The 121,896-nt window shown below is 46.5% G+C and overlaps 4 protein-coding genes and 1 long non-coding RNA gene across 26 annotated transcripts in view; 3 read left to right on the forward strand and 2 right to left on the reverse strand.

Moving 5' to 3' along the window:
• LOC147597929 (uncharacterized) overlaps positions 1 to 5,497 on the reverse strand; it is an 8,941-nt gene extending 3,444 nt beyond the window's left edge. For 2 of the 3 annotated variants that reach the window (XR_015260959.1, XR_015260957.1), the window contains exons 1-4: positions 5,311 to 5,497; positions 4,300 to 4,370; positions 2,506 to 2,605; positions 710 to 786 (exon numbers count right to left, since the gene is read on the reverse strand). This is a non-coding gene — a long non-coding RNA (uncharacterized LOC147597929). Of the gene's footprint in view, positions 1 to 709; positions 787 to 2,505; positions 2,606 to 4,299; positions 4,371 to 5,163; positions 5,254 to 5,310 lie in introns of those variants that run through there. The other variant, XR_015260958.1, reaches the window with a different exon arrangement.
• A 10,211-nt stretch (positions 5,498 to 15,708) lies between these two features.
• On the forward strand, positions 15,709 to 41,843 carry MAPK14 (mitogen-activated protein kinase 14). 5 transcript variants are annotated; one of them, XM_086765796.1, is made up of 13 exons: positions 16,189 to 16,320; positions 16,960 to 17,007; positions 23,022 to 23,151; positions 26,644 to 26,702; positions 27,074 to 27,185; positions 27,708 to 27,737; positions 28,197 to 28,244; positions 28,701 to 28,815; positions 29,857 to 29,928; positions 35,598 to 35,677; positions 38,402 to 38,480; positions 38,789 to 38,962; positions 39,428 to 41,843. In XM_086765796.1, exons 2-13 carry the CDS (start codon positions 16,961 to 16,963, stop codon positions 39,493 to 39,495), a joined length of 1,014 nt encoding a protein of 337 aa, XP_086621922.1. In that variant the 5' UTR covers positions 16,189 to 16,320; position 16,960; the 3' UTR covers positions 39,496 to 41,843. The 5 variants fall into 5 exon arrangements, with proteins under 5 accessions (XP_086621921.1, XP_086621919.1, XP_086621920.1 ...); XM_086765793.1 differs by lacking the exons at positions 16,960 to 17,007; positions 35,598 to 35,677 and adding an exon at positions 37,805 to 37,884 and having other exon boundaries at positions 15,711 to 16,320; XM_086765792.1 differs by lacking the exon at positions 16,960 to 17,007 and having other exon boundaries at positions 15,714 to 16,320.
• Positions 41,789 to 56,258, forward strand: MAPK13 (mitogen-activated protein kinase 13). 7 transcript variants are annotated; one of them, XM_086765785.1, is made up of 13 exons: positions 41,852 to 41,886; positions 42,213 to 44,488; positions 48,255 to 48,384; positions 48,757 to 48,815; positions 49,886 to 49,994; positions 51,058 to 51,087; positions 51,527 to 51,574; positions 52,453 to 52,567; positions 52,930 to 53,001; positions 53,526 to 53,605; positions 54,090 to 54,168; positions 55,453 to 55,629; positions 55,964 to 56,258. In XM_086765785.1, exons 2-13 carry the CDS (start codon positions 44,370 to 44,372, stop codon positions 56,041 to 56,043), a joined length of 1,098 nt encoding a protein of 365 aa, XP_086621911.1. In that variant the 5' UTR covers positions 41,852 to 41,886; positions 42,213 to 44,369; the 3' UTR covers positions 56,044 to 56,258. The 7 variants fall into 7 exon arrangements, with proteins under 7 accessions (XP_086621913.1, XP_086621911.1, XP_086621910.1 ...); XM_086765791.1 differs by lacking the exons at positions 41,852 to 41,886; positions 42,213 to 44,488 and adding exons at positions 44,495 to 45,627; positions 46,278 to 46,370; XM_086765787.1 differs by lacking the exon at positions 42,213 to 44,488 and having other exon boundaries at positions 41,789 to 41,886.
• A 7,558-nt stretch (positions 56,259 to 63,816) lies between these two features.
• Positions 63,817 to 101,709, forward strand: BRPF3 (bromodomain and PHD finger containing 3). Of its 5 annotated transcripts, XM_086765774.1 has the most exons (19): positions 67,412 to 67,847; positions 68,338 to 68,549; positions 71,581 to 72,983; positions 73,979 to 74,135; positions 75,597 to 75,728; positions 77,770 to 77,898; positions 78,276 to 78,588; positions 79,694 to 79,960; positions 80,094 to 80,594; positions 82,922 to 83,003; positions 86,547 to 86,644; positions 88,575 to 88,672; positions 90,663 to 90,817; positions 94,894 to 95,073; positions 97,699 to 97,878; positions 98,160 to 98,357; positions 98,691 to 98,901; positions 99,586 to 99,717; positions 101,011 to 101,709. In XM_086765774.1, the coding sequence occupies exons 3-19, from the start codon at positions 71,599 to 71,601 to the stop codon at positions 101,386 to 101,388; spliced, it is 4,596 nt and encodes a 1,531-aa protein (XP_086621900.1). In that variant the 5' UTR covers positions 67,412 to 67,847; positions 68,338 to 68,549; positions 71,581 to 71,598; the 3' UTR covers positions 101,389 to 101,709. The 5 variants fall into 5 exon arrangements, with proteins under 5 accessions (XP_086621899.1, XP_086621898.1, XP_086621902.1 ...); XM_086765773.1 differs by lacking the exons at positions 67,412 to 67,847; positions 68,338 to 68,549 and adding an exon at positions 63,817 to 65,904; XM_086765772.1 differs by lacking the exons at positions 67,412 to 67,847; positions 68,338 to 68,549 and adding an exon at positions 65,927 to 66,090.
• A 141-nt stretch (positions 101,710 to 101,850) lies between these two features.
• TBC1D22B (TBC1 domain family member 22B) lies at positions 101,851 to 121,318 on the reverse strand. Of its 6 annotated transcripts, none has more exons than XM_086765779.1 (14): positions 121,139 to 121,318; positions 116,500 to 116,556; positions 115,239 to 115,552; positions 114,152 to 114,331; positions 113,594 to 113,664; positions 113,110 to 113,238; positions 112,609 to 112,674; positions 111,591 to 111,705; positions 104,629 to 104,735; positions 104,206 to 104,281; positions 103,765 to 103,892; positions 103,431 to 103,526; positions 103,207 to 103,303; positions 101,851 to 102,934 (listed from the first exon to the last, which is right to left on the reverse strand). In XM_086765779.1, the coding sequence occupies exons 1-14, from the start codon at positions 121,192 to 121,194 to the stop codon at positions 102,888 to 102,890; spliced, it is 1,539 nt and encodes a 512-aa protein (XP_086621905.1). In that variant the 5' UTR covers positions 121,195 to 121,318; the 3' UTR covers positions 101,851 to 102,887. The 6 variants fall into 6 exon arrangements, with proteins under 6 accessions (XP_086621905.1, XP_086621906.1, XP_086621904.1 ...); XM_086765778.1 differs by having other exon boundaries at positions 102,921 to 103,059; XM_086765782.1 differs by lacking the exon at positions 121,139 to 121,318 and adding an exon at positions 117,897 to 119,012 and having other exon boundaries at positions 102,921 to 103,059.
• Positions 121,319 to 121,896: the final 578 nt, after the last annotated feature.

Genomic DNA, 121,896 nt, shown 5'->3' on the forward strand with positions numbered 1-121,896 from the left:
AAAACAAAAGTTCTATCTATGAGGGCTGTACCTCGCAGGAGCTATTTTTCCCTGACTGTCCGTGTTCTAGTCTGCAAGGTCCTACCCTGAGGACAGAGTCTGTCTGGTCACATCGTTCACTACACTGCATACTGGTAGCGGCACTGGCAGCATGGAGCTAATTACCGTGAACTAATCTGCTTCTCTGGCAATTAAAAACATACCTTCAGCACATCTTTCACGGATGACAGTTGGCTGGTTTAATATAAAATAAGCCACATTATTTTCAATGCTCATTACAGAAAACATACACTATACCCGTGTCTTACTAACCTTGTCCTTCTATTATTCAATTTTTAGCAAATCTATCAGCATGGCATTGGGAACGTACCCGTGTGGCAGAAGCAAAGCTCTCTACTATTGCATTGCCTAATTCTCTAGGATGCAGGTCTTGAAAATAAAGTGTTAAAAAGGCCCATGCCCTGCCTGTTTTCCCATCACCAGGAGAACCTGTGAGTCACTGTAGCACATGCACAGTCTTTATTGTGAAAACAATAACAAAACAAAACCAGACTGAGAAAAGCAGGTCAGCAAAAAAATGCCAAACAGCTTTGGAAATGACAGCAGTGCAGCTTCCACCATGGAGACAGCACAGATGGACACCAGGAGCTCCCTAGGTCCAAGCAGGCTGAGCAAGGGATCTGAATCACTCCACAGTACAGATACTTACGCATTCTTCAGTTTTCAAGAGTTTGAATCAAATGAACTGAGTCTGAATGGTCAGCCCCAGGCATTCAAGGGAAGAAGCTGGATTACAGAGAGAGACAGAACATTTGTTTTTTGTTTCCTCTTACAGCTCTGTAGACAGATAAACTTCTATAAATATTCATGTCTGGAATCTGTCCCAGCACCACCATCTTCATTCTGAAATGAGATGTTTATTAGGTTTTCACTGAGAACAGAGAAAAACCATCTGTTCCCAAAAGCTTGGTTGCCACTTCTCTCCTCTTCACTGGATACACCAACTGTAACTTAAGAGGGTGTGAGTACAAAAATGTATTCACTCATAATTAGGGTTCTTCAAACCCTAAAACAAACACAGCCTTCAGGTACACTGGTGCCCTCAAGAATGTATAATGTCTCATTTCTAGCTCTGGAACACTTGGATTATTGTCACTACGCTAGGAAGCACGTTCCCTCTCTGTCTCTCCACAGCCCTCCTCAAAGACAGATCTACACAGACAGGTGGAGGCAGCTATAACTTGTGCTTAGAGCCAGCTGCACGCAGGCTAAGTCTGACGCAGAGGCTGTGCAGCAGCAGTAGTGCAGGGTTTTGCCTCAAAGGAGAATATCTTGGTTTGGTACTGTGCTTTGCTAATGGAGCTGCTTGGTTTTGGGGCAGGTTCTGGTCAGTTCAGGCTATGAGTGGAATACCCATGTGGCTGACTGGTTGGTTGCTGGAGAACTGGAAGGCAGTGGGCCCTGACTTACGGAAAATCATTGAAAGACACTGTATTCAAAGCAATCTGTTTGCAGATAACTTCCCAAGCTTTTTTGAGTGTTGTCAGCAAAATGTTCTCACTGGTAGGAAATTGAAAAGCAGTTACATATCCTGAAGGTAGTATGGACAACAGGGATACTTAACTGAACAGTGGCTGCAGAAATGCCCTTTCACAATGCTCATTAAATCCCACGGCAAACCCAAGAACATAAATCTGAGCTAAGGTAATACAGTGACAGCAACTGAAATTCCTCCTGAAGGTATCCTTTCAGAGCCACTCTGGATCAGATCACAAGCAGTTTGATATTTGCAGTAACTGAGTTATTTCCTACCTCTTTTCCAGTTACTCTAGACACTTTCGTCTACTCGTCTGTTCAGACAAGCACCTCCATATCACGGTGAATCTCCTGAGGTGTGGCTTGGATTTATGAATTACTCTCCTGTTTGGATAAAGAGCTGATACACTGAGTAACGTGTGCCTGATGTAACCTCCCTCCCCTATCACAAACTGAGCTTACGGAGAAGATAAAGTAACTTGGTAAATGGCAGTGAAGACTGAGGAACGTACTTGAAATAAAGGCACAACATCTCATTTTAATCCCTATAGAAGTGTGTGTACAGATGACCTCTCCTGGCTGATGCCTACACCACAATAAGTCTTCAATAGCATGGTACATCTGCAGAAGGGACCAACCCAGAGGACATGAACTCAAAGAGATAGCATTTGGGATAGCATTAGAGAGACTCCAGAATGACCTGACTGAAGCATTTACAAAAATGAAACAGCTTTTTCATTATCACATGTATAACTATTTCTAAAACATCAACTCTAAGAAAAACTAGTATTTTGTTTTAAAAGTTACAAGTGCCTGTGTGACCTAATTGTGATCATGAAGAACATAAATCCCATGGTGATCGCTAAACAGACATCAAGGCCAAAAGAAAGCACGTCAGCAAAAGTTAAAAGCCAGATAATGTTTGAACAAAAGACAGCAAATACGAGCAGTAAAAAGATGCAAAATTACCTCCAACTCAGCCCCAGCATTTGCAAATTGCAGACAGTATAAATGGTAAAATGTGAAAAGCTTCGTTGGCACATCTAGACCAAGCCAGTCCTGGAAGTAGCTGAAAATAAGGACAACAAATCACAATTCAAATCTCCAGACTTTTTAAAAGGACTTCAGTTCCTAGGAAAAACCACATCATATTGGGGATCTTTCTCTTTATGAGAAAACCTGCACAACGGTTGACATGAGAATGTGGCCCCAGCTGGCAGCTAGACTATTTCCTTCTTGGGGGATCTGGGAAGCAACAACAATGATCAGTTTTCCCTGTATAGAATTCATTGCAAATTAATTTCAATACAATTCTTTCAGTGGATACTTCGAGGGATCTCTTTTCTAGGGGGATGGCCACTGCTTTGTCTTGCCCTCCCAAAACATCCACTTCTCCCTTTAATACACACTCCAAATCCTAGGTGGCTTTTTTGTCACTTACAAAATGATATTTATCCCATCTTCACAGGATGGGAACGTTCAGAATTTTTTTAAGAAAAGGGAGCATGTTAAATACCACACTAGCAGACAGTGTATCCTACGCAAATCAGAAAAATAATCATCTATTACTTTGTTATTTTTTGTTTGCAACCACAAACATGCTAATGAACAGGTACCCACGACAGACAAACTGCTTGAAATTAAAATCCTGTAATAGCTTTATTTTCATAGTTGTTATAGAAATGTATAACAGTTCTCCTCTGATCTGCAAACCAACATGAGACTAGAATATAACATCTTGTTTGATTTCACAATCACTTCTGCCAATACAACTGGACTTCCGCTTGAAATGCTATGTGTAGTTTCCATTACAGTGTTCTTCACGGAATCCCTAGGCCTTCTGCAGCACTAGGAGAAAGGCCAACACTATCTACAGAATTAAGAGTTGCTGCTTCAGAGAATGGTTTCAATTAGCATGGGTAGTTCATTGCCAGATTTGGGAAGTTGTTTGACACCATTTGTTAAAACGGCCTCTTAGCCAAGAAAAGGAAACTGAAGGGAAGTAAATAGTTAAATTCTCTTTTGTCATCTAGTTTTGGGAAAAGAATTAATTCTCCCATCTTACAAAGAGGCCAGGAAAAAAATCAGGATGTAATGCTCTGTCAGTGGTTCCCTAAGAAAACTTACAGAAAAACAAAGAAAAGCTAGATAAAAATTTAAGGGAAAAATGGAAAACTCAACAATCTATGATAACAAAATGTTTACGTTTATGTTTATTGCACTGCAATGCAAAATCCACAGAAGCCAGTTTAGGAGACCATGTGGTTTTAAAATAAACCTCAAAGACCAAGCTATCAGAGACACTAAACACAATTTCCATGTGGAAGATTTTATTTACCTCCTTACACTAAAGATTTTTAAGGACTCATCTTGGAACTACTTACACTGATGCAAGAGAGAATCTCATTAATTTGTTATACAGGTGTGCAAAAGCTTGGAAAATGTGAAACCAAAAGCAAAATACAATGTTTACATTCTAGAGGCTAGCAGTGAAATTTCACTCCAGTTTTAGCCAATGAATTTTAGCTTGTACTGACCAGTGAGAGATGGGAGAGATATGCAATATTTATTACCTAATATGTTTGTCTGCTGAAATTTAGGAAAGTTTAAAGTTATTTTAGTCTATCCCTGAAAACAATTAGCTGTAGAGCATGATATAATCCCTAACTGTCCTAGAAAAATCTTCATATTATGCTTAGAAAATCTTCATTGTATGCTTAGAAGTAAGTAGGCTGCTGCTGTAACTATTTCAGGTTCACTTACATTAGGCATCATCTGGAAGAAGTGTCCTAGTTTCAGCTCAGTCACCAGCATCACAGGTGCTCCAATCGCTGCTGCTAACCGAACAGAAATATTTTATTAGAGAGGCCTAACAGAACCATTTACTTACTTGTCCTCACTAAACAAGTAGGTACGGCCCATGTAACACCACTAACGTAGAAAAATAACCAGGGGACAATTAACATGCTGCAATGCATAGTACAAATTCGAGAATACTCAAGCTGAAAGAGTTTTCTGTAGACACATATTTGGCCTAAAGGGACTATTCTTAGGCACAACAGAACAATGCAACAAAGGATTTTGTTTTTATAATTTCACCTGAGTAATAAGGTACTTCTCTTGCAAGTCAGACTTTGGAATAAACTCTTTATTAAACAAAGTTATTTCTATACTGCAGTGAAGCAAGTACAGACATTCAGATAAGAAGTATGATAAAAACACTACTATATATATCATTACATTATTACATTCTCTTTCCCCCCCTGAAAAAAAAAAAGAGATCATGAAGTCAAGTACCCAAGAATTTGGAAGAAGTGGCAGAATTAAGGGTGCATGAACAATTTTCTGTTTGGCTTTTTGGGTATATTCACTAAAATACAGTTTTAAACTGCATGAACATATCCTGTTGTCCCCACAGGATCCTAGCTTCCGTCATGGCACATCATGTGCTGTAAGTACGATGTAAGTACAGTACATAATATAACATCCACAGAGAGGGTCTCTGAATTCATCATGGGTTCGTAACTTCATATCTCACAAATTGTTTAGATTAAACGTCAGCCTGTACTCAGAAATCAGTGATTTGAGATAAGTGTTTGGAAGCTTAAAAAATCCAGCCCAGCTCACCTGTGTTCTTCCACCTGTTCCAGAAACAGCACAGCTGACAACCAATCTTTTGAGAAAGGAGCTGCAAATATTGCATAACCCCACAGCTATTAGCTCCTGTAAAACAGAAACAGAAGGAAGCAGAAAAAACTCAGATGAATTACTTACCTTCACAGAAGTAGCTTATCAGGAATTCCTTTCCTTTTGCTCACACTTGCAGGTTGCTCATCTGCATTGCTAAGCTCAGGAAACTTTCTGGAAAGTAAGGTCTCCCATGGTTAAATGAGCTCTCTTAAAAGGCATACAGTTTTCACAGCTCATGGACCCAGAAATTCAGCTCCTTCTTTTAAATAAATCCACTTAGAACCCCAAAGCTATGAAGCACTGACTTTCAAGCTAACTTTTGGCAAATCTCAGTACACAGCATAGTACACCTGGACAAAAGCTGAGTGGAAAAGACATTCTCTTTGTATTTTTCCCCAGAGGCTTCGAGAAGTCAGGGCAGCTTCCTTACTGGCTTAGTTCCATTCCAGTAAAGATCCAAAGCCATCACAACAAGCTAAACATGGAGCAGTGCAGAACACCTAATGCTAACTAACTCTAGCATGCTGGCAACTAACTTCCCATTCACTGGGAATATACAAAGGCCTCTTGGTCAAAGAAGGCCATGTTTTGGCCTTCACGTTGTTGGCTTATAACATCCACTTTCCCTAGGGAAGGGTAACAAGTTGCTACAAAACCATCATCTGGTACATTCACTCTGTCCTTGCAATTCTACCACAGTCAGGTAACTAGTGGCTTTGCAAGTCGAGTTCAGCTTGCTTCTTGGCCTAGGAGGTATATGTAGTTTTGTTCTCACCTGACTGCTGGCAATATTGTAGTTGTGAAGTGAAGCATACCTCTCCTCAACAAAACCAAGAAGGAAACAAGTTACAATAGCAAAGGAGAAGGCATGCAGTATGACTTTGCTCAGGTTTGATAAATCTGGCCGTATAGGAGGCAGAAACCTACAGGATCAGAGAACAGATAAGTTTAGACCTGTTCTGAATTCTGTTTGCAGTAACTCCAAAACCAGGATCATCATCAGAGGCATCCAGTACTCCACAGGAGATGCTCTCAGTCTGTAAGACTTCCACCTCACCAAAAAGGCAAATTCCTTCCTCTGTGTGCTAATAAAACCTAAATCTAATAAAGAAAACTGTAGTTTGAATTCTGCATATGCTTGGAAATTATGATGCAATTAAAAGTCTTGAAGAGTTATTCCAATAGCTGTACTTCCCAGTAAAAGTCAGCCTGTGTCAGATTTCAAGAACAGACTGAAACATCTCTTTTGTACCTCAAAAGTACAACCTCATAAACAGCATGGATAACTATCTTCCGAGGAATCACACTGACCACAGCACTGCTAGATTCAGCGTGAAGGTGAATGTCATTAGAAATAAAAGTGACTGTGATGACCAGGGAAGAAAACAAGAAGCAATACTAGAGATTATATAGCATTTGCTCCTGAAACTGTACACAATCCATCTAAAGATAGTTAATCTTGTAGGAGTATTTAAAGGACTCAAACACAGATTCAGTGTGCAAATGTAACAGCATCTTGAAGTAATCTGTGAAGTGTTTTTTGAAATAGAGTATATTATACGCTCTGCTAGTTCAATTATCACAATAGCATTCTGAAGAACACTTACCAAGAGAAGTTCCTTAGGAAATGCAATAAGACTATGTTTATAAATTATTGTGATAGACTTATTGAGCCATAGTGCGGCTGTGCTAAGCAAAAATAGCAATATGCTGGTGGCATTAGCCTTCGGGAGAGCCAGGAAGAAAGGAAATAGATTCTGAAAAAGGACCATAATGGAGAGGATCAGAGGCACACACTACAGCTAGTTCTATATTCCAGGGAATTGACATACGTTCTCCTGACACTTGAACTTATCCTTTCTGCTATGGTGGTATCTTCAGTTAGAAGAAGAGAGATGCTAAGAGTAAAAGAGTATTTAAAAATCTGTCTGGTCTATTGGTATCTGCAGAGAAAACACTGCCACAAATAGCTCAGATCTAGTACTGTCATTCTTCTCTCTTCTACACTACCTTTTTCTCAAGTTGTCTGATTGACATTACTAAAGTAAATTGGGATGAATTAGCTTTAACTTGTCGTTAGCTTGGAGTCTGCTGCTTCTTTGTCAGATATGATAAAGATACTGTGTGCCCAACAGCTTGCCCATGATGATCTATTGAGGAAAAAAGAACCTTTTCCTCTAACCTTTGCTCTACTACAATTATAAACATGCTGCCAACATATTATAGTGTACATAAGTAATGAAAAATATGCACACAGACTTTTCTTCTTGCATCTCACACAATAAGCTCCATACACTGTTCAATAAAACAGGAAGGCAAGTAAACCATAGCTGAGACAAATAGCCCTTAGCAACTGACTTAGATTGAAATTACTTTCAATTTCTGAGGCTGTTCTTTTCTTTCCCCTCCAAGAAGCATGTATTTCTTCAACTAACAATGAATGTATTCACATAGAAAATGGCCAGGGGGCCTTTATGGAAGTCAAGCATGACGTCAGAGATGAAGGTAAACTGATAAAATGACATGTAATGCTGCTGCAGAGAGGTAAGCATCAGTGAGAGTCTTTGGCACGTATGTTGTTACGCACCCCAGGCACAAGCAACCTAGCAGCAACTGTATGGAACAAACTAGAAGCAAGACATGATATAATTATCAATGTCTAACCCTGCCCTTCTTGTTTCCATATTTGAAGAACATTACTCTTCACTGCCATACATGATGGATAGTTATTTGAACGCGCTATTTTCATTATGTACTATTAAGTAAGACACTGTCAAACCAAAACAGAAGCACTTTACATAAAGTGTGTGCAGTTATGCAGGACTACCGAAGAGTCAACAGATTGCATAACTGGTCAACGTAAAATATAGTACTTCACACATATGGGTACATACCTTTTTCAAACAGCATGAGAGGAAGAGACAGACCTTCATGTCCCACTCTGCACAACATATGTATTCAAATGTGCTGAGCTTAGTATTTGTGGTAAGAATACACAAGTAGGACCAATTATTACATTTGTACAAAGAATGCATGTAAGGATGCATCATTAAGGATATAAAATAGATTCACCTTCTACCTGAATTATGCCAGTCAAAAATGTTATTGATGTGGTAAGTGTCAAGGCCTCCATGTAATCTTTCATAAATGTAGGGTCTGAGAAGTTGTGCAGTGAACCATAGAGGATGATGTTTGGTTGAAACTAAGAGTCTTCAGAATGTTTATCACCACCATATGTAGGATGCTGAATGAGCCTGAAACAAACAGAAGAGAGAACAGAAAATGGAACTGCATGAGATGTTGCAACAAAGGCTTATCTTAAAACCACACATCCATCTTTTCCCTCCACCACCAGTCTATGCGGTATGATACAGTCTATTTTCACTCATGTATATAATCCACATATATAATTCATTTTTACTGTTTCTGAATTAAGTATCTAAAGTTTCCAAAGTCTTGTCTGAAAATTTCAGATTCCTACTGTTTTACAAGTGAAGTCTTCAGTTGGTCAGACGCACAACAGAAAGATGTAAAGCACAAAAAAATGGATGCATTACAATGAACTGCCAGAAAGGCTGAAAAACATAGTCAGTCAGAGAAAGAACTGCTAATTTACCTGAGAGGCCAGAGCTCCACATACCCAGTCATTACGATAATGTGAAAGGCCTTCTCACATGTAAACAGTATTTTAATAATCTAGCTTCTGAACAAATTAAAAATGTAAAGCCAACAACCCAGTCATGGCAAGAAACTGCATGTAGAAGACCATGGAGAAGACCAGGAGCCAAATCATGACTCACAGTAACATCCTGGGGGTAAATGTGAAGCAGCTTGCGTTGGTCCTTTACTTTCCATAGGAGATGCCTCCATGACACTCCAAGCATCTTCTCTGCACTGGTGTCTGTGGCAGCTCTTGTCCTTGGGGGTACAAAGGACCTCACAGCTGAAACATGGGTTGGTTAAATTCTCACCACAGATCAGCTGCAGAAGTGGAACAAAAATGAACCGAGAATCTCAAGGGCTGGATTCTCACCTAAATTACATCTGCATATTAGATGAAATAGGTTAGGTCATCTCACCAGTTTTTTGAAGCAGCATTGAACATAATCTCTAAGTCCTGTGGAACATTTCACAGTACAAAATAAACCTCATCAACTGAGATATGATGTGAAGTCCCAAATATAACACGTCATTGAGCAGCAGAATGCAGAAAGGAAGCCACTGATGTTTGGCAGAGGTAAACTGGTCAGCCAAACTCCTAAAAGCCCTGGAAAGCAAAAATCTGTTTTTAAAGTCAAGCAAATTGGGAAGGCTCTCTATCTTTGGTTACTATTTTAAGTAAAATTTTGCTAATGAAAACCTGCCAACCCTTATGAAAATGCCATTATATTTATTCACAGAATCACCACATCTAGGTAGTATGAGCGCTGGTCTTACTTATGCTGCCTGCCACTTTCCAGTTTGGGTCTAAACATGCCAAATCCGTGACCAAGACGGCTCTTCAGCTCCCACAGTCTGTTTTTTAGGGAAATCAGAACCTGATAAAGCCAGGCCAGTTCGTGACAAAAGCCAATGTTGTTTTACAACATGGGCCCATGCTAACTAGAAATTCGACAAAGAACCAGAACTCTTCATTTAGCCCACCTACTAGGTGACTATGCATGTGGGTATCTAACAGACCTGATTTTGCAAGGTGGATTTTAAAGACTATGTTATTTTGTTTGCAACAGGAAAATGCTGCTATTAGTCTATATTTTGAGTTAGTTTGAGGGAAACTTCATGAGAAAAAGTAGTATCCTGTCCTTGAAATCACACTATATAACACCTGATTACAGAACATAAATTCTCTTGCAAAGATGCAAATAAATAGGTTAATGATTTAAAGAACTTCTAAGGTTGAAGTTCCCACATAACCTGATGACACTAGAAAGAATGGAAACACAGACAGGAGACAGATTATGAAAACCATGATATACAAAAGGAAAGTAGAGGGTTTTTTTCTCTCTGCTTGCCTTAAGGAATCTGAAACATCCCAAGACTTATAGAATTATAGAATCATGGAATGGTTCGGGTTGGAAGGGACCTTCAAAGGTCATCCAGTCCAACCCCCCTGCAAGAAGCAGGGACATCTCCAATCGGATCAGGTTGCTCAGAGCTCCATGTACATCCCTCAAGATCCATTCTCTGAAGTGTGATCTTTCTGAATCTTCCCCAGAAGAAGCTGAAGAGAATCAGATAAGCTAAGCTACATGCAATGCCTTTTACAATCTCTGTCTCTGCAGCGCTTTTGCATGGCCTCATGCTCTCAGGCACAGAAGCCACACTGCTGGGGTTAGCTCTCTGCAGGCACCATATACTGTGGACCCACACAGGCGCTAGCCTTCCGTAGATCCAGCTGGCACATAATGTGAATCCTACATCGGCACTGCCATACCTTCGCATTCCATTCAGATGAATCGCAAATACTCTGTGTGTCATTCATATGATAGCCCGTCAGCACCGGAGCCCAGCGCACTGAATGCATCAATTACTTGACCTCATTAACACAGAAAAATAGATGGTATTTTGATCTAGAAGAAAAACATACAAACACTACATCTGGGAGGGGAAACAAGCAAGTCTATCCCACCTCCCAGAAAACAGTCAAATGTTTCCTGCATTGCATTATTTAATAAGGGGATGCAAGCAGGATTGACCTACACGATTTATTTTGCGTATATGTTTTTGAATCGGAATTTCCAGTAGGTAAACTCTAACTAACCCCGTGGCCCTGTGCTCCTTCCTTCCCTTTTGAATCCCCTGGCAATGTTGATGATTTTCTGTTTAAAAACCAAATGTACGTGACACAGTGTCTGTCCAAGGCTTCTGGCAGCCTTATAGGGACTGGCCCCCAGCTAACATAGAGTTGAGTCTCTTTCCATCATTTTATTGTCCAAGGTGACTACATGCAAGGCTGAGGAGTATATACAAAATGGAGAACAGAGAAAACACATGAGACAGGGAAGTGGAAAAGAAACAGGGAAAAACGTACGAGGAAGCAAGGCAGACACAGTTCTTAAATGACGAGTTGGGGGAGGGAATAAAGCAATTTTCTTATTAAGTATCAAGTGCAATGATAAAGTTTCCAATAATATTAGCTATGACTTTAAAGCAAAATTTTCCCTTTGATCTCTGGGCAAGATTTATTTTATTGCACCTCCTTCTTAATGTTTTTTTTTAATATATAAAAAGATGGCATTGGAACAGAAGGCTATCGCACAATTTAAAGGATGTCACTATTACAGAAATTAATCTTGATGACAAGTCTTTGTGGTGAAGAAAAACTAGAGAACATAATAGCAACTCAAACTAGGGATACATGTGCCTTCATTTATCACCGGGAAATTACCTGACAGCAGTGTAAGTTAGACATAACCCATAGTTTTAGGCTGCAGTCCCACACATAGCTGAGCTGATGTAAGAGCTTGTTATACAGAAGGAGTGAGGTCTGGCTCCCCTGCCTTCCTTTCCCTGTGTGGTCCTGTCCCTTCTGGCAGCAGCAAGCTGTGAGATTAGCTCACCACACCTTGTGGAACCTCACCCATAGCTAGACTCAAGTCTCAAGTCCTGCCATGGTCTCAAAACAACAGTTTAAGTTTCAGTATACGTTCAGTATACATGCTGAAACAAAGCCCAGATAAATGATGAATCAGAGACTTGTATTTACTTTCTTAGGAGCACTTTGTAGAGTAGACACGGCCATAACCATTGACAGTCCACTCTGCATCCAAAAAGACATTCAGAAAGAAAACTAGAGTATTCATAGTCAAATAAAACTAAAAGGGAAGCTGATGAATGGTCTTCCTATTTTTTTTATTACATTTGCCTTCCTGGAAGAACATCAGGAGTTCTCCAATGCTGCCAACAAAGACTGCCTTCTGGTGAGCCTGCAGGGCTCCTCTGGCAGAAGAGACGCTTCTACTCCCAGCATAATGCCCAAAAGAGAATTTTGGCAGATGGGAAAATGAGGCTGTGGAAGCATTAATGCTTCATCAGTACCCTAGCCTCACCCGTTCTCCTCAAAGAACACAGGAACCTAGCTCCAAAATAATGCCAAAGCAGTTCAGTCAGTCTCAGTCATACCATTATGCAACTTTCCATGTCCCCAGCTAAGAGGAAACAGAAAAAAAGGCTCTTGAAACTTAAGAGGTAAGTATCAAAAGGCGCAAATCAGTAAAAAGCAAGTTAAACCTGTGTCTGACAGCTGGGCGAGGGAAGCACTGGAGGGAACTACGACTCCTGGCAGTTGCTCTTTACAGTGCATGTATCCCTCACACTCTCACAGTCCTGAAGTGAACAGATACTTTTGCAGATGGCAAGTAGCAACTTTGGTAGTGCAGCGCTAAGCTGATCTTGCACGCTTCAGGAGCAAGTTGCTGTAACTGGGAGTTCTGCTTCGATTATCAATCGGTGCAGTTCAGCATTTTAATTACCAGCTGTGGGAAAATTAGCACCTTGTTTACACTTGGGCTTGAAGGGTCTCCTTAGTTTCTTTACACCTGATAAATTCCTGGCATAGAACTCACCTGTGCTGTAGCCATCTGCTCTCTGGAGGGATTTGTAGTGCTCCACCTAAGGGGGAGGACAGTTTTATTTCAAAGTATGCCTGGAAGTGCTCCTCAGGCTGCATTTCTTTTTCAATCCTGTGAGCTGGTGGTTGCCTGCAAGTACCAACAGTATCATTGTCTAGTGCCGTATGATCAGAGGGCTGGAGCACCTCTCCTGTGAGGACAGGCTGAGAGAGTTGGGGCTGTTCAGCCTGCAGAAGAGAAGGCTCCAGGGAGACCTGATAGTGGTCTTCCAGTACCTCAAGGGGGCCTGCAAGAAAGATGGGGAGAGGCTGTTCAGTAGGGCCTGTTGTGACAGGACGAGGGGTAATGGTTTTAAAATAGAGGGGGGTAGATTTAGATTGGATATTAGGAAAAAATTTTTTACACTGAGGGTGGTACAACACTGGAACAGGTTGCCCAGAGAGGCGGTCGATGCCCCATCCCTGGAAACATTCCAGGCCAGGTTGGCCGGGGCTCTGAGCAACCTGATCTGGTTGGGGATGTCCCTGCTCCTTGCAGGGGGGTTGGACTAGATGACCTTTGAAGGTCCCTTCCAACCCTAACCATTCTAAGATTCTATAATTTTCCTTCTGTAAAGTCAGTCAAAAACAGGAACAGCAAATGCTGGAGACCACAATTAATGCTCTCTTTCTTTCTTGGCAGTGAGTCTGGAAGAAAGAAACACGGTCAGTATCTACTAAAACCAAAATAAAAGGTATTATATGTGATCAGTTCATCTAAACATAACTCCTGTGAAGCCAGCAGTTACAGCAGGGCTCTGGAGACTGAAATCCATAAAAGATATGCGGCTCTTAGGATCAACAAATAGATTGCCAAACCAGTTGCAGGAACACTGGGTCCTTCTGGAACTTGCCTTGTTCTTACTCTGTAGGACAAATAAAGCTGAATCCCCTTCATTTTGTGATCTCAAAAGCAGACCCATGTTTAGGGAACTAAATATAATCCCTCTCCATAAACCTACCACAGCTGAGGAAAGCATTTGGATTCTCCTTGTTTCCAGTCCTGGAGGAAAAAGGCTTAGTCTGAATCATACAGAGAGCAGCTAAATCTGAGGCTGTACAAATGCCGCAACTTGCTGTATAAAATTGGTATCTGATACCATTCAAGTTTTTAAATTTCCAAAATGTCTGACTCCCATTCCTTAGAATTTTAATATCAGGAAGGAGATCTGTATTCAATCACTATTACTCAGAGCAGATAAGACATGAGTTCCCAAAGTGAGTACTGAGTAAGCAAAGTCCAGTGCAAGAGCAGATTTAAGATAAGGTTCTCTTACTGACGGCTGAGGCAGAAAAAAATTCAAATCCCGAGCTACCAAGTGAAGGTATATTTAAGAAGGGTGGTGACATGTAGGAACATTTTTTTTTTTGCTATAGGCAGAACAAAGAAAGAAAAGAGGAAATATAAAAAGGCTGCTGAGTGAGCACTTGAGAATCTATTCAGAATACAATCTAAGTTTAAAGTATCAAAACCTGAAAAAAATTCATTAGGAATTAAGTTTTCTCCTCATATTTCATTTCCTGAACTGCCAGGATCAGCCTGGTGCTTGGCACCACAGAGATCTGCTACTTCTGATACAGGAACAGTATTTACTGTTTTCTGAGAGGTATCTGCCAACACATATACACACCCTGGTCATTCTGAACCCCAGAAAAAGCTGGTAGCAGGCAAGTCTCAAACACACTCCATCCCTAGGGCCCGATTTCTCCCTCTTTTAACAAAGGAGATAAATCAAGGTCTTCCACAGATGAGTTTAAGAGACATTTTCTTCCTTAGCTCTTCATACCCAGTACAAGCTTTCGAAGCCTTAGCTGTTTGACATCTCTGAGGACAATCACCTTTTCAAGGTAATACAATAAGCAAAACTAACAAGAATCCAGAGTTTGCAAATTAACGGCATGCCAAGAAGTAGTTACTTGTTAGATGCAAGCAGTGGTAATTCCAGCTGTTGCCTCCTGTTATTTGCATGTCCATGATGACTCAGCAGCAGAGGACAGGGTCACGCTCTGTTACACTGTGTGGAGAAAGAGAAGGGTTTTGACAAGGGAAGCCAAATGTTTTAAAAACAGGCTTCCACATCCCATTCAGAACGTGTCTGTCTTGCACAGTACTGCTAATGAGACTCATCTCAAGGCTGAGATTAAAAGCTAAGTGGCCTGAAATGCAAATTCCTAACGCTATTTATTTGCTGCGACGTTCTGTACTTACTACCTGGCGAAGACACCACAGGCTCCGCTCCAAAACATGCTTAATCTGCAGCACTTAGACACCTCACCGAGTGTCGGGCACGTACTTGCAAGCAAGCACATACCTATCTTTGATACCGGAAAGCCTATTGCGGTACTAAGGAACAGTTTACTCTCCAAACACACACAGAAAGGGCAGGATGCTGGGAAATCTGGGCAGGGAGGGCTTAGCTCTCCCCATCCCTGCTGGCTTGAAGCCCCTGGAAGGGAATAAAGTTTACAAGAACAATTAATACCGACTTGTAAGACTCCAGAAGCACTACAGCTAGGCTTAGCCTGAGACAGACCCTGACAAGTTACCTTGGGCCTGCAGAAGTGCAGGCTTGGGTCAGCTTTTTCATCAATTTTCCTTTTTTTTTTTCTTACTTAAAGCACACCCTACGGTAGGCCGCGCAGGAGTGCCAAGGAAGGTTCGTGAAAAGGCGAAAGAGGGGCAGCGAGTCCCGAGTTTCAGCTGATTTTCTCCAGCCGAGGCCGATTCCCGGCCGCCTTCTCCCCACGGGCCGCTCTCGCGAGAGCCCAGCGCGCGGGTTCCATATTGGGTCATCTCTGCCTGGGGCGGCGCGGCTCTCGCGAGAGCGGCCGCTGGGCTCCATTGGGCTGCGGCGGGGCGGGGGCCATCGCCCGGGCTGCGCCGCTCGGGGCGGGGCGAAGGCAGCGGCGTTGCCGGCGTCTTCCCACCCGCACCCGGGAGTGTCTGCTGTCAGCCACCCCGTCGCTACCGGCCGGTCGAGTCCCCTCGCCGCGCCTGTCTTCACTCCTCCCCACCTCACGGGGCTCTTCCGCCCTTCGCCATCTGGGGGGAGAAGGGAGGGGGAAGGCGGTGACAGAGCCGCTAGCGCCCTGCCCGCCCCCTGAGGTGAGGTGAAGGCGGGAGGGCGAGCGGGCAGCCGGGAAGAGGAGGAGAGGGAGGGCGTTGCTGTCGCAGGGCCCCCCCTGCCCGCGGGAGAAGCGAGGCGGGGAGGGTAGAGGAGGAAGGAAGAAGCCGCCGCTGCTGGAGGAGGTGGTGGTGGCGGCGGCGGCGGCGGCGGTGGTGGTGGTGGTGGTGCTGCTGCTGCAGCCGCGGGCAGAGCCTCCCCCTCCCGCCGGGCCGGGCCGGGCGGGGCGGGCTCCGGAACCGAGATGTCTCAGGAGCGACCCAAGTTCTACCGGCAAGAGCTGAACAAGACGGTGTGGGAAGTGCCCGAGCGCTACCAGAACCTCTCCCCGGTCGGCTCTGGGGCCTACGGCTCCGTCTGGTGAGTGCTTGGGTGTGCAGAGTGGGGGTCGCGTCAGGTTGTTGCCCACCCCATCGGCCCCTTTGCCTGGGCTCAGCGCCTGGAAACCGACCCCGGCCTAGAGGCAGCCGCGGCGGGAGGCGTGCAGGGCGGTCACGGCGGGGAGCGGAGTGGGGCTCGCTCGTCCCCCGGGGAGGTTCCTCTCCCCCAGCTTTTTCCCGGTCTCCTGCAAACAAAAAAAATCCCACCGCTTTTTCTCCCGTTTTAAGAGCGGTGCTGCCGGGAAGCCGCAGTCTTGCCTTTGGAATGCGTCGGGGATTGCACCACATGGCAGGTGGCACTAAAACATTTTTGCAGGGGAAGATAATCATGTCCCAGCCCCCCCCCCCCCCCCCACCCGAATGAGCTCATGTAGACATATTTCACCGTGCCTTCTTGCAGTTAGTGGGTGGGGGGTGGAGAGGGATGGAGGCTGGCAAGTCCCCCGTAGCTGGCTTTGCAGAGCTGAGGGCCTGGCAGAACTGGAATCTGTTGATAGGCAGGCAGGGAAGGCATTAAGGGCTGGTTTTGCATCTCTCCCTTGCAACAATAGGTTCACAAGTATGGATGGTTTTTTGGCGATAGTAGATCAACACAGGAAAACTTGTTTTATTGCTGTAGAATGACAGAATTACTGCAGCACGTGCTGCCTGGGAGAGTAAGGTCCTGGTATGAGACCTGCAGAAATATGGAGAGTTTGAAGATAAGGGTTTGGTTTTTAATGCTTACCTAATAGGAACAAAGCATATGACAGGTTACACGTGCAAAATACAATACTCCCTTGATTTGTAGTTTCTCTGCTGAAGTATGTTGGATCATGAACATAAATTAACTAGGCTGTGTGATTGTTTAATCATAAAGGCAAGGTTGTATTTGAATCAGTTTTACATCTAGACTTTAGCAGTCATGTGGTAGAGCCGTATAAAACTGTTTACAGATTACTGTGTCCTTTTATTATGAGGTGTCTTCCACATGAACGTTCTGGGTTCTATTCCCTGTTCTTTGGCTCTGACAAAATGTGATCAGAATTTTCAAATATGGGTGCGTAATGATTACACAGCTGCTCTGCTGCTGTATTTGAGCAGGCATGTGTATTTTTTCATTAACATAATGTGCAGATTTCTATCATGAATGTAATTTATGTTATACCAGAGGGATGCATACTGCACTCTGCAGGGGAGTTGTTTTGCATGTGCTGCAGTTCTAAAGAAATAAAGTTCTCAGATGTTCTTAAACTATTGTTATAAAATTATTAGTAAGTTCAGCTTAAATAACACACATTTCTTAAAACTGCTGTGCCCCAAATGTGCAAATGTTTATATATCATAAGAGACAAAGGCAAACCAATTCTAGTAGCAAGATTAACCAATGTACTTACTGAGGTTTTTTTTAAGATAGATAGAAGGATTTAGGTGAAAGAAGGACCTCACAGCCATAGCTGATAAATACCCTGTAAGTGCCATAGAGTTACGTAACTCCCCACATGTAATACGAAATGAATTTACTCAGTGCCTTGTCCATTGTATGTTTAAGGTTGACCTGACACAGTTTAGCCCATTCCTCTTGCTTTTCCCCGCCCCACAATCTCCTTTGTGTATGGAATACTTCCAAAGTTTGTTTTCAAAACCAATATTAAAGAGTTTTCATCACGAATTTCCTGTTATGCTGTGTCAAAACTTTCAAAGATTGTGCAACTGTGTTCAAAGCAGATGAAACAGTTTTGTGTTGGAAGCAATTTCAGACATGTGGCACGTGAGTCGTAGTGCAGTCCATGTTAATGCTTTTTTGTATGTTCTTCTAAAAATATGTTTCCTAAAAGATATTGTTCAGAAAGACTAGCAATATGGAAAGAATGTCAGGATTTAAAGAAAAACAAAAAACCAACCAACTAACCAAACAAAAAAAAAAACCCCAACAAATAAAACCCCTTGCATATATATAATTTTATTAAGCTGCAAATGGTGATGCATAGTATTAAGGTTATTCCTGCAGTGATTTGTTCCACTTTCTGTCCCTTTAGAGCTTTTTCTCCCCGGTAGAAAGTTACTTAGATTCTTTTGAGATTTTGAGTTTGGTGTACCTCTGCATTGGGATAGTAAATTGTGGAGGTTTAAGCACCGTTAAACTGAATGGTTAAATACACTTCTGTGTATGTCTACTGCATTGTTATGTTAGAATATAATAAAATGCTCTGTTATTCATTTAGTTGTCAAGATGAGGCATTTGAAAATGAAGAATTTTTAGAAAGTGGGGGGAAAATTAACAAAAAAAAAGAAAGAATTAAGCCAGCAGATGAATCATTTAGACAGTGGAGCTGTCTGCTGTAGGCTGCTTTAAATGTCTAATGCGAGTATGACTTGGAACACCTTAATATAAGAACCTGACTGTATTTTGTAGTCAGTGGATGGAGGGAGAGGCATTTTCTGCAGACAGCTTAAGGCATGTGCTTAAAGTCAGAGCAGCATGCCAGGGTTTTCTGAATTACTGTGTGCAGTGTTGGAAGAAGGATATTCACACAGCCGGCTGGGTTATTTTTCAGGATCTGGTTTTAAAAACTGAAAGTATGTGGAGCTGCAAGTAGGGATTCCGTTCCAAAACTTTGCGAAACATCAATATATATCCTCAGATTGTTCATTACTATGTCACGTAACAATTGCTGTGACATCTGTTGTGTGAAATGCTGTTTCATTCTTGCAACAGTTTTGTGTATTCATACAACATAGTCTTCTGCATGAAAAGAATTTAGTAACCAGGTCTGTACTAAAACACATGTGGGTTCCTGGAGTCTCAGTCTTGTAATACTTCATGTGAGGAGGAGAGGGGCCTAGGCAGTGCAGCATCTTGCAGTGGGAAGTTGCTGAACAGAGAAGGGATCGATCTCTGACTCGCAGCTTAGCTGGAGGATCGCTTTGTTGCTTGTGTGTGCTGGACGGAAGTCTGAGCAAACAGCTTTAGTTCAGCCAGCTCTAAGTTAGGCAAAGAGGTGCATTGATAATCTTTGCCATCCGTTTCTAAAGTGCTGTGAAGGCAGACCCTCTATACTCTTAGGAGTTTACTTCATTGCTGTATTTTTTGCAGCAGTTTTTTTGTGTGTTATATCGATACCTTTGTGAAAGTAGGTTTTTTGCTTAATTGCTTTAGAGGCTGTCTGTATTGCTGTATTTGATTTGGAAAGAAATTGAACTTACTCTTCCTCAGTCTTGCATAAGAGTCTTCTAGCTTTTTTTTTTTGGTTTGTAGACTGTTAGGTTATATTGCCCTTCCAAAACCTGTGATTTATTCCCGTTTCACCCCACAGTTGTACCAACACTGACTATAAATTTCCTGAGTATTGTGAAGATACTGAGGTAATTCCACTCTTTTAAAACTAACAGAGAAATACTATGGATTTAATAAATTTTAAAAGATTAGGCTCCAGAGGAAATGAAGTAACAACCCTAAATATCACCTGTGCAGTAACAGTTCCTCTGGGGTGGGGTTTTTTTTGTTTTGTTTGTTTGTTTGTTTGTTTGTTTCGTTTATTTTTATGGGGGGTTTTTTGTTGGTTTTTTGGTTGGTTGGTTTTTTTAACCAATGTGCACCTTTAGGCTTAGTAGTCACTTATCAAAGTGTGCAAGTGCCTCCAAAATGTGTATGCACTTGGAGGGACAGGTGCTTGCTTCTCCAAAAAGTTAAGGTATGGTAGGTGTGTGAGGGGTGATGTGAAAAGAACTGTAAACCTGTGAGTGGGATGAAGCAGCTGTACAGGTAGGATTAGCAGAACGCATGTGAGGAAGGGGAGTCGAGCAGGCACAGAAAAGCCATCAGCAGAGCTCTGAAGGCAAGTAGATTGAACCTCATGGGTGCTTTGTATATTAGGAAATTAAATGAGTGTTTGCACATCTGTCCTGTAAGGACAGATTGCAAGTTCCTTAGAAACAGAAGTCAATGTAGCAGAGGAGAAGTAAGATTTACAGCTTTTTACAGTGTGCTGGGAGGGTGGCTGAAATGCATGTGTAGGCTGAATTGAAAAGTGGCTGGTGTTAATGATAAACTGCTGGGCACTAAGAACCGTGGGGTTTCTCTGCCTGTAACTAGGGATGCATAAATTAACTCCAAAGGTACCACTAAAGAGATTCACTTAGCTTGGGTATTTGCACAGGTGCTAGCAATGAGCAGCATACTATTTAGCAAAATAGTCTTTGCACAAAAATTTAACATTCTGATTATCTAATGTTTAAATAAATTGCACTCTTAAGTAATTCTTTGTGTGCTTCAGTTCCTCAGACTACTTCACATGTTACTTCTAAGAAGATACTAGTTGAGTCGGTGGATAGATTCTCTAAAATAATAGTTTTATTCTAGCTCTTGTGTTCTGGATTTGATTCAGGTTAGCTCAGAATTGTAGTTTTAGCTCACTTAGGGGTGAAATGGATACATTTTGTGTGTTCTAGTGCAGTGCCATGTAAGAGGTTAAAAAATGTGGAAGCTGTGATAAATTCTGAATTTGTGCTGATCTTGTTTTAAAAGGGATTTAAAACTGTGAATCATGCAATTTTTTTTTTTCCCAATTGGACTTTTTTAGCTGAAATATGATCAGTGTAGTGCAGTTGTTTTAAGGCTGTGATGAAAGCCAGCTTAATGTTCTTTAAAACGCTCTCCAGCATGAGAGCTGTTCCATAGCTCTGTGTTCCGTACTCGTGAAAACCATTAGGCAGTTATCTGTATTGGCAGAAAATTACTCAGCATACCTTTATCTGGAGGGAAATAGTCTTGAGGCCTCAAATGCAACCCAACTTAGAATTCTTCTGACTTCAAGAGTAACTTTAGGTTGCAAATGTGCAGTAATACAAGATTTTGGGCTTGTGCACAGTGTCACTGTACTGGTTAAGCAGTTTCTCGGTACTGCTGATTGCAGTTCTCCTTGGAGGTTCTGCATCTACGACAGCTGAATGGTGACTTGGTACAACCTCCAAAATGTCTTCAAAAAGAAGGCAAAATTGAATTTCCTTTGGACTCTGGAAGAGCTTATGTTGTATTTGATGGTGCTGAAATCTCTGAAGAGAATCTTGTGAAACCCAAGAGAGAAATCTGACTGTGCAGCTGTGAAGGTGGTTAATGTGCAGGGAATCCCCTTCTTTTCAGGATGAAAGAGATACTGGTATATGCTGCTTTTGTACCTAAAATGTTTGAAAGCTGGTAAAGATCCGTGACTAATTCACAACAGTGTGTGTTGAATTATGATGATTAATCTCATTTTTGCTCTAAGTCCTAGAAAACACCTTGAGTATCATTAAAAAATTGTCATATAATTACAGCCTGAGTTAGGTATGTTTGTATATAGCATAATGGTGTACATGAAGCTTAAAAAAAAAAATGAATTCTCTGTTTCCCAAAGTGTAGCTGCTTAAGTATTGATATTCTAGTGGTGTGTGAAGACTTGCTGAAGATGATTTGAAATCAAGATTAAAAACTGAGTGCTTAGTGGCTTCTTTAGTCTGCCCAGGCTGAGTGAGGCGTGAAGGATAACTCGTGCGGAAGTGGTTGGTAATGGGCATTCTTTGAGGCCGTATGGTGTAGCTTGAGTAATTCAGCTATGACAGTTTGGGGCTCCTGCTGTCTGTCTATCTGCATTTTTGTATCTTTTCCACTCTGTGTATGCAAATGCCCCTTTATAGAGAAGGACATTCTCTTCTTCCGTCGTGCACAGTGGGTTTTCCACTCTTTTGAAGGATCGCTGTTTGTAGAAACCAGCCTGTATTTTGTTTTCTATTTCTCATGAACCTCCTATAGCAAGTTCCGTGGAAACTGAGCAACTTCGAGATAAGGAGTCTTTTTGCAAGTTAATTCCAGTTAGTTGCTTTAAAAAATAAATGTTAACTACATTTATTTCGGAGAGCTGCTTTGGTGAGGGTAGGAGGTGAGGGTTGTAGATGCAATTGTGGGTTTGTTCTAGGACAACTTTGATTGGTTTTGAACTTTCTGTTAGTTAAGCTACTTTACATTTATAAATGTCTAGCTTTCCTTTTCACTTGTTATTTGTGAAGAATATCCTTTAAATGGAATCAGGAGTTTGCCCTGAATCAAAATGCAGCAGGCAAATAAACAAATATTGTTCTTCTCTCACTTTCTCCATTCCATACTTTCCCCTTGTTTGTTTTCTTGAATGAAGTGTAACCTTGATTTCACATCCTCTCTTTCTCACTTTCCTTCCTTTTCGACAAACCAGAGCTGTTTTAGGTCAGAACATCAAAGAAGAGAAGAAAGAGGAATAATTTAATTCACAGCTAAATGCCTATGTTTCTTTAGTGCCTCATGTATACGCCTTAAGCTCTGGGAGGCTTTATGCGGTGTATCAAAATTTAATATAGTTCTTCATGTGTTAAATTTTTGATTGTTTCAAAAGCAACAGGCTTTTCCTTCTTAATATTACAAATAAATAGATTGTAATAGGACTTACTTAAAAAGATATTTTTACGGTACACTTTCTGTAGAACCAACAGTTGTGTAAACGTGTGGGGATTTTGAGTGGGGGGTGCAGGTTGTGGACCAGGATACCTAGAAATTATTTTTATTGCAGAAATGGAGAAATGGGGTTGACTGTGACTCAGTGTGCAGGTAGCTGCTCTCTGGAGTTGCTAATTGTGGATTTGAAGGTGTTTGTAAATAATTCATTTTTATTATTTGATTACTCTTTATTGTAGTTCTGCCTTTGACACAAAAACTGGGTTGCGTGTGGCTGTAAAGAAGCTGTCCCGACCATTTCAGTCTATCATCCATGCCAAAAGGACCTACCGAGAGCTACGGCTACTTAAGCACATGAAACACGAAAATGTAAGTTGAAGGAGATGGTATAAAAAGTTGGTCTAAAGAGGGGACTATCCAGGGAGCATCCATCACGATTGCATTTAAGGATCTTGTTGTGTATGTTTTTTTCTAATAAAAATACAAAACTTGCACTAGTCCAAGGGATTGTGGTTGTAGAAAAGCATGCAGTTAAAAAACCAAACAAACCAACCACACATAACCAATTTTGTATTAAAAAGTCTTAACATTTCCTAGAATAATCTGGAAATTACTGCTTAGCAAGTTCATGCTGTCTTAGAGATCTAGGACACAGGTGATGTCACTTACATTCTCCTGCTCACATGCTGTAGTAAGCTGTAGGTTTTGTTAAGAATTTATTTAAAAAAAGAAAATCTCAACATTTGTTTTTAGTCTTCTGGAGGGTTTTTCATATTTGTTTGTTTTGGCTTGGTTTTGTCAGAAGGGTGTGGAGCCGATGTTTGCTAGATTCCTGTAGGTAAAGGGAGGAAGAAAGGGGGGTGCGTGAAATCAGATAGCTTTTTGTGCAAGCCATCCGCTTAAATCATCAACAGGGAAACAAAGTAGGATGTGACAAATGTTACATTGGGCTTTTTTTTAATATAACCTTGATTTGTTATAGAAAACAGTTGCTTTTCCAGTTCTGTGTGTCTGTGGCATTAACACAGCAACATATTTATATTGCACGCTGTTTGGAGCAAATATGACATGCAGTGGAGCAAAAAGTCTCATAACCTGTCGTCTGTAGAACTATCAGAATGTCAAGAGGAAAGGAAGGCTCTTGATTTTTTTTTTCTTTTCTTTTTTTTTTTTTTTCCTGTCCAAGCAAACGCCAGCTTAGCAGAAGGGAAATACTGTTTGGAAGTGGGCTAAGCAAACCTAGGACCTTTATCTAGCACAAAAAGCTACACAAGCCTAATTCCATTGGAAGGTTCTTCTCAGATGGCCTGTTCAGAACCTCTGTTGTGGCAGTGGTGGTTGTGTGTTGTGGCTTCTAACTACCTCCCTCAGCAGCTGGTATCCCTTAAATCTTCTCGGCGTTTTTAGCGTGGCTAACATAATTGGAACTTCTGATGTGTATACGTACTATTGTCAGCAATACAACCTCAGTGCCTCTGTCTGATACCATTGTCTCACCAGTAGAGGTAGCGTTTGATCCTGGTTAATATCCATCCTTTGGAGTTGTTTCTGGACCTTTTCTCATACCCGAGATATTCCCCAAACAGGAAAGCTGATAAGGTTAAGCAATGAAAATTAGATTGTGACCAGTGCTACAACAGTTCTATGTCTGGCGTTTGTTAGTATTTTTTGATTAGTATTGCAAAGAGCCTATGTAGATTTGAGAGTAAGGCATAAAAGGAAGTTAACTTGTTTATATATAGAAATACTTATTATCACTTCATCGTACCATCATCTATCTGTGGGAAGTTTATCTAGGTTGTGGTTTAAAAATCCTGCAGATGCAGCGATATTCAGAGCCAGTTCAGGCAGGCTTGTTAGTGCTAGTGTGTTGAGTATTCAGATCTCAGTTAAGAAGTAAAACACTTGGTTTTACGTGGCACAGAACACACCAGTGAATCTGGTAGGTGTGGTGGTTGAAGGGGCTTGAGCATAGGATGGTTTTCTATATCCTGTATCTACTCTGGTTTGTGATGATGTTGAGCAAATAAATGGACCTGCAGAGAGCTTGAGTGTGTCTGCATTTTATCTTCAGGTTCCAGGAGGCCTTGGTAGCTTGTGTAAAGCACAGCACTGAGCAGATGGGAGAGCAAATGGGTTGGTTTGTCGTATGAAGAAATTAATATGCTCTGTGACATCCTAAAATGCTGGGAGGGGAAAGCAAAAGGTTAGGAGTTGGATTCTGAATCTACTGGTGTTCACACTTACTTAGAAGCGTATCAGTGATGCGCTGCAGAATAACTGCATGTAAGTGTTTGTGAAATTCAATGAAAGATACAGATAGTTTGATACTGTGCTTCACAGTGTAGCAAGGTAAAAATGGTAAATGAGAAAAACCTGAAGTCTAGATAGCAAAGTCATTTTTTTTTCTTTCTATGCTAAACTGCATGGATAATGTTGGTGGGGTTTTTTGCTGTAAAAACTGAAGAGTCCACCGGAGAAAGAAACTGTAAGCACAAGAATTATACAGGGTGGGTGGCAATGTTAGAGTTAGAAGATGTCTGTCTAGAAATGGAGTTGCTGTGATGTATATCAAGAGAGACAGGAAAGTGTTCTCTCTTCAGTTTCCTCAACAAAATGCAATCTGTAGTGTATAATATAGATTAGATAGCGGCTTTTATTTCCTACCCAGTTGCTCTCTTTTCCAGAAGCATAGTCTCGGTTCCTCAAAGATTTTGTCTTTAATTCTCTGCTTAGAGTTAATTCCATTGGTTCTGACATCCTTGACAAGTGTGAGCAATGGGATAAAAAGGATAGTGTGAAAGGGGACACAAGAATCCAACTCCTGGTTTTGTATGCACGCTTGAACCATTACTGAAGTTGTTGAAATGTGTGTGATGCTTGTGTATCTGAGACAAGTGAGATGCTGACTTAAAAAGGGAAGAGGAGTTTTTTGGAAGTGGATGAAGAGAACCTGTCCTTTTCTCTCATATATTCATAATATAAAACATTATTTGCTGTTACAAGAAGGAAAATAAGGTTTAAAAGCACATTTCTGTGAAAAATAAAAAACTTTATTGAACAGATTTTTTTTTTTTTTTTTTTAATCCTGTAAATGACCTAGAAGATAATTATGGGATAATGAGGTAGAGTTCTTCTTTTCCACAAGGTAACACACATCCTTTTACTATCTACTGTTAGTACAGCTCAGGGGTAAAATGAAAGGTGGAGTAGCTGCTCTTTGGGTAGAAAATGCAAATGACAGTGTGAAGCTGTCAGCTGCTTCTGAAAATTGGGTCCTCATTGCATCGCACTGTTCTCCTGACTTATTTTCTAGTGTAGTCATTATTATTCATTGCTTGTGTTACAGATCCTTGAGGTTTTTCTAGCCATTACTCAGTGCAAGTGAAACAAATATAGTCTGCCAATTCTGATTTTAGCATGCAGTCAACAGTATAACTAAGAACTGAGCAGGAAGCAAACAGTTTTGTCTGGTGGCTGTGGGATTGGTTTTTTCATCCATTTGTTTCCTGAGCAAACTTTAATTAGTTTTGAAATAAGGTATTCTAAACCAGTCTTTACATCTGCCTTTCGTTATGGCTCCCATTTTATGCTTTTAAGTGGATGGCTGGTGTGAAAAGACAGCGGTGTATTTCTAACCTTAATATATATATATATATTTTTTTTTTAACACAAGAATTGAAGGTTTGTTTCTGATCTTGTAGGAATACTAATTTATCTGCATCTGAATGATTCATGTAGTTGGAAATTAAACATCCACTGGAATGGGTAGTTTCTATTCCACAAGGGATCTTATTAACTGTATCGTATTGTACTATGATTGTATTTCACAGCTTTTTCACGTTACTGTTTTCTTTCTAGGTGATTGGTTTGTTGGATGTGTTCACCCCTGCCAAGTCACTAGAAGAGTTCAATGATGTGTAGGTAACTTCTCTGAAGACTGCAACAAAACATCTTTTCTATCTTCCATATGTTTCCCGCTTTATTATAGAAATATTTGCCACGTTAATTTGTCTGCCATCATTCTCAAACAACTGAATTCCAACACAAAAGATACTGGGACATCCTAAAGTGTTGGACTTGCCAAATTTGTTCACTTGTGTTTTATTGACCGGTGCTGTAGGAATCTGCATACTAAACTGGTACGTTATTTAAAATGTCCTAAACTACATTTAATTCAGCAACACGCTTTGGAACAGTCAGCCTTGCTGTTGGAGCTTCACAGGGAATTTTTATCCTAGTCCTGTCAAAGAGATTGCTTCATAGCCTATGTGTGTCCTTTTGTGCATAGGTACTTGGTGACACACCTTATGGGAGCAGATCTGAACAACATTGTGAAATGCCAGAAACTCACTGATGACCATGTGCAGTTCCTCATATACCAGATTCTTCGGGGACTGAAGGTACTTGCACCTGTCCTGCCTGAATGTTGGTGGCTCATCAGCGGGAGCTGGAAGTTCTTGAGGAGTGTCATATCCTCAGAGATTCATATGTGTACATAGTGGGGCTTCTGTAGCTTTCCTGACGTGTCATAGGATAACCTATTGCTCCTTCCCTTCTTAGCTCTTTGGAGCTCTGTATCGGAAAGGCTATGTATAATTTAAGATATTTCTGTATGTTCCTGTGGGCAGAATCTGGAAAACTATGATGTATGCTGCCCTCTAGTCGGCTCTATGAATCTTCAGTTTCTTCAGTTTTGTTCACTTATGTTGTTCCACTCGTGATGGCAGTGCTCCTGGGTGTTCCTAAGGAGAGACAGTGAGACACCTACGTTCTTGAAACCCAGGCACACACACTTGGTTCCTTCTGCAGACAAGCTGCAGCATTTGAATTGCTTGGGATGGGGTAGGGCAGTATTGTCTAGTGAAGAAGCGAGAAGGAGGCTACTTGGACTGTTATGTAAAATTTGTCATCTTGCCTTACAGTACATCCATTCAGCTGACATAATACACAGGGTGAGTATTTATCCTAAGATTGCTTCCTGTACTGAACCAATGTCTTTTAAAAATGTAGCACAGAATCTTAGTGTAGTGCCTACGGAAATAAGAATAAATTTACTGAGAATTATCTTGGTTAATCAAAAGGTTAAAAATGGGAAGCAGTTGTCAAGATTGTAGTTTCTGTTCCTGCCTGTGTTTGACTTCTATCTTTTGTGAAATAGATTCTCTGTTTGTTAAATATACACCTGCAGCACTGGTGTTGCAATAAGCTTTTATGCATTTTTGGTTATATGTGACACCTCTGAGGGCTGCAGAAGAGAAAGCTGACTCTGGGAGAAAATAATTTTGCCAAGTATGGAGAGTTGATATCTAGAGCAGTTAGAATCTATTTTCTATCTGCATTTACATTTTTATTGATGTTAGACTGGTAAAATAACATACCGCTGTTAATGCTGATGTTGTTTAATTTTCTAGGATTTAAAACCTAGTAACCTAGCTGTAAACGAAGACTGTGAGCTAAAGGTAATGTAATCACAAGGTCTGATTGGTTTGACTGCAATTTGAGTTTTGTGGATTTGTGGAATGTCCTTTGGAATTAAAGGGACAAAATAATTTCTTATGGAAATACTTTCGTGGCCCAAAGTAATAATGTTCTTCCTGGCTGTAAAGGTGTTTTTTCTGTATCTGTTCATGTGTTTTTAATGAATCATCATGAAAGTGAAGTGTTAACACCTTGAGTTTGGGTTTAGTTGTTTTAGAGATAAGATGCCCAGACATAATTCTGATCGTTGAGTCCTATGCTGTTCTAGGCCAGTGTCTTTTATGTCTTTTAGAGATTGTGAAATTTAGTTTCGTAATTTGCTTTAGCAGTTGCACCACCTCTCCTCCACCCCATCCAGTAACTGCCTAGTTATTTGCTCTAACCAGTTTGCGTTGTTTCTGCTGCAGTAGTTGGTGGATGTCTTTTCTGTTTTGTAGATCCTGGATTTTGGCTTGGCCCGACACACAGACGATGAGATGACTGGGTATGTGGCTACCCGGTGGTACAGGGCTCCTGAGATCATGCTGAACTGGATGCATTACAACCAGACAGGTAATGCATTTCATTAACATATGAGGCTTTTCAGTTCCTGAATTGTGGAAAAAAAAGAGGTTGTCCTTTGTAAGTCCTCCTTTCCATTTGATCACGTAAGTTGGCGGTCATGATAGTTGGGTTTCAGTAAGGGTGATTAAAAGAAGGAAAGCACAGATTAGTGTTTGAACCACAGTCTACCAGATGTAAATTAAGAATCATTGTGATAGCATTCACAAGACTTGTTTAAACTTGAACCTTTGAAATTGCAATCAGCAAATTACTGTCAGCGCTTACCCCTTACTTTTCCTAGCACAGTGTTTTTTCAAGTAGGTGAATGGACTGTATCTGGATGAGGAGACTGTGTTTCTAGGAAGCTGCTGGGAATATGCTGAAAAATGTCTGGAGTTATGGTGTGAAGAAATATTTAAAAGTATATAAACCTCCCTTCCTTTCCTCTCTTCTTAGCTTCTTCTTCACAGTTATATCTTCCTCACAGTTTCCCATTTCTGCTCAGCAAATGCATCATGCTTCCCTACAATGCTTCCAGACCAGGAGCGTAGAGGAAAAGCAAATGCTGAGACTAGCTCTTACACAGGAGAGCATATGGATCAAATAAAATAATATGCTGTTCTGATTTCGTACTTCACTATTTTTTCTTCTTTTCTCTTTTTCTGTGCATGTGTATGGACTTGTCCTGTATCTGTAGTGTAATAGCTGGTGGTTGGTTGGGTATATTTTATGTAAGGCCATATGCAAATGTGTTCCTCAGAGTTGTCTTGAACAGGTTTCTTTATCTTCGATTGTGTAGATTCCTGCCCAGCTCTTTGGTGTTCAATGCGTGTTATGCTGGGGAAGGAAAATTTACCTGGTCTGGAATTCTGTTACTTGGACAAGTCATAGTTGACATAGTTACTGAGCAGTATCAGCTTGCAACTTATCTCTGATTGTTTCAATGCCGTAAGACTATTTAAGGATAATGTCATTTGTGCTTATTGGATAGAGTGATTCTATTCAGACTTTTTCTGCATTATGTTTTGTTTTTTGTTTTACTTTGTTCAGTTGATATTTGGTCAGTGGGATGCATTATGGCTGAACTGTTGACTGGAAGAACGTTGTTCCCTGGTACAGACCGTATCCTTTAGAAGTAATATATTTTTCTGAAGTGGAAGTTAGAGATATTCACTTTCATGTATTTCACAAGAAAATAAATTCTGGGTTTGATTGTGGGGTTTTTTGTTTGTTTTTAAATTAATGTCTTCTTTTACTCACAGTATGATGAGGTGAGTTCTTGATTTTGCTGCACAGGAAACAATCACATTGTGCAAGAAGGCAGCTCTGTTCCTCTTTATCGTCTGTTAGTGTCACTAGAATTACTCACATGTTGTTTGTTTCTGGGAGTTATTTTCCTTTAAGTTTATTTTAAATTCATTGCTTTTTGAGTTTCTAGAAAATAACTGTGTGGAGTAGGCTGGCTGCTCTGGATCCTCTCACGCTTCAGATTTCTGGCTAATGTGAAGCATACCTTCTGGCCTCTCTTCTGTCTCCTGGTGGTATGCTGTGAAAGCAGTGGCTTTACAGATTCTTCAGTGCCAAATTCCTCTGAAATGTTTAGGTTCTGCTTCCGTGCTTGAGCAGGAACAAATTCTGAGCCTTCTTTTACTGTGTGCTTGTATTGATGTGAAGAATCAAGCCTGAATAACATCTTTTTTTAAACATTTTTTTTTTTTGCTGCACCAAAGTGGGCTGGATAGGACATTTTGGCAAATTCATGAGAGCGCTTTGTGAGAGTTGGTCTTGATTTTCCCTGGAAAATTAGAACCGAGACTTGGTAGAAATTGTTACACTTAGAGCTTTTGTGTGTTCAGCCACACAACATAGAGGGGTGACTTCCTACTGGCAAGATTTATCATTGCCTAGAAATTGTATTTGATTCACGAGAGAAAATTACATTGCCCACTTTTAACAAACTTTATTATTTCAACCACAATTTGTTTATTTTAATAGCTTTTATTAATTTATTATTATTTATATTTGTTAATTCAAATATGCTGGCATTTGATTTAAAAGAAAACCAGTGTTAGAAGTGCTGGCCTTCTGTGTACTACATTATTTCTGGAAAGTATCTAGATTCTGGAACTCTTCAGCAGGGGGAGGCTTTCATTCCAGTTCTGGCACAGTTTCATCTCCCTTTTCAATGTGCTTTAACTTTATTTTTTTTCTCTTTTTCTACCTGTCTCCATCTCATAATCTCTCTCCGTACTTGTTGAACTTGCTGTACTTTACTGTTTAGTTGTCTCTGACATATTTTTCTATTGTGAAGGACAGAAGCAGAACTAACACGAAAGTGGCTGAGAAGCTGGAAAAAAAGTTGCCATATTTGTGTTGGGGGCGCATTTTGTTTGTCAAGAAAACAAAGAGAAATCAAGAATTGCGGGTTCAAACGAAGCAAAAGTCTTTAAGCTGTTGCCACTGTTTAACCCTAGTAACACTTTAGATTTTAAAAACCTTGATACTTGCACATGAAGTATTTGCTAATAGGAGTTGCAATGTGTAAGAAATGCTTCACAATATGTTCTTTATGAGTTAAACTAAACAGTTATCTTCCAAGCCTGCAAAGCTTTTCTCCAGCTGCTTTCTTAGCTGTGAATTATAGCCAATAATATCCACAACGCAAAATAAAGCTTGCTTTTAGGATCTAAATTGTTTGCTTTGTCATATTAAGATATTTACTCTTTTATATCTCCTAGCAGATGCTTGTGATGCTTTACCTTAAATGCTCGATTTCTTTTGCAAATGGTAGTAACACTTTTGAATGAAATGCTTTTTCTGTTCTGAATTGGTTAGATTTTAAGAAAAACAAGGCCCAATCCTTTCCCATTGTAGATAAAACTTTGTAATGCAATGCTCTAGTTCTTACAGTCCATGTGTGTGATTTCCCGCTTTAAGTAACATATATGCTGGTTGATCATGAGGTTAGAACTGTAAGGGGAGCAGGTTTGTGGTTGCAAATCTTGTTTGTGCATGTAACACTTACTGAAGGATCCAGAAAGGCTCCAGGCTGTCTACTTTCACTCCAGCTTTGCTCGTATCTCGAGACACCAGGCAGAAGTAAGATAACAATGGCTTCTAGCTTCTCCCTGGAAGGCTCTTTGAAGTCTTTATCTATGCATGATTTTTGGAGAAAGTTTTAGGGATTTTTGAAGCGTAGATCCTGTTGGGTACTTCTGGGCTCTTAGTGTCTTTGTATCAACAGATTTGCCGAGGCCTCTATTCCTTCTGCAGCATCACTATGCAATTGTTGACTTACTGACTTTACAATTAATATTAATGCACTTAATTGAAGGCAGGTTTACCATGCTTCTGGTAGCCAAGGATGTAGTATATCCAAATCCACTGCAGTTCTAGGGAATTCACTTTGCGGTTGGAGGCAATGTAACTATTCTGTGTGTTCAGGAAGCTGGAAACTGCTCCTCTTGACACCTGAAAATTTGACATTGTTCTTGCTCTTTAGTCTTAAGATGTTAATTTTCTCAGTTATACCTATTTCATTTTGGAAGTGTGAAGCTACAGTGACAGGATAGGTAATGCCTCCTCAGGATGATCATCCTCGCGTTCAGATGGTTCTCTTGTTTGAAATATCGGTCCCTCACCTAAATCACCGAGGATTTAGCAGAAGTGGTATAATGTTATTTACAGTCCATCAAATATTTCTTTACACAGCACAGAGATGCATATATTACTTGTAAACAGCTTCAGTAGAGGCAAGCTGTACAGTTAATTTAATCTGTTAAGTAGTAAAGTTGTATTCTGAGGTTATGATCTTCGATCCAATGATGATTATGCCACCAATAAACTAACGCTGAATTTAGTTTTGAATTCTGAAGGACCTAATCCTTAGCTATTGTGAACATGGCTGTCATTGACTTAAAGCAAGAATTGTAGATACTCTTAAAAAAAAGCCTGTGATTAATACAGGCTTAGTTCTGCGGGATTATGACAATATTTCAAACTTAAGTCTGAATGTAAGCTAATTGGATTGTTCCTATTGTAATCTATGGGTGGAACTATTTGGATGAAAGATGGATTTCTAAGATTGGTAACATCTCTGGTAGGAGCTGGCGAAGCAGAGTGAGATTGTGGGAAAGACTAGTCAGAGATGAAAAATTGAGGTAACAAAAATCAGAATCCTTTGGGATTTTAATGGGAGGCATAGCTACAGCTTTCTTTTTGTTATATTACCTGTTTTATGCCAAGATCAGTTTCTGTTAAACATGTATATTCTTAATTCTTTTACAGCTCTTGTAATGTGAATGATTCATACAAATAAGTAGGAAAGTTGACTTTAAGTTTGATAATTTGATTTGCATAAAGTGATACAAATAAGAATATCTTTAATGTTTTGTACTAGTTCAGCCAGTTTTCTATTTCTGTATGTTTTGACTGTATTCCCTGTAAACTCTGAAGAGTATTTTTATTGCTATTTTTATTCAGTAGTATGAGACTTAAATGATAACTAATCAGTCTGAATTCCATATTCTTCTGACACATCTTGTTCTTGCTTGCGGTGGCAGCTAAAACAACTTCTGAACTTTGCTTTGCCTGGATAAGCTCTTACAATCTTGCTGTGCCTGCTGCTGATGGTGATGGCAGGTTGTTTTCTGGATTTTGGAGTCACTGAGACTTGTCAGTCATTGGGGGTACCTTGGTACCTTGGTGATGGCATTTGGGGTTTGCATGCTGCGCTTTCCTTCTCCATGCACATGTGTCTTTTTTTTTTTTTTTTCTTTTCTTTTGCTTTGTATTTACTGTTTTTTCTGTCTTTAATTGCTTACAGCTCATTTCTGTGGGACGTGGCAGGCCTTGCAGTTAAATGAGTGCTGCAGTTCAACAGGTTCTACGTGGCAGGCCTAAACCTAGAAGCAGAGGTTGGGTTTTGGCATGCCTGCAGCAGTGCCAGTTCTGCATTCTGTGTTTTCTCTTGTTTGTTTGAGAAGACACCAAAGCATTTTACGCAAGTATCTTCCACCAGCACCCTGTCCCCTGGGAAAAGAGCTGACAGCAAACTGGGCGCCAACATTGCTGGCACACCTGGTGCACGTGATTTTAAATGCCTTTAAAAGAATTTAAATATTTAAACTGAGGTATGACAAGTGACTCCTGAGGCATGTTAGCAGTTCAAAATTTGCGCAACTGTTTCTTGCACAGCAATGAGTGAAAGGTGTAAGGGCTGTTTTAAATGGCACTGAAGAAAATCCAATTTAAATAAGCTAATTGTGGTTAGTGTGGCAACCTTTGCTAATTCTCCGAGATATACTGAGTTCATTTTAAGCATTGATAATTAAGAGTTGGCAATTCAGCAGATAAACTAAATCCAACTAGGTACCTTGGATTTACTCTTACATTTTGAGTGTTTAAGTAGGTGGGAGTTGGCCAAGCAACTTGAGAAGTGAGAAATCAGTTCAGCTCTTCTGACAAAGTGCTATTTCCAAGGCTTTTAATTCATTTCATGTGTCAAACTTTAGACCGAAGTTTACATAAAAAGAGAAACGTTTTAGCAAAATATTGGTGATTTCCTTCATTTACAGCTTGCCAATATTACAGGAACTCAGGCTTTTTTTTTTTTTTTTTTTTTTTTTTTTTAAATAAAAGAGACAATATTTGAAGTTCTTGTATTATTTGAGTTCAAAGATGTTCTAGCAAGGAAATGTAGCTGTGTCTTAAAACATTGGGAAGGCACTGATCCCAGAACAAAAAACATTGTCTAGTAAGCAGACTACTTTTATTGAAAGGAAAATGTGTAAGTAGTTTGCTGTAATTTTAAGGGCAAATGCAAGCATTACAGGCACAGTCTGAAATCACTTCTAGGTTTTGAAGGGCAGCATAGAGGATAATTCACAGAAGGGAGATTATTCTTTTAATGAAAAATATACCTTCTGTCTCCTTAATATCTTGAGTTTTAGATGTAAAACTGTGTCTTTAGCGGATTATTTTTCCCCTCAAGTGTATGTTTTGTCACTTAAGCCAAATATTTAATTTTTCTGCCTTGTTAAAGAAGACAGCTCAGATTAGTAAGTGGCCTGGTGGAACGTCTGTTCTGGATAAAACATCTGTTCATCTGCGATGTATGTTGCGAGAGCTTTCTACATAGAGATTTTAAATCTGAGCCCATATTCTTTTCTCCCTGATGCTGGGCAGGAGGGAGATCCAGGTGCCTTGGCCTCTTGCCCTGCTGCTCCCTGGCCATTCTGGGCCTGAGAAGGGTGCACCCCGTGTTCAGCTGCAGGGATGCTGTAGGTCACGAGCAGGGTCCAGTCGTTTACTTTCTCAGTTCTAGAAGTAGCTAAATTACCTTGGAAGGTTTTCACAAAAGGCCTTGACTTTTTAAAATATTAGTGCCTACGCTTTTCAGCCTTCTGCTTTACTTTACATCTATCACTAACACAACCTAATCCTGCTAACTGCTTCTACTTCGGTGTGGGGCTGGAGGGGTGAAGTGAGCACGTCAACTGATCCTCTGCCAGCGGGCGAAAGCTTTGGCTTCTACGCTGCGGTAGCTAAGGATGCAGTGATGAATTCAATGCATGTGGTGTATTTACAGACAAGTTGTTCAGTCCGTCTGATGCAGACGGAGCTGTGTTATACCAGGATACTCACTTGTAAACAAGACTAATTAACAGTTTGCTTAAAGTAGCTTTTCAGTCAAGGCCTTGGCAGCTGTTAACTTTCAACATTAATAGGCTGATATGTTGCGCTTTTCATTTTGATTTGTCCCAGCATTTTCCTTTATGGTCCATCATTAGATATTGATCAGTTGAAGCTCATTTTGAGACTCGTTGGAACCCCAGGGCCTGAGCTTTTGAAGAAAATCTCCTCAGAGTCTGTGAGTTTACACTTTGATTGTAATATCTGCCCTTTTGGAAGTCCGGAGTTTGTGTGTTGCCCTCCTGTAGTCAACCTGTAGTATGTGGTGGGATTTATTTTCTGTTATTTTTCTTCCTTTGTCATTCTTTGCTCTTGGATGGCTTTGAGTTCTTCTGCTGTGTGTATCTGATCTTTATTTCTCTTACCTCTGCCTGTGCTATGATTTCTTCGTTCCATGTTCTCATTTTACTGCTTCGTGACTTTTCTTTCAGTTTATGAGTTTATACTTCGTGATATATTTTATGATCAGATGCTGCTGGGGAAGTATTTTTCACAGCTAAGAGCTTGAGGCTCGTCTCGATGATTATTTCTCCAGATTGCCCACCCAAGGATCTTTCTTAGCAGGAGCAAGTGTGTTATCCTCTAAACACACACAGTCCCTTCTGTAGCATGATAATTTCTCAAAGACTACTGCCATTATCTTTGGTTTTGTAGCATAAAATCCAAAATGCTGTTTAGGTGCTTTTATATGGCAGCTGTTTCCAGGGCACACCGTGTATAGTCTGCTGAGAATATAACTAATTCTGCCATGTTTTCAAATAGTGTTGCTGTACCGGGCCCTTTTATCAAGGTAATCACAAAAAGCTTTCTGCAGTCTCCTTTTTAAAGAGTGGCCTCTATTTTGAGCCACCATGCTATTTCTGTTGTGAACTTCTGCAAAGACAGTAGTAAATGGTGTTTAATCTTACCTGTTTCTGGAGGTGAAGTGCATAAAAGTTAGAGCAAGAGATGCTGTTGGCAGTGCAAATTAACAAGTTAATGGGTAGTGAGCAGTGCACTAGCATAGAGGCAGCTAGCAGCATAGTTTAGCAAGTCACTCTGCTGTTTCTGATACGTCACAGAGGATCAGCGTGGTGGAGAGCGATGATGAGATTATTTTGTACTGCAGCTTACATTCTTTTTTGTGTAACAGTGGCAGTAAATGTGATGTGTGACGTTAGCCTTGAACTACCTTTGATGGCACCATGCAGTGCAAGCAGGAATGAATGGGTCAGTTTGCTGATTATCACACCAGTTTAAAACGCACTGGCATGTTCTAGCCTTGGAAGGGTAGAACTGAATAGTGCAGGTTGCTTCGGGTGCCCGGTGAACTGACCTTTTGGGATCCTGAGAAGGGGGTAGTCTGGAAGTGCAGGGGATTAGTGACAGAGATAAGCTTCAAGGTTGACTAGGTTAAGCAAAAGATTAGTTTGCATACGTAAGATTGAAATGCGTAGGGTTTTTTTGTTGGTTGTTTTTTTTTTTGTTGGTTTTTTTTTTTTTTTAAACATTGCACAATAAAAAGAACCTAGCCAGGTTTAAATCAAGAGTCTGTTTAAAAAAGAACCAGTACTGTTTTTACTGATTTTTTTTCCATTGTACGGAGATAGCAAAACCATTAGGTGTTTGAGAGCCTTTAGTGTGTCACTGTATCAATTCTGTTTTTCTACTGTGTTACTTTACTTGTTCTTACTTTCTCTGTTCACTAACATCAGCTAACTTTGTCTTATGCAATGCTAATGTTTTGCTAATTTTGCATTTATTGCCTTCTGTCACCTCGCCCACGTATCAAAGTGCATTCAAAGCTGTTTAGAAGGAGGTGTCAGCTGTGAGCCGATTTCACTTTGCACCACAAGGAACTTAAGTACTTTCTGTGCAGCAAGGGGGGAAAAAAAAAGCTGGTAACCAGTGCAGAAGATAAAACAGAAACAAAAATTGTAATTTTTGTTCATTTTTCTGAGGCTGTTTATAGCTGCAGCAGCCTAGGAAAATTTTTGAGGAGTAGCTTCAGCCAAATGAAATGTCTACTCTGGTGGCTTAAAACTGTTGGGAAATGCAACCGTGTTGTAGTGCAATGCTACTTATTGTGGACGGAAATACTTTCTGTACTGCTACTGTTACCACCTGATCAGTAATTCTCCGTTGTTTTAGGTGTTCGCTCGTGTAATTGCTAAGCTTTTCACAAGTATTTGAAAAAAATTAGTGGACCCTGCCATGTTTGGCTTTTGCCTTGTGGTTTGCAGAAGAGATGCTTTGTATGCAGCTGTTTTCTGTTTAAAATGGTTTTTGCACCGTTTTTAACAAAGCCCTTGACTAGGCACTTAAGATATTAACCAGCTTCAGCAGATCATGCGTCTGACAGGAACACCCCCTGCATATCTCATTAACAGGATGCCCAGCCACGAGGTGAGACCTGAGCAGATGAGGAGGGGTTTGCAGGGCAGGTCTCCACGTGCAGTGTTCACTGCTTCTCTAAACGATGTGCTTGCATGTGGCATGGGGTGGGCAGTTAACTACCTGCTCGTCAGCAAGATTTTTGTACTAAATCGAGATGTGAGATTTGGAGAGTGCGTAATCAACCACAGACTGATGAGACTTGGGAGAGCCTGGATGTGAGTCGGTTTTGTGTTGTGTGCCATGTTGTGCAGCTTACCAACACCATGCTGCATGCAGCCTTGTGGGGCTCGAAGGCAGTCGGCTCTTGCAGCACCACTTTGCTTTTGTCTTGCACGACCCTCAAGTAATGTCAGCTCTTCCTCTGCTGTCTTGAGTGGCCTCAAGTTGGGAAGGGATAACGCTGATGGGCTTAGTAAGTATCAGAGTAAGTAAAGAGGAGGCAAAGCGAGGAGACAGGATGAGTGAAATGTACTCTGTCTTGGTGGCTGGATTGTATTATACTTCAACAGAGTATTTATTTTCACAGGCAAGAAACTACATTCAGTCTTTGTCTTACATGCCGAAAATGAACTTTGAAAATGTGTTTATTGGTGCCAACCCACTAGGTAAGGCTCACTTTTTAAATGTTGTGCTCTTCCTGAAGCTGGCGTGTCCTAGGACACCAAGACTTTTCCCAAAGTTTTATTTTGACTGCAGCAGTAGTTCAGAACAGAGCTACATACTATTTTCAGAGTTTTAAAAGTATGTGTGGGCTGTAGGGTATAAGAGGGAAGAAATTCTGTGTGATGAGTGGATCCTGAGAAACTACAGATTCCACATAGACACTGGGCTTTTATGAGCTTGTATTTCAGAGTACAACGCTGCACAGCTCACTATGTCAAATCCTTTCTTTTCTGTTTCGGTGCTTTTGCAGCTGTGGACTTGCTAGAGAAGATGTTGGTACTGGATACAGACAAACGAATTACTGCAGCAGAAGCATTGGCCCACGCCTACTTTGCTCAGTATCACGACCCGGACGATGAACCAGTGGCAGACCCCTATGACCAGTCTTTTGAAAGCAGAGAACTTGAGATTGAAGAATGGAAAAGTGAGTCTGGGGGCCTGGAGAGGGAGCCAGCCCCCTCCCTTGTCATCCGTTCCGTAACCTGTGGTTCAGCTCAGCTGTTGTAGTTAAGAAGCCCAAAAGAAACGGATAAAAATGCGGGCATCCTCTTTGTTCTGAAGTCCTTACACTGAGTGAATCAACCATGTGCTGTGGACTTAATTAGCATAATCCTTAGTGACTAATTATTACTATGAGCATACAAACATGTCGGCGACCTAGTTGCTCACGTCTTTGTTTTCAAACTTACATCTCCACGGTCTGGAAATAGCTTTTGTCGTGGACGTTAGTCTCGGAGAATGGTGTAACCATTCTTCTCTTTTTCTTCTTAATTAAACCGTGTTTTTAATTTAAAATAGTGTTAGAACCTTTAAGATTGTTGCGGGTTTTCTTGAATGAGGGATGTCGTTAGTACTGCGTATTAAGTTTTTCTCATAATTTTCCCACCAGGCCTGACTTACGATGAAGTAATCAGCTTTGTGCCACCACCGCTCGACCAAGAGGAGATGGAGTCCTGAGAAACTGCTCTCTTCTGTTTGTCCCACTTCACTGTGAGGGGAAGGCCTTTTTGTAGGGACTCTCCAATTATCGTTCAAGTGCCTCGTCACAACAATATTCTCCTTGGTGGAGGGGTTTTGTGTGTGTTGAATTGGGGGGGAGGGAGGGAAGAAAGCTGAGTCTATGTAAACATGCTGCATGCTCTCTTGTATTCTGTGTACAGCCTGGGGTGAGCCTCTGCAGTCCTGTTCTGACTGCTCTGCAGTCCTTCCAGAGCAGCAGTGCTCAACCAGTTTGCACTGCTGGGGCAAGGTGGGGAAGCTGACACTTAAGGTTTGGTTACAATCGTTGCCATTTATCAATTCTTCTACAATTAAGTAACCTCAAAATAATGGAAGTTGTCTCACAGCCTGAGAGTCCTCTGTTTTCTTTAGGACTGACGGTGGGGTTGAGGGATGTCCTTGTTCAATGCTAGGTGGCTGATTTGCATCCAGATCTTCTTGGTCCAGCAGAGTGTACAGCCTGCCTAATGTCTGGTTCTTGGAACATGAAAAGGTTTTGTTTGAAACTGTAAATATGTTTGTGCCTTAAATGAATGGAGAGAAGAGGGGAAAGGAAGTCTGGAGTGGAAATCTCTGACCTGCTGTTTTTCAGGGTGAAGGCTCCCAGATAGCCAGGCACGAACTCTGTGTAATCAGGAAATAACGTTCCGAGGCAACAGCCTCTGCCCCTGGCCTGGGGGGGGGGGTTCCTGTATTTTTCCGTCTTCCCTTCCTCTTGTTCTGAGGCTTCCCAGCATTAGCTCCCGGGAGCCGGAGGCTGGAGAAGATTCTTGCTAGCCACACGTTTGTGTATTTTGTTCCTTAAAAGGTGGGGTGGTTTTGCATGTTGTAGCTGTATGTGCATGTAGAGCTGCTTGATTTTTGTCATTATTTTTTTGGGGAAGGCACTGGGGCAGTTAAATCGTCAGTGAACTGTTTCACTGAGTACCTCAGCCAGTGCCATGAAGTCACAGCATCCTTCCTCTTGTGCTGCAGCTCGTTGTGAAATACCTGCCATTCTGGGGACTTTGACGAGGAAAGGATAAAATATACGGCACAGAAACATGCACCTTTTTCTTTGTGTTGTGATCTTCTGGTTTCAGAGAAAGAGAGCTTGGAATGGAGGGTTTCTTGTGTAAAAAAAAAAAAAAAAAAAAAAAAAAAAAGTTCTTAAAAGAAACAACTATGGCATATTGTGCCAGAACTTAAGTTATTTCCTGAGAAGAATTTTTTAAAGTATTGGAATCCAAAGCAAGGAAATAGGCATGCATAAAACCACAATCTCCCTTTCACTGTCTGTATCTATAAATATAAATATTTATATATATAAAAAACTAACATTTACTAGAGGTTTTTTACCCTCTCAGATAAGAGCTTCGTGGCTGTTTTTTAGCAGGTTGGTCTCTGCCTGAGGAAACATGAAAAGGGAGTATGTTTGAATGCAAACGTAGTTCAAACGTTGTGTGTTTTACAGGACTCTGCACGAGTGGAATGCCCAGAGTTAGACTGGCAGGAGGGAGGTTCCTCAGCACGTTTACCTGCTAGAACTGTACCTGGGGAGCGCAGGAGCCTGCTTTTAGGACTCGTGGAGGAGACGTTTTTAGATGTTTATTTGTTGCAGGTATCCTGTGTGGGCACACGTCCCTGTGTATGTGAGGAGAGAGGCTTTTGCAGTATTTTGTATTCGTGTTACCTATGGGATGGAGAGGAACTGTTTGTAGTGTTTTTATGCCGTGTTTGAGGAGGCAGCACAAAGGGATGGGACACAGATGACAAAGTGATTGGTTCTTCCTAGGCTACTTTCCAGTGATCTCTTCAGGTCAAACGCTTAAAGGTCTGGGGTGAGATGAAGAGAGCAGGTTTTTCGTGCTCTGGGATAAAACTCTCTTCAGCCCAATAAAATCAAGACTGAAAACCTCCCTTTTCTGCTGGACCAGCAGTCCAGGTTGTCAAATGAAAATGTAGATATACTATGTAAACCTACAGCAAGACTATTTTTATCAGCCATTTTATGTGTAGATGCTATGTGTGATTTCATGCGGAAATACTGCTAAAGATTTTTAAAAATATAGATGTTGTGTCTGTGTGTGTCTGTGCGCGTGCGTGAGTGGGAGCATTTTGTTCGGAGTCCGAACTCTGATGGGAGCCCATGTGGCATGCACTCCCCCTCCTCAGTGCAATGCTGCTCAGCTGCCTGCAGGCTGAGCAGGACATACTTCTCGGAAGAAATCCGCGATGTTGTTTCTATCCATGGATTTTGCTGTAATTGGTTATGCCAAATAAGATGTCACAATACCACTGGTTAAAAATAAAACCTATTTTTCAGATTTACTGTGCTGATGGTATTTACAGGGTTGGTTTTCGCATGGGGTGAGTTTCTCCCTGGTGTCCTGTGGGATCCTGTGGTGGCTGGGGCGGGGGGCCCAAGGCTGGGTGACTTGTTGCCTGACTCCATCAGCTGACACTGGGCTTGTGTCCATGTGTGTCCCAAGTGAATTCTGTGCTACAAAACCAGCTTAGAGTCTGACCATGAGTACTGGAAACAGAAAAAAAATTTTCTTTTCTGTTTGGTATAGGGAAGCGCTTACTCAGCACAACAGGACCAGCGTTTTGCTACTTGCCCGGACCCAGGGCGTCTCCCCAGTAGTACTGTTTTGCTTGCTATTTAAAAGTGATTGATTTTTTTTTTTCTTCAGCTGCCATCTGGTTGGTGGTGGAAGGGTGTTTATGGGAGCAGGAGCCTCGTGGCTCTCCACAGTGGAGATTTTCCAACATCTGTTGTGTATTGATGCCATTCAGTCGGAAGAATGATTGACCAAAGCTGTGTTCTTTGCACTAACAGAAGCCTCAATAACTGAAATCATTGATAAATAACTTCAGTTATTGATTATTATTAATTATAATAACCGGGCCTTGAAACCAGGTGGTTCCTGCTGGCCCGGGTCAGGTAGCTGCTGCCCACAGCGTGTATGCTCCCCTGTCAGAGCTGTGCAGCAGCCGATGTCAGTAAGTGCAAAAAGTGTGGGGGTGTTTTTTTCAGCTGCTTCCCTGCTTGTTTTCACCTTCTGCTTGCCTCGGTACAAATTGAGAGGAGAGGGGAAAAAAAAGCCTAAACAGTCCCCGTCACTTATTGTTTTCTGGGAGAAAAATAAAATCCACACCACCCAAGATGTAAAAGTACAGAATGTGCTCAGTTACAAGATATCCTGGTTAGCAAAAAAATACTCAAATCAGTAAGAATTGAATTGGGGAAAAAAATAAACTACACCTACAAAATCAAGTTACTTAAGGTTTCTCACTTGATTTGAGACAGTCACTTGAATGAATTCATCTTTCTGCAGCCAGGACATGCCCTAGTTATTTAAAACTCCTTAATTGTGTGCTGATTACCCGCGTGTGCACGCACAGTTGAGCAAGAGTTGTGTTCATAAAATGACCAATGAGTTCCATGTTTGCTCATGTACCAGGAGTTTTTGCTGTAACCTCTTGCTCACAGGTGTATTTATAGAACCCAGCCAAGTGTCAGGTTCTTTCCTGACTGCGCTGTTGCTGTAGCCAGGGCTTATTTCCACGTATGCACGTAAGCAAGGTTAAAAACCTGCTGTGGCACCTTGTCCCTAGTTGTGTTTGATAAAACTGCAGGCCTTACTGTGGCTGTTTGAAGAACGTAAGGGCCAACGCTAATACATGTCACAGTCGTTGCCTGTAAGCGGGTAAAATGAATCTTTCCTAAAACCCTGACAGTGCTTTTTCCAAAATTTCCTATTTATCAGGCAACTTGGCTCTAACGCTGCTGCATGGATGTGCTCAGAGCAGGGACGCCTTTGTGGATGAGGCCACGGGCAGGGCTGGCTCTGCACGGTGTAAGCACCTGGGCTGGCTCTGTAAGGCGCAGCTTAGTCACTTCCTTTGGAAGTATGTAGGATGCACCTACCTCCTGTGCAGGAGCCGCACCTGAGCTCCTAAAGTTGGAGCAAAATGTCGAGGTGTTCCCTGCTTACCAGGAACGGATCTTCTCGCTGGTCTGGCGTGGTACCAGTACGCGCAGCAGTGAACTTGGGCTTTGTGCCATCCAACAAGACCGGAGAAGGGGGTTAAGTCTGCTGCAGGAGATGAAATCAGACCCAGCAAAGCCTGAGGCATGACCAGCTCTCGGGATGGTCCCATCTCGTGGCTGCTCCTGAGCCTCCTCACTGCAGTCACCTGGACAAAGGTGGAGATCCTCAGCCTGCTTTCACCACATCTCTGCTCTGCTGGGAAACCAAGCTTGGGAGAAAATCACCATCGCTTCCTTGCTCTTCTGTGGATCTAACACTGCGGTGTCCTTCGTCAGGAGCCTGGAGCTGTCCTCCATCAGTTTGAAAGAAGAATGTCCCTGCTTGTCTGACGAGGCACTGTGGCTTGTTCCCCAGATTCCCCAGCTCGACGAGTCCTTACTCATCCGCTTGTTTAGAGCAGGGATTTCATGAGACCCCCTCGGAGCCCCATGAGGACATTTCTCGGCTGGTGGCCTGGTTGGAAGCAGGAGAGCAAGAGCTGTAGGTGACAGCGGGGCTGCCAGAGGTGCGCCTGCTGCCGGGCTGGGCGCTCAGCTCCCGCAGCAGAGTCCAGAGGCACCTGTACAAGACCGAGGCGTGTCGGGAAACCTGATGCCTCACCTCCACCGATGTGGAGGCGGAGGGAGGAGGGCCCAAAGACATGTCCTTTCACGCTTGCAACAGCTGAAAAGGGAGAACGAAACTTGCTAGAGCCTTTTTTACCAGCACAGGAGGCCTCGCTGTCCCCGTCTCACCCCAGAAGCCCGCCCGCGCTCCAGTACTCTGGGGGGGTGGCAGTCCCACACCCGCTGGGCGATGAACATCGCAAGGAGAAGAGGCTTTTACAGACAGGAGGTGAACAAAACCCTTTGGGAGCTGCCCAGGAGATACACGTCCCTCCACCCCGTGGGGTCCGGAGCCTACGGCTCGGTGTGGTGAGTGGGGTCCTGCCTGTGCCGCAGGCAGCAGCACAGGGAGAGCTGGGGGTGTTTAAAGTGTTGCGCCAAGGGGGAAACGAGGAGGCGCCGGTCGGCACCCCTCCATTAGGAAAGGCCATTTGCATGTGTGATGAAGGCAGTTTGCCTTCTGCTCCGGCGCGGGCAGCGAGTTGGAGACTTGGTCACTTGAAGAAACAGAGATGTTTTTTCCTGTGGCCACCCCGAGTGGGCTGAGGGGAACGTTTCCCACCCGAGCTCGCCTCGGCAGATGCCAGGCTGTGGCTCAGTGGTCAGGTAGGCAGAGCTGCCTGGTGCAGCGAGGCAGTTTGGGGTGTCACCTCACATTGGGGATCAGGCAGCTTTTGAGCCGCCTTGATCTCAAGCTTGCATTAAGATTTCTGTCTGGCAGCAAAGGAGGGGGGAAAATACCTGGGCATCTGAAAGCAATTTGTGGATGATGACGGAGGTGCGTACTGGAACGGGGTGGCTGCAGCGTGTCCTTGCTGCGTGGTCCAAGGCAGCTGATGTTGGGCTGCCTGGGGAAAGGAGCTGGACCTTGCCTTGATAGTGCTTCCAGCTTGAAATCATCAAATAGATAGAAATTATTGTAAGCCAGGATCAGTAACAGACTGGGACTTCCTTTGGCTGACGATAAACCTCACCCTACGAGACAGCAGCATGAGCTGCTGTTAATGAATCCATTGGGCAAAGGTGCCTGTAGCGACAGCAAGCAGCAGTCAGATCTTGCTTGGTTTACGCTGGTGAACTGGAGGAGACGGGTGACTTTCTGAAAGGTTAAAGATGAAGCAGCCCATTGATAGGATCTGAACGGAGCCCTTGTTTCATAACATGCCGAGGTAAAAAAAAAAAAAAGAAAAAAAAAAGGTGTGTCCTCTTTTGTAGGTGTTGGGCAAAGTCTCTCTGCTGGCTGTCACAGCACAGATCCTGGAACCCTGCGGCCCAGGTTCTGTCCTTGTCCCCTGGCTGCCTGTTTACAAAGCGGCATGCAGCGTTTCCTTTCCCCGCTTTGCTGTCCAGGTGCAGTTAAGCTTCTGAGATGCTTAAATGAAAATCAGGCAAGACTAAGCTTGACATTTTTTACATTTGTACAGTGTTTTCTGGGTTTTATCATAAAGGTAAGTAGGAAGACTAAAATAAAATAAAGACAGTACAAAAAAGGGAAGAAAAATCCTTCCAAAGTTTCCTTGCCCACCAGAAAAAAAAAAAAAAAACCCCAAAAAAACCCCCCAAAAAAACCTAAATAATAAGATGAATAGTGAACTGGTCCCAGGGAAAGTCTCGGTGGCTCTGGAGGTCCCAGGGAGGCAGGGATGGGTGTCCCGGGGTCCAGGGGGGTGGTATGGCACGGACAGTGCTCAGCAGTGGGGGTTTGGTGCTGAGGTGGGAGTGTGTGGAATTAGGATTTGCTGTCCTCTGCTGGGAATTGCTGAGAAGGTTTCCTATCGCAGTGCTGCTCAGAGCTGCTGGCTTTTACACCCCCTTGAGCAGCTGAGAAACTGACTCAGGCAAAACAGCAAAGATGTGTTTCTTTCCTCATTAATTCTGCCAAAATCTGTAGCGATCTGGCTTCTAGCTGAATGTAACTGTGGAAGAGTCTCTGACCCCTCCAGCGCTGGGCTTGCCGATCTCTGCCAGCCGAGGCAGGGACAGGGTGCCCAGCGTCCTCCCAGACTCCAGCCATCGTTAAACCTGTGCTGGAGGAGGTGTCGGGCTGGGCTCTCCTGCTGTGTCAGCTGGATTAACTCTTAGCTGTGCCCTATGGCAGGGGTCTGTGCCAGGCGGGCTGAAGTTCCATCCCAGCTCTCCCATGTTGGGTGGTGGGGTTGGATGCTCTGCAGGCCAGCAGCTGGGACGGCAGGTAAGAACGTGCACCCTCAGATTAGGAAACCTGCCTTGAATTCTGCAGAAGCTGTTTGACTCTTTGATTCGACTCCCTTCCTCTTACTTCCCTGTCCCCTCTGCTGATACCTGCTGAAGTCCTGAAACTGAGACAACTCTTCACTGTCCTCCTAAGGGACCTCATGCCATCTTCAGCGCTGAAACTGCCTTGTGTAGTCGTTCCAGCGCTTCTTTTACTTTTCCCAGCTGAATGCATCGACAAAATCACCATCATACCAAGGCCCCCAAAGGATGTGTCTGCTCTCGTCATGTGCAACTTGGAGTGACTGGACAGGACCTTAGTGACTGGATTGGTACTGGGGAGGATGATGAGGGCTGTTGCTAGCCCAGACTGCCAGAGGACACACCACAGCTTTGAACACTTGCGGCCGACAACTGGAGAAAGCTGTGCAAGAGCCTTTAAAGATTTTCAGCAAGGAACTGATCACCCCTCCTCAGCATTGAACCGAAGGGAAAGCCGTGTGGAGTGGGATATTCCCACCTCTCCTACTGTAATCAGCCCTGAGCCCAGCAAAATGCACCATTTGATTGCATCATTATAGATGGCATTTCCCTGTTTATTCCATTTATGAAGTCTTGCCTCGGTGTGATGGCCCTGGAGGTCGTGGTAACGTGTCCTCTGCTTTACAACTTTATGGTACCTGCCCCTCCCTGTCTCAGGTCCTCCGAGAGCCTTGAGGAAGGAGTGGTGGCTGGAGCCTGGTGTTCTGGGACTGGTGAGGGTGAATCACGCATCCCTTTGCAGAAGGAAGCAGGAGAAAAGTGTCTATGTGAGGCAGGAGGACGCGTGCAAAGCACTAATTCACATGGGCTCGGTTGCACTGTGCAGCTGAAAGACGAGGAACTAAACATGCTGATTTATAGCCCTTCTGTTTCCCCAGGAGATGACATAAGGATTTTAAAGGAAGAGAACTGCTCTGGAAATCCACAGTGATATTTGGCAGGGAAAGCCCTTTCTTCATCTGTTTGCCTATTGGAGGGGTGACTGCGGCACCAACGCATGATGGGTGCATTGGGATCTCCCTGCAGACACCACCGAGGATCCTGCATTACAACTACCTCTGCCTGAGGACCTCCCTCTCCACTTCTTATCTGGTGAACCTGGAGCCTGATCAAAGAGCCTCTCAAAGCAGAGAAAGTGTCACGGGATCGCCCTATCCAGCCGCAAACAGCAAATGTGACCAGAGGGAGTAATGCGTCACATCTCCAGTGACAGCTGTTGTACCATGCTTTCATTAGCTTGATGAGAGACTTACTTTCAGCCAGACCTGCTTTTACACAGAAGCATATGTATAGCATCAAAGATGCCTTTGATGGAGGGAGAATGGATGGATGCAGGAGAGTTCATTCCAGCAGCCTGTATTTTCCATGTGTGACAGCCACTGCCTTTGTCCCAGAGCACAGCGAAGGCAGCTGACATACCGTAAGAGACACCAACCTCCAGGCAGATGGCAAACCAGGAATTGCTTTATTCCCTTATGTCCGTGTGTTAGGAAAGGAAAAGGCAGAGCTAGAACTAATCCTGACCTTTAACCGTTTGTGTTGAGAGGGAACTCTTCTCATGGCTCATTTCTGCAGGTTAAGGGGAAAAAAGCCACTAATACTTTGCTTAGTGTCCCACATAATCCTCCAAAGAGCAGGGGCTGTGGTCTGCTGCCCAAAATCATACAGGGTAACATCTGTGCGTGCAGAGCTCCTCTTGGGAAAGATCAAGGAGCCTTTGTTTGCTGTTCTTCTGCGAGCTCCAGAATTAGCTTTTTTTCTAGGAGCAGACCTCTGGTATTGCAAAATTAGCTAAAACGCACTGCTGCTGTCAGAACTGGTTTTTATTTGTCCACTGCAGTTCAGCCCTAGACAAGAAGACAGGGGAGACAGTGGCTATCAAGAAGCTGTGCCGCCCGTTCCAGTCGGAGATCTTTGCCAAGAGAGCATACAGAGAGCTCATGCTGTTGAAGCACATGCAACACGAGAATGTAAGTACTCATTTCTCTCCATTCCTGTTGAAACAAGGGGGTTTTCTTGCCACCTGGGAGCAAGTCCTTTCTCATGGCATCACATTTATTTTATTTGAGAGGTCCTGACATTTGGCACGTGCAGGCAGTGTAGGGTTTACCTGCTACCTGCCTGCTGCGCCCAGTTGGCACCAGGCCGAAGCAGATGTGTAATGGGTGCTCCTGTGTATTAGTACAAGGAAAAGCAGCTGCGCAGCACAGCAAGGAGTCCTCAGATTCCTCAGATGGAGTTCTCGGTGCTCACCCACATGCACATGCCAATGGAGGGCTGCTACCCGAGTCCCACGTGTAAATGCTTTCCAGGTTTAAATTTGGACTCCTCTCCTCCACCAGGTCATTGGGCTGCTTGATGTCTTCACCTCCGCCACCTCCTACCAGGGATTCCAGGACTTGTAAGTCTAGGGTTTGCGTTCGCTGTCTAGACCGTCACTGCCCAAGACACCGGTGACTTAGCAGCAGGATAACAGATCAGGTTGAGGCGCAGTCCAACAGACTGCGTTGAAAAGGGGCCGGACTAAAGCCAGACATTCCCAAATAAAAGCACAAGTTCATTTCCATGGCTAAAACACCCAGACTACACAAACAGACCCCACCCCACGCTCACAGCTGGGAGAACAGTGTATGTAGACCAATGCACATAATCAAGAGGCACTGCATTCCACAGCGTGTCACATGTAGCGTGATCCACGCTAACGTGCTGCCTGTGTGACTGCTGAGCCACTCAGGATGGGAGAAGTATTGTTCATCAGGCCCTGGGGTAATGAAACTGAGAATTTTAAAGATCTACCTTTGTTTTCATCTTGATTCTGGCTCTCTGTTGGTTTTTTGTTTTTGGTTTTTTTTTTGGCATTTCCCTGAGTGCTGATGGTTGGGTTGGATGAGTCGTCTTCCCTTCCCCATCCTCTGGCATAAGCAGGGTTTGAGTTTTCGGCTGACGGCTGGGTGTTTAGCAGCCTGCAGGAAAAGTGTCTGAAGGCTCTCGGAGCAGTTCCTGCTCCAAGACCATCAACTAATTAGCAGTCTCAGCAGGCAGGCCAAAAACTGAAGGAAGCTAGATGTTGTCTTCTGAGGCAGGGCTGGAGAACGTTACAAAGATAAATTTGGGAGCCAATGCAGCAGTTTTGCAAGACTCTTTAAAGCTATGCAAGATGTTTCAGCTCCCAGATGGTGTAAAGCGGTCCAGAATGGAACATCACGTGAGATCTAAAGTAAACTAATTCAGGATCATTAAATTTTGGAAGATCTTTGTTCTTACTCGACATCAGATATCTGATTTGAGGGGAGGAGAAAGGGCAACTTCCAGAGCAGGTTGAAATCCCAGCATCAATGCCAGCAACACTGTCACAGTAACTTGTCTTCGTTAAAGTTACACAGCCCCAGGAGGAAAACAAGTGAGAACAAGGCTAGCCTGGTTCCTTGTGTTTTTCTCCTAGACTCAGGGCCTTGTCTTACTACCTTTTAGCTACCTGGTGATGCCATACATGCGGACAGATTTACAAAAGATCATGGGACATGAATTCAGTGATGAAAAGATCCAGTACCTGGTCTACCAAATGCTGAAAGGGCTGAAGGTAGGTGGGTCTGGAGGAGTTTAGTGACACCCCGTGTCTCTACACATCACCTCAGGGTTGACCATAATGGAACCCCCTCCCAACACTGTATAGGAAGATTCGGGGGTTTGTGGCATCCCCTGAGAACAGATATTTGCTGTTGAACCACTCTTGTTCCAGCACACATCAATCAAAATGACTGCTTGTTTACATTGGTCAATCAGGTATCAAAAGTAATCGGCAGTCGTAGACCCTGTGATGGTTTTTCCGTGACAGCGGTTGCATCACTTTGATTTGCCCAAGCCCTTAGCAAAATTCTGCCTAGAAAGGAAGAGGCTGGTAGCAATGGGAGCTTCTGCTGAATTCTGAACAGAGGCTCTCAGAGGAGAAGACAGAGGGAATGACTTTCTATTCAATAGACTAGGGGAAGAATATGCTGCTGTAACTGGCTTTGAGAGAGCAGAAAGCAATCACTGCAAACCCTGCGAATGCAGAGACAACATCTTAACGCTGCCCTCTGACATCCTTCACCTGGAGTTCGAGCAGTGGCTTACAGGCACTAGTGAGCTCACCTTAATAACACCGTGCCCCAGATCACTGTTATCTTGAGTTTAAATAAGGGGGAAAGAATACACAGGTGGTATAACTAGTGTGATAAAAGCCACATTGTCAGTTTTTGCAACTCAAATCTGATTTCTAATTTTGTGTTTTAACAATGAGATTTTTTTCACACAGTTTAACACCCAAACCAACAAAGTTTTCATGTTTTCTACCAACCATGTTCCTACCTGTAATCTTGATGCCTTTGTTTGAAGTTTTTAGTTCATTTGCTGTAAGGAGCGATCGCTCCACACCTCCTCTCCTGCTCTATGCCTCTTCTTTAGAGTGGCAATATCATTGCCAGTACTGTCAGAAATTCAGTGCAGACCTTTGTTTTCAAACTGCTGCCCTGGGGACTGGGGAGCTGCAGTGGGTGCAGAGTCGCGTTCTCAGCAAGTTCTTGTTTGTAGCTCTCATTTCGCTGCTGGAAAGCAGAAAGTTTTGCCTGCTGGTGATCACATTGTGGCTCCTCTTTTTATTGCAGTATATTCATTCAGCTGGCATCATCCACAGGGTAAGTTCATGTGCGCTGCTACTCTGATTTCTGTCTGTTTAGGAGAAACACAGCTTGGTTGTAAAGTTAAGAAATTCCTAAAGGTCATTTCACTAACAGCCTTGTCTGCTCTGAGGTCCCTCTGGCATCCTCCCCCTTCTCCCTCCTACACTCTATATGTGTTTGGATTTACTCATTTATGCAGCATTTTGAGGAAATGCTGTATTTTCTGATGAGCTGGGAAGCATTTTATGATACTTCTTGCATGAAAGCTGTTTCAGAAAAAATAAAATGGTCATCTAAAGTGGTACAGTTTAGCAGACACGTTGTCTTTGCTGTATTGATGCTGGATTCGCAATGTTATGGGCCCCCATCAAAGGCAAGCAGAGGTTCAGCTAAGGCTTGTGTTGATGCGTTGCAACTCCAAACATCCTTATTACTCTGCTCTTGTCTGTTGTAGGACCTGAAGCCAGGCAACCTGGCTGTGAATGAAGACTGTCAGCTAAAGGTAGGTGGAGAAGCACTGCTCTGTAGCATGTAGCATATCAGATTGTGGAGGAACTGCTCTGCCAGCTGGAATCTGGCACTGTCAGGTTTTCTCTTGCCTTCTGAGACTCAGTTCGAGGTGTTTCATTACCTGGCAGTTTCAGGCAGTGAGAAATAATCACCTGCTGATGTAACTTGCTGAATCAGGGCCCAAGACTTGGAACGAACATCCTGTCGCTGTAATTCCTGCGGCATGGCAGTTCATAACAACTTCCTAAATAAATTCAGTACTACTGAGCAATACTTGTGTTAGGTGGATAACTGGATTCAACCATTGTTACCCTTTGGTTCTCATTCATTGACATGACGGTTGGGATTCCAGCCCTCTGAAGGGCTTGCTTGCAGCTCGCTGGTGTGGTGGTCTAGCATGCATTTTCTGAACTGTATAGTACAGCGAATGGTTCTGTTGCCGTAAAGGTTCATCTCCAGTATTGACGGAGAGGCCATCCCTGTCAGCTGCAGGGTGTTTTTATAGGAGTCGTGGTGGCCTGCGAGCGTGTCTTCACCGCCAGAACCACTCAATAAAATAAAGCTCATAGAGTGGAAACTTAAGCTTCAAGAAAGGAAGTGACCTTCCAGGTAGCACACAGCACCAATCTTTTTGGCAGGGTCTTCACACAATAACTTGGTTTTGCAGCCAGCTTGCAACTTATGGTGGAATTAAGACAAACCTGTTAGTTCTTGGAACCATTCTGTGGGTGGCTGTGGTGTAGTTGGAGCTTCATTATTATCTGATTGGATCTGCTTTGTTTCCTCTTAGAAGTAGATTCTCACTTACCCGTAGGATTACTCTTTTCTTTCCTGCCCTTCCTTCTCATTCTTCCTTTTGGTGAACTGCAGATCTTGGACTTTGGCTTGGCCAGACACGCTGATGCTGAAATGACTGGCTACGTGGTTACGCGCTGGTACAGAGCCCCAGAAGTCATTCTGAACTGGATGCATTACAACCAGACAGGTAAGCTGGCTTTCTTCAGCAGTGTGACTGTCTGGTGACGAGCCCGGGGAGATCCCACTGTCATGCCTGGGTCATATCTCATGTAATAGTCCAGATGTTTTTCCTCTTTATCATCAATGTCCCTTGGGGCAGAGCGAGTCCCAAAGATGCTGCACGACTCTCAAAGCTACTGCCTGGGGGAAATGATGAAAGCAAAGATTTTAGGAGCACAGAAAGAACAGAGGAGGGTGGAAAATGGGAGTGGAATTTAAATCAGTGCCTGCTGCAGACTGAAGAGGCAGGCGACAGCCCCAGCAATCATTGCTTCCTAAAAACTACCATCCTTTTTTAAAATGTTTTTTCTCCTTTTTCTCTCTGAACAGTGGATATCTGGTCTATTGGCTGTATCATGGCAGAAATGCTGACCGGGAAAACGCTGTTTAAAGGAAGAGATTGTATCCTTTCAAGCTGAACCTTTTCCCTGGGGCGAGTAATAATTCTTGGCACGTATAAAAAGGGCTTTTACGAATGAGGCTACTGAGAGAAATGGGTGTCTGGTTTACCAGTAGGTAACTGCAAGGACCAGTCTTTTTGGTGTGGAAAACAGAGAGAAAATAGGAGGGGCCAAAAGTCACCCTTAGAAATACAGCTTTGTGCTCTCTGTCAGCAGCCTAACCTTGTGTGGCCACAGCTCCATCCCCAAACCCTTGCGTATACCCCAACCCCATGGACTTATGCTCTGGCAGAGTTGTGCCAGCAAAATTATCCATTGATGAAAACAGCATCTCAGGAAAAAGCCTTGGAGCTCTTTTTACCAGTCTAATGAGTCTCTGATTGTGTGGCTCTGTTGGGTTTGTATCATAACTTGCTCATAGCTCCCACGTGTCCTTGGCCTCTCCGGCACCCAGCCTGCAGCTGAGCCGCTGAGGGGTGTCTGGGGCTCATCCCTAGACGGGTGATCTTTAACACAGCCTGCCAGACCTAGACCAACTGACTCAGATCCTGAAAGTAACGGGGCATCCTGGAGAAGACTTTGTGGAGAAGCTGGAGGACAAAGCGGTAAGAAGTCTCACTGGATTCAGGTCTTGCTGGCAGAGGTGTAGTGAGGAGAGGTTAACTTGGCTGTGTCTTTGAGATGGGAGAGGTGCTGCTTCTATAGCAGCAGTGAGAAGTGACAGCAGTCTTTTTCTCTTGGCAAGGAAGATGTTTCTCTTTGCTAGTGGCACATCTCATGGATTTGGTGTTGCGGTGGGAACTGGTGTGGATTGCAGGGACTCCTGGGTGAGGTATCTGACTTCCCAGCAAACCACTAACCTCTGCTGTTCTCCAGTTTGGCCCTTCTTAGAGCAGGAATAGTTCTGCACCTCAACTGATAAAAATAGTTCCTTGCAAACTGGTCACTGAAATGTGACATCTGGGATTATTTGCTCGTCTTCTTATTTGCCTTTGCTCACCTGAGCCACGAGACCCAAGAGCTGTATTTCACAGCCCCCTGGCACTTGTCCACATGCAGTAAATGTCTGTGCTTTCCTTTCTCTTTCAGGCTAAGAGTTATATCAAGTCCCTTCCTAAAATCCCCAAGAAGGATTTGTCTGTGCTTTTCCCCAAAGCCAATCCGCAGGGTAAGTAGTCTCCAGCATTTCTCACGAGTTCACAGTTGGAAAGGAGGCAGGCTGACCGCCATGGCTGCCACTTTCTTTCTCCCTTTCTCATAACTTCTTGCTATGTCCTTACTTGGAGGTTTTGCTCCTGCCCCTCCCCAAGGCAAATATGTATGAATTAATAGCAAAATTATTTGTTATTGGCATTAGAACAGCAATGTTCTGGTGTTCTTGGCCGTTTACTTGATTTGTTTGTTTGGGTTTTTTTTATTTAATTTTAAAATTGCACAGCCTGTAACATGGACTGTTTAAGGAAGAGATAAACCTCTGACTCTCTTATCAACAAGCCAGAAGAGAGTGGGTGCTGGATATAACGGGATGTTTAGGTTGTGGAATGCAAATTACAGGATTAGGACAGTTGCATAATTCAGCTGTACTTGGTATGAGAGTTGGGATGAATTTTGGCTGATATTGGCTTCCAGAGGTTGGAGCCTGTAGCCAAGCAGGTGATATTATGATCAGCAGCATTTAGATAAACAAACCAGCTCTTCTTTTTTCATTATCATTTCCCAGCCCCACACCTAAGGCATCGTAGGTTTTGATGAAGTGCTAAAAGTGCCCCGCAATCCACTCTGTTTATTTTCTTTTTTTTTAAAGAGTACAGTTTCGATCCTAACTGTTTGTTGAACACTTGGACCTATTGATATTTAACAGGCAGCTGAGACGTGTGATTTTTGGGTAAAAATTGATCTCTTACAAGGAGCTCTTTTCCCAAGTAGATTAGAGCTGAGAGCGAGCAAAACTTCTAAAAGCTGAAAGGAAGAAAGCATTCAGGTGTTAAAACCAAGGGGAATGGGGCTGACAGGCTAGTTGCTATCCGAATTTTCTGTTTACTAGGAATGTATAGATTTCTTTACAGATTACTCATGTTAAGACTATTTTGAGTTGCGGGGGTCAGAGTGAAAGCAAATGATTAAAACTGAAAAATATCTTTAAGTTACTGGCTCACTGTATTCATTCTTGCAGCCCCATCCGTGTGGCAAGGCTTATTTGAGACTAATTTGTTATTTTTGGCAATTTACACTTCCAGTTCTGTTAGTAAGAGCTCCCTGAGGCTGCTGTTGGGCAGTGCATCCCCACTGATGGGAGCTCCACGCTACCTTGGCCAGGCTGAGGAATCGGTTTCATTTTGAGGTCTGGAAATGTCATACTGGAAACAAGAGTCTTATCACTCACAGGGCTGATGCACAGGATGCTTGTTCTCCATCGCACCTTGCTCAGCCCTGTCCTTGTCTTCTCCTACAGCAGTGGACCTGCTTGACAAGATGTTGCAGCTGGATGTGGAAAAGCGCCTTACGGCGACAGAGGCCTTGGCTCACCCTTATTTTGACCAGTTCCGAGATGTCGAGGAGGAGACAGAAGCACAACAGTCCTATGATGATTCTCTGGAACACGAAAAGCTTTCGATAGATGAGTGGAGAAGTAAGAATTTTTCTTTGAAGTTCCTGGCTGGCGCGCTCTGCTCCCTGTGCACGTGCTGAGTAAGGCTGCGACTGCCTGCTGGTGGTGCCTCAGTGATCATGCACATCTCCCTTTCCTTGCTCTTGCTTTCATGCATTCAGTAAAGATTCCTCCAGCTCTTCAGGCAAACTCTTTTTCTACCCCTCTGCTTTGCCTGTCTCTTCCAGCGTGTACCTGCCACATCCTCTCCACCGAATACCTCCTCTCTGCACATTTAACATTCAAACTTTCATTTATGTCCTCTAAAATCACACGTGCTAGTGATATTCACGATTATTTTGTTCTGTTTTTCAAGAGCATATTTACAAGGAGATCTTGTCCTTCAGTCCCATTGCACGGAAGGACTCAAAGAAACGAAGTGGGATGTCATTGTAGCGACTGGTGTGGCTGTGGACGGGATTCACTTCTCCTGGGTGAGAGATTGGATTTATTCCATGCTGCCTTGCTGGTGGCCATCATTTGACCTGTGGGACTTCACTGTGTGCAAACACAAGGATGACATCATGCCGTGGGCATTGGACTTTGTTCTGCTAAAGGGGAAAGCACCCCAAACAGTTTTCAACACAAAAGAGAAATATATTCTTATTGCAACTAAGTGGGAGAATCTTATCTCGTTTCTTTCTTCTTTTTTGAGAGAGCAGGGATTTAATTGCTTGCTTCTCATTAGTCTTTCCAAGCACAGGTTTTAGTACATTAATTATGGATAAGGTAAAGAAAAAAGGTACAATTGTCTTGGAAGTGTGTTCCAAGCAAAATAATCAGAAATTGTGAAATTCAGCATAACAAGACTTTATCCGATCTAATTCTGAGTGTGTCCCCTTTCCCCGAGCACTCAAACAGCATTCAGCCCAGCGAGGTGGCTGGGACGGAGTTGTCTCCAGGACACCATGGGAATCCGGTAAATTCTAGTTGTGCTGTACACACAACTCCCTGCTAGGGTGCTTCCCACTCCGGACGGCCGCTGCCTCCCTTTTTTTTTTTTCTTTTGCTCTGCTTATTTCCTTCCCTGGGTTTTGATCAGTGCTGTTCCCCTCTTACTGCTAACTGTAAACACACCCTGGGAATTCAAGGCCACCTCCCTCACTGGCAGACTGGGTATCCCAAGGAGCTGGGTTATAATCTAAAACAGTCCTGCTGCCCTTCCTTTCTGCTCAGCCTGGTTTCCCCAACGGTTCTCTCTTCACCACGCTTATCTCTCGCTGAGCACCCTCTCCCTGGTGTCGCCCTGCCTCCTCCAGGCTGCCTTTATCTCTCAGCAGGGCTGGCGTTTCCTTACATGGCCCAGCGATGTGACCCCTTATATTCTCATTCTTTCTGCCCTGTGGGATCAGTTAAACCAGGGATCCTCTCAAAAAGTTCATATATCGGGGGGAAAAAAAAGCAGAAAAGTATGCTGCATGAACTATCTAGCATTAGCAGAAAGAGGAACACAATAATTCAACTCGGTGAGCACAGAAAATAAGTTCAGACAGTTTCTTGGTTCCAGATTAGCTCCTTCAGTCGGCATCATTATAAATTGCATCTAAGATAATTTTATTAAATAGAATATATCACTAAAAACACTACAGGCTAGAAAACATCCTTGTGAATAAGGGCTTCACTGATTCCCTTTACTGCACTTTCATTGAGGTCTAGCATTTCTTATTTGTCTATGTAAAGTTTAATTCATTCACTTATTTAGTGAGTAATTCTTGGTAGCTGCAAGAAATTGCTTTCTCAGATGCCTGGAGTCCCCATGTGTGACAGTGCATGCTGCTGGCGCTTAGCTAGGGAGAGCACACGTCTCCAGCCAGCTGCACCCAGCCCTGCTCTAACACACGGTTCCTTTAGTAGATGTAAAGTTTTGTACGAGATGAAAAACAACACAATAATCTCTTTTTTGCTCCTGGATTTGGACAAGGAAAAAAGAACATGTAGGACGATGTGAGAAAATGCTTATTCAACTTGCCTGGATTGAATTGCTTTGGAAAGGTGTTCAGATAGCACTGTGATAAGAGTAGGATACATAAAGAGATGGAAGATGTTTTTGGAACCCAGATCAACCAGCCAGGAGCCTGGATCCTCCCTCCAGGGAAAGTTTGTTCCATCTTTTAGTTCTATAATATGCTAAATAGTTCATTCAAATTTAAAAGTGTGTTTTGATCTTTATACCTCCAGTACATCAAATTACTTTACTGATATCATCTGAAGCCTTGCATTTTTTGATGTGTATGCATCAGCATGTCCCAAACCACCACTTGAGTATATGGGTGTTTGCTATAAATGTTATTACCATTAGAACAGAGCAGAGATGGAAAATAATTACAAGAACAAAATAAGCAAATGGGATCTGAAAGTGACTGTGGTGTTATTACGACTGTGTCTGTAGGCTCTTACCTTAGTGAGTCTGGGTCTCATGTGAGCATCTAAATACTCGAGGTGTAACTTATCCCCAGAGTGGGATACTTCAGAATAGCAAATGTGGAAGAGCAGGGTTTGGGGACTAAGGAGACTCCAAGACAGTTTCAAACTCTGATACTTTGGTTGTGTAAAGTCCTGGCTCTCTTTCTAATTCATCTTGATGATCTTGTAGACAATACCTCTCATCAGTCCTCTTGAAATGCTTGTGTGGCTTATTCTAAAGCAAGTAACTGCTAGGTCTTGACCACTGGTATCTGAGGTTACGTCCAGGAGATTGGACAGTATATTGCTGAGAATTTTCCCCTTCCACCTCTATGCTTGGAAGTTCTCATTATCCATATGCTAAACAGTTAATTGCCAGAGTTTCCTAAGTATAATGGGGTCTTTGGGGGCTATTTATCCCCTCTCTGCACTGCTACAGAATAGATGGGGTTTTTGTCCTCTGACAGGCCTTTATTTCTTCGTGCTCAAAATATGAATGAGTATGCTTCATTCCCACCAAAAAAAAAAAAAAAAGGAAAAAAATCTTTAAATATGTATTAGGACACTCCCCAATGTGTCACATATTCCTTTAAACACCGCTTCGGTTTATGATCACAGTCCTGCAAATGCTAATGGCTAACCCCAAATGTATAGAGGTACTTGCAGAGAAAAAAACAAAAAAACAAAAACAAACCAACAAAACAAAAGAAACCCCACCTGATTTTCTGCTGGTTATACGCTGAGCAGGATCCAAGTGCACAGCCACCTGTAAAGAGTGATTCTCTAATCAGACATCTACCTGCAGCTTTGCCGATGGATGGAAATTGTTAGTTTCCTTGAATGGATTCTAATAAACTTCTAGATAGGTTACATGTCCCTACATACATTAATGTTAGTGCAGAGAAAAGCCTGAACAGGAACAGAGCTATGATTTACTCAGGTTCAGTATCTTCTACGATCTGACAGCCTGCACAGGAGCTCAGACTTATGCAATGGGTCCCTTTTCCAGGGGTGTTCTGGGAAGCTATCAAGCATAAGGCTCACCAGCAGTAACACAGGTTTGTCAGATATAAAATGATGTAAAAACTATGTACACAAATCTAGATCTGTTTCGGACCTACAGTTTTTCCCTACAATTCTAGGTGCTTGGTTGCCAAAGAGCTGTTCAGCTCTTAAGATCACTTGCCAACGTATTCTGTCTGCAGTTGACAGTAAAAACTACAAATATCTCTGAATTACAGCAATCCCATTCCAAATCCTTTCCTGTACACGGGTGGCAATGCACAGACACCCCCCTGCAATCCAGCAGTGTGACTGTGGCTCATGCAAGCATACCTGAACTAGCTCAAAGCTACTGAGCTCGGTATTAATAGCACAGTCTGTGAAGTAGCAAGGAGCTCAGCACAAGTCAGTCCGAATATTTACTCGGGATCTTCAGGGGTGCAGGGTGTACCTGCAGATCCACAGCTATTGATACAGTCGCTAGATAGTTCAACGCTAGGCATGTATGACTGTTAGTTGTGACAACACCTTTGGACTGCAGCATAAATATCTTCTTAGTTGGCATCTTCCCTATTACGGTCGGTCAGGTTCAGCCGGTCATTCCAAAGTCCATCGCAAGGGACATGTGCCAAAAGACAAGCGTCTCCTCTCTGTAAGAGCTCAGAGCACACAGTCCCCAGGGCTATACAAAAGTATTTGTTGAGAAGGTACACAAACTCAGTAACATAATGCAGTATTTCTCAACTCTCCACCCCTTCTGTAGCTGCTGAGTCATTCTGGTTTGGTTTAGCCAGGATGTATGCTTTCAGTACTCTCCAATTTTATCTTTTTTTTTTTTTTTTTTTTGTGTTATTATATCTGGTTTTTCTGTACAACCTTAAATAAGGGAAAACTGCAACATTACCAGAATTTTCTGAGCTCTTGTTTCCACTGAGAACCGGACAAGGTGACGTCGTGTTTCTTGGCTGTCTCTCTGTTGCAGCTCGTGCTGTGTAGTACTTGGGACAGCCCTCCAGCAGCTGTAGCTTTTTGATAGGATGGTGCTGATATTATCCTGCTGCAGCTGTACAGACATGCTACTCTGAGACGCAGTTTCTCTCTGCTCATATCTCCCAAAGCCCTTTGCCTTACTCCACTCTTAGGTAGGGACAGTCAGCACAGAACCATTATGTTCCTTCAATTCCCTTGAAATGCAACGGTTTTGTTACAAAGTACTCCAAAAAGTGGAGCTGGAGGACATGCAGAGGTGTCCTGGTGACTCTGTCTTGAAGAACCTCAGCTTTATGAGAGTAAGGACCATCCTTTCTTCTTCCCAAGTGTGAGACAACTTGCATTTTCCTCAAATGGTGGAAGAAAGAAGATCCAGCTGCATTGGTCAAACAGCAGTTGCCATATTGTCCTTTTGAACCTGACACCTCACTTGGCTGCCATGTCCACTGCATAAACAGAGGTCAAAGAGAAGCTCTGTGCAGCTGCCACAAACATCCTGGAGAGCTGTGGAGACATTTCCAGAGCTGCCTATGCCCTGCTAAAATGATGCTTGGTGGTTAGAGCGGAGGGTCATCGTCCAGGTGAGTCTGTGCGAACACACAGGGAGATGTCTCAGGATGGGGGGTAAGGCAGGCTGGCCTCCTGACTACAGACACAGAAGAATCTTAAAGTTCATTCTTCTAGAGAAAAATTGAGTAATTCTATGGAGGCTTTTGGAGTACAGAGTTTTATTTAGAAAGTCACCTTCTTAAGGTGAAGAACCCATTCAGACAAAACACATAAACCACTTTAAATGGGAATTTAGGGTGTGATCTCTTAATTATCTTGCCCCTCTGCAAAAGGAGATAGGGAGACCTGAAAAGGATTGGAGTTTACTGGCTCTCTTTAATGATGGCCAAGGGAGAAAACATCTTCATAATAATGTACAGAGCAGTTGAAAATGAGCCTTCATAGCTTTAGAGAATAACCTGAGATGCCCTTTGGGAATTGTGTCTGACCAGAGGACAAGCATGGAAGAGGCACTGAGGACTTTGGATATGAACAAGTGTGAGAAGAACAAGCGTGAACACAACAGAGTACACAGATTTTGCTGTCAGTGAGCAAGTATTAGTCCTGCTTGTTTCAGGGATAGCACGTAGAAAAGCCTCTTTAGCATCAGTCATCCTGTTGAATATACTTCCTGAAAATAGTTTCTGTTTCAGGGCCTGGGTTTCTCAGTAGGCTTTTTCTTTTGTGAGCTTTCACAGAATGCTCTGAACTTATGAGAGCAATCTCAACAGCTGGTGTGTGGGCTCCACGCTCTGGTTTCATTCATTCACCCACCAACCCTTCAACACACTGCCCAAGAGCCAAACACTATTTCTTCTGCAGTTCCCAATACCCTGACACACGCAGGTGGGGAGCTGGTGCTCTGCAAGCTCAGGAACCCTGGAGGTGTGCACATATTTGTGTTTCAGGTAATGTACCAGCCAGAAACTCAAAATAGATAGCAGGAACTGTAACAGGTTGGTAGTGGAAAAATGGTGTCTGTTTGTAAAGATGAACCATCTCAGTGCTTGTACGGCATCTGAGGACATGTTTCAATGAAGAGGAATGAGCTACTTGAAGGGGAAAAAAACCCCAACATACTCACATTTCATGAATGGAGTTTGAAAAACACTTACTTGACAGAGCCAGTGACTCAGGCCAAGGTTTAAAATACTTCAAAATCAGCAACAAAAACCAGAGGATGTGTGTGACCCTGACAGACACTGTTAGTCAAAGAATAAATGATCTTACGCTGAGGCTCAGGTGCACCTATTAGATGACCCACAGTGACACATAATTGATGCACATTCCTAAGGTTTTTTTTTTTCCCCCTTGCGTAGTTTACATACTTCAAAATACAAAACTGAGTGATAAAAATCACTAGGCCATTAAGCAAACATCCAAAATTCCATAAATGAGGCCAGCCAGAAATATGTTTGCTGTTTATAGTAAGGAAGTATAATAAAAATTTATATGGATAGAATTTTTGTACCTGCCTCACATAACACACAGATGGTAATCTTGAAATGCTATTTACTTGTTATTCCTGCATTTATTTCTGAGTTTATTATCTAAGCATTTTTTTTTTTTATTACGTGGAAAGTGAAGCCTTCATCATAAACAATCTTTCTGTGTAAGTTTTGACAGCTAATTAGGTCTGTGAAGTTGCAACTTTATGGGACATATTTATTAGGTACTTCCAGATGTAAGTGGGAAAGAAAAAGCAGATCAAGCAATGTTGGGGGGTTTTTTGTTTTTTTTTTTCTTAAGAGGATATACTACGACATTATCGGGATTTTTTTTTTAACAGAGAGACAATACTTGCCACATTTTGGACCCCACCTAGAAACCTTTCAAAGCTTTGAAAATATCTACAGCCTCTTAGAAAGCCATATGCTTATTTTATCCTATAGGAAAATGAAACAGAATCTGTTTGGATATTTAGCCTTTTCACATTCTAGGTAGCAGACTAAACAAATAATTTTTAGGGTTTAACTATGTGATAATGGGAGAGAAGAAAAATACAGGAAATTATAAACACATCTGAGAACTCCCATGAGATACTGTACAACAGACAGTAATACCTTTTCATATTTCCATGTCTTGCTCTTGCCTAAGCAACCAGGGACAGCATTCCAAATCCTCACAGTTTCTCGTATCATGGTCAGTGGAGTGTTGACTGGTAACGTGATTATGGCTCTTTTTCTTTTCCCAACTAAGAGAAACAAGACATGAAAGGGAAAGATTGAATGAAGAGCAAAATAGCCCAAACTAATTAATTTAGCTGAGCACCTGCTGCACTAATTGCAGTTACCTTCAAGGCTGTCAGTATTAGTACACTGAAAATGCCAGTTTCCAGGTGAATGCGGTGTATGGGATGTTTTGCCCGATTTCTCTCTACAAGGGCATTTTCTGAGCACATGGGTTTATAGAGCTTTGAAGGCAATGTTCAGCTAAAGTGCTGCTTCACAAATGATTCAGTCAGCACTTTGGCTGATTGATAACTCCTTTTTTGTTGGATTGTGCTCTATTAAATAATACTGAAAGGTTAGTATACATCTTCAACCCTCATGGATTTTCTGTTAAATGAGAGTGAGTTAACTCCTTTTAGCCAAGTTTGGTTGGATAAAAGTTTTTCCACCATCAAGCATGATTTCAGATCTGTCTTCAGAACACTTCACCTGAAAAAGGGTTATAAAACTATGATTTGCATGTTAAGATTTAAAAAAAAAAAAGAACATCACCAAGGTGATAGTGCTGAGTGCTTGTGTCGCCTCTCTGAAGTTAGTGGGACTGAATAGGGTCATATATACTCCACAAAAAAAAAAAAGTAGGGTCTTAGAAAGCACAGCTGAGCACTTGCAAATCCAGCTGAAACAAACTGCAGCTCAGGCTAATCACTTTCAGATATCGCGCTTTTAACTTTTAATGCACGTGGGTCCTTTGTAGTAATTGCAATAATTTCAATAATTCCAAAGAAAACAGCCACAGAACAAAGAGCTGAAGCAGAGATACAAACATTATTCATTTCTGAGGCTTAATGAATCAACAAACAAAAAAGGTCAGTTCTCAATTCCAAATGATAATTTTCTCCCCTTTTAACGTCTGTTTCATATACTTGAATAAAGATGAAGGCAATTAAAATATGATTGAAGGTGCCCAGCTCTGTTTGAGCTGTCTTGGCTGCTTTCATTTGAAGCAACATGGTTTTGAACTTGAATCTTTTAAAAACTGGGAGAGAGCAGAGAAAGTGAATTAAGTTGTGCCTCCGGGATTTGAGAGAAGTTCAGAATGTTTTTTCAAATAACACATTAGTTCCACAGCTCTATTTAAAAATTAAATGATGGATAACTTGTTTTGATGTTGTAACACATGGCCCCCAATCTTTGGAGATGTCTGTACATCGCTTTGCGCACAAGTCATCCTACTGAACTTAATAGGGCAATTCACATGCTTGACATTAAGCGTGTATGCAAAACTCTGCAAGAACCTAATGTGATTATAATAAGCCAATTCCAGTGCGAATCTTAGAGTATAGAGCTTCAAAACTGAGGTCAAAATGAAAGACTTCGCAAAAGTTAATAGTTAAATAGTTTAAAAAAAAAAACAACACAAAAAAAGCGAGGAAAAAAAAAGCAAGTAAAACCCGCTGCTAAAAACAAAACTAAGGAAAATGAGATAGTGAAGTTGCTAATCAGTTATTGAAATGACTTCATTTACTCTAATTATCTTATGAATGCTCAACTCGTAAGCAGAAACACCTATAGACTTTGGTTTTTTTTTTAATCCTTCATGCATAGGACTGTGCTGCTGCATAGCTGTTCTTTTGGGTTTAGGTGAAATCCTACATAAGTCAGTGAAGAGTACTGGGACTGTTTCTAAATCTTTGATAGGTTATTTTTCATGCAGGACAAGAACAGAATGTATTTTTTTTTGAGTTCTGATGGGTTAACAGTAGATTCTTTAAAAAGTATACACAGAAAGGAGTACTTAGAGGTTGACATGTAAGACTGTTCAGCATTAAGAAACATGTTTTCTCATGTTTTTAAGGCTTCAACAAGCTCTGGTCCAACCTAAGTACTATGCAAAACAGACTTGTCATAGACTGGCTGCTCTCAGATTCCACGGTTAACATACGTTAAAGAGATGAGATAACATATTTATAGTCGGACTGTAAATGAGGGAAAATAACATTCTTTTCTCCTTTGAAAACAGTGAATTCTATAAATTCAGTATTATGCAATACTCTGCACGATCTGAGTGGGAGGTAAAGGGTACATATGCCCAAGTACCCTCTATAAAAAACAAGTGTAGGAGCCTTTGCAGTTCCTATCTTACCATTTATCTCAGTTGTAAACATAACTTCTTCCCTACTCATTCCTCTCAGTCCCTCTCTCGCTGTCCTTCCACCCTGTCACACCTCCGCACATTAGGAGGCCATCTGGACCTGAAGTATCAGACTAGAAAATAAATACAGACTATTATTCCTGTCGTTTGATATTGCTCGTTTGGGCTAACGGTAGCAGAGATAAGGTTACAGGCCCTCTGGGGCTGCAGCTGGACAGTGCTCTGGCAGGCGGCGATGCTCCCAAGTAGGCTCCCACACATTTTGGGGGACCCCATGGCTCCTGCCAAAAAAAAAAAAAAAACAAAAACCCAGCGGAATGAAGGCACCCCCATGAACCTGGGGCAAAAATCCAAAGTGCCCATCTCCAGCGGCCTGGGGGCTCCGGGGTGCAAGGCACCAGCCTAAGAAGGGACCCCCACGACCATAACCGAGACCCCAGCCCGACGAAGTGGGGACAGGCCCCTTCCAGCCAGAAACTCGCTCCCCCTCTCCATGAGGCTAGCGCGTAGGACACCCCCCACCCCCACCTCCCGTCACCCCGCAGCCCCCGGGGGCCTCCCGCTCCGCGCGGCCCGGGGGTGGGAAGGGACCGGGGAGGGGCGGGCGGTCCCTGCCCGCGGCAGGAGCGGGGGGGAGCGAAGCGCGGCAGCCCCCTCCCCCGCCTGCCCGCTGGCTGCTGCCTTTCCTCGCCGCTCGGCCGGGCTACGCCGCTGCTGCCGCCGCCGCCTCCATCTTGTGCGTGTGTCCCCTGCTCCCCCCCCCCCCCCCGCCTCGACACAGCGGCGGGGGCGTTGAAGCGAGCGGGGCCCCGGGGAGAAGGGGGGCGGGGGGGGAAGGTGAGGGTGGTGGGGGGCGAAGCGGCACCAGGGCCGCAGCGGCGGGGAAGCAGCGGCGGCAGCGGCATGAGGAGGCGGCGCTGAAGAGGCGGCGGTAGCCGGAGCGCACGGAGCCGACATCTTGTGCCCTCCCCTCCCGCCGCCGGCTGGGTGAGCCCGTCCGCCCCGGGGGGGGGGGGGGGGGGAGGGGAGAGGAGGGGGAGGCGGAAAGAGAGGATTTAAAAAAAAAAAAGGAAAAAAAACCCAAACACCCCCCCTCCCCCCAAGATCCCCAAAAAGGAGGCGGCGGCGGCAACGGTGGAGACGGCCGCGGCGGCAGCGCGCTGAGGCGGCCAGGTAAAGCGCTGCGCGGGAGGCCGCGACACCCTTCCCCCAGGGGGTCTGTCCTCGCATACACCCCCGCGCCAGGGTCGCGGGAAGGTGACCGGGCGGGAAAGAGCCGGGGGAGACCGGTGCGCCGCAACCTGCGGGCCCCCCGCCCCACTTCCGCGTCCTCGCTCGGTCCCCGGCGCGGCGGGAGCGGCCTGCGGCCACTCGCGAGGAGAGGGCGGCGGCGGCGAGAGCCTAAGGAGGGGGAATAGGCAGCGCCGTGTTAGCCGTACCCCCCCCTTGTCGCCATCTTGTCCCCCCCTCTCTTCGCGGCCGTCGTGGGGCCCCGCCCACCTTGTCCCACGCTATTGGCCCAGGCGGGGCCGAGAGCACCTCCGTTTAGACCCGCAGCGTCTTGCTTTGCTATTGGTGATGGAGCCGGGATGGACGGCAGCGAAAGCCAATAGTCTTGCGGCGCTGCCTGGGCGCTCTCTCGCTCTCCACCGTCCTGGGCCTTCTCCACTCGGGGACTGTTTTCGCTCCCCGGGGGGTGGTGGGCCTCGTGCTGACGATTGTCGTAGCTCACGACACCCACCCGCTGCGCCTCCTCCTCCCGCAGGGGCTGCTTTATTTTTGTCCGAGTCCCTGCTGTGTCTTGACCGGAATTGCTGGCTGCTGCTGGGGTTCCCTGCAGGGATCCCGTGGTCCTCGCTGGACAGGGGACCTCCTGATGGCTCCTGGCACAACTCGTGGCGTGTCATGGTTCCCTCAGAGCGCTGCTGAGGCCAGACGCAGCTCGTGATGTGTCATGGTTCCCTCAGTTGCTCCTAAGGCCCAACACAGCTCATGGCATGTCACTCTTCCCTTGGAGCGCTGCTGCTGAGGCCGGACACAGCTTGTGGCATGCACTATGTGTTGCTGAGCCCAGACTTTACCTTAAACTTCGTCGCAGCCTGACATCGTGTCTCACACTCTCCCTGCTCCAGAGGGAGCTCCCCTCCTGCGGCCTGGTGCGTCTCCCGTCAGCTTGACTCAGTTACAGAAATATCAAGGGGTCGATAAAGAACTCTGCATGTGCTGGGCTGGGGAGCACTCTGCGACTTCTGCTGAGCACCGACTTGCTTTGTTGTAGGCGTCAGTGTGGGCACGAGGAGCATAAATCCTCGGCAGGCGTGTGGGGGAGTATGGGCCCATGGCAAGCATGGATGTGCTGGGAACATGGAGATGAGGGCGGTAGGAATATTACCCAGCATTGTGGTTGGCAAAAGAAAGGTGGAAAGGGGGCTGCGACTGTTCCAGGCTGTTTCTTTCCTCTGGCATCTGCTGCCTTTACTTTACAGATGTGTTTCTTAAATAGCGCCGTATGTGTGTGTTCCCTGCTGCGCAGGAACGGGTTTTGAATCCCAGCAAACAGTGACAAGTGCCCATCCGGAGCTGTGTGGCTGCAGGATGGCGATGAGGAGGAGCATCTCCAGACCTTGTGTTTGACTTGGTGCCCCAGAAAGAGGCAATCTTTGGCAACACCAGACCCCAAACCTTTTAGGGCTGTATGAGCTGTAGCCACTGCTGGTAATCATGATACACCAGAGGGGAACGAGAGCTACCTCGATTCCATCTGCTGCTGCCTGCTGAAGTCCAGGTGGCCTTCTCCTCACTGCAGATCACTGAAGGTCTTCATTGTTGAGGGATGCAGCTCTTCACTGGAATCCCCAGGCCATGCTGGAAAGGGTCAGGAAACTCCCCCAGCAGCACTGCCTTGAGCTCCAGCCTTGTGTCCTTTTCAGGTTAGCAAAGAAACCTGGTGCTGGAAAGAAAATCCTTGGTTGTCAGCTGGAAAGGACTGCGGTGGGCATGAGGGGTTGGAAGGAGATTGAGGTCTTCTGTGGTGTGAGAAGGTGCCTCTGCCCTTCGGAAATGGCTGACGCAATATGGCGTGGGTGTACATCACAGCAACGTTTAGCCCTTCCTTTAGAGGATCCACTTGTTGCTGGATTTTCCAGGGTGCATGTACAATAAGGGCTTGTACTGTGATGTTTTTTGGTATGTGTGTCTCCAGCTTTTTTCAGTGGAGCTTTCAAACCCTTACAATAAATTTAAGTCTCCTGATGATGGGCTTGTTCTTCTTAGTCACCTTTTGCAGCACCCAGGCATCTCTGGCTCACAGGTGTGAAAGCCACCGCTCAGTAGAATTGAACTGCTCCTAAGTGATCTCCTGGGGTAGAAAGAAGGTCATCTCCGGTAGCTTTGTGTGTTACAGCCATGTTGTTTGCTCAGCTGTGCTCTCTAGGAACCTCACCCCCAGCTCCTGGCACAATACCCAGTGGAAATGGATGATGGGAGGTTTTTGGAAAGCCTTGAGCACACTGTGGTGACAGCGAGAGGACGACTGTTTGAACTTTCTGCTTTTTCGTCAGCAACCTTTGTCCGTGGTGGGACAGAATCAGCATGGGCTGAAATAACATTTAACTCTACTGAAGTCAAGTCTGGTTAGTGTTTCAGCATGCACGGGTGCTGTTTGCAGAGTGATTCTTTTTTATCTGTGGCTGGGAAGTGTTTTCAAGTGTGCTAGGAAGATCAGAACATTCCTAGATTGCTGCTTAGAAGTTTCTGTGTTGCAGACAAGGTCGCAGTGTTCAGCTCAGCGTGTCTGAGTTCTTTTCATTGCTGCTTTCAAGGTATTTTGGAGATGGGTAGCTGCGTCTCTCCTAATATCCAGGTGCGTGTCTCATTCCAGGCACTCAGCTCTCGCTAGCAGCATTTTCCATGCCGGTTCAGATGCTTCTGCATAGCGCTGAGTAAATGTGTGGTTTACAAATGGGTTGTTTCATGGTAGTCGTTGCTGTGGTGGAAAGCCCACTTTGGGTAATTTCTCTAGACAATAACTGATTGTTTCACTGAAGCAACAGGAACGCAGTGCCCTTGTTTTTCGTATCAACAGGTAAAATAACCCTTCCTTCAGGTACTTGTTTTGCTGAAATTTGCTCGTCTCTCAGCGCTCCCAGCAATCGACTAACATCTAATTTTTCCTGAACACAATATTAATTGTGAGTGTGGTCAGCTCATGCTAATTACTTCATCCTCCAATATCTTTTTGCTCGTAGATCTTTTTGCCTCCAGTATCTTCTTTGCTCATACCGTCCTGAATTGTAAGAGAGCTGTTTGTCAGCAGGAATTTCTGATGTTTTCATTTGATGATCAAGTTGCCTGTATACCCTTATTTTAAAATTATTTTTTCTTACTGATTGAAGCTGTTGGAGCTCGGCTGGGACGAGTGCAGTTGGGTGTCTGCAGTCTGCTGATCAAGTGGCTGGTTGTAGTTTTAAGGCAAAAGTCCTGAAATTTGTGGTACCTATATTTGCAGGTGGAAGTTGTCATCAGAAATTAAATTGTGCCTACAGGCTCCATTGCTACAGGTGTGCGTACTGAAGCCGGCTCCTCCAGCTTATTTCTGTGGATACAAAGTCTGGAAACTTTTCCCAAAGCCTATTTGTTTCTTAGGACACGTGTTGTATCATGGCTTAGTCTCATGGTTCGCAGAGCCAGTACTTTCAAGAAAAATGTGTTGCTCCTGGAATTTGTTACTGCTTTCTGGAATAAGCTCGGGACTTCCTGTAGGTCCTGGTCTTGCGGGGTGCTGCTTGCTCCAACTCACACGATTGAGGGTTTGTGGAGCTATGTCCTTCACAGAGCAGAAATAACACAACAGCTAAGTACAAATTAGGGGTTTGCAGTGTGTTTTCTTGTCTGTGGGTCCCACAGAAAGGCGCTGGAAGTGTGGATTGCTCTAAATAAGGGTGAGGTGCTGGTTCAGGCCTCTGCATAGCAACAGATAAGCTCTGAGCTGACTTATCTTCTTGGGGAGATTTTACATTTGCTTTTCTTTGTCTCTTCTCCTTTTTTCCTCAGCTTGTTTCTGCCTTAGCCCATTTCTTCCCATAGCTCATATTCCCATCCCTGACACTGCCCTTCTTGCTTCCTCTCCGCTTTTTCTCTTTGCTGCCTCCCTCCTTTGCGCTCAGACCGCCGGGCTCCTGCTGCTGTGTTTCCATGCTCCCTCAGCTGATCTCACCAGCTCCAGGCTTCTGCTCCGCTCCCCCTTGATGGGCACCTCCTTAATGTCAGGAGCCAACTCTCAAATAATTATGTGGGTTACTGATCAGCAGTTTGCGAGGGCAGAGCTGGCTTGGACTTTCTGTTGAGGTTCTGAGCAAATACCATTGCACAGTTCCAGGTGCGGTCTAGAAGCTGGCTGTCTACTTTCCTGTTCGTGCCCCTGCAGACCCTCCATGCAGAACCAGCGCAGGTGCCTGAACACGGACTGTGGCTCCTGAGGGGCTAACGCTGAGCCAGAGCTCGTGAGTCCATCTGGATCTGTGCTGCTTGTTCCCATGCTCACTCCCTTTCGCTTCCTCATGGATCCCACCGAAGAGCAGGAGCGATGCACATCTAGCACCCGCTCCTTGCCCAGTTCATCCTCTGGTTCTGCTTGGGCTTTTGTGACCCATTTTGCGTGTTGGGAAGGACATGATCTGTTCAGTGCGCACTGTCTGGAGAGAGGTGTAAGGAACAGCTATGGCTGTGAGAAAAAGGAGAGCAAAGCTGGAGGATGGTTTTTATTACGAGACCTTTTACATCTGCAGTGTGGCAAAGGAAGAAGTGGTGGTGGCAGCCCTGAGGTGGGAAACTTGGAGGAGCTCCTCCTGGACTGAGGGAGCACTGCTAGTTTTTTCACATGGAGCTCAGTGACAAAAAAAAATTGGAAACTACTTTCGTAGGACAGGAACAGCACTTTCTGTCTTTTTTTTCTGTCTTTCTCTTTTTCATGCAGATACTGAGCTATTCACACCCAAATTTTACAGCAGTGCTTTGCAGTGCTAGAAGCAGATGTACTAGCCTGCTGCTTTAATCTGTTTCACCTTGCATGGAAGGTGAGGGACTGAGGGAGCACTGCTAGTTTTTTCACATGGAGCTCAGTTACAAAAAAAAGTTGGGAACTACTTTCGTAGGACAGGAACAGCGCTTTCTGTTCCACTTGGAAAACATTCAGTGTATTTTGTGTGCTATTGAGGATATAAAAGAAAAGCCACAGGCAGAGAACAGAGGACTCCTCTTTGGCTTGTGTGAACTTAATATGTGAGTGGTGCAAGCAAATGTGATAAGTACTGAATTTGAATTTTGGGGGATCTGAATGGTTTGCTGAGCTGAATGCACAGCAGAGTATTTGGATGGTGTGCTGTAAAATTAATTTGGGCTCTTCTTGTCTGGTGGTATAGGGGTATGTACATCTCCTGACACGCGAATAGAGATTGGGGATGCTGTGCATTGCTCTGATACACGTTGCAAGAAATGGTTGATATATCCATTACCTGCTTGTATCTAAGAAGGTGTAAAGACTCAGCAAGCCTGAAATTGCTGGAGTGTCTAGTAGAAATTGCCACTCTGAGTGAGCTTTTGAATCTGTGCTGCTCCTTGCTTGTCTCCTTGGCTTACACTGTCCTCTGTCCTGTTTTGTTACAGAGTCTCTTGACCACAGCAATGAGGAAGCCTCGGAAGCGGTCCTGGCAGAACTTGGAGGGGAGGCGTTCTCCCTCACCCTACAGCCTCAAGTGCTCACCAACGCGGGAGACACTGACATATGCTCAGGCCCAGCGGATCGTGGAGGTAGACATTGATGGGCGGCTTCATCGCATCAGCATCTATGATCCCTTAAAAATCATCACAGAGGATGAGCTGACTGCCCAGGACATCACAGAGTGCAACAGCAACAAGGAGAACAGCGAGCAGCCCCTTTTCCCTTCCAAATCTAAGAAAACACCTTCCAAAGGCAAGAAGAAGGAGTCCTGCTCCAAACATGCACAAGGGTCGTCTTTACACTTACCCCAGCCCAATTTCCACGTGGTGGACTCCTTCAGGCAGCCAGATGCCCCTCCTCTCCCCGCTGCTTACTACCGGTACATTGAAAAGCCTCCTGAGGACCTTGATGTAGAGGTGGAGTATGACATGGATGAGGAGGATCTGGCATGGCTGGAAATGGTCAATGAGAAGAGAAGGGACGATGGCTATGGGACAGTTTCTGCTGACACTTTTGAGCTGCTGGTGGATCGGCTGGAAAAGGAGTCATACCTTGAGAGCCGGAACAACGGAGCTCAGCAGTCCCTCATCGATGAGGACGCCTTCTGCTGTGTCTGCATGGACGATGAGTGTCACAACAGCAACGTCATCCTGTTCTGTGATATCTGCAATCTGGCCGTGCACCAGGAGTGTTACGGCGTGCCCTATATCCCCGAGGGGCAGTGGCTTTGCCGCTGCTGCTTACAGTCCCCTTCTCGCCCTGTGGATTGTGTCCTTTGCCCAAACAAAGGTGGAGCCTTCAAGCAGACCAGCGATGGCCACTGGGCTCATGTGGTTTGTGCCATTTGGATTCCAGAGGTCTGCTTTGCAAACACTGTGTTCCTGGAGCCCATCGAAGGGATAAATAACATTCCCCCGGCTCGGTGGAAGCTCACATGCTATATCTGCAAGCAGAAGGGCATGGGAGCTGCTATCCAGTGCCACAAGGTGAACTGTTACACTGCCTTCCACGTCACCTGTGCCCAGCGGGCTGGTCTCTTCATGAAGATCGAACCCATGAGGGAGACCAGCATCAACGGCACAACGTTCACTGTGCGCAAGACTGCCTATTGTGAGAGTCATTCCCCACCTGGGATGGTGAAAAAAGGGTCTTCAGCTGCTGGCGGTGAGGGGCAGGAGGACACTGTGAAGGAGGAGGGAGGGAAGGAAACCACTTCTGGCCCTCCCAAAGGGTCTCTGAAAAAGAACCGAGTGAAATTGAAGCAGAAGAACAAAAAGGAGCCTGGTGATGTGGCCAATGGACGTTCATCTGTGCCCATGGTGACAGTCGCACAAATCCCCTCTTACAGGTGAGTGTTGCAGGTTTAGGGAAGGAGCTGGACAGGGTCTGTTTTGAGGACTTGGTTGCTCTCATCATTGACCTTGGGAACACCGAATCTTCAGTCAAGACCTAGCAATAAGTGTGTTCAAAGAGTGCTCTGCAGAATCATTCCTGACCAGCGTTTTTCCACACGAGTGTCCCTGGCACACTGTGCTCGGCTGCCTTGCCGAGCAGCCATCCCAAAGTGTTGTGTAAAGCAGAATCCGTGGTGGTCCCTGATGGCAAACACCCATCTGAATTTACACAGATGGCTGTGAAGGTGTTTTTAAAATACTTCAGGCATTACAGGTTGGTCATCCCACTATTAAATTATTTTTTGATCTCCTAATTTAACTAGTTTCTTAATTCCTCCTTTTATTACAGAGCATGACAAACCTGTCAGTGTTGCAAGCAACTTGGAATCTAGCTGTGTATTTTTTTTCTCCCAGCTTTCTCTCATGCAAAACTAGGTAGTGCTGAATTTTTGTTTGGTGCTTTAGGAAATGTGATGATGTGTTGCCAGTATTTTAACAGATAAGCTTTGGAAAACTGCTGATAAGGCACCATGTATAATCTAACAAATTGTTTGAAAAGGTTGAAATAGGTGATATATTATTCTTGGACTCTTGTCAAGTTGGTTTCCCAGACTCCAGCTTAATAATATCAGACTTATGGCCCTCGGGAAAGTTCTTGACACTGAAAGTAGTTTTGAAATTAGGACTTGGAGCCAAATTAGTGATTGTGTACTGTGCTGTGGCAGGTGCTTGGTGAGAACTTCCGACCGATAGGGATATCTTGTGAAAAGTAGGCACGTTTGTCTTTATGGTGGGGAGATTCCAGGTTGTACCATTTGCATGCGTAGCTCGGAGCGTGTGTTGACACAACACTGCAAAGCTTTGTCAGGAAACCTGATGGTATCATCAGGGTCTGCAGAGTCACAGTTGCTTTGCAGTTGGCTCCATGACACCTCTTTGCTTCCTTTAGGCTGAACAAAATCTGCAGTGGCCTTTCCCTCCAGAGGAAGAACCAGTTCATGCAGAGGCTCCACAACTACTGGCTGCTGAAGCGGCAGGCGAGGAACGGGGTGCCCCTGATCCGACGTCTGCACTCGCATCTCCAGTCCCAGAGGAATGCGGAGCAGGTACTGGTCCCCAGCTGAACCCGCATGGAGGGATGAAGAACTTGCATTCTGTGGGGAGATGTGCTTGACGCGTGCCTAGGAAGGAGAATGAGGGTGAAATGATCTGAGGGTGACCTGATTTAAGTCTCTTTTGGTCTCCTCTTGGTATGCTGGTGCCTGAAGAGCTGAGTTAGTGTATCAGTGGGATGTCTAGTCATGCCACTAGAATTGGTTTGATGAGCCAGTTTTCTCCCTGAGTCAGGAGACCCAGGATTGTGCAAGGATGTGATGGGCCCTTGGTTGACTGATCTCTTAGATGAATCATAAAACCACGTTCCTCATGAGTGATTAAAGATCCCCTCCTCAAGAAAACGGGTGTTAGCTCCAGAGTCCTGGCCAAATTCCAGTTTGGGTCATTCTTCCTGCCACTTGAACTTCCTGCCCTCCCATGCGCATTTGTTTGGAAGTTTAGACACAATCATCAGCTCTGGACTTCTTTACTTCCTCCTCTGAGCTGGTGTCCAGAGTCACTCGATCTTGATGCTGTTAAGCAGGACTGTGTTTGGCACGAGAAGCAGTTGGTGAAGTGATGAAGCAGTCAGACCCTACCCTCTAACATCACCTGTCAGTAGGCATCGTGCACAATGCATTTTTGTTGTAGTTGGAGGCATTTATAGGCATTTGGTTTGCATTCAGACTACTCAAGGTGATTAATTTAAAAAATATTTCCCCTTCATCAGTCTGGAGCTTGGGGAAGTGCAGCATTTTCTTGGGGTATTAAGTTGGCAATTTACTGTAAGTTAGTTCCTAAAAAAATGTCCTGTAATTATAAACCATCAAGATCTTGTGAAGCAATTGTCCTCTCTTGGCAATCATGCGGGAGTATATGTGCTTCAGCTATATCCTCAAAACCATTTGAAAAACTATAGATTTAGGAGAGGAAGGATGACTGCATTGCGAAGCCACTCAACTGCGTCTTAGAAGGTGTGAGCTCATCTCCCAGTGTTGGCTGTTCCTTTGTGTTTCGGTGAATCTCTTTCCCTGGCTCTATTTCTTATTGGTTACAAAGAAGATAATAATAGCTCTTTTCTCCCATGCTTTTGAGCCTTGCCTTTATACTGTAAATGCTTTGGGCTGCCTCTTCGATGCACAGCAGCCAACAGAAAGAATTTCCAGCCTCTGTAATGAACTTGGGTAGAGAAGCAGGGAGGGTGCAAATGAGCATGCACTGAAGCATATTCCTGGACCGTAGCTAGAGCGTGATTTAAGCCTAACTTCACAGATAACATAAAATCCAAAAGGGCTGGTGCTGTGTTTGTTAGACAGCTCAATGCTGCGGGAAGGAGGGGACGAGTCTGAACAAGAGACAAAGTACACAGGAGGAAAACTATGACAGTAATTCATGGGGGACACCTAGAACGAGGAGGAAGCGCAGGAAATCCAATTGTCTTTTTCACCTCACTCCACTGCTGTGCCTTACAGAAGGAACAGGATGAGAAGACCAGTGCAGTGAAGGAAGAGCTGAAGTACTGGCAAAAACTGCGGCATGACTTGGAGCGGGCACGGCTGCTCATTGAGCTGATCCGTAAGAGGGAAAAACTCAAACGGGAGCAGGTAGGTAGTTTTGGCTGTCAAGTTGCTGCACTTAGGCTTGCTCCCATGCAAGCCCCCTCTGCTGCAGGAAGCAGAGGAGGAACACGACAGTTTTTCTTGAGCCTTTTCCTCTTTTCCTAGAGTCTGACCGTTGGATGTGCAGAACAGCCATCTCTCCCTGTGTCAGTCACAGGCTTGCACTGCTCAGCCTCTGCCCTCAGAACCCGTGCTGGGCTGCAGAGTGCTGGGCAAATGTGTTTGCACAATTAATAGTGGATTTGATTCCTGACCTACAGCATCTGTCCTGTTCCTGGGCATGGACCAGGTGTTTTGCAGAGTAGAAGGCAGATCTCCTTTAATAATTATTTCAAGAGTTTGGTAACACCCACTCCAGAGAGAGGTCTAAACCACAATTCTGCTCTTAATTTCTAAAGCTAAAAATTCCTGTGTTTTGCCCTCTAGGTACATTTTTTAGAAGAAAATTTTTTAAGAGGGAGACCATTTGCTGAATTTTCCAGTTTCCTCTTTGATCTGTGTGCAGTTCTCTAGAGTTACACCAGTTAAGGTTGCTTCCTATGCTTGCCAGTTTTGCCTGTTGAGGCTCTTTGCTTGCCATACCTGGTTGGTCACTGCAGCCACAGCTGTGCTCTCTGGCAGGATTATCTTCAAGGACAGCTTCACGACAGACGGACTCGTCCTGCGTGTGGTGAGCCTCTACGCATGGCCTCAGGCATTGCCTGGGTGCTCTCAGGCTGTCTGCAGGGAGCCAGGCAGAGGGAAAGCAGCATCCTCTGTGATCACAGCCCCTCTGCAAGCTATTTTTTCACGGCCAGAAGCTGGCCGCAGCTTTTGTGGAATCCTGTTGGTGCCAGCACCGGTTAATTTACTGCATTCTCCTTGATTTACAGCAGTGGCTCAGTTCTGCTTGCTATGTGGACATATTTTAGGTAGGAGGATCAAAAAAAAAAGTCACTCTTGGACTTTGTTTGCTTTTGGTATCTTGATATATCCCTATCGCAGTTGGCTAAACGCATAAAAGCTTGTTGAAACTGTGGTGTGCTTTATGGAAGGATAAGATATCACAGAAAAGTGTGTCTAGCTGGAGCTCTACCCCAGCCCAGCTTTTAGGTAAGTGGAGAAAGATGCTCCAGAGTCCTGAGTCTTTGTTCAGCTTCTTTCCTGTTTTGGGGGAAGAGCGTGGTCTTTGTATCCATCCTCATTCATTCTCTTACTGATGCTGTCTTGTTGCTTAGCTCATCTCATACAGTTTGCTTTGTGTAAACAGACTTGCTTTCCTTTGCTACTGAAGTGGTTGATTTAATGGCATAATGAGGGATTATAAGATCAAAGAAATTAAAATGTTAAAGGAGAAATAAATACTTCTATGCTGTTCCAGTCTCCTCTGAATAGAGTTTCAGTGTAAGAGATCAAACCCGTGATACAACTTTGCTTGAAATCAGACAGCATTAGAGATTTCATAAAGGTGTAAGAAGCTGTATTGGGAATTTGCAGACATCTAACCACTGTTGTTGTTTGGCTTCTGCCTTGAAGTATGAGCGCTTGTATCTTACACTTTGTTTATGCTCTCTAGTCTGATCATGGATATTGTTGTTCGTGTAAATGCCGACATCCTTTTAACTTTTGTATAGTGTTACTAATTGGTATAATAATATCTTTAGGCAGGGAGTTCTACAGGATAATTTACTAGGCATAAAAAGCTTCTTTTTTTCATTTTTAATTGTATTATCCTTTAATTTTCTGGGGTTTCCTCTTGTTTTGGCTTTATGAGATTGGATAAAGAGGAGTTCCCCGTACAAAAGGACTGGACTGTGCAGTTAGACTCTGCAAAGTGCTGTCTGCTGATGTGCATCCTGCACGTGGAGAGGACAAAGTGTTTGCCAGGAATTCTTCCGCGATGAGTCTACCAGGCTAGTGGTATGGTGACCTGAGGTTTCCACCACTGAGTAGAGCGGGACTGATGATTCAAGAGAAACCAGAGGGAGACACCACTTGCATATCCTGTCCTCGATAACTGTGCTCGTTGTTGTTTTCCCATTCCCAGGTCAAGGTTCATCAGGCTGCTATGGAGCTACAGCTGACCCCTTTCAATGTACTTCTGCGCACAACGCTGGACCTGCTGCAGGAGAAGGATGCTGCCCAGATCTTCGCAGAACCTGTTAACCTGAACGAGGCAAGTCTCTTTCTTGGAGGGGTCTAACGGGTTGTAGATGAGGTATTGCTGGGCAGAAGCTCATGTGCTGTCATAACCCTGGAAGCACGAACCACCTTGTCCCAAGTTGCTGGTGGACTAAGGAATATCTCAAAGAGGACTCACAATGTGGGTATCCTTCCGGGCCGAAAAAGGGTGTTGTTTTCTGGAAACTTCAGCATGTCTCAGACAAGTAATGTTTTGCAGAGCCAAGATGTGTCTGCCTTGACTGGGTGACACAGAAATGAACTGCTGGCACTGCCCCTTGCCATTGAAAGGGCGTTAAGAGTCCTTGTGATGGATGCACTCTAGTTGGCTAGTAAATGGTTTTTGTAATTGTACAGGTTTTATATGTTTAGGTTCCAGATTACCTGGAATTCATTTCCAACCCAATGGATTTTTCCACCATGAGGCGGAAGCTGGAGTCCCACCTGTACCGAACATTGGATGAGTTTGAGGAAGACTTTAACCTTATAGTTACCAACTGCATGAGGTATAATGCTAAAGACACGATTTTCCACCGAGCAGCTGTCCGGCTCAGAGACCTCGGAGGAGCGATATTGCGTCATGCACGGCGGCAGGCTGAAAACATTGGCTTTGACACTGATGTGGGGATTCACCTGCCTGAGTCACCCAAAACCGAGGACTTTTACCGCTTTTCTTGGGAAGATGGTGAGTGTTTGTTAACCCTTTTTTCAGGCAGGTCATAACTGTGTTCTTTGTTCTGAGCATGTCACTCAGCCTGCATGGAGATCATAGCCATCTTTCAGCATACAAGAATTTTCCTATCTGTCTGTTTACCTGAGTGTATATATCTAACTCCTTTAGAGCGTTGAAGAGCAGGATTTCAGCTGAGCCAGGCACTCTGAGCTAGGTGCATCTTAGCTCCAGCTCTCCTAGTGCATGTCTGTCTTTGAAGAGCCTTGTAACTGCCCATGCTGTTTGGTTTGTGCCGTGGCTGGAGTACAAACGTAGTATTTCAAAGAACAGTGCAAAGGTGGATCTAGGATTTTTTTCTCTGAGGAAAGCTCACATATTTCGTTGTAAACTTGGAAGATGTAGAGCAACTGGGTTAGATGCAGCACTGCAGGCTGGGAGGGGATGATGTAGGGTTAAGGTACTGGGACCCAAGCAGTCCTTCTAGCCAAGGCTCTCCATTCACAACATCACCACATCCATTCCCATAGCCGTCCTGAGATGCAGCTCCAAAGCATTGATGGAATAACTGGGCTAAACTTGGTACAGAATACTGCTGCCATCCAGCACACAGAGCTCGCAGTCTGCCATGCAGTTCCTAAATGTCGCAGCCCTTTTGGATGCAGACAGTCTGTTATGCAATCTGTGTTGATGTACAATAGCGCTGCCCTCAGCTGTCTGCCCTGCTCTGGCAGATGCCAGGCCTTCAGCAGAGCCAGAGGAGTGGCAAACATGTTATGTTTTGGCTGGTTCTGTTTGTGGTCTGGTTTTGCAGTTTCAGCTGGCAATGAAATAGATTTCTGCCAAGGACCTGGACTGTGAGCTGTTTTATGCGGGGTGCAGACATGTGTCCTTTCACTGTTGCCCCTGGGACAGTAATGGGAACTGGAGGGCAGTGCAAGTTAAATGGGCTGCTCTTTACCCTGGCAGTCTGAGCTCCAAGGTTAACAATTGCTAAATCGCCAAACAAAGCAATTGGTTCATGAGTAGCATCACAGGGAATGAGGTATGGCAGTGGTCCCAAGTGCTCCTTAAGAAACCTTTCTCCTTCCCTGCACTGTTACGCTCTCTTTTGATGCAGTGGATAACATCCTCCTCCCAGAGAACCGTGCTCACCTCTCCTTGGAGGCCCAGCTGAAGGAGCTGCTGGAGAAGCTAGATGTGGTGAGCGCCGTGCGGTCCAGTGGTGCCCGGACACGACGCATCCGGCTCCTGAGACGGGAGATCAACTCCATTCGGCAGAAGCTGGCCCAGCAGCAGAACAAGACCATGCCCAACGGGGAGCCTGTGTCTTGGGAAGAGGGGCTGGATAAAACATCAAGGGCAGGGGACGAGGAAGGGGAGAAAGGTGAGAGATGTCAACAGTCAAGGCATGCTGTTTCTCCTGTCTGTGACCCTAGTGAAAGATGGGAATGGCTGTTGGTAGTTTTGGGAATAACTCTTTCTAAAATGTTCAAGCAAATTCTTTACTCCTTTGGCAGATGATGCCAAGCCCCCACAACCTCCAACCCTGGAGCCCACAGGACCTGCACCCTCCCTCTCAGAGCTGGACTCTCTGCAGGACCCTCCAACGCTCAAACCCATCAGTGAAAGCAAGTCCTTGAATCAGCTGCAGAAAAGGGTGATATCGGACAGGGAGCTCTTCGACAAGAAGGGTCTGCAGCGGGAGAACCAAGCCTTCCAGCGCCTGCTCAGCGACAACGGCCTGAACGGACTGGCCTTGCCGCCTGCAGACACCCCAGCCAGCCCCCGCTTCAGCAGCGTGGGCCGACGGACATCTGTCCTTTTTAAAAAAGCTAAGAACGGGGTGAAGCTGCAAAGAGGCCTGGACTGCTCCCTGGAGAACAGGAAGGACCGCGGACAGAATGGGCAGCTTTCACCCACCTGTCCTGATGGGGAGCGACGAGCTTGGAAGCGGCCACAGAGCAGGAACTGTAGCGAGAGCGATGGAGAGGAGTTGCCCAGGCAGGCAGGGCAGAGAGGTAATTCCGTGGGATTTCTCTTGCTTCTGTACCCTTGGAAACTGAGAGATCAGGCAGAGGGAGTGGGAATCCTGGGGCTGAGTAAAAACGTCTACGTCAAAACTCACTTTATGCTTGGGGCAAATACAGGCCCCATAACCAGACGTGCCTGATGAAAGCTTCAACTCTTCCAAACATTTCTAGAATAAGGCAGACAAGACATGTCCATAATGAGCTGCTCCTCTGTTCTCCACTGACTCTCCATGGAGTTTCTGGTAACTTAGTTCAGCTCTAGACACCTCCATTGTAGACATTTAGAGTACCAAGACAAAGCCCAGGGTGGTCACAAGTAATTCTTCCCTTTACCAGTCAGCTGAGAGAGAGTTTGCCATTTTTTGTAGGGCAAGCCGCCATGCCCAGCTGCTTGCAAAGCTGTTGAATGGCCGGGCTGGAGACTCTGGCGTCTCCAGTGAGGGCTGAGAAATGTTGTCATTCCTCCCCTCGTGGAAGAGTTTATGTTGGTTCAGCCACCCTCAGGAGTGAGAGTTTCCTGCTGCAGAAATGGTGCATTTGGTTGGAAGTGTGCAGTGGACCAGTAACACAGCACTTGTGTAAAATGAGAAGTTAAATGTTCCTTTTAAATCAGCAGTACCCTCAGTTGTGGGGTTTAAATAAAACTAATGGGAATACCAAGCAGGTTCCTTTTCAGATTAGATCTGCAAATGAGAATAAGCAACTGAGATGAAATTTGGAAGGACACAAGGTGAAAAGGAACATCTGAGTGACAGCATATGATTTCTTTTTAATTCTGTGTTAACAGCCATCATGGGATGGTTCCCATCTGTAAGGCTTGACTTAGCCCGTACTTCAAATATTATCTTAAAGTTATTTGGCTGTCAGAAGGTTGCTAGCAAATCAAGAGTGGGAGGAAAGCAATTGAACATGCACTGACTTACAAAGACAGGTTAAAGGAAACACAAATGGCTTCTCCGAAATGCTGAGGGACTCACCGTCATCATCTGCCAGTAATTAAAGCAGAGAGGAGTTGCCCACAGTGGATGCAGGTCAGAATGAGAGATTGAAATTAAAAAAGGAAAAATACAGTCAGGGTGCTGGAAAATCACTGATAACTAGGCAATGTCATTTTTCCTCTGCTGAAGCAGCACTGGTAGTTTTTTCCTATGAGTTGCAGCAGTGCTTTTGTGATTCAGCTCCTTTCGCTGTTTCAGACACAATTGATTTCTCCTAGCTGGAGGGACTGTCTGGTGTGCTGAAATGTGTTACCGCAGGAGCTGGTCAACGGGATCGGGATTGTCAGAACAAAGTGTTTCCCAGAAATATGCTCGTTGTGGCCATTCCGTATTTATAGCTGGAAAAACGATAGTGATCTCGGCATGGATTTGCCCTTGGTATGGCTGATGGGCTTTTGATGAGCCCACAGGGAACCTGGGGGCAATGGGTCCCTGGATGGGGGAAGGCCATGGTCATCTGGCTTCTTGCGCCCGCTCTGGGCTTGGGGATGCTCTCAGGGGTTATTCCCAGTGCACCCCTGCCTGTCTCTGCTTGTGGATCTTGTCTAAGCTCGGCAGTGATCCCAGCAATCTGTGTAGGTGTCCCTCTGGTGCGCACAGCAGGAAACCTGGCAAGGAAGGGAAGATTTCCAGTGCCGTTGGCGTCTGAGGCAAAGAAGTAAAATATTCCACTTATGGCTACAGTAACGTTTGTATTGGCCAGAGAGGAAGGTGGTGGGGAGCCTTCTTCTACCCAGGGGGAATTTACTTCCTCAGTGTCTGCTCTGTGCACTGGAAAATCTCATTTTGAGAAATAGAAGCAACGAGTTTTTCCTAGAGCGATTTTCTCTCAGTGAGGAACCTGTAACCCAATAAGCTGTGGTTTTGTACGCCTGTTCCCATGGGCAGGGACCAGCCTGTCAGCCAGGCCCAGGGTGAGGCAGGAAGAAGTCTGTGGCCGTCAGCGTGACACCTCTGTGTCTTTTCCAAGCAACACTTGAAGCCAGATGAGCAAATGGTTCATGTCCTGGCCTCTGGCCTTCCCCAGTGAGCTGGGTGCTGTATGTAGCTCTCCTATACCATCCCTGGCCACTTCTCCAGCACTTGCTTCTTCAGAGACAGCCTAATTTTTCGTGTGTTGGAAGTAGAAATACCTTTTATTAGTCACCTTTTGTTTGCATCTGAGCCTGGGAAGCTCTGTGCAGAATTTCCCTCTCTGATTGAAGTACTCAGCATCTCTGTGGCTGTCATGAGACAGTGACCTTAGCTGAGCCTTGGTAGCATCTCTGCGTTTTACTGCTGCTTCTTTGGGCTGATTCCCATTTGTCTCCTCTGCAGGAGTGACTAACGGCTTCACAAAACACGCAGAAAGTGGCTCCGACTCTGAGTGCAGCTCTGGACTGGTGTTAGAAGCCTGCAGGTAAGTGCCTCATGCGAAGGTGTGCAGACACCTTCTGTGTCTGGATTAATCTGCCTGGTTTTATTGTTCAACTTCTTTGTTGAAACCAGCCCAAACTATTACTTATTTTGTGTGTTGATCCTAAAGACAAAGAGCATCTCGAGTTCCATCCCATCCTCTTGAGCTACAGGTCCCAAAAGCAGTGCTTGATTTTTCAAGCAAATGGGTGTCTGTTACGCTGCTGCTTCTCAATGCATACACATCCTCTCTGCTGATGCATACCTTCTCACAGTTCTTCAGAGCCAAAGCTAGAAAAACCTTGAACTCAGATGTCCAGTTCAGCACTACAGGTGAAGCTTCTACCACCTACTGAATTGCTGCTTTCTTCCTCTCAGAGGTTTAAAAGCAGGACTGGGCACTTCAGATAGGACTGAACAGAGTTAAAGCAGACACTGGTCATCTTTTGTTCGGATGGAGTAGACATACATGGGTACCTGTCATAGTTCAGCCCCAATCGGGACCAGACTACGCAGTCTCTCTCTCACTCCCCCCACCCTCCGAGAGAATAGGGAGAGATGATATAAGGAAAAACGGCTTGAGGTTTGAGATAAGGGCAGGGAGAAATCCTTAAAGTTACCATCACGGGCAAAACAGACTCGACTTGGGGAAAACTATTCAGAGAGACAGAGAACAAGATAACCTCCCCCCACCCCTCCCTATTCCCAAGCTTAACATTATCTCTACCACCTTCCCCCTGAAGCGGCACCGGGGGAAGAGGGAATGGGGGTTGCGGTCAGTCCATCACACGTTTCACGCCGCTGCTTCATGGTCGGGGGAAGAACTCCTCACATTCCTCCCCTGCTCTGTTGTGGGGTCCCACCCCTACGCCACAGTCCTTCGTGGAACTGCTCCGGCGTGGGTCATCTCTTCCACGGGTGCAGTCCCTTCAGAACAGCTGTCCCAGCGGGCCCTCCACGGGCCACAGCCGCCTTCAGGCATCCACCTCCCCCAGTACGGGGTCCTTCACGGGCTCCAAGTGGATCTCTGCTCCTCCGTGGACCTCCATGGGCTGCAGGGGGACAACCTGCTCCACCATGGTCGTCACCACAGGCTGCAGGGGAATCTTGGCCAGGAGCAACATTACTGCTCCCTTCTGAACTGACCTGGGCATCTGCAGCCGTTCCTCACAACAGGCTGGTAGATGTCTCTCAGGATCTTTTTTACATCTTATTCACTTCTCATCTCCTCTCCACTTCTTGCAGCCAGGCCGGGCTGAGTCGGGCCCAGTCGGCCGCCTGGCGAGAGGCCAGAGGGTGAGGCCTGCAAGGCCCATGAGGCCTGTGCCTCCCCCTCTGCGCCTCTGCCCCCGCTCAGCTTCTTCACATCTTCTCTTCTCTTTTTTTTTTTTTTCTGTTTTCCCATTCTTAAATACGTTATCGCAGAGGCGTTATCACGGGACATTCTGCTACCCATTGGCTCGGCCTTGGCCAGCAGCGGGTCCGCCCTAGGCCCGGCCGAGTCCACTGAACAAAGGGGAGCGACTTCTAGCAGTTTCCTACAGAAGCTACCACCATAGGCCCCGCCTCACTAAACAAAACCACGACATTACCGCATCCATTTTCTGGTCTTATCTACCTATCCAGCCCTCCTGACGCTGACTCAAGCCATTCCACAGCCCGTTCACTGCGCGGTAAAACCTGTATTGTGCTAGAACCATGTTTGTGTGTGTTGTGAGCAGCAGGCTGAGAACATTTGACCTTGATGGGTGAGATTGTCCAGGACAGGCAGAAGCAAGGCTTTCTTAGTTGATTTGCTTGGTAATATTTGCAGTGCCATTGCCCTCTGCTTGTCTTTGATGACCCTGAGGGTGGGGACCCATCACTAGAGAAATGTGTTCAGACATTTTATGTTTCACTCAGTTACTCCTGTAAGACTTCAACCTTACAATGTCAGTTGGACACTTAAAATCGTAAAGCTTTCCATTCGCTCTCAGGACTGAGGCTACAGTTTAAAGCTGAAAGCTACGTAACAAATTATTCTGCAACAGAGTTGAATCCCAGGAACATTTTTCAAATAAAACTTTGCTCTACTATGCAGAGTGGTCCTAAATCCTAGCTGTCAAAAGAGATGTTTAATTTTGCAGTTGTAGCTAAGGTTTGATTAGTGTTTCCCTTATAAATCTGTTTGCAAAGAAAACATTCAAGGCCAGGTTGGACGGAGCTCTGAGCGACCTGATTTGGTTGGAGATGTCCCTGCTCCTTGCAGGGGGGGTTGGACTAGATGGGCTTTGAAGGTCCATTCCAACGCTAACCATTCTATGATTCTATGATTCTAAGGGGAAGGCTCTGGGTTTGGAGGAGCAGTTTTGGTGTGAGGGCTTTTCCCTGCGACAGAGTGATCCCACCTCAACAGTCAGGTTCTCAGCAGCCCGTGGTGACCCAGTAAATGATCTCTTTTAGCACACACTGAGCCCCTTGGAGACACAGGACCTGCAATTCTTCTCTGAGATGGGACACCCACCCACTTCTTCACTTCTTTCCTCTGGGCTGTGTGCCCAGATTTTTAGCTCAGTCATTGCCTCTTCTGAAAGTGGGATACTACCATGACCCCCATGCAGATCTTACAAGAAGCTACTGCAAAACTGTTGTAAGGCAAGGAGCTGCATCAAAGGGAACAAAAAGGAGAGAACAAAATTGATGCATAGTTGTGGTGTCATTTACGTGAGGGCCCTTGAGTCATGCAGAAACCCTTCATGGGATGAGGATGCTGTCAGAACAGGACCAGGAGCCAGAAACTCCCTTTCAAACCATGTCTTGCCCTCATGACCCCACCGTCTTTGCTTCCGTTTCCTGATCTGTAAGTGAGGGAGACAAATCTGAGTTCACAGGGGAGCACGAGGACTCTGAAGACGAAAACCGCGATGTAAGTGCTTATTGCAATAATTGCAAGCAATTCACATAGCCAAAATTCCATTAGAGCTGTGTGACACCCACAAAACAAGGAATTAAAAACAAGCTGATGTCTCATGGATGACTTCTGCAATTATTCTGTTTAGGAACAGGTCTGTTTACTGCTTTTTCTCCACTCTTTCTTTTTGAGCACCAAGTACACTCAGAATGGGCTGGTTATTAGAAAATTGTAAATAATTAAAAATAATTACAATAAGTGAAAAAATAGGATTGCTTGAGTTGGAGATAACCCATTTTCTGGAATGTTTATAGTAATGAAGTAAAAGGATGTTCAGGACATGGACTGATAGAGTCCCATGTGTATTCTCTAGCATGAAATCTTTGCTGGGTTTGTTCCTCGTGTTCGTAGCTTGGGTTTCATTAGGCCCCTTTCATCGTTCGTGGCAAATATGGAATGACGTCCCATGTGCCTGCACCAGAAGAGACGTATTGATGACATTTTGCTAAACTCTCGGTGTTCTTTTCATGTCAAGGGCATACCAGTACAGTGATTTTGCAGTATTTTAAGCAGAGCTGAAGAATCCATTTACTTGGCTTTGTTTTCAAGGGTAATCTATTTTCTCCTAATCCCTACTTTTTCGTATCTTTCTAACAGTGGTTTGATGCCTCCCAAGCGAAGTCGAGGGAAGCCAGCTCTTTCTCGGGTGCCCTTCTTGGAAGGTGTGAATGGAGACTCTGATTACAGCAGCTCAGGTGAGAATCTGGGGAAGATCCTGCTCTGGTCCCACCGCATCCCTCTGAGCCAGGGGGAGCAGGTCTCAACGCATGCTGGGAACCAGTCCTGCGTGAATGATCCAGATTGTAGGATCAGGCTTCTGACCTGCCTCTGCATTATCACCTCCTTTGTTACGAATTTAGGTTATTGCATAAAAGGTTTTTCCTGCTTTCACTTTTACTGATTCCCTGTGCCCTGTGTTCTCCTTGGATGGGTGCTTTCTGTAGATCTGATGTGTGTAATGTCCCTGGCACTGCCTTTTCCTGGTTTGGGACTAGCTCGCTTTGACAGTGCTGCAGTACAAACAGTAAATCATAATTATAAGAGGAGTCTCTCTGGAGATGACTCCATAGCTGTTCCTTCTTGTATTGCTATGATTGCATTCAAGGTCTTTGTTACAAAATCATCTTTGTCAAACTGTGCTGTGCATCAGTAGAATTAAGTCACACTCCTCTAATACAGTCCAAGGCACTACACCAATCTTCCAGCACTCAAATGACCAGGTTCTTGTCTTTCTTATGGTGTGTCAGTGCTAGAGTTATTGCATGTTTGTGCTGAGATCAGGGTTCGGCTTTGACTCCCTGGTACGCCTGCGCCCTTCCACACAGCTCCCATGCGCTGGCTCCCGTCTGCCTGGGAACCGTTATTATCCTGGACCCAGTGTGCTCAGCAATCTGCTTTGGAGATAAGCTTACAGAGTGGCGCTGGTACCAGGAGAATTAGAGTCAGTGGGACAATTCTGTGTTTTATAACATCATTTCATTAATGGAAGAATATATTTGGAGTGGAGTAGTGGAGAAGCGCATCAGATACGTGTTAGGAGGATGTTCGTTTGGATTGTACTCAGTGTTTTCTAGGTTTGGTTTGACTTCTGGTGAGGCCAGTGTTTGACCGTTCCCTGCTAGAGCAAGCACTACTTGCTGTAAAATTCACATTAACGAGGATTGCTCCTTTTCCAGGACCAGGAGCTGGCAAATTAGTTATTCACATCCTGAATGGATCTTTTGCAATACTTCTGATTTAAGTTTGAAAAAATTGATGGCTAATAGACTGCTGTCAACTAGAACCAGGCGTTTCCTGCAGAGACCAAATAGCCCCAAAATATATGGCATCAGAATAGTCTAGATGTTTGTATTTAGGAGGAATTATAAGGAGCGCTTTGAGTAGTGATTCAAATTAATCTCAGATACAGCTTCATCCTTTCCATTGAGGATGGGTTTGACTTGGTGGAGCCTAATGGACCAAATTAATCTGTTATATACCCATTTGATTTCATTGATGTAGCAGCTATTCCCTCCAGAACTGAATTTGATTAATATTGCCGTATTGAAGAATTTGTCTGGAGCTGTATGCATGCATAAACTTAGACCCATGGTTTAGGAGACTGTGGCTTTATTTGGATGTGGAACATGCTGACACAGGATAAAGAAGGCTGGACGTTCACCATGGCTGGGCTAGATCTCATTGCATGTTAAATTCTATCGTAAACTTACTGCAGATGAGATATGTGTCATCCCCTCTGGTTTGGATACGCACTGCATATAGGTACAAACAATAAATGTTTTTCCGTTTTGCTCTAGGTCTTGATTAAGAGAAGTGGTCTGGAGTTACACATATGTGGACACAGTAATGACTAAATGTATGTTCTTGTGTGACAAATAGCTGGACTATGGGTTTGTTATAAAAAAAAAGTTGGAATTTGAGCTTTCTGCCTATTAAAAGCAGAAATTAAAACAGGAATATTGTCAGTATGTTTGAAGTACAACAGCAGTTATCTGTTTCAGCTGATTGCTACTGAGACATTGCAGGGTAACATGCCGGGGTTAGATTACGGTGAGGTTTCTTGTGTTACCTTAACCCCCGTGCTAGTAATCGCCCTCCTAAGCTGTGTCTCCTTCTACGCCTTAGGCAGGACTCTCCTGATGTCCTTTGAGAGTCAGGCTGAGCTGGAGCCCTTGGAGCTCGTGTGGGCCAAGTGCCGTGGCTATCCCTCCTACCCTGCCTTGGTAAGTATCCCGTTGCTCCCTCACAGTCTGTACACACCGTGCAGGTAGCCCAGAACGCAGTGCTAGTGTGCAGCGTAACCAGACAGAAAAGGAGAACTTTGCAAAATCATGCAGTATGTGCTTTTTCTTTCTTTCTTTCCCCTTTGCACAGTTAATTTTCCCTGTGCTCATTGTTTCAGAGTATTGCAGAGGATTCATAAAACATTGGTCTCTCGGTGCCAGGGATAGGCAGAGATCTTTCCTCTACTTTCCCCATACCTGCAGAGTGAACAGGAGAGGAATCTGTACTGTTGGCTTGAGAAGACCTAAATTTTATAAAGGCAGGCACCAAGGTGGGCACCAGGTTCCTCTGGTGTCTAACAGCCCGCACGTTTTCCTGTGTAGTGAGTACAACTCCATATGTAGGTTCCTCTTGCAAATAACCATGTGTTTGCTTTAAATATGAGAATACACGCATGTGTTTGCACCTGCTCCTTTGAACGATGTTTCCTTAACATTTATCTGTTGGATATTTGACTGTTAACGTGAAATTCATAAACCTGGCGTCAGTGAGCACCGTGCTCAGTTCCAAAGCAAGACAAGGCACGCAGCTGTCGCTAGGAAGTGCCAGCACCACTGCAGGCCTTTAAGTGCTTGTTAAGTTACCAACAGAGAGTGCTGAAGTAAGTATTGAAGTAAGAACATGAGATAAGCTGACTATATTTCGTTATTTCTGCTACTTTTAAACAAATCCCTTGAGACGTGGCTCTTCGTGCCGTCTCCGCTCCATGTAATTTCTGCGTGGCTGCAGCCGTCCGCTGAAGTACCTTTACGGTTGGGATCACTGTGACAGACAGCGCTTGTGGCTGCTGAGAAATTGTAGGGGGTGAAAGCAAGTGTAGGTATCATGGAAATTACACAAGTCTCTGCATCCAAGCAGCTGAGCTGTGAAACGGGGCGTAAGCTGACACAGCGTGTATGCCCAGCCCTGGCTGAGCACGGTTCTGATGCCGTCCAAAAGGGCAGATTCTGCTAAAAGAGTGACCCTCATGCATGTTCTTACTCTAAGTGGGAGCCTGGAGGAGAGAACAGCTACAGATCTGCTAGCCATATTGGCCAGCCAAAGCATTTTTAGATCTTCATGTGGCTGCAGCCAAAGCTAAATTGTGCTTTAGTATGGCTGTCAATGGTGAGATTGCCCTAAAAAAGGCTTTTTTTTAATAGCAATCTGTTGCAGTGGCAAAGTGCCATAGTAAATTCCTACACCTGGCCAGTGTCAAAGCCAAGCTGCCTTTTCAAGCCCTTGGAAGCCAAGATCAGGAGGCAGAGAAGAATTTATAGAGTCTTGCATCTGCCCTTTGCTGTTTCATTCCTCCTGTGATCACATAGCACAAATGCTGGACACTGACATTTCTGCCTTATGTGGGGAGAATCGGTACATCTGTTCTCACTTCTTTCCAAAACGACTGCGTTCTCCTGGCCTGATAAAGCTGGCGCTGCTTGTCGACTCTCTCCAAATATTGGGCCTGATTCTGGTTTAATAGCACTATAAATCTGAGCGATGCTGCTGAAGGCAATTGAGTTGCAGCAGAATGGAGCTGCTGTGAAATCGTGTTGTGCCTGCTGAGTACAGCAGTGGTATTACATTTATCGTACAAGTTGGGCGTGAGGAAGGGAAATCCCTTCCTGAACACAACAATACGGAGTTTGTACTAAATTGCTGATTAGTGTAAATGCATCTACATCCACACAGAACCACATATGTCCTTTCCCTTTTTTAAGATCAAGTGCTTGTCTTTTGGAGTGACTGGCTTCCCTTCCACAGGGAAAGCCTCGTGGACAGGAAAATTCTTTTAAAAGAGCCACTGAGCCAGAGCAAGCAATTTTTCTTACCCATCCTAAGTAGACTTCAATTGTCTAGCTTGGATAGACTGGAAGAACAGAAAATAAATGCATTCTCTGCAGTACTTTAAGGATTTTGTGCTTAAATATCCTTTCCCTGTGTCACTAGATAATCGATCCCAAGATGCCGCGTGAGGGTTTGCTCCACAATGGAGTCCCCATCCCAGTCCCACCCATGGATGTGTTGAAGCTGGGGGAGCAGAGGCAGACAGAGGCAGGAGAAAAGCTCTTCCTTGTCCTTTTCTTTGACAACAAGAGAACCTGGTGAGTGTATGCAGAGAGGTGGGGACCTGTGCTGAGTGCTGTGGCAGAGAGGGAAGATTTAACTTAATCTTTGGAATATGGGAACATACAAGGATGATGATGATGATGACATTACATGTAAATTGGAGAATTTAAACATGCAGCAGTCAAGAAGAGTCTAAATGAGAAAGCAGCCTGCTTTTCCCTGGTCCAAGAGCACAACAGCTAACTGCTCCACTTCCACGGTGAATGGCCCAGCATCCTTAACGTAGGGATCACATCACCACAAAAACACTGAGGTACATGAAGTCAATTTCGTAGTCAAAATCTGCAGCAAATTAGAGAGAGCATTTGACTTTAAGACACGGTCAGACTGAGCAGCCAGTTCCACTGCTGCACAAAAGATTTGTCAAAAATCTCCAGGGTAACGTTTTTGAAATGGCTGGGTTTATTCTGTATTTAGACTTGCCTGATTTTTGAGAGGTGCTGAGTACCTGCAGTTTGCAAATCGAGATACTTGTTTAAGATGGAAAATGTAAGTCTAAACAATGTAAGTCCAGGGCAAGTGAAATAACTCCAGGCTTCTTACCATTCTGTCTCAGACTGAATCTGCTGATTTTAGTATCAGTGGCTGACCAGGCTCACATGGTAACAGTAACCCAGCCAGATTTAATAAGCCACAAACCAGTGAAGTGCCTTAAAAATAAGCAGTAAGGCTTTAAAATCTGCATATGAAACAACTTGTAAAATTATGCAGGATGAGGTGAGTCCCCGTAACGAAGCAGGCAGCCGCACGCTGAACCCACTGGGTTGTTTAACAATGTCGTAGTTCAGCCCCGATCAGGACCAGACTACGCAGTCTGTCTCTCGCTCCCCCCACCCTCCAAGAGAATAGGGGGAGATGATATAAGAAAAACGGCTCGAGGTTTGAGATAAGGACGGGGAGAAATCCTTAAAGTTACCGTCACGGGCAAAACAGACTCGACTTGGGGAAAACTATTCATTTATTTCTAAAATTAGCAGGAGAATGAGACAGGGAACAAGATAACCTCCCCCCACCCCTCCCTCTTCCCGGGCTTAACATTATCTCTACTACCTTCCCCTCCCGAGTGGCAGGGGCGGGGGGAAGGGAATGGGGGTCACGGTCAGTTCATCACACGTTGTTTTACGCCTCTGTGTCATCGTCAGGGGAAGAACTCCTCGCATTCCTCCTCTGCTCCAGCGTGGGGTCCCTCCCACGGGCCACAGTCCTTCGTGAAACTGCTCCGGCGTGGGTCATCTCTTCCACGGGGTGCAGTCCCTCTAGAACAGCTGTCCCAGCAGGCCCTCCACGGGGCACAGCCGCCTTCAGGCCTCTACCTGTTCTGGCGTGGGGTCCTCCACAGGCTGCAGGTGGATCTCTGCCCCTCCGTGGACCTCCATGGGCTGCAGGGGGACAACCTGCTCCACCATGGTCTTCACCACGAGTTGCAGAGGAATCTTGGCCAGGAGCCGCATTACTCCTCCCCCTCCTTCTTCACTGACCTTGGCGTCTGCAGCCGTTCCTCACAACAAGCTGGCAGACGCCTCTCAGGATCCTTTTTACATCTTATTCACTTCTCATCTCCTCTCCACTTCTTGCAGCCAGGCCGGGCCGAGTTGGGCCCAGTCGGCTGCCCGGCGGGAGGCCAGAGGGTGAGGCCTGCAAGGCCCACGAGGCTCGCGCTTCCCCCTCTCTGACCCCCGCTCAGCTGCTTCACATCTTCTCCTCCTTTTTTTCCTGTTTTCCCCTACTTAAATACGTTATTGCAGAGGCGTTATCACGGGACATTCTGCTACCCATTGGCTCGGCCTTGGCCAGCAGCGGGTCCACCCTAGGCCCGGCCGAGTCCACTGAACAAAGGGGAGCGACTTCTAGCAGTTTCCTACAGAAGCTACCACCTTAGGCCCCCCCTCACTAACAAAACCAGAACAAACCACCAAATTCCATGTGGGAACACAAACCGAGCAAAGAAATTGTCACGCAGGAAGCACTACCCGTGTGCCGCTGGGATGATGGATCCGGAGAGTTTGTACTGCGGACAAAGCTGATGCTGGGCCGTTGGGGTGCCCGTGGGAACGAAGGAGAGAATGAGCTTGCCTCTTCTGCTGCTTCTATAAAATAAGATATCAAGAGTTTAAAAAGGAACCTTGTGGTACTTTGAGAGCCCTTCTTCTCCTGGGGAAGGTCTTTGCTGGCAGCCCTGGGGCAACAGGGAACCGGGAGAGCAGGACAGGGCAAGGGGCTGTGAAGGAAGGAGGTGAGTGTTACCCGGAGACTGCATCGAGGCTGGAGGGAAGATGCATCCTGGGGAGAGCAGAGCCAGACACACCAAAAAAAAAAAAAAAAAAGCAGCAAGAGGGAGTGTTTCCCCCTACATTTTGGGGCTGCTGCAGTGTTTTATACAGTTTAAAGAGAGGCAAGGTGCAATGCAGGCAAAGGAAAAGCATGTGCTGTCATCTTAGGAAGCTGGGAAGGGGATCGCGTTTGCATCACTTGATGAGTAAGTTTGTGTCCTCTGCGGAGCAGAGGTGCCAAGGGACACACTCCCGGGACTTTTTATTAGTATACTGCGTTGTTTCACTGTCTCTGATTACCAGAACCACTTGATAACAGGGTATGCTCTTCAAAGAGGTACTAATGATTTTTAGCTGAAAATCAGCAGCAGTGCCTGCCTCCTGTTGCTATAGTCATCAGTTTTGAAAAATGGAAATCCAAACTTGTAACTGAAACCGCCTTCTCAATGAAAATCAACGTTTCCTTGGCTTTGCCCTGCTATTGTTGAAGACAACTCTGGTTGGTGTTTACACTCTTAAGTGGCCCTTAGAGCCTCGTTTGCAGTTTGTGAAGTGCCTTAGGAGAGACCTAAAAACCCCTCTTAGTGCCAGACCCAAATTCTGCTGACTTCAGTGATGCTGCAGAAGGATCGCAAGGACTGAAATTGGCTCCAGTTTTTGGGGTTTTTTTCTAAACTGAAATTCACCACTGAAAATGGTGAAGATGCATTGAACTGTGCAAGCAGTGGTGAGATTTAACTCCTAAGGGCTGGACTTTGTTAGGAAAGATGGCCCCAACATCTAGGGGTAATGGTTTTAAAATAGAGGGAGGTAGATTTAGATTAGATATTAGGAAAAAATTTTTTACGCTGAGGGTTTTAGAGCACTGGCCCAGGTTGCCCAGAGAGGCTGTGGATGCCCCATCCCTGGAAACATTCCAGGCCAGGTTGGCCGGGGCTCTGAGCGACCTGATCTGGTTGGAGATGTCCCTGCTCCTTGCAGGGGGGGTTGGACTGGGTGGGCTTTGAAGGTCCCTTCCAAGCCAAACCATTCCATGATTCTGTGTTTCCGAGTATGCTGTTAACCTGGGCTAATGATTGCACAATGAAAACTTGCTATAAAAAAGGCACTTGCAGTTGAAGTCATCAGTTGGTCGGGGTTGACTTGGGCTTAGGACATGCCTACTGGAAGCTGCCTGTTTCTGGATGACACTCAGATAGTTGTAGTCACCCAAACTCTGATGCTTACAGCCTCTTGGAACAAGGCAGAGCTTTCTTGGGGATAAGAACTTACTTTCTACCCTAGAGGTCCCTGTATTTGCTGCTCTATGGAGTACAGGAGTTTCTAAGTTTCCTCTGGAGCTCCAAGGAGCATCAAAAACCTTGAGTAAGGATTCCCAGCAGAGGTAAAATTGTGCTTGTGCAGGAAGGCATTTTGGCTACAGGTGGTTCTTCCATGTCAAATGCAGACAGTTAAACATCGTTGTGGGGTGTTAATTATAAACAAATAGAACACACTGCTCCTGGGGAGGAGATGGCAAGTAGTGACCCATTGCTGCTGAGACATGGGGAATGCTTGAGGAGCTGGAGTACTTGGCCATGTCTTGGAAACTCTTGGGACAAACTCCTTGGCCTGCAGCAGCTGTGCAGCGGGGATGAGAGCCAGGCACATGGGAGCAGCCAGCCTCCTGTGGAGCTCAGGTGCAGCATTGCAAGGGCAAGAGGCCTCCGGGTGTTTGCTCTTCTTTCCCCGTTTCCCCTCTCGATGCCCTCAGTGACGGGACTTTGCATTCTCTGTTGCAGGCAGTGGCTTCCGCGTGACAAAGTCTATCCCCTCGGCGTGGACGACACAGTGGACAAGTTAAAGATGCTGGAAGGCCGAAAAACCAGCATCCGCAAGTCTGTGCAGGTGGCATATGACCGAGCCATGATTCACATGAGCCGCGTGCGGGGAGATCATCCCTTTGTGACGTCCAGTTATCTGTAAGGGGTCGGGGTGGCCACTCCTCCTTTTCCTCCAGACCCCGCTGTCGGCAGAGCGGACAGCCTCGTGCGCTGACCGGCCGGGGGACGCCGTTCCCAGCAGCTGTCAGCACTCCTCGAAGTACCCTGAAATGTGCCAAAAAGCCTGTCCAGCTTCTTTCTGAATGTGTCTCGCTGAAGAGCTGGCAGGAGATGAAATGTAGAGTCCACAGGGCCGGGAGTAAGGTAGCTAGGAAAAGCTGCCAAGTGACGGGAGCCAAGGTGGGCTGGTGCAGTGAGCAGAGCGCAGCACTCGGATGTTCAGGCCTCACGCACCCTCTGCCTCTGCCTCCCCAGTGCCAACGGGGTTTTGGAGTCATCAGCCAGCCCCGAGTAATTCCTGGGAACCCGTCACCACTGTAACGGAACCAGGATCCTTTATGGAAATCCCAACTGGACTTTCTTGTGCCAAATTTACCCTAACCATCATTGGCCTTTTTATTTTTATAAATGACATTGATTGTCCCATCACATTACAAAAAAAAAAAAAAATCGTAGCTGGGAATTGGTGTTACGATTTTCCTGCCTACATATGTAGTGGTTTTGTGTTAGATTTCTCTCATGGCATTTAGAAAAGCCTGAGATATTTTGGTAACCTTCCCCTTTGCTGCACATGCTTACATCCACAGATGCACAGAGCTTTAAATACAAAAAGCAAATTACCTGGTTTTTGCGTGCGTATGTTCTAGAAATTGATTTGGTGGTTTCACATTTAAATTCTGGTTTCTGTGGCTGTGCCTGTTCCAGTAACATTTCATACCATGGTTTAGTGCAGTACTGAGTCAAAGCAAGGATAAGTTCCTTTTTTTTTTAAGAAGCAAAACTAATTTTGGAGGTGTCTGATGAGCTGGAGCAGCTTTTGCAGGCGCTGAGGTTGATCAGGGTTGAAGGGAGTTACATCTTTTGTGTTGGGTTATGCACATTTGGTGTAAGGCTCCTCTTCCTTTCTTCCTTTTTTTTTTTTTTCTCCTGTCTCTCCGACGTTTCCTCTGGCTCGCTTTGGGTTGAAACCAAGCACTAACTAGAGCACACGACCGTTTTGCCTTTCCACCTTCTCCCACACACGTGTATCCTTTACCCAGTGTGTGGGTCTCCAGTGCTGTCATCCTTTAAAACCCAGGTAAACCCAGCTCTGCAGACAATCCCTCTTTGGGTTTGCGTTGCAAAAACGGGGACACCTGATGTGGGAAACTCGATGACAAAACTTTTTCTATTAGCCAAGGATTTCATGATTTCTCCAAGCTCTTGTGTTGTGTATCCCTCTTTGCTTTCCCATTTTAAGAACCAAAGGTGCAGAGCAAGATTGTAGATTGAATATCATCATTTCCCTTTTTAACTCAATATTTTTTTATTATTTTAACTTTTTCATACTGAAGAGAATATGGGGTCAAATGAATAATAATTAATAATAATGAATAGCAGGGAATAATCACTGCCATTTCTACTTGGTCTACTTTTTTAAAATACCACTTCTTATACATTGGGACACAGAACCACACTTGAAGGAAGATTCCTGTAACATATAGAGATGGGGCGTAGGATTTTGTAAAAATAATAATAATAATAATAATGCCTATGGAGTGTGGCTAGGTAAGGATGTTGTGTATATAGCTGTAAAATATTGTTCTAAATTATTTAGACCTATTGTCACCATTCTTGAAGTCCTCAGTTGTGTTGCTGGGTCTTTTATATGCACACAGTGTAATTTATTTAAAGGAACGTACACTTTTCCAGGTGGTAGCTCAGCTGTGGACTTGTGACCTGTGTATATGTTTCAAGATCTTGGGATTTGGTTTTTTTTGGTTTGGTTTTGTTTGGTTTTGTTTTTTAAATGACATTTTAGAATTTGAATTGGCTGATATCCTGCTGTTGCTACGGGACCTAAACGTTACTGTCAGTCTGCTGTAAAGCACAGATCGCTCTATTTATTGTAGAAAGTGAGTTTATTTGCTTTCTAGAGTTGTTTATATCAGATGGTATAAGAGAGGTAATAAGAAAATCTATGCTTGTAAAGAAAAAAAAATGCTAATTTTACCAACTATAACCTAACTGTCTAAGACTATATTTTCTCTCTGAGAAATAAATGTTCTAATGTATTAAAAAAAAGAGAGTCCTTCCTTGCTAGTGTTGTCTTGAGGTCCAGGACATAACTGTGGTGGTTTTTATTCATCCCAGTCATCCCAGATGTAGGGGTACAGCGATTGCAAAGAGCGGTGATAGGGAAGGGACGCGCGGAGGGATTTCTCATGCTGCCTCGCACATCTCCTGGAGATGAGTGTGTTCCCTGTGTGGTGGGTGACAGGGTTGGGTGCTGCAGGGTGGGATCCCAGGCGGGGAGGTGGCCGAGAGCCTCGAAGGGATGGACATTGGGAATCTGGGGCTTGAATCCCGTCTGGTGGTGCTCATGGTGGGCTGGCGGCTCCTGCGCTGCCGGGCCGTGGGCAGTGGGATTTGCCAGCTAATGGAGACGGGAGCCGAGCAATGCGGCTGCAGCAGGGCTGGGCTCTGCAGCCAGGCTGGTCCCTGGCTCCTGGCTGGGCAGGGTTTCTCATCTTAGCAGGGCTCCTGTGTTGTCTCTCCTCTCAGATGCATTTCCCTGCCTGCGCAAGTTCGCATTGCTGCAGGTGGTGGTGCCCAGCGTCTCTCTGCAGACCCCGCGTTTCGCTGGAGGCTGCTGCTCCCCAAGGCCACCAGGAGCACGAAGCCCCCCTGGGGCCAGAGGCACAGACCCACCGCCGTGCTGCAAAACCCCGCAGGAGCCGGAGGGTGCTTTTCCCTTTCTCCCATGCCGTTGTCAGCCTGAGTGCCCCAAGTTCTGAAGGGGACAGACACAGTCACCTGCTTTGAAGCCTCATCCTGGCTCTCACCTCCCTGCCAGCACGCCCTCTGCCTCCTGTGCTCACAGAATTGTGAGCCTGATCCATGGAAAGCCTCAGTTTCCAATAATCTCCTGTCCCTTTGGCCACCATGCTGTCATAGTCCCTGACCCTCATCTCCAGCTGATGCTGAAATACCGAGTAATTAAATTCCTGGTTTCCCCGTAATAGGTTTGTCCTTTTGGATGCTTCTGCTTTCAGTTGGAAGGGGAGGCTGCCACAGGGCTCCTTGGCAAAGCTGCGTTTGCCCGGCCTGGATCCGGCCTCGGCAGCAGCATCTGTGGGAGCTGCTGAGATCTGCCGTCCCTCCGGAGCTGGTGTGACAGTGTCTCCCAGAGCCGCCGCAACCGCCACCTTTGCCCAAAACCCGTAATCAATATGCAGTGGTGCAAGCAAAACTTTCTAGAGGAGAAATTTAATTTCCTTTTGATTATGTGGTGCATGTCAGGTGCTTCAGGTGCAGTCACCAGCCTTGCCCCATCCATTTCTCTGTGTTTCTTTTTGGAGTTGCAAAAAAAGGGGAAACAAAATTCTTGAAAACAAGAAGATTCCCTGGCTCAGCATGCAGGCTGGTTAAGGACACGGCTCTTTATCCAGCACGGGGGCGATGTTAAAGACCAGCAGATTTTGATTAAGGGCAGGGAAAGTTTGTCGGATTTCTGCAATCATTCCTAATTTTCTTAATTTTTTTTTTTTGTTAAGTTACTGGGTGCAGGGACGGCAGGTAATGGCCAAGAAGGAGTCACGTCCCAGACCTCAAGAAGGATCTTGTTTGTGGCCGTGCCCTTCAAAAAGCCTCCTGGAGGAGAGCAAAATGCAGGAGCAGGGTGATCTGTGCCCCTCTGGCTGCTGCAACGCTGGCTCATGGAGTGCTGGGGGTGCAGGGGCCGTGCCCAGCCCTGGGCGCCCGCAGGTAGGTGCTCACACACGTGCATTTATTTTTGGGACGGGTCTCCTTAGGGCAAGTGCTGCTCCCACACCCACAGAGGAGGAGGTTTTCCGATCACAAATGCTGGCTGTGCATCCAGAGCCGTAGGTGCAGCCAGGGGTCGGCTCTCCCTACATGCTCATTAATTATAATTGTAAGTATAATTAGCACTTTCTATAGACACATAGCGTATATGCACTGCAGGAGAAAAGAGTGGCAGCTTTTTCCTCTGTGTGACTCAGCCAGACCCTCGGGGGGGGGTCCGCGTCCCCTTTGGTGAGGACAAGGGAGTTGACACTGGGCGCTGTGTGTGCGTTTGTCCTTGGGCTTTTTTATGTGAGAAAAAATGGAGAGAAGGAACAATGTGGAGCCAGCTCCTCAGAGACAGATGGATAGCAGGTGACAAAATTTAACGGTGCCGCCGTGCTGAGGATGAATCCTCTCCTGCTCCAGCCTCCCAAAATAGCCAGGATCGGCATCCACTGGAGCTGGTATCCCCATGCTGCCCTGGGGTGAGGGCCACTGTGGTGGGGAGCGAGGGCTTGGGGAGGGAGGGCAGAGGGTGAGTAATACGTATTTAACGTGTGCCTCAGTGCTCAGAAGGCTGGAGCTTGGGCAGCAGCTAAGAGGAAGCAGTGAACCGTGTGTTTTTATTTTTCTTCCTTGCAGCAGCAGACATGGGCAGCCCGTGTCCTTGGAGCAAGCCAGGGCCCCTTTGCAGCTCAGGATGGGACTCTGATCCTGGGAAGGATGGAGATGAGGAATAAAGGCAGCTTGAATAAACCGGACAGGCAGATAAAGGTGAGGATGAGGAGGAAGGGGCAAGCGAGGGAGATGGGACCAGTGCATGGCAAAGCTTTTACCCTGGTTCTTACTTCAATTGTGTGAGATTTCGTGCCCGTCAGCCAGGGCTGATCAACCCTCGTTAGAGCAGAATTGATATCCCCTGCAGACCGTGTGGGTCGAATGGAGTTGGGTTCCACTTTGCAAGGCGATGGAGCTGCTGGAGCCCCATGAGCTGCAGCGCTGTGACCCCGGGTGGTAAGCCATGAAGCCCTGCAAGCTGGGGAAACCCAGCTCACCACACGCCCTGTGGCTACAGCACGGGCTGGGTGTTTCCAGGGGCAAAAATAACGAGCCCTGCAGTTACTAAACTCCCTGCAGTGGCTCCCTGTCACTTTTTCTCCATCCTAGACAGGACCTGCAGCTTCTAAAACCTGGGTGAAACCCCAATTGCTGGTGGGTGCTCGGTTCCCCCTTCACAGATGTGGAGGTCAGGCCACCCTCCAGTGTCACCAGCCACAGAGACAGCCCGCTCACCTCCCCGCCAGGACCCAACCTTTCATCCAGAGCCACACTGATGTTTCCAGGCTGGGAGGAAAGATGGGGGCCTCATCCTGGGCTACCTGGGGACAGGGATGCTCAGCACCTTGCAAGATTTGGGGTACAGTCACCCCTTGGCTGTAACGGCCTTGATTCCAAAGGACAAGAGGGCACTCGTCCTGAAAAGGATGCTGAGCCTGCGGCAGGATCTGGCCAGGTCAGGGAAGGCTATCCGAAACCCGTACTGGCTCCTGCCAGTGCTGAGGCCAGAAACAACCCTGATGGGCTCTCCCGGCCCAGGCTAAAGGTTCCCCGATGGCACCTCTCTGCAAAGCAGGAAGTGCAGGGAGCGGCATCCAGGAGAGGTGTCCAGGGGCCACTTTGGTGCTGGGGACACGGCTGTGATGGGACACAAACCCTGGATGGGGACAGCAGCTGTGTGGCCCCGGTGGGACCCAGGGGAAGGAGCTGGAGAGCCAGCCCTTCACAATGGGTTCTAACAAAGCCTGGGCAACAAACACAGGTGATTAGACTTGCCCGGAAGTAATTATATTTGTCTCCTTACAACACAAAGAGCAGGAGCTAGTCCTTATTTCACAGGTGGAGAAACTGAGGCACAAGGAGCGTTCTTGCCCCTCATGAGGCCAAACAAGGCCCACCACCCCCAATCACGTCGTAAACATGTGCCAGACCACACAGTTGTTGGTTTGGGGCTTTGTTGGGTTTTTTTTCCTTCTTTTTTTTTTTTTTTTTTTTTTTTTAATTTCTAAGGACCACCACGTCTGTCTCTCGGAGAAAACAACAAAAGGCACACACAAAAATGAAGTCCAAATGGTTGAGAAAAACAACTCTAGATTAGTAAAGGGATTTCTTGAGACACTGTTTGGAGTTTTATTGGCAACAAGGCTCTGCCTTTCACATGCTTGGCCCCGGCCTCGCGGCCCGCTGCCTTTTCCCATCGAGAACAGCAACGGAAAGCGGAGGAACCGGGAACCTCCGCACCCTGTTGAGATAGCCCACATTGCCCCGCGGGAACACTGGGATAAACCCGGGGTGGCCCAGATCCGTTCCCCCCGCCATGCCCTCCTCCACCCAACCCTTGGCACGACGTGGACGGCGCCTGCCCGTGAGAAGAACCTGTCCAGTTAAAACATTCACGAGTGGGTCGATTTAAAAGCAGACGGGGGCAAGGGCAGCCCAGTCCTTGCTGGCCCTGCAGGAGAAGCCCTGGGAGGACGTGTCCATAGGGCTGGGGGCAGCTGGTGCTGGATCCAGGAGTGTTCATCCCCAGAGAGTCCCACTGGCAGCACCAGTGTGGCTCTGCCCTGCAGCACTCAGAAGGGCATGCGCCAGCAGCCGATGAGCCCGGATACCCTGTTTCCTCGACATGGCTCTCCCCTGCTTCCCGTCACCTTTAAACGCCCAAATCCTCTTCGTAGGTACAGCCTTGAGATACATATTTCTATTGGACCGCTTCCTGGCAGATGCAGCACTGCAAAAAAATACGTTGGGGCAGAAATGCAGCTCTGAAATGTCCCCTGCCTCCGGAGGGGTCCGAAGCCGTACCCAGACATCCTTCCCAGGCGTGGAGAGGATGGGGAGAACACGGGGTGCACGTTATAAATATAAAACCATTATCTGCTACAAACAGAAGACGTATATTGTACATCTTTGACCCATATACACAGAACACAATATACACAGAACGCCTCGGAGGAGCGGGGGCTTTGCAGGGTGTTTTGGGAGATGCTGCTCCCCCGGCAGCACCCTGCATGCCCCCCCATGCCAGAGGGGGCTGTACCGACAGGATATCAGTCATCAACAATCCTGTCAAGCTGGCGCGCATCATTTGAACCATGCGTGGATGGAGTGGTCCCCACCCTTGCCGTGCCCGCCCAGTTGCCCTGGGGAAGAGGGAGACGAAAAGGATGGAGATGAGAGAGGGCAGGCACGAGGGGCTCTCTCACAAACCCACAAAGTGCTGGGGTCTCTGGACCCTGGGAGCGAAGTTAGGCCCTGAGAGAAACTTCTTGCCCTGCCCCCCTTGGGGCGGGGGGAGGATTTTTCCGGCCAGGTGGGTCTCTGATAAGGCATTTTCATCTGGGAGCTGGAGTGAACGGTGTCAGAGAGAAGGGAGCAGAGGGGGCAGCGCACGTGGTGGCAGGATAACATGAGGCAGCACAGCCAAGGTGGTCCCAGCTGGACAAGGCCAGGGCAGGGGGTGGAGAAGGCAGGAGGGCTTCATCCTCGGCTCAGTTTATCTGTAAAGCTGCCCCCCACGTCCTCCCAAGGTCCCTTCAGACCTCTCTCCCTGGCCGGAGCCACCGGCACGGTGTGAAATACTGATGCTCGGACGCTCGCTGGAGTGGCACATCCAGGCGCATGGAGTGGCAGACAGGCACACGATAAAGAGTTAAGACAAGAGTCAATGTGAGCTTTGTACAGCGAGGAGCAGCTCCCGGCCAGAGTGTCTAAGGACTTGGGATGACAAAAATGCCACAGTGATCAGATCGGGCCAGGACGAGGGGGTGGGCATGGGGGAGAGGAGGGAGTCGTGTCCTGGCACCTATCGGCGGTAATGATTAGGGGCGTCTGCAAACATGTACTTGAGTCTGTAGGCTTCTGCGAGCAGGAGTCCAATCTCTTCATTACCCCAGTGTATCGTAGGCAGGTTTTGTAACAACATCAGAAGGCCCTGAAAGAGGGGAAGGTGCTTAGTTCGGGGCGGTCAAAGGCAGAGTACAGATCCAGAGTAGGCTCAGGGCTGGCACAACCAGAGGCAGCAGCAGTCAGTAACTTCCGCTCCCCACACTCGTGGGTCTGAAAGGCTCAGAAACAGCATTAAGATGCGCTTGTGTCTCGATCCAAATCAGTGAAGCACCTGAGGTGCCCCAAAACCCCTTGATATAAAGGGTGCTACCACAGAGTTACAGCTGGACACCAGAAGGCAAACACAAAGAGACTTACCATGACCAAAGTTTGAGCCCAGGGAAGAGCTGCTACTTGATGTCTGAACCCTCCAACAGCTCCGTTCTCTGTCCTGAGTGCTGATGCTCAGAAGTTTCTTTTAGGCAAAGATCCCAAGTTCAGACAATCTTGGAGCCAGCTTCGAGATGATGGTTGACCGCGTCCACACTGGGCTTCCAATCAGAGCAATTCCCTCCCCTCTACCCCCAGCCCCAAGGACTTACTTGGAAGTCTTCCTCATCTAGGATCTCCTTCCGCCATTTGATCAAGAAGGCGGCGCAGACATACAGGTGGAAATGTGAGAATCCTTCCGGCTCTGACTGCGGACAGCAAAACTCTGGGTCAGCTCCTGCAGCTGGGACACGGCTTCCCCAGACACAGATGTCCTACCAGGCCACCCATCACTCAGCTGGCTGTAAATGTCTCAGGGCCACACTGCTTTGTTCCCCTCATCTCCCCAGCTACAGGGTGCTGTCAGAAGACCTCTGTCCCCCTGTGTGCAGGGAACTGGCCCCACAGCGACCAGCCGAGCAGGGGCGGCAGTGGGAGCCTGCATACCTGGTAGGTGTCCCAGAGGCGGATGGTGCAGCGAAGGGGCAGCTCCCTCATAAGCAGATTGTTCATCCAGCGAAACGCAAACTGCAGGTATTCGACCTCGTACTTCCTAAAGTGATTATGTACCTGCTCTGAAACAGCACATTTCACTTACATACCTGGGGATCACGCTGCCCCAGCTCCTGCACGCTGCCCCAAACACACCGGCTGTTGCACTTTCAGGCTGAGATATTGTTCTCCCAAGTGCCTCTACTCCTCAGCTTGTGCTACCTGGCCAGCAAAACCCTGTCCCCAGGAGGTTTCCAGCCAACCCTACCCGGCCCTGCTTCCACATGTGCTGTAGGTAAGCATCTACCCCTGCCCTGAGGGTGCTACTTGCAAAGGAGGCCTCCCGTTGCTGTGACAAAAGAGCCTCCAACCTGCTCAGATGCCCCTGTCACCTACCATCGATCCGGCTGACCAGCTCCTCCAGGGCTTTGACTTTCTTCTGGATCCCCGGCTGTGCAAAGGTGTAGTTATCCTGTGAGGAGAGGTCACAAGTCAGAAGCAGCAGCTCTAACAACAGCTAGAAATGACCAAAACCAGATCTCCAGCTCCACAGGGAGCCGAGATCACCAGGAGCCAAGAAGACATTGCTCTTGAGCACCAGGATCGTCTGCCTGCTGGGAGGTCCCCAGTCAGGACAGCGTCATTGGACAGCCACGGCACATTATTTCCCCATGCTTTTACCCACAGATTTAGCTCAGTGAAGCAGCAAAATTTCCCCAATGCTAGGACACACAGAGTGCTCACCCAAACAGGGAGAGAAGATGACTGCACTGCTGCCCTCGCAAGGGGAGAGAAACCTCCGCAGCTCCAGAGGCTCACCTGTATCCCGTCCAGCAGCTTGCTCATGCACCAGAAGCTATCGGCTTCGATGCTCCATAAAACATCCTGTGACAGGTTCGTCACATCAAAGTTTTCCACATCCTCCTCTGGAAAACAGAGAGGGAAGAGTTATCAGGACAGGGGACACCAGGCAGCTCATGGGACACAACGAGGGGCTTTATCAGGCCAAGGCAGGGCAAGAGGCACCACGAGGTTCCCCGCACGGTGAGCAACCTGCCTAGCACAGAGTACGGCACCCATGCGCTGACCTACTAAACAACCCGGGCAAAGGGCTGAAGGACCCCAAAGGATTCAGCGGCTGTGATCCAAACCCAACCCAGCTCCCCAGGGACCACGGGAGGGATCCCACAGCGCTGCCATTGTTGTTGTCCTTCTGGGGCGAGGGCTGTGCATGGACCAAGCTCCTGGCATACAGGACCCCTCTCGCTAGAGCGCATCCCACCCTCGGTGACAGCAGGTCTCTGCCAGCTGGTAGCACCACAGGGAGAACGGGGAGAAGCGGATCTGTCACTGCAGCCATAAACCAGGGAAGCAAATGCCGCCCAAGGGAGCTCAGTTCCCACTGCCAACTCTGAGGACTCATGAGGAAGAACTGCCAAAGCCTCAGAAACCTCTACAGGAGAGCAGGACTATCAGGCACAGTTGCAAGGACCCACAAGTGGGCAAATATCTTCTTGGAGAGCAAAAAGGCTCCAAATTAAATCCAGCACGGAGCCTGACAGCAGGGCCACACGGCAGAGAGACTGCTCAGCTTCACAGAGCTTCTTCTGCTCCTTGCGCCCAGCAGACAGGAGAGCTCCAGCAAACAGAAGCAGTCCCACGCGTGGAAGAGCCTTGCTGTGGAGGGAGCAGAGATTTGTGCAAGCTTGTTTTTCAAATCCAGTGATCTGGGGGCATGAGAGCACAAGGGTTGGTGGCAGTTCTGTCCCCAAAGGGTACTTACAGAGTGCAAAAAGCTGCTCTTGCTTTTAAATGGGCTTATGAATGCCCAGGAAGGGCAATGGAGAGATCAGACGCCTCTAGGGTGGAAAAGTGGTGATGCTGGCTGAGTTTGGAGCAGAGATCACCTGCTCCAGGCCAGGCTCACTTTGATCTGAAGGCTGCAGAGGGCAACAAGCATGGGAAGGTAGTGGAACCTAGGGAGAAGACTGTCAGGAGACACAGGTCTGGCCCTCCTGGCTTGGCTGACCCAGCAGCTCCCTCCTTTCCCTCCTGGGAGGAGAACACCCCTCACGCTGCTGTCGTGCTGCTAAATCAGATTAACAGATGCCAGGGCTAAACTGGACCATTTCCAAACCCAGAGGCTCAGAAATCCTAACAAGCCTCTTTGATCTTCCTTGGAAAAGAGCAAGAGAGGGAGAGGATGGGGCTCAGGGCTGGAGCAGGGCCCCTCTCTTGGCTCAGATAGGCCACAGGGCAGCTGCCGCAGGCTGGCAGCGCTGTGAAAACTGATGGTAACAGATCCTGCCCACAGGAGGATGGGAAGCGCAGAGCCAGTGACTCCAACACTGCTCCTACCTCGAGAGGCTCTGGAACAAACTGCCATCAGGAGCTTTAAGGACAATCAAGGGCTTAACCCTGCATTAATCTGGCAATCTGGTACAGCAGAAAGAGCAGCAAGCCTGTTTTCCAGCTGCAAGTCATCATCCAAAACTCTTCTGCTGGCTTCTCTGCAGCCACTCCCAAGCGTTCCAGGTAATGAGAAAGGCAGGCGGGATCTGTTTAATACCCATCTCCTTCCCTAACTTCCCCCACAGAGGAGAATGAGCAGGTGAAAGAGTGGGACAAGGCCATGTGCATATGGTCAGAACTGGTGGGAGAGGCAGGCTCAGCCACGCAGGAATGAGCCTGGTGCAGAAGACCTCCCTGTGCAGCTCCAGGCACGAGGCTGTGATGGAGAAGGACATGTGGTGACCTGCCCAGGTGGTGTGGAACACCCTGCAGCTCACACCAGTATGAGGACAAGAGGACTAACCCTGCCAGCACCCCGGTGTCAAAACAAAACGGTGGTAGGAAATCCCCAGTATGAGCCAATACATATTGCAAGAAGCTTGGGAAAAAAAAAAAACCAACATCTCAGGTGTCTGGAGCGTGTGGCTCAGCACAAACATCTGCTTGGTGGCATCATTAAGGAGGCTCCACGGACAGGAGTGAGATACTCGGCATACGGCTCTGACAGGGGCTGAAAGGGAGCCAGCGGCACGGTGACAGGCACCTGCGGCTGGGCTGGGGGTGGCCAGGAGACTACTGCCGGTGTCACAGAGTGCCCAAGGGCAGCTGGGGCTTGGGGAAAGCAAAGGTCCTGTGAGTGACGCTTCAGCAGGGCTCAGGGCTGAAACAGGAGAAGGGGCGCCACAGTCCCACTTGAACCCCTGCCTCAGACGGCAGGCAGGGCTCCAGCCGCCTACATCCCTGCTTTCCACAGGGGAGCTTTAATGACCCCCCTATTCTGGCAGCTGGGGCTCAAGCACAGGACTAGACACTTGCAGAGCAGTTAAATCTAGTCTTAGCTCACAGCTCTGCATGGCAATGGGCAAATCTGCATGGCATGCAGCAAGCAGCAGGTGCAGGGCAAAACCAGAGTGTAGAACAGGCTGGGCCAGTCGCAGTGTGAGCAGTAACACCCAGCACAATGCTCCCCTTCACTTCATCCGAGCTCCACCTCTGCTCCTGCTTACAAGGAAATAGAGTCTTAATTTAACCATGATTAGGATTTAGTAACAAAGCCAGTTAGGAGTGAGCAAAATCAATGCTTTCCATGGCACTGCTCCCCTCTACAGGCGGAGTGAAACGCCAAACAGGTCCCAAAGCTGGGACAGTTCCTTACGCAAGACCCTGAATCAGGGAGGGGAGCAGAGTCACACACTGAGATGGGCAGAGAGCTCTGGGAGAGGGTGCAGGGGCTAGCACCGACACTACCTGGGCATGCCAAACTCCTTCTGAGCTTTGTCACTGCCATTTTAAATGCAAACACAAGCCACGGGAGCTGGGAGTGACTCAGGAGGGGCTGCAGGGCCTGAGCTGGGAGGCAGTTCCAGCAGGACTAACAGCTCAGCATTCTCGTGCTTGCTGGGCCCTCTCTGATCACCTGGAAAAAGGGGCATATGGTTTCCTCTGGCCGAGTTCCTCAGATGCCAGGCTGCCTCTCCCCTCCCACCACTCAGCTCTGCCTCCCCAGCGGTGCTGGCAGCTTGCTCCCATCCCATCCCATCTGGAGGGCAGCAACAGCAGGCTCAGCTGCTCCTGCAGCCTCAACACCTCCCTCGAGCTCTTCCTCACGATGGCACCAGCTGCAAACAAGCAGTGCTCAGCAACCTGTGGCAGAAGCCATCCATCAGCCGGGAGGAGGAATGGCTCCACCTTGGGATCTGTCAGTGGCAGGGCCCCAAAGCGCCCATGCCTGCTGCCAAGTAGCTGAGGCAGCCGTGTTCATGAGGGAGACAGGTAGAGCACCACGGGCAGTGAGCCAGCTTGCCACACTGGGGGAAAGGGGAAACCAGCAGTTACATCTATCTCGCCTGCCAAGGGCTCACAGCAGTCTGCCCAGCACCTGGAAGGAGCACAAGGAGTTTTGCATCCAGATTGGGTCCAAGTGAAGGAAAAGCAATGGGTCCTGACTGGTACTGGAAAAGGGGGCTGGGGAGTTCAGATATGGGGCCTGGAAGCTCTGGGGAAGAGCTGCTTCTCCCTGCTTCAGCCTGGTTGGTGTTTTCTGAAGCTGATCAAAGGGGTACACACCCTGGATTCAAGGCAATGCTTGGAAAGAAGAGGGAAGCAGGATCAATGGAAGCCTCTCAGTCAGGCAAGTTAATAACGGGGCCATCCAGTTCCCTAAGCATGCAAAAGAAATAGTTTCCTGCAAATGTTTTTCACTCACTGGTCTGGTTACCTCCTTCAGGACCCAGAAAGGCACACACCCTTCCTCCCCACACCTTCTACAGTGAGGATGGAAAGTCACCAAGTCAAAGACAGAGCAGCATGGCTCTGCTCCCAAATCCAGCCAAACTGCTCTCAACACTCCCTGGAGCAAGCTGTGTTTAATCCCTCCGCACACAAGGGCCTGGGAGTTTGCCGAGTCCCTACTGACTGTTGGTTCACTGCTTGTGTCAACTTCAATGAAAGGAAGCTGCCAAATTGTTTCCTCAATGTGTCTGATAAGCTACAGACCATCCCCTAACCCAAACCACCCACCGTTCCCCCGTGGACACACTCTAGTCCTTGCTAGGAAGCCAGAGAAGCCCTCTGAAGGATGTCTGAAGCCTTGCTCTAGTGCCTGATATACAATGGAGACACCATCAACCAGGTACATCAATCAGACAACGAGCAGCAGGGAGAGGCTTTAATTGATCTGTAGGAAAGCCGATATGTTGTCTGTGAATGCAACGCCTGCCCAAAGCATGAGATGATGGTTAAAAGCCTACAATGAACTCAGAGATGGGAATCAGCCTGATATCGGAGGTGAGACCGCAGTGTGAGAACCCACTAGATTAGAAGACCAGGGTGTCAGCCTGGCCTTGTGCTGAACAGCTGACTGAAGCCAACAGCTTGTGAACTCCCACCTCTGCCTGTCAGCTCTGAATCACACACCCTCCACAGCCCCCAGAGAGCTGAGGGTCCTGCTGAGTCAGCTGCTGCGGGATACAGCCCTTCAGAGGCTCCAACACAAATACACCGGGAAAGACAGTGGGCAGCTAAGCAGAGGAGCCAGCTGGCAGCACAGTGGGTCCCTTCCAGCATCTCGCAGTCAACAAAACACCTGCTCTGAAAGGAGAGCAGGGGCAGCAAACCCAAGAAATTTGAGGAGGGAGTCAGTGCTGGTGCCGACTTCCCAGAGCTAGCTTTCAAGGAAAGGAGAGCGAAACTTTTCCAGGCCAGTTGTACAGAGACCTTTGAATTTGGAAATACCCTCAGACGACACACAGGTGTATGAGCCCTCCGTGGCTCTGTGGGCAGGGGCTGCCTGAGCCATACAGACTGTCCCCTTTCCCAAGCAGGATACAACTGGAAGAATAGAAGCAGAATTTCATTTGAAGAAGAGATTCCCCATGGAGAGGTGAGTTGTCCCTTGGTGTGTGCTGTGCAAGGATTACTAAACCGTGCAAGGCCTCCTTTGGCTCTCTCGCTGCAAGGAGTTGGGTGCAGTGCAGACTTGGCTGATCCAGGGATGCCAAGAATTAGTGATCCAACAGGGAGAGCCTCCAGACCTGCCCTGCTCAGTGCCAGCTCTTCAAGGGCCTGTCAGCAATGGTAGCTGTAGAGAAGAGCCAATGCTCCAACCCAGCAACTTCAATCCTGTTGCAAAAGGGGTTACGCGAGCACTGCCAGCTCCTTTCCCAAGTACATTCAAGGCAATTACTGATCTTGTCCTTAAACTGACTGCTACACAGCCAGAGCAGGGAGCACGGAGATACCTTGTGACCTAAAGGCTGGCTTTGAATCCCAGGCTCTAGGCACAAAAGGGGATGTGTGGTGTTGCTCAGCTAAAATGAATGGGTCTCATGCAGATATTTGTGGGTTTTGGTTTTTTTTTTTTGACCTCCAACACAAGTTTCAGAAATAGCTGGAAACAGGAAGGCCACATTCAGAGAGGAGCAAAGAGGCCTTGAAGATCGCGAGACGCAGTTCCAGCAAGAGACAGACAGGTCCAACACAGCATGAACTCTGCAGCCACATGCAGAGTTGAGCCCCAACACCTAGCATGGTGCAGGACTGCAAGAAGTCATAACAGGTACCTACAGGCAGCTCTGATGCTTCTGACCAGCTCCGTTCTTGCACGGATAACTCACTGTGTGCACAGCTCCACTTCTAACACAATAAATCCATCCTGGGCAACCAGCCTTTGCCAAGACTAAGTGCCATCAGTGTCACTCAAGCAATAGGGCACAGGAGAAGCCACTTAAAGGGAACATGCTCAGGCCCAACCAAACAGGCTCTTGAACTCCCAGGAGAGGGAATTCACTCCAGCTGGCAGCAGAGCCACATTTTGTGTATTCTCCTTCAGGCTATGAGGAGCAACAGCACTTCCTAGGGATCAGTCCTGACCACACCGGCTACCACAGTGGAAACTGAGGTGGCTTACCTCTTCGCAACGTCCTCAGAAGAAACAGATCAGAACTAGTTTACAAAACCTTAGCTAGATAGTGCAAGGCTTCCACTGACTTCAACAAGCTTTGGATCAGACCTTAACAATATTTTTCAAAATAATTTCTCTGTCACTAATACAGTCTTATAAATTCCTTTTTCCTTCTCTTTGCAGTGAAAACCAAGAGCCTTCAGGCATAGGGATTACAGCACCCCAGCTGTCAACCCCAAAACACAGCTAGAGCTGCAGAAAGAATACAAATGCTGTGAGTGGAAATTACTTGATCTCTGGCTAAAAGCAACTGTCTGACAAGAAAGCCAAAAGCAGCGGGGAGAAGCCAATTTGCTTTCTGAAACTCTCAGCTTGAGAAACACACCTGTACTAGCAGCACAGGACAGCAATCTTTATTTAAATGGTTTATTTTACTTTCTCAACAGGGTCTCTTTATACTTCACTTATTCCTCCTAGAACAAGAACCAGCTCCAAACCCAAGTTTTGAGAGCAAGACCCTCTCCTCCCCCAACTCTGTACATCAGGGCTTTGCCTAAACTCCCTTGCGCCTAGAAGACCCCATTCTCCTCCAAGCTGTAAGGATACTAAGTACATTCAAATGCAAATCCACTCGTAGCACTTCAGCTTCCGTGGAGATCAGCAAGGTTATGAAACTGAAGACAATTAAATGAGGCAGCAAATATACCCTAAGAGGTCAAGATGCATCTCCAGCCTGGCAGAAGGCGCTGAGGGAAGAACACATCATCCCCTCCAGCAAGGCAAGCTTTTCTGATGCCAGCACTTCACACCACTTCAAACACCGTGGTGAAGAGGCAGCACCATGCTTCAAGCAGCAAATGTCACTTACCAACATACTCAGAGAGGAACACAACAAAGAACGGAGTGACCAAGTCATTGATTCCCTGCACATAGCCGCTGGCTGGGTGTCGAATGGCCCAAATAAACAGGATTCTTTCAAAGATCTAGGGAATAATTATGGAAAGCAGATACCTGCATTAGCCGTGCACAGAGGAAAGGCAGAAAAGCATAACCACTAAGCTCAGCAAGCAGAGATCATGCACTGACAGGCTTTTCTGCACCAATACGGGTAAGATAAGCAGCATGTACAGACTTCTGTATGATCCACAGATCCCTCACACAGGCCAGCACACACTTCACAAAACAAGGCAGCCCGGGCTCCTCAAAGCTTCCGCCTGAAGAAACGTAGGCTCAACTTTTAAAGATCCAGGTGGCTTAAGACCATTCCACCCACAGGATAGGGCTGCCTACCAGCAGAGCAGCATGCCTTGCTGAACATCATGTGGAAAGCTGAGGCTGTTATCCGTTATCAGCACAGCACTCCCAGCAAAACATCACGGATTGGGATAGTTCTGAACAGAGCAGCCTCCCCCAAAGAACCAGTGTGTTATTTCCAGACTGCCCCAGCCCCAGGACACCATGCTGTGACATACCACATACGCTAAGCTTGTTTCCAAAAAGGACAGGTGCCCACACCTCCTGGCCACTTCTCAAACCCATCCCTGCCCAAGCTTGTCACATACTGCTTCACACAAAAGAGGTTTCATAGCAAAACAGAATTGATCTCCCATTCTGGTTCAAACGCCTTGAATTTGTCTCAGAACAAAAGCTTCAGGTCTTTTACCAACTCTTGACTACATCTCGCCACAAGAGAGCTGATCTTATAAACCCTGAGCTCCAACTCTGATGTTTTTCAGAAACATGCGACAAAATCAAACTGTTTCAGCAGGTATTTGCTGTCGGTCAGGGAAGTTTCCCCACAAAGCTAACTCACTAGTGGCAGTACTGATCTAACTCCACACACAAGCCCCACAGCAAACGTGGGGCAGGAACTTCACCCCCCTTACCTCCTGGACAAGTGGCTGCTGGAAGAGGGGGATGAGCGGGTTAGTCCTTGGAATGTCGATGTGGATCTGGAAGAAAGGGTGGGTTACACACACCAGCCATGCTTTTCAGGGGTACAATAACTCATCATAGGCTAACAGTGTGCCCCCAAGTGAGAGCTGCACTTGCTGACAAGCATGGTGAGGACTACAGATGACAGCTGCACTGAGAAAATGATCTACGGTTTTATCTGTGGTCTCCTCCGCTCTGGTGTGAGCAAGTGGTCAGAGCGGGGAAAGAGCTGGGGTCCAAAATCGAGTTATTAGATCAATTTAGGGAAGGCTTAAACTAATACCTGTAAGAAGATGGACAGGAACATGGTGCCCTTTCCCCAGGAAGAAGAGTCCTAATAGCTACAGCTAGAGGAAGTCCTAGCATGACCTCAACCACATGGACAAGCAGCAAAAGGGAGGAAATTGATTTAACCATGGCAGAAAGCCAGGCAAAGGGCAGAGGGCTCATACCTGTCGGTAGGTGTCTTGATGGTGCTCCTCGTTCCGGGAATCGTAATACTGCTGGATGAAGCCAAAGTACTCCTCCCGCTTACGTTGCAAAGTCAGCTTTCGCCGCTCCATGTTCGCAGGGAGATAACCCTGTGGCAAGAAAACCTGTGTCAGATCAAACCCTCTTCCCTCACCACAAATCATCCCCTGAAATCCTGCCAGTCAGCTGTGCACCCAGAAGCATCAGGCACAGAGACTCAGGAGCTGGGGAAAGAGCTTTCATGGGATTTGGCTTTCCCAGCCCATGATGCCTTTACTGATCTTGTAAGAGGATGTAGCAGTTACACTCTCTGACCAGAAAAAAAAGCCATACAGTTCACCCACACGCGGGGCACAGATACAACATGAGCAAACCTGGTTACAGGACACGTGAAGGTCTAGGAATGCCTGTGTCTGGCTTGGCACATTTTCCCCAGATTCCTGCGTCACAGCTCCAAGTACTCACTGAGAGGAGACGCCATGTCACGGACCGGACCTCTCTGGGCACACCAGGCCAGCTGCATTTCCTCAACTCATCTGCAAATGGATAGTGGTGGCAATGGATTAGATCCTAGGCACGTCCAGGCACCACTACACCTAGAAGGAGAGGAAAGCCCAGTCTGCTCCTGCAGGCTCTGGAGACACTGAGCCTCCAGGAAGGTTCCACATTAGCAAAGACTGGGGACGTGGGTGGCAGGCAAGAGGAACAAAGACTATTTCAGCTCAGCCTGGGCACAGAGCTGGTGGCTGCATGGACTCCACTGTTCTCACGTAGAGGCCAAGGGCCCCCAGTGATCACAACCATCACTTGCAAGCTGGAGAAAGACTGGGAACAGACAGGGAGCTGGTGGAGGACATAACCATAGGTCAACAGAGCAGTTCAAGCAACCATCCCACTTGGTGCAACTGCAGGTAGCTATTTTTTTCCACTCTGGGGCAGACCTGATTACAACCTGAAGCAGGCAGCAGGCCCCCTCTGCCGTTCCCTTCCCACTTGCAGGCACCCTCATTTTGCCACACTCACCCAGGTCCGTGTTGTGGCTGGAAAGGAGCTGCCGGAACTTCTCCAGGCGGGTTTTCTCCCTCACTGTCATGGGAGGAGCACCCGAAGCATTTTGGTCAGAAATTCGGGCAACAAGTGGAATGACAGGCCGAAGAGGAAGGGACTGCTGCTTCTGAAGGGGGGTCCGCACACAGGCCTCCTCTGCAAGGAACAGATGCTGCAGTGAGGTAGGGAAGGAGACTGCACCTCTCCAAACCTACCTCGCTCCTCTGGCCACTGTTAGAGACCTGCCACTGCAGCTTTCATCTCTCTTGAACCCAGCCACAGCAAACAGAATATCACTGGCCCACTCCGATGGATCAGCTGGTTCACAAGCATCTCTTGTGGCTCTTCCATTATTTCACCCACATTTCTCCTTCCTGTGCTTCCTCCTGCATCCAGACACCTGGCTGCCAGTGGATCAGACTTCCCTCTTCACATGGGAAGCCATGGGCAGAAGGAATCCCTCAGAATCCCAGAGGAATAGACCTTCAGATCTACCCTGCTCACCGCTGATCTAAACAGTGATCAAGCTAGTTGCTTGCAAAGAGAAAGGAGATGATGGGCTGCCAATGCCACCTGCTGGCAGCAGGGACCTGCTGGGCTACTTCCACAGCACAGGCAGTCGTCTGCCTGCAAGAAGGCAAAATGAGCAAGGACTGATGCTGCCCAGCTCCCCGTCCAAGATGTACCGACCTGGGCTCTACAGGACCTCATCCAGACCTCTCAGAGTACACTGGGCCACAAAGGAAGCTGAAGGTGAGCAACCCCAAGCAAGAACTTAACCGATCTCCAAAATCCCTTAGCACCCAGAACATGGGATCCTCTGGGACAGACATGCCTGTATGCAGGATATTGAGCAGCAGAGGAGGCTGAAGCATTAAAGGCAGGACTCTAAAAATGGCTCCTTGGAGCGCAGGATACTACAAGGAGGTGAAAGCCTCTGTTGAGCTTACGGGCTGTGCCACAGCCTCTCGTCCATAACATGCGAGTAGCAGCACGTGGCCGAGTTCAGTGATCAACCAGGAGAGCACTGGAACAGGAGGCTGCTCCTGAAGATGGCTCTTACCAGATGTCCTGGAGAGCTGGGCCTCGCTGCTGGATTTGATGACCTTGCAGTTGGTGGGCACGTCGCTGAGAGCAGACTGGGCCCGCTCGGGTTTCGCCCGCAGCTTGCTGTGGTTCTCCAGAACCTGGGCTGCCGTGGCCTTGGCCACTTTAGAGTTCAGAGTTTGCAAAGAGGAAGAGGTGGAAGAGAAGTCCTCATCTTCATCATCGCCAATGTCCCAGGCATCACTGGTATTGCGGGCAAACTCATGAAAGCTGGAGGCCTTCTTGCTTTTCATAGGCAGCGTGGTGGCCTTGGAGCGGTCCTTGATGAAGCTGGAAGCCAGAGAGAAACAGTACCAGAGCAATGCTGTCAGATGTGTCCACTTTCTTCCCTTCCTTACATACCCATTCCAATCAGCCAGTTCCTTTTTCCAGTTTCCCTGTTTCTCCTCCCAAACCCAAGGAATGTGTAAAGTCTCTCTGGACTGCCAGGAGGCAGAGCCCGAGCTGGTAGGATGGCAGGGGACAGAGGCCACAGTGCCAGCAGACAGTTGGAGAGGTGCCAGGTTTCCCAGCTCAGAAGGGCAAAGGGGAAAGACGTACAACTCCTCCAGCTCTGCCTTCCCCCACTGTAGAGAAAACCAGTAGATTAACACCCAAAAAAAAGTCTTGCAACCTCAGGAGAGGCATGTCAGAGGTTAGACAGAGCTGGTCTGCACTTGTGGACACTCCCAATACAGCTGCGGGGGCTCCCAGCAGCAGACCAGCCTGGTTCTTTTCTCAGGCTCAGGAGGAGCTTTCGCATTTACCCTTAAGCTACAGGAGTCAAAGTCCACCACTTAAAGCATCACAGAAAAGGGGGAACCTTCACCCCTACTCTGCACGAGATAGAGACAAGGAGGCAGTTCAGATCAGCTCTGCCTTTTCCTGCTGGGACGGGTGCTGCCGTACTGCAGCCTCGCAGCTGCCGGGCAGCTCTACCTCCCCTTCCCTTAATTCTTCCATCTCCGAAGAGGAGCAGAGGGCTCGGACACCATCGCTAAAGAATTTGCCTGTCTCCTTTGATGTGGCTGGTATGATATGGGTTTCTGGCCATAAAGGGCACCAGCAGAAAAGCTTTCCCTGCAGACTTTCACAGAGCTAAAGACAGCACTGCACACCACTGCTGCCCTTCTGCGCTGGAACATCACAGTGCTAGAGGATGCTGGAGACCTCCACCTACTGCAGGATCAAGCCAAAAACTGCAAAGCATCATAGCCTGCATCTCCAGAAACACTTACTTTTTGGTGAGCCGGGGATCCAGTGGAGGATGCTGTGCTCCATAGACAGGTTGAATGCTGCAGGAAGAGAATACAAAAAAAAGAAGACAATGCAAAAAGCCACAGAGCACCCACCAATAATCTCCTCAGCCTAGACTGGGGTCACACTTCTTGCCTGCTGTTGGGAGCTGAATACATAACAAAAGCAACCTCAATAACCTTTGGTCTTCAAAGCCTGAGATCCAAAGTGCCACATTCAGCTGAAGATTTGTTCTTTGTAGCAGCAAAGAGACGCCTTGTTTAAACTCTTAGGCTCTCTCCAGTCTGAGCTGGGATTTGGTCTCTGCTCTTTTCCGCACCACTGATTCACTCTGAGTGAACACATGTCTCAGCCCCCCTGCCTTATACACTGATGTTCATTTTCTTCTTCACCAAGGGGACTTCCATGTTTAGGAATTCACACTTCTGAGCCCTGCAGGACAGGGAAGGACTCCAGTCAGCAAGGCTGGGGCTCCTCCGCAACGCACTTGAAGGTTTGAACCCCAAACTCTTGGGCCAATGCTACAGCAAAGCTGTCTCTGGCACAGTACATGGTTTGACTCAGGTCCAAATCCCAGCTTAATCCACCACTTGCTATGTGGCCTGAAATGAGTCACCACGTCTCAGTCCCTCAGCTCCCCTCTCCGTGGAGTGCCACTAGTGGGACAGGGAGCCCGAGGGCTGCAGGCACTACATGGAGAGCATCACCTCGGAGAGGAGCTACTAGACGAGTGCTCATCGCTAGGCTTACACACTGTACGCGAGACAGGGATCTGGAGTTAACACCTCCATTTGGGTAATTATTCACAGCCACCTCACTCTGAAAAACCACCTCTGGAAAACAAGTCCTCCCCATCCCCTGGTACGCAGCAAGGCGCTGCATCCCACAGCGGACACAAGAGCCCATTCAGAGCTGGCACACAAGGGACAGGCTCCTCTTGGGTCAACAGAGCTGGCCTGGTTTCCAGGAGCTGCAGATGGTGCCCAGCAGTAAAACGTGCAGAGCCCGGCCGTGTGGGGGGGGGACGGCAGCCTGGCGCAGCTGGAAAGCGCGCTGGGAACCAGTCAATGCTGAGGAGGTGGCAACAACAGGCCCAGCTGGCAAGGGAGAGATGCAGAGATCCAGGGCAGAGGCTGGAAACAACCACGACACAGAGAGTTTCTCGTGGTGAAGCCCGGCGAGGAGTGGGCTCGCTGCTGGAGCAGTTGCCCTTCGTGGCTGGAAGCGCTGAAAAGGCTCATTGTGTTTACCCACCAGCGATCAAGCCTAGGAAAGAGTTTGCTGACTAATTAGCATCTAGAAGTCAGGATAGCTATTAAGCAGAGGCACCCCCGTGGGTGGGCATACAAGCAGATTATCAGGAGTAAGAAAAACAAACCCTCCAGATCAGTGCTGCTTCCCCATGACTCATAGCAGCTCCCCGCAGAGGAGGAACTGGCAGAGCCTCTCCGATATCCAGCACCAAGCTCGCACCGTCTCGTGACAGCTTGTGCTCCTCTCTGCGCAGGGATCCACGCGCTGAGGATGAGTGACTGCTTTGATTCACGTGTGAGGGCCTGAACTTCACAAGCCAAATGAACAATGTGTGTTAGAGAGAGAGGAGGGGATGTGGCAGCCAGCTCTGGGTGAGGAAACCCTTTCCTGGGGCTCTGAAGCAATCCACCGATGCCATCACCGACTAACGCTGATACAACAGCAGAGGGTCCCACCTCCCAAGCAGCTCTTTTTAAGGAATTTGAAGACGGGCTCCCCCAAACAAAGCATCCCAAGCTGATCTAATTGCACAGCCCATCAGCCTCGGCTCCCACACAAGCAGCTGAAGAGCTCTCATTCCCAGCAGGCTACCGAGGCAGAGCTGAACAGCACCATCCTGCATTGGTGAGCTCAAACCGCTGCAGGAAGTGGGTTCTCCCTGTGTGTGTCCCATCTTTGCCGATTCTCTGTCCTACCCACCCACGCAGAGGCTGTAACAGGCTGGACAGGAGGAGCACAAACCCTCCAGGGTGTGCAACAGGTGACTTCTAAGACATGCGAGCACACACACGACTGCCAGGCAGCAAGTTTGTGCCGTAGCATCCATGATACCCTCAATGTCTGATCCCGCTCCTTCAGCTCACATCCCTGTCGCTGACCTCCAGCAGATCCTACAGCTCCACACAAAGCAGCGTTACTACATCCCACTTCTACAGCTGAGAAACTTGAGGCAGGCAAGCAATACCACCAAGTGATGCTCAGTAACTGTATTTACCCACTCGTGTCTGGTTTTCCCTGATGCAGCTCGGCTAGATGAATCTGCCGTCTCCAAGCTTAGCTCCCTGTCCAAACCCATCTCCATCTCACTTTTGCATGGCAGAAAGCTCCGGGCAGACACTGCATCTTAGCAAACACACCACTGGGTCGGGAGCAGATACCGAAGCTGATGCCACACTCCCAAACTGGCGAGTTCCTTGTCCTGTCTCAGTTTAAGCTCTTTGGGATGTTCAGTGTCTGGTACAACAGGTGACTGACAGCATCCGGTATGATGGCTGTGGCATCTGCGTTACACCGCTCGTGAGGAGGCCATCACAGGGTGTGGGTTATTGACAATGCAGCAGAAAGCATGTCCATGAAATCTCAGTGCCACTTTGAAGACAGAACAGATTTATTCCTAGAAGACTCTGTTTCTACCCTTTTGAAACAGCATTTAAATACTCGCCCGGAGCCTGCATGCTGATCTCTCTAAAGAGCAGGAAATAACCCATCGCACAGGATAACACATCAGACCAACCTGCCAACGCATCCCCAGAAAATTTCCACAGAGTAGTACTGGAAACACAAAACAACATTTACTAGTTCTGCCAACCCACACTTACACAGAAAAAAAAACCCAGCTGAAAGCTAATAAAACTCAATGACCAAATGCACAAAGTGTCATGGAAAAAGAAGCTAACACAGTCTCCAAATCTTTACAAAGCCTCCCTCTGCCAGCTCGTCAGGGCAAAGAAAGGAGAGAGCCAAGAATCTGTATGGGAAGACCTCTCAAAGCTCAGACAAAAGAGAAGAAAAGGAGCTTCACATCCAGCAACGATGGACACAGCACGTCCCACCTCCACCTTTTGTGGTTGTGTTGCCCAAGACCTGTCAGTAACTGTCACTGGAAAGGACCAGCACACAAGGTATTAAGAGGTGGTAACAAGCCTCCCGGGCAGCAGGATATTTGCCAAGCAGCCAGTTAGGCGCAGGGGAGAACTTTGCCAAAAACTTGACATTGGAGTGTATTGTCTAGGCAGGACCAGCTGCCTCACAAACCGGTTCACCTGGTTTGAGCTTTCCAAGCCAAAGCTCAAAACCACCCACTGCGGAAGAGAGATGCTGTCCAGAGACCACCAGCTGGGAGCACGCCTGTGACCTCCGGGGAAGGGATGGGAGCAATCAGGAGACAAAATGACCCCTGGAGAGCATAGCATTTCCTTCCCCCAGCATTAAGAGAGGAGGAGTGCGTGGTGCTCATTCTTTCCTTTTGCTTGCCACAGACCGGGATTGTCCCACCAACCTGAGGGAGCCAGCGCAGTGACAAAGATCAAGTGAAAGCATGTTAGAAAGAGAGATTTAACTGGCCTGGCAGGATTTAAAGCCAACTAAGCATTTCAGACTGCGTTGCGCACCAGGACAGGAAAGGCAGGGTTCAGATAAGGCAAACAAGAGCAAACGTGGGGAGCACCAGATGGGAACACTTGTGAAAGCCTCCCCAGAGAGGTGGGTGCCCTCTCCCTGTGGGAGCCTTGCTCCCAAGACCTTGTAGGGAGCACCTCCTTCATCACCACCAGTCCCTTCTCCCTAAATCCCACTTGAATCAGACATTTCACTTGTTTCTGCCATCACCGGGTGAGTACGGGTGCCTTGACAAGAACCAGAACAGCACACCCAGAGGAACCGAAGGAAGGGAGGTGCACACAGGGAGCCCCCACAGCCCCTTGTATTGAGCAGAGGTAGACTAGGAGTGACACCCCACACAGGGCAGGATAACAATGGGGGGAACGTGCGCTGGCAGGGGCACCTGTTTGGGACAGAGATGCTGCCCCCCAAGGCAACACCTCTAAGGGCTTCAGGAAGGGATTAGGTTTCTTCAATACCTGCCGAAAGGACAACGGTACAGCCCTGGCTCCAGGGCCAGCACGAGGGGCCTTCAAGGCCCTGCCCCCCTCCACCCTACTTCCCACGGGGTGCACACAGGGGTCCCCACAGCCCCCACACCGCCTGCCATGCCCTATAGATGAGGGGCAATCCCGGCGCTACCCTTGTCCCTTACACAGGGGGACTTCCTCCAGCACAACTCCCCTGCCCCACAGCCTGGGGTGCCGCTGGCACCCCCTCTATTGCCGGGGGTACCCTGGGACCCCCAACCAGCTCCCCTGCCCCATAGCCAGGGTGGACAACTCTGCTATCCCCGCCCCCTCCCCTCGCAGGGGTCCCCAGCCCCACACCCACGCTGGGTGCCCCTGACAGCCCCTTCCCAAGGCAGAGAGGCTGTTCCAGTCCCGCTATCCAATGCCCCCCAGCTGAGTAGGGGGCTGCGGCCCTTGCACGCCTTCCTCGGGGGGGGCGGGCGGCCGGTAGCGGCCGGGCCGGGCCCGCGCTCACCTGCCCGGCAGCTTGGCGCTGCGCTTCCAGAACTGCCTGCCGCTCTCAGCGGCCATGGCGCGGAGGAGAGGCGGGCCCGGCCGGCCAGCCAGCGAGCGAGCGAGCCCACCGGCCGGCCGGCCCCGCGGCGCAACGGCGGAGCGCGGAGGAAGGCGGCGGCCCCCCGCAGGCCGTCTCACCGCCGCCTGCCCGCAGCCCCCGGCGGCGCCATCTTGGGTGCGGGCGGGGAAAGCGCCGCCATTGGCTGCTTCGGGCAAGCCGTTGCGGATCGGCCAATCTCGAACGCGGAGAGGGAGTGACGTTGCGCGAAGGGGCGGGGCTCTCTAAGACGAGAGAGACCATCTGTGGGGGAGGAGGGGTAAACCATCCCGCCCATGGTGGGGAGAGAGTGGAGCGAACCACTAGCACTGAGGGGCATGGAATGGGGGCCCAAAGCGGCGGCGGTGCCTGCGTGGGCCGGGGGACAGCAGGGACCCTGCGGAGGAGAGGGTGGGAAGGGTTCAACACTTCCCTGGGGAAGAGGAGAGACCATTCACGCTGCGGGGAGGGGACACACGACACGCCCAGCAAGCACCTGGGCGAAACCATCGGGAGATGGCTGGGGGGAGCTTGTCAAACCGCCTAGGGAGCCGCGGGCGCGAGCCGTTGGACTCGGGGCTGGGGGGGGGGGACACACACGGAGCGGTGACAAGGCGCAGCTGGGTGCTGGTGGCAATCCGGGGTGGCTCCGCTGGCACCCATGGCTGTCATGGTCCCCT

Source organism: Chlamydotis macqueenii, chromosome 23, assembly GCF_036417535.1.
Source record: "Chlamydotis macqueenii isolate bChlMac1 chromosome 23, bChlMac1.mat, whole genome shotgun sequence".
NCBI classification, from domain to species: Eukaryota; Metazoa; Chordata; class Aves; order Otidiformes; family Otididae; genus Chlamydotis; species Chlamydotis macqueenii.

Coding starts and splice junctions, on each gene's coding strand:
- MAPK14 (XM_086765793.1), top strand. CDS start 16,205: ATGTCTCAGGAGCGACCCAAGTTCTACCGGCAAGAGCTGAACAAGACG. Junction 28,816..29,856: donor GATGCATTACAACCAGACAG/GTAATGCATTTC, acceptor TACTTTGTTCAG/TTGATATTTGGTCAGTGGGA. Junction 38,963..39,427: donor TGAGATTGAAGAATGGAAAA/GTGAGTCTGGGG, acceptor TTTTCCCACCAG/GCCTGACTTACGATGAAGTA.
- MAPK13 (XM_086765785.1), top strand. CDS start 44,370: ATGAACATCGCAAGGAGAAGAGGCTTTTACAGACAGGAGGTGAACAAA. Junction 49,995..51,057: donor AAATGCTGAAAGGGCTGAAG/GTAGGTGGGTCT, acceptor TTTTTATTGCAG/TATATTCATTCAGCTGGCAT. Junction 53,002..53,525: donor GCTGTTTAAAGGAAGAGATT/GTATCCTTTCAA, acceptor ACAGCCTGCCAG/ACCTAGACCAACTGACTCAG.
- BRPF3 (XM_086765773.1), top strand. CDS start 71,599: ATGAGGAAGCCTCGGAAGCGGTCCTGGCAGAACTTGGAGGGGAGGCGT. Junction 74,136..75,596: donor CCCAGAGGAATGCGGAGCAG/GTACTGGTCCCC, acceptor TGTGCCTTACAG/AAGGAACAGGATGAGAAGAC. Junction 98,902..99,585: donor CCAGCCCTGGGCGCCCGCAG/GTAGGTGCTCAC, acceptor TCTTCCTTGCAG/CAGCAGACATGGGCAGCCCG.
- TBC1D22B (XM_086765778.1), bottom strand. CDS start 121,194: ATGGCCGCTGAGAGCGGCAGGCAGTTCTGGAAGCGCAGCGCCAAGCTG. Junction 116,557..121,138: donor AGCGCCAAGCTGCCGGGCAG/GTGAGCGCGGGC, acceptor CTCTTCCTGCAG/CATTCAACCTGTCTATGGAG. Junction 112,675..113,109: donor ATCAAGACACCTACCGACAG/GTATGAGCCCTC, acceptor CCTTTCTTCCAG/ATCCACATCGACATTCCAAG.